The sequence below is a fragment of the Leptopilina boulardi genome, unplaced genomic scaffold (genome assembly GCF_019393585.1).
Source record: "Leptopilina boulardi isolate dan_hultmark-lab unplaced genomic scaffold, ZJU_Lbou_2.1 LbouV2_51, whole genome shotgun sequence".
Lineage (NCBI taxonomy): Eukaryota > Metazoa > Arthropoda > Insecta > Hymenoptera > Figitidae > Leptopilina > Leptopilina boulardi.
Genome location: NW_026137996.1, coordinates 664,757 through 808,935, shown reverse-complemented (window position 1 = coordinate 808,935; position 144,179 = coordinate 664,757). Strand labels below are relative to the sequence as shown.

The window sequence follows — 144,179 nt, the reverse complement described above, 5'->3', positions numbered from 1 at the left end:
CAATGATGAGAGACAATGAAGTGTTTCTACCTGGTTTGGTTGTCAACACTAAGAATTATCTTTACACTCCAGATCACAATCACAATTATGTCGATTTTGATGTTGATGAAAATGGCAAGAATATATATTATTTTTTTTTTTAATTTAAAATTCACAAAAGAAAATAATTTGCAATTTCTACAATTTTCAAATTTTTGATAAAAAAAATCAATCTATAATTAAAATAAAATATGAAACTATTCAATTTAATTATTTAGTTAAATAATAATAAAAATTTATTAAATAGTTAACTAATTTAAAATAAAAAAAAAAAATAAATTTTTTTTAGATTTTTTTTCATCATTATTTGTAAAATTAGAAAACATTTTATTTACAGGTTTATGGGCCATTTATGGTTCACTTACAAATACAACAATTGTTGTAAAGGTTGATCCTGTTGCAATGAGGCTTCAACAGATTTGGAATGTCACTGTTGATCATCATAAATTTGGAGAAATGTTCATTGCTCGCGGTGTTCTTTATGGAGTACACAGTGTAACTGATGAAATCATGAAAATTCGGTACGCTTGTTTTTCAATTATACTCTCCAATATGTACAATATTTACATTTTACTTCTACACAATGTAATATAAACAAATACACAGAATTTCATTTGAAAAAAAAATAAAATCACATTCGCAATGTTTTTTTATTTTTAAATTTAATAAATATAGAAAAATATATGTCATAAAAAAAAGAAATGTTTTCTTAAATTTTTTTTTATTGATATAATATTTAATGAAATTTCTTTTGTTATTTTCCGTTTATGGTCTTAATTTTACTAAAGTGATTAAATTGCTTTGTTGTGGCGTTGAAAACTTTTAAATAAGGAAGTTCCACTGGTACTTCGTTAAAATAAAGTTCTTGACGTGTTCAAGAGTTAATTTCAGCTAATTAGTGAAGTTGATAATCAAAAGAAAATTAATATGTCTTTTTGAAAGAACCTCGCGCCAAAAATAGAAATATATATATATTTTATTAGATTATTTATTATAAATGAAAATAATTTTTTTATTCATGAAAATTTCTCAAATTATCAAATTAAATTAAAGGATGAAAATATTATTTTTAGATTGGCGTTAGATTTGTATAAAAAATTGCCTCTCGATGTCAGTTTGTCGTTCACCAATCCATATCACAAGACTACAATGGTTGGTTACAATTCCCGAACGAAGGTAAAATTTTTAATTTATATATATTCTTTTTTTTTTATCACAATCATAATTTATATTTTAATTTTTAATTTTGTGATTCAAGTTTCAAAATATTTTCAAACAATTTTTTTCATTTTTTTTTTTAATTACAACATTTAATTGACTTTACGAAATAGAGCTGAAATATTTTTGCAGCAATAAAGTATTGCAATTAATATCGGAATATTGATTGAATGTTCAGTTATTTATTGAGTTTTGTTTTTTTTTTTAAAAAATATTTTGTTAACGAGTCCTAGACTTTTGACATTTTTAGCATGAATTCAACAATGTTGATTTAAATGATTATGATCGTTTGAATGAATTTGAAACGGCATACACGTATCAATTAAATCAATTTCCGGCATGTTATATATATACATATAGAATGCTTTTCTCTTTTTCTATATCCGTTCGAGTGGGTCACTACTCGAATTATCGAGATGAATGGCTGAATGGCATTCAACTATTTGGTTTAGTGCCAAAAAAGGTGGAGGGAGGGAGGGCGAAAAAAATTGCTTTTTCCATTATATAATAATAAAATTCAAAAGTAATTAATTTGATTATCACGTAATAATTTTTTTCAAGGGCAATAATAATAGAGAATGAAAAAAAAAAAATAAAAGAAGGAAATTAGCGGAAGTCTTCATTTCAAATTCACGGGAGACTTTGTCCGAGGCTCATATTATCGCTTTGATTAAACTCTTAACTTGGGGAGGATTTGCATTTAGATGTGATTTCAGGAATTAAGTTAAAAAAAAAAAATTTTTTTCTTGGTAGCACGAATAGCTTCGTTATAATTACAAAAAAAAAATGGCACAGAACTTGTTTCACTTTCATCGTAGAGGAAGTTATGAATTAAGAAATGAAATTTTCTTGCGCGCACACCACCTTTGAATATCTTTTCTCGCTGTGAAATTATTGTAGGATTTCTTTCTCCCTTGAATTTTTGTAATTAAATGTGAATTAAAAAAAATAGTAAATAAACTAGATAATTAAGTTAATTAAAGAAATAATAATTTAATTAATTACTTAATTCATTAGTTTATTTATATAATATCATTTAGTTATGAGTATAATATATACAATATTACATAATGAAATTCAATAATTAAAAAAAAAAAAACAAAATTCAACAATATACAGTAAAAGTTTGTTGAACATTCCTAATTCTATCTTTTTCTTTTTTTTGATTAATAAACAGGAATTATATACATGGGACAAAGGGACTCAATTGGCATTTCCGGTAAAATATCAAGAACTGTATGGTAATTCAACCAAGGAAGAATATTAATTGTACAAAACAAAAATTACTTTTTAAATTACTATATTGGCAATATAAAATGTCTCTTAATTAAAATCAATTTTTGGTAATTATTAACATCAATGTGAATTTTTTCTTAAGAATGCAAAAATTAATGACGTGTCAATTTTGTTACCGTATCTACTAAATTACATCATCTTTAATGAGAAAATCAAAGGCAGACTTTTAGAGTCTCTAATTTACTGCAAGACACAAATTGCCGGTTATCGAAATTCATTTTCAAAATAAAAAAACAAAATAATTAAAATTTTCTTAAACATTTAATTATTTTTTTTTTTTTTTTTTAAACTGATTGCAATATTAAGTGACAAGAAAAATTGCAAACAAATAATTAAATTGAAAAAAAAGAATTGTGTAACTCCTCGATTCTTAATTTTAATTATTATGTAATAATTACATGTAAATATTAGTAAACAAATAATTGAAGAATATTTATGAAGCATTTTTTTTCAAATTGTTAAAAAGGTGAATGTTTTTTTTTTTTTTAATCAAAAAATGTCTACTAATAATTACTACTATTAATAATGTTATGAAAAGTAGAAATTCAATTTATTTATAAGTATTTTTTATGTTGTCAATTTTTAGCAATATAACATTTTTATAATTATATCCTACGGTTTTTAAAATTATTAATTTTTTTACTTTTCTATTTTAATTTTCAGTTTTCAATTTTTACGCTCACTTTTGTTATATATTAAAAAAAAATCGTAAAAATGTTAAGTATTTTGTAATTTATTGAAAAAAAAAAAAAATTTTGTACATTTTTAAAGCATTTTTCTGACTTAATTTGATAATTGTGCGCATTATTTAGTGTGTTTTTGAGAAATATTATAATACAAGAGTGTGAATAAATGAGGACCTCATATTCTTATATAAAAAAAAAAATTGTAATTTCATCGAATAAGTGTATACACATGAAAAACAATATAAATGTACGTAATTGTAAATTTTTCAACTATATATTATATAATATAGAGTTTCACATAATAATGTGTATGTTTTTTAATAAAGAAAAAACAAGCAAGTGTGGAATATTAAAAATGAGTATTTAAAATTTCTTTCTTTTTTAATAAAAAGAAAAAATCGCCTAAAGAAATTGTATATATTTCCTTTTCCTTTTAATATTAAAAATGTAAAAAAGTAGTTTTTTTAAAAAATAATTTACAGGGATCTCAAAACAATTGAAAGAATCAAGTATAGACGTGTCAAAAAAATTTTTTTGGTTAATTAGATTGTAAAAAAGAATTTTTCAAAATTAATTCGTTTATCAAATATCGCGAAAATGTTATAAAAATGTGAAAAATCTTCCTAAATAAAAATAATAATTAAAAAAAAGAAAAAAAAATGATTGAATATTCAAGATAAATTTTTAATTTAAAGTGAAAATTTAAAAAAAAAAAAAAAATATGAACACAGATTGTAAGGAAGCAACTATTTGGATCTCACATGCAGCCAAGGTACGTCACATTTTAATTTTATTAATTTAAATTAATTTTTGAAATTATAATTTGATAATTGTTATTAACTAATTAATTTTTATAGATTTATCGATTCAGTCAATATTTGTGTAATCATTTTTTTTTTTAAATATAGGAATAATTTTTCACTCTTTACATGAAAATTGTAGGGAAACAAAAATTTGTTATTATTTAAATATTATTGATGTATAATTATTGAAAAATTTAGAAGAATTAAAATGTAAATTTCATGTTCACTTTTGATATGTCATGTAAATTGCTATGATGTTTCGATGCAGCGCCACATCATATATATATATAATGGAATACGAGAAATTACAGTGTTATGAGCATTAAGCATTTGCCACGTGCATATACTGATATGTATATACTGCACTATCTATCAAACTATTCAGTACTTCTCCTATGCATTCTGATAATCATCGGATATTAGCACCTCCTGTAATATTGCCAAACAGTTGTGAATATTGCACGAATTTCGAGATTTCCTGCAATCACATACTGAAACTGTTTCAGTTTTCAAAAAAAAAAAAAAATTCAATTACTATTTAATCACTTGAAATATTTATTTTCGAAAATATATTTAATTAATATGAAAATTAATTTTCTTTTAATTGTAAAAGAAAATTTTAATTTTAATACTTTTTTTTAATAATTTCAAAAAATGGGACAAATATTAATAAAATAATATTTGAGTATATAGGATTAAAGTATATGAAAGCTTGAAGTAATTTCCTGAGGAAAAATAAAAAAAAAAATATGTATTTTTTTTTTTAAATAGGTTTTCTTAGGAGGATTTTTGATTGGCTATGCAATAAGAAAAGTTGCATTCTATAACAGAGTGGAAAATGAGAGAGATGAGAAATGTAGAGAAACAGAGGGGGAAAATTCTTCTACAGTTCATGGAAAGCATGGAGAAAGGCAATCTCATTATGAATATGATTCAATTTATAAAAGCGCATATGGTACATGAAAAAATATTATAATAAACTTCAATAAATTAATTTCTCTCGATACAGATGTAATTTTTTTAAAATATAAATTAATCAAATTCTGCTTTTATTTACTGAGACTATTAAACAAATTTTTTTTTAATTATCTAATTTTTACTGAAATTTATTTATTTTTAAAATAAAATGAAATTTTTCTTTCTAAAATTGATATTTTTGCAATAATATGCTTTTTATTTGTATTTCAATCTGTTTTACTTATATGAATTTTTATTTTATTTCTTTTTTTTTTTTTTTTTTTTTTTTTTTTACTGCGTGGAAATTATTTGCACACTTGTCTTGACGACGAAAGAAGTGTTTTATCATTGTCAAATAAGACGAATTGTATTTTTACTCCGAACACTTTTAAAAGTGCAATTTTATCGTTGATGTGACGTCGATGAATGCGCTAGCGAGCATCGCTACGCTTTCACATTAGTGAGAAATTTTATTTATGTATCTTGGACATGTTAACTTTTGAGTGATCACATGTGCATTATATAAATTTTTTGTCAAAATTTTCATAAATTCTCCTCTGACTAAAACTGCAATTTTTTTCTATAAATACAAAAAAAAAAAACAAAAAAAAAATTAAAATTATTCAAAAAAGTTTTGCAAAAAATTAAAATTTGTTTTATACAAAGTTTTGCCTAAAAATATTTTTTATTATTATTATTTAATAATTAATATATTTATCAAACGAAAAATATTTCTCACAAATTTTTGGATTAAAAAATATATTATTTAAGTATAGGATTTAATTAAGAAATTTCTGAAAAAAATTTTTTGTTTAAAAAATAATACTATTACTATTATTAAATTAAATTATTATTGTTGAATTAATTTTAGATCCATTATTTATTATATTGTTGATTAATATTTACGAGATCCTTAAATTATTATTATTATTAAAAAATATTATTCTAAAATTATTTAATTAAATTAAAAAAAAAAAGAAAAAATATTATTATTCTAAAATTTAGAAAATCGTTTTCGGTTTTTTTTTTTATGATATTATATGGTATGATTTTCGTTTTCCCAAGGGACGCAATTTCGTTTAGAATCACGCGCGTCTATATACGGACAACGGTTACTTCACACCGCATGTATATAATGCTCAGTTATATGAAATCGAGTTGTATTCGCTTCTACAGTTTACGTTTACTGTTTATACTCATGTTTACTTTCCGCTAACATTATTCCTTTACCATTTCAGTTCTGTGTATATTCGCACAGTGGTGAGATCCTCATGTCGCTTGAGTGAGTCCTGCGTAAACAGAATTACAAATAACGATCTTGAAATTCTGCTTTCGCAGTTTCATTTGACGCAATGTCGATCTAAAAACAAAAAAAGAAATAAAAAAAAAAAAAACAACAACACAATTTCAAATAAATTTTCCTTCCTGTTACTCCAAAAAAATTTGCTAATTGCATTTTATTGATATTTTAATTAGAAAACCATTTTTTAAAATCTGCATATTTTTTTTCTTCGTTATTTAATTGAATTTTAAAAATTTTCGAGTTTTTTTTATTTTTGTAAAAGTGAAAGTCAGTTTTAGTCAGGCGAAGCGTGAAAAATTCTTGAAAGCTTGGCAACAGTAGTTAAGGATGGTTTTAGTCAGACAACACGTTTAAAATCTCTTCTAATTTTCTTCTAAGTAGTTAAGTAAGGATTTAGTCAGGAAAAATTGTTTTTAAATCTTCAAGTTTTAATGTTAGTAGTAAAAAAATAAATTACAGTCAAAAAGTAAAAAGTTCTTTCAAAAATTATGATCTAACAATACAGATTTAATTCAAAATTTTTATTTAAAAAAATTAAATTTTTTTTTTTTTGTATAAATATCAGTAGTAAAAATAAGTATAGAATTTTTTTAAATTTTAGTATCAGTATTTTATTATCAAATTTTCAGTCAGTCAAAAGGTATAGAATTCGGAAAAAAAATTTCAATTTATAAAAATTAATAATTTTTGTTTTTCTATTTACAATTTAAATTATTAATTTCTTGAAAAAAAAAATATATATATATATGAAATAAAAGCAAAGGTCGTAAGAGACATGCTTTTTGTGAATTTACGAAGCTGGTGTATGCTAATCATTATTTACTCTGGAAACAAATCCTTGTCGCTTATTCTTTATATATATGTACATAAAGAGAGAAAACGAATATTATGAGAAAACTTAAGTGCGAGAAGGATAGAAAAATATAAATGACGACATAGTAAAATATGACAGAACAAAAAGCAGAAATGGAATTGTTACTTTAAAAATGCCTCTCATGAAAAAGATATTCACTCTGTTGCTTTCAACTCCACGATACTAACTGAGATTTATAGATTTTTTTTTTTTTTTTTTTTTTTTTAGCAAAAATTCAAGTCACACTGTAATTCCTTTTAATTAAAGTATTAAAATTCTTGAATTAATTTTCGAAATTAATTCTTCAATTAATTTCTTAATTCTTTAATTAATTTCGTTTTCTTTAATTTCAACTCTCGAATTCCATTTTTAATAAGATTTTCTTAATTTTCATTTTACATCATTCGCAATTTTCATTAATTGAAAAATTAATGAAAAATGTCAAATTTTTAAAAATGAAAATTAGAAGTGAAAGTGAATTTTTTTTTTTACTAATTTCTTTTATTCTTTTTTGATTTAAATTTTTTCTTTACTACTCTAAACTAAAAGATTCTTGAGATGTAATTCACGTATAAAGAAAAAAAAAGATAAATTTTTAAAAAATAAAATTTTCTTTATATGTTAAAACGAAAAAAAGAACCGACTTTTCTACTCGTCACCTACGTAGCATGAAAAGTAAATTTTATTTTTCTCACGTACTATTACTTGAAAAAAAAAAGTTTATACTTTTTTTTTTTTTTTTTTTTTGAACCGCAAAGTTGTTAAACTTTTTTTTCCATATATAAAAAGTTCACTACACTTTTTTTCTCCTTCATTGCATCATTTGCTTCTTAATAAAATAATATAAAGTATCTCTAAAGAAAATTTTATGACTTAATCTTTAAATATATATTTGAAAACTTTTTCTTTAAAAAGTAAATGAAGGAGTAATGGTTTTTTTTTTCTTTTACTAATTACCTCTTATAAGCAAAGAAAAATTGTAAATCTAAAAAAAAAGCATAAATATTTTTCAATAGTGAGAAGAAAAAAAAATTCAACTTTTCCAGTTTCTGATTCGCGAATGAATTGCGGAAAAATAAGTGAGCATTTCGGAATAAATTTTCCATCTGCCTTTGAAAGGAGCGTGCAATCTATCAATTTTTTTTTTTTTTTGTAATTTCTTTTTTCCTAACAAAAGAAAAAGTTATCGTGGAATTTTGTTATTTCTATTTTTTTTTATTATTATTGAACCACGTGGAATGTATTTTTCATTTTTTCATTGTTTACACACACACACACATATATATATATTTCGAGTGTCAAAGTGTACTCGATTACTATGTGGTTTGACGGAACTGAAATAAAAAATAAAAAAAAATGTGTCAAGTGAGAAGTGATCAGAAAAATTTTTTTTTAAAAATATTCTAAAAAGAAACACGTCATTTTTGAGGCGAAAACAATTTTTTTAATAGAAAAAATAATGGAAAAGAATTATTTTTGCAAAAAATTTTGTAAATTCATATTGTTTGTTTTCAACAATTAACAAAATACTAATTATTATTATTTTTTATTTATTTTTTACTTATATTTATTAATTTTTATTATGAATTTTAATTAATTAATATAACTGGTTAAAATAATAATATATAATTCATTTAATTGTCAGTAAATTTGAATAGTACTGTCAGCAAAGGTAATGTTGAGAAACTCAGAGTTTCTAGGTAAGGAGATTGTTAGGAACTATCATTAGACTCTAATAGTAAACTGAGCATCAAAATTTCCTTATCGAGTGAAACAACAGACACCATATTGAATTATTTAGTAGATTTTGATTTAAATATTTTCGAAAAAAAAGATTATTCTACTTTTGATGTTTTTTTCAAAAGAAGAAGAAAATTTAATCCGTTTATATAATCTTATACATACTACATTTCATGTGGTTCAATAAAAATAATTTTAAAAAAATTTAAATTAAATAATTAAAAAATATGTTATTAAAAAATAACATTTTAATAAAATTGATATTATAGACGAAATACTTATATAATGATTAAACTTACTTAATAGCTTCTTGAGATGTCAATTTAAAATGGTATTTTTTTTTTTTGTTTTTTTATTTTGCACTTAGCAGCGAACCATCTAAAAGTGTCCGTTGTTGCAATTATTTGTTGAATGTCGAAAGCATCTTCTCTACCCTTTTCATAAAAGTTTATTGGAACTGCCCTTTCAACAAAAGATCAGGTATTAACTTGAAATCTAAGGTACATAGAAAGAGAGAAAGAGATGTATTTTCTACGAAAGTAGAAAATAAAAATCAATCGTTTAACGATACTTGACATATGGATTAATGCATCAAGTACCGAGAAAGATTTTATATTTCGGTACTTGATTCGAAAATTGGATTTCAAAATCGTCAAATGTCAAGTGAAAAGCCTTATACACAATTATTATTATTATCGAGAGAAAATATAAACAAAATTTTGTTCTCAATTTTATGCAATATCGGATTTTAATTATTATTTAGTTTTTAAAAAATGTATATTATTTTTAGAAAGTGTTTTTTTTTGAACGATAAAAATAGTCAAATAAATAATTAACAATTGTCAATATTTTCTAGATAAATAATTTGTATTTCATTTGTGTTTTTCAATATAAATTTCCTCACCACTCAACCATTTACTTGTAAACTAACAGCTAATTACATGCTCTATATTAAATATCGAATTTTACTTTATTCAATATTATTATTTATCAAATTAAATATTAATATTCAATAATTAGAATATTAAATTTAATTTCAATATTTACCTGAAAAAAGTATCGAAATAATCCAAACGATTTTAAAATTTCATTTCTTATCACGTTTTTTTTTTTTTTTTTTTAGAAAATTTCATGAAAAAAATTATAATTCTTTTTTCTTTTTCAATTTCTGACGCAAAAAAAAAAAGAAATGAAAACTGTAACTCTATCTTTTCACTCGTGAATATCAGTCTCAGATTGAAAACGCGAAGTTAGTAAGCTTCGTGAAAGTTCCTATTTGGTCATATTACAGTGAAGCCTGAAAAAGGATACGTATTATAGATATAAACTGGTCTGTTGAATGCGAAAGAATTCGCAATGGCCAAAGCAGGATTATTTCCGATGTCTTCCTCAGTAATGGGAGGTGGAGTAGTAGCCGTTGTTGGTTTTCTGCTTCTCGAGGTCGTTGTTGTGGTTGTTGTAGTGGTCTGTGGTGGTTTTGTTGTTGCAAATGGTGGATAGCGTGTGGTTAGCTCCGATGATCCGTAAGTTAGGGATGCAGCAGGTGGACCGTATGATTGTAATTGATTTTTGCTCGGATTAAACGATTGACCATGCGGTCGCCATCCCCTTGGTGCATATGAAGCAAAATCGGCCAATGCCAATTCAAAGAAAAAGGCAAAAATAAATTTCTGCAAAATAAAATTTCAAAACAAAATTTCTAATATTTCAATAATTTCAATTAATTTAATATTAAGAATTTTAATTAAATTCCCTTTTTTTCTCCATTGATTTTATTTATTTTTCTTTTATGAAAAAATAAAATGAGAGAATATTTCATATAATCATTTGTTTTACCTGCATATTAAATGAATTAAAGGATTCACTCGACAGTCAAATTTTCACTGAACTTTAGAGAATGACTTGTCCCCTTTTATATATACTCCTTTTGATTACTCTCTTGCATACGAAACGAGTATGAAACGATTTCATTTCATTCAACACAATTTTATTTTCGTTGTGAAACTTTTTGAGAACGTTAATTAAATCTCAATCCTTTGTAACCGCAATTTTTGTTAAATGCGATTCGTTTCTTTTTTCATTCAAACATATGTATACACAAATTATTCTTTTGTCTATATATATATTTTCATTATATAAATATGTTTTAAATAAAGAGAACTTTTTTTTTTAAACTATTAAAATTGATGAATATTAATTTAAGAGTAATTATTTAATTTAACTCTTAGTAATAAGAATTTTATTGTTCTCTAGAAAAAAATTTCAACAAACTTAATTTGTTTATAAAACATAAATATTTGTGAAATGATAAACAAAAAAAAAATTTCCGACTTTTTCTCGCTATTTAAATAAAGGTTGATAGGAGGCTTATGTTTAGGACAGTGATACAGAAACTGTTTGTAACCAATGCAGATTCTGCTTCTGTAATGTGTTACGTGAGTGTGGCAGACGTGCTTGGAATTCAAAATTCAATGTCAGCAGTTTGCATTCTGCATTTAAAAATAAAGTTTAGTATTTAACAAACACAAAAAAAAACCTTTCAACCTCAGAAAAAATGTTTACAATTTTATCAAAAAATTTAAAGTGAAGTATTAAAATTTTTAAAAATCATTTTGTGTCAAGATTCGAGAATAATTCAATTTTGCAAGTAAGTTAAAAGACAAACTTTGAAAATTAATTTTACTATAACTATTTTTTTTGTACTATTATTAAGTACTAAGCAGATTAGTTTTAATTGTACATATTAGTTAAAAATTTTAATTAAAAACTAATTCAAATTCAATATTGTTTAATATTTAATTAAAAAAAAGCGTTTTTTACTATCTGTAAGTAAATTTTTAAATTATCATTAAGAGATAGAGTCAAGAATAGAAATCTACTTTATTCTCAACTGTTGGAAAGTTTGAAAATTTACCAATTGAGAATATTTCCGATTGTTGAAAAAGTAAAAATTCTTTTAGAAATATATGGAATATTAATTAAAAATATATTATTAATCATGGAAAATGAAAATAAATTTAATTAATAAATTAAAATAAGTAAAAAAAAAATTATAATACCTTAATATACTGGTCCATCGTCGATATTATCTTCTTCCTCATCGTAACCTTCTCCATTATCAAAATAATTATTAACATAATCAGTTCCATCGTCCATTTCCTCATCAACATCTTCTTCTTCATCTTCAATTATTTCATCTGGATCTTTCTCCTCCTTGTCTTCTTCTTCCTTTGCATCTTCCTCAATATCTGAATTATGATTAACTTCCTTCTTTTCAAGTTCTTTTAATTTCTCTTCAATATTTATGTCCCTTCGTTTTGCTAAAATAACACCACCACCACCAGTATTCACGGATTTACGTTTTTTTGTCAATGGCTTCAATTCAACGGGCATTCTTGACCAATCGTATCTTGTTTCAAAACTCGTGACTTTACTCACATAATGATCGGAATAACGATCAATATCTTTTTTAATAATTACCGGTTCAACATTATATGCTGATTCTTTCATAAATTCGGCAAAATCACGTTTCAATTCGAATAAATAGCTAAGTTCATCAGTGATATTAAATGTTACTGGTTTATAAATAAGAGGTGGAAATTTTGGTGGTGGTTGTGCAACTTGAGGTGGTTGTTGTTCTTTACTGAGTCCCAATTGTTCATTTGATATTGACATTGTCGGTTTTCCACGTCCTCGACCACGACCCGCCATTTTAAATTCTTTTCTTTTTAATTCTATAAATAATCTGAAATAGAATATAAATTTTTTAGATATTAATTTCTAATAATTATTGTTTTCGAAGAAAATAAAAATATTTTGGAAAATTATAATATAATAAAAAACGCTGTGTCTATTTAGCTAGCTAAATAGTGGCGATAGATTATTTAGCCGGCTTATTTTAAAAAATCACCAAAATAAGAACTATTTAGTTTGCAGTAAGTATTTAAAATATTTTTTATTTTTCTTATTTATTTATTCTAGAATAATAAAATATATTTTATTATATAAAGTGTATATTAAGTGTAATTAAAAATAAGGAAATCGATTATTTAAATATATTAATATGTGATTTAATACAAAGTTTATTTGCTTTAAAATAAATTGTTTTGGTAGGGTTGTTTATTTAAAATATATTATATTATTTAATTTAATTAATTATTTATTTAAAGTTGTGGTAAAAAAAATTTTCTGTTTAAACCAAATTTAACCTGTAGTTAAACAGTTTTCTTACAATAAATTTGGTTTAAACAAAAAAATTTTTTTTTACCACAACTTTAAATAAATAATTAATTATATTAAATAATATAATATATTTTAAATAAACAACCCTACCAAAACAATTCATTTTGGAGCAAATAAACTTTGTATTAAATCACATTAATATATTTAAATAATCGATTTCCTTATTTTTAATTGCACTTAATATACACTTTATATAACAAAAAAAATATATATTTTATTATTCTAGAATAAATAAATAAGAAAAATAAAAAATATTTTAAATACTTACTGCAAACTAAATAGTTCTTATTTCGGTGATTTTATATAAAATAAGCGGGCTAAATAGCCAAAATCTTGCATTTCTTCCGCTTAGCGGGCTAAATAATCTATCGCCACTATTCCTCCTCGTTAGCGGGCTAAAGACACAGCGAATAAAAAAAATGTCAATAATACCTATGCTTTCTCTGTTTGTTGCTGTGATTTCTTTAAAGAATCAGTCTCCTCTTCCTCTTTAAGAAGTTTATTTAAATCATAAATTACTTTAACAACAAGAGAACACGAGGGACAAGAGGCATCGGTTTCACCTGCAATTAAGTCTGCTTTTGATATTTGAAATAAATCACCGCATGGACATGGATAAGTGTATATCTCTTCCTCTGAATCGTAGATAAAATCTTCAAGTTCCACTTCGTCGTGATAGATTGTCATGCTTTATTTTATCCTTTATGGATATTATACACGCTGTATATAAGAAGAAAAGTAAGGTTAGGAAACCACGTGTTTATTGCGCACTTTCACTTTAAATGACAATTTATCAAAATTAATCACTCTAATTAAATATAATCATGAAGAGTGGTATATTAATTTACACTTTTAATGAAAAACACAAAAATTTTACACTATTTTATTAGTTAAAAAATTGATAATTTGCGGTATTTTTGTGAGTAAATGTCAACTTTGAGAATAGAGATGTGCACATGCGCGAAAAAGCAGGCAACCATCAGAATTACCAACACAAGAGCACGAGTGCGGGAACATTTAAATTTTTTGAAATTTTAATACAAAAAATCAATTTCTAAAAATTATATAAAGTTTTAAAAAGTATTATGTAATTAGAAAAAAATTAATTCTATTGTTAATGGAGCTAAAAATGATTAATTTGTTGAATTGAAAGTAATTGATTGTTAGTAATAGTAATAATTAATTATTAATTAATTCTATTGAATAAATTACAAAATAAATAAAAAAGTTAAAATATAGAAAAAACACTTTTTTAAATAGAATTTTTTTTTTAACAAAAATGGTAAAAAAATGAAACGCAACTCGAGATAAATACTTATATATCTGTGTATTTTATATTGTCGACAAAAAGTAACAATGTACGGTTAAACCGTATAGTTTATCTACAACAATCTACAGTAGATTACAATGTTTTCCTGTGTTGAATGGGCGGTGGTTTTTTTTTTTTTTTCTTTTTTTGTTATTATTTTTTTTTTTTTTCGGGAAGTGACAAGGGAAACTGGACGGGGAAATAGGATCATGGTCGATGCAGGCCTTCTTCGTTCGTGCTCCTTTTTTTTTCATTTAATAATTATATATATGTATATGTATTTAATTCTATTAAATTTATCTCTAAATGATAAATTATTATTTTGATAGCTACTATATAACCGTACTCGGTACGGAACAATGCGATTTATTTTCATTTTTATATTTTATTTATTTCTTCTTTTTTTTTTGTTAATTAACTTATATCGATCCATATTGCGCGACGCTCAATGTTTTTATTTTTTTTTTTTTAAATATATATTTTTGCATTCTTTTTCGTCCGCTTCACCGTGGAATCTCGTTCAAAAAAAAAGTTTCCTTTTTGTAGAAAAAAAGAAAAGAAATTTTTTTTTTTTCTTTACTCTTTTCATTTTCTAATTATTGAAAAAAAAGGGAATCAAATGGCAAATAATTATTCAGATTATTTTTCATTTAAATTGAATCTCTACGGAGAAAGGATAAATGTGAATTAATTTTTAAATTGATATTTTTAATTTTTGAATAAAAATTTAAATTAAGACAATTGAGTAAAAATTTATTTAAAATTATAATAATTTATAATATAATTGTAATTTTATAATAATTATAAATATCACCAAAAAAAATTATTAATACCTAAAATAATAGAAATTAAAAATTTATCCCCTATTTCCGTGAGTGACTCAATATATGGATTCTAATATCGCGGCTAATTACTAGATCTATATAAAATTACCAATTACGATTATTTTAATATTATAATAATGCATTTGGTTTGGACTTTTTTTTTCTTGTATATATTATCATCGGGGAAAATAATTGAAATACGTATTTAATTATTACTTTTTTTTTTCTTTTAATAAACGCGGTATATAAAAACGTAGACGTTTCTCGATTTCATATTATATTAGATAAAAGGAACGCGTGAAGTGTCTTATTTTTGTTTTTTTTTGTTTTTTCACTTTGTACAACATCCAATTAATTATTGTACTTGATTCGACGGTTGATGCGACGAGAGTGACAAAATTTTATTTAGGATAAAACGAGGGGTAGGGGGGTGTGTGTCTGTGTGAAAAATGTGAGTTTTTTTCTCTCTCTCTCGCTCTTTCTCTCTTTTCGATTTTGCCATTTATAATAGTGCGTGAAAACCTTTTTTTTTCATATATATTATTATTTATTTATTTATTTTTTTTTTTTTTCAATAAAAAAAGAGCGCATGAGGCATTTTAACTACTTTATAAAAAACATTCACTATTATAATTATAATCTCGAAGTGTGCTCAATCGGGCAAAGAAGACTCTGTACATATGTATATGTATATATATATAATTTATGTAGCGTATATAATATTAATAATTAATAACAGTCCTTTTTTTTTTTTAACAACAATAAAGACTCTCATATAAGGATGCAGCAGAACGAAGATTTATCCCATTAGTATATATATATAATAAACTTCGCACTATCTTTTTAACGCTCTTTTCGTTATATATGAAAAAAAAACCTCTGACACCAAATTTTTATTTATATAAAAAAAAAATGGCTCAATCTTTTAATAAATAAAATTTTTAAAATATAATATTAATAATAATAATAATTAATAATAATAATAATAATAATAATAATAATAATAATAATAGTAATAATAATAGTAATAATAATAATAATAATAATAATAATAATTAATAATAATAATAATATAATAATAATAATAATAATAATAATTAATAATAAAAGAATAATTTATTAATAATTCATAATAATTATTCAAAAAGTAACTAATGTTTTTTAAATTAATTATAAATAATTATTGAATTAGTAATTTATAATTAATTATAAATAATATTTAAATTAGTAATTTATAATTAATTATAAATAATTATTAAATTCATAATAATTTATAATTAATTATAAATTATTATGAATTTAATAGTTTAGAATTAATTATAAATTATTATAAATAATTATTATTAGTTTTGTATTATTAATTAATGTTGTTAATAGAAATATCATTAACGGTAATTTTTTTTTTTTTGTTAATACAAATTGTCAATAATAATAAATAATAATAAAAAAAAAAATATATATAAAATCGAGATATTTATAGATATTTGTTTGTTCTTTATGGTTGAACGTATTTCAGCATCAAGAGGTTTTTTGAGTGAAAGGGAAAGGGGTTATTCTTTTTTTTTTTAGAATAAACAGGAATTTGTCCTTTTTGAGATTTTTAGTTATGTGAATATAAGAGAGGATAATATTATTATTATTATATATATGTATATTATAAATGGAATAGCGCATCTCGTTTTTATTTATCACCATTTCGAAATTGATTTTTTTTTCTCTCTTTTTTTTCGGAGGGTGGGGGATTGATCACTTGTACAATTACACGTTCACTATTTTTTTTTTAATATTATTATAAAAGATGACTTTATTTTTCGAACGTTTTTTTTGGTTTTTTTTTTTTTTTTGATGGAATAATATGAAATATTTTTTTTTTTTTCGCCCCACGATGTCTTTATTATATCGCGACCAAAAATGGATTTTCTTTTTTTTCACTAATTTTTTTTTTTTTTTTTTATCAATGCTACAAATGCATAATGGGTATTTTTTTAATATAAGAGTATTTTTAGATATGCAGGAATTTACGAGGTCCTTCCATAGTGCGCGCATTTTATAATTGCGCGAACAGGAAGAAACTGCGCGTTTTTTTTTAAACAGTATTAATCAGTGTGGTAAATTGATTATTTTTTTTTTTTTATTTAAGAATAACTGGTGTGTGTAATGTGCATATATATTAATAACAAGACAAAAACCGAGAGCCGCGTAAAACTTTTAAAATATTCAAATATATATAGATATAGGTATGTATGCAGCTCGATAATATTTTTGAGAGATGTTATATAAATATGAATTTTGCAGCGAATGTGCGCATTTTTTTTTTTCATGCAAAAATTTTTCTTTTTTTTTTTTTAATATAATGTATATATTGAACACGATTTCTCGGCATTTCCTCTTGTATTTTTCGCGTTTTTTTTTGTTTTTTTGTTTTTTTTTGTAACTTTTGAATATTGATTTACAGAATTGGATTATTGTTCCAAAGTAGCAATCGTATAATTTCGGTATTTTTTTTTTTTTTGGTTTTTATAAAAAATATTTTGGAAAAATTTTTTCCATAAAGTTACAAATAATTAATTAATATTATTTATTAAGTCTATATTTTTTTTTTGAAAAAAAAAAACAATTCTTTTTTAATTTTTAATTAAAAAAAAATAAAAAATATCTTTTGCCAAATAAATTTTTTTAAGGACTTTAAAAAAAAAAAAAACGAGAAATTTTGTGCCAACTATCGATTGCTCTTTGGAGCGGAAATATATTAGTTATACAAGAGCATTTAAATAGAGATTGTTTTTTGAGAGAATAAGATGAAAGCGATATAGCGTATTCAGTTACAGATAATTTATACAAAGTGGTATATGGAAACGGTTAAAATTTTTTCTTACCAGGAGAACGCGGCAAGTCTATTATAAAAGTAGCTTCAATACTAGCTACTTGATAAAAGAGCGAGTTTTTTTTTTTTTTTTTTAGTACCTTGGAGTATTCTTATTAAGCGTAATTTGCGCTTTAATAAATAATTTCAAAACCGATACTTCTTTTACTCTCCTGAACAAGGCTAAATTATAAATTTTTTTTTTTTTCACACTCCATTAATATATCAAATTCTCAAATATTATTTCTATTTTTTATATATTAAATAAAAATAAAATTAATTTTATTTTAATAAAGAATAGAAATTTAATTCTATATTATTCGCTATTTTAATATATGTAGAGAAAATTATTTTATGATAAAGTATAAACTGAAAACTAAATCGAGAAACAATTTTTAAAATAATTTTCCTCGAACTACAAAAAATGATCATCATTTTTTCTGATCTTTATTTTTGTCATAATGACACTTCTAATTGTGCGCCTTATTTATTTTTTTTTTAAATATTTATTTAAAAATTCTACATTTTTTGAAAATTTTCTCAATTTAGTTTCAAGTTCAATAAAATTTTTATTTTAATACTCAAAAAAAAAAAATAATTTTCATAAAAAAAATGTTTTCCTTATGATAAATTGTAGAATAAATAAGAATTTGATTATTTATGAAGTTAGTGTTATAATATACATGTTTTTTTTTTCATTCACTGAACTAAACTTTCATTGAGTTCGATTAGAGACTGTTTAAAGGTCGTAGAATTACATTTTTGATAATTTATATAGAAATATGGCATGCGTCGTTACAATATATAAGGATTTTAGATGCAAGAGGTCATAAAAATTGTCTAATATTATTTACATATTATTTGCCTAATTTGTAATCCCTGTCTGTCTAACGCAACTTTTTTTGTTTTTTTTTTTTGTTTTTTGTTTTATCTACTTTTTTTTTTATTAACCGCATATAAGTGTACATCGTTTTATTTTTTTTCTTCATTAAACCGATTTTTCTTAAATATATACAGTCGATCATCGTGTCGTATATTTTTTTTTTTCTTGAATTTTTATTTTTTAATTTAAACTTGAAAGAGAAGACAGTTGCGAGAGTGATGGTTTCAAGATCTGCGAGTAATTATATTTTTGTCCCGAAAAAATTATATTCCTTAATTAAATAAAAATTAAATTATATAGTAAAAATAATTACAATTGGATTTAAAAATAAAAAATGAATTCGATATACAATGGAGGTAAAAAAAAAAAAAAAATGAAATCGTTGAAGTCATTTCTTTGGTCAGACACTCATTTATTCCCTTTTTTGTGCAAGGAAAGATTTTTTTAGAGAATTTTTTTTTTTTTGTATTTTAATTTTAATATAACTTTCTTATAATTTAAAAACAATTAACATGATAGAATATATAATTAGATTATATAATTTAGTAATTAACACATTACTAAATTCTTATAATTAATTATTTGCTAATTTTGAGTAACAATTATTATTTATTTATTTTTTTTTAAATCTTTTTCTTTTTTTCCATGAATAATTTTTTTTCTTCATATTATTAATAATTAATTAGTTGAGTGAATTTACTCGCAGAGAAGCACGCAATAGTGCAAAATATATATATATAAAATATGACACTAAGATGATAATGACGACGACGACGATGACGACGATAATTATATATATATATATATATATTTATAATCATATTAGAATCGATTAACATCTACCTACTTAAATTTATGAATTATATTTCTAATAATACCGTTAATAATTATATAATATATATATATATATATTTCTTGTTTTTTTATTTTTTTTCGAACGTCTCTTTAACTATCTGATATGTGCGTTTGCGCCTCGTCGTCGTTGCCGGAGAACATTTTTTATTTTTCATAAATCCGAACTGTCGGCAAGACTAAGATTTTTTTTTAATTTTCGAAATGAGTCTCTCTCTAATGGAAGGGATTTTTCTTTAAAACACGCATGGCTCGACAGAACGGAAGACTCACATTGAAATATCCAAAAGACGATTTTTTTTTTCCTTCTTTATTAAGTATAATAATATTTATAATAATTTTTTCCTTTTAAATTAGACTATGAATAAAAAAAAAAAAAAAAAAAGTTTTGGAATCTCTGCGTTAATTTTTTTTTAGTTTTATAATATATGTAAGTATATATTTAGTCGGTAATTCATATAATTTGTAACACCCGTGATCTTTTGGTTTAAAATTTTTTTTTTTTTTTTTTTTTTAATAACAACACAGTAACCTGCAGCAGAAATTCTTTGACAATTGCGTGTATATATGTGTGTGTGTAATTTTTTTTTCTCTTCCATTTTGTCGTTATTTTTTTTAATAAATATAACGTAAGAGACGTGATTGAAACATCTATAAAAAAATGACAATGTTTTTTTTTTTTCAAATATCGCGTGGAAACACTGGTATAACAAATTTCATACATCTATATTTATATATTTATAATACTCCGCACCGCAAACTAACAAAAAAATCATTATAATTTATATTTATTTATTTATATATATATATGTACTTTTTTTTTTTTGTTAAATCTTTGAAATATATAAAACAGTTTTCGGGCTACTAAAAATTGTATATTTTATATTACATTAACAACCTAACGATGTAGACGTTTATTTTTTTTTTTTATATAACTATATTTTTTTTTTATCTCAAAATTCGACACCACAAGTTCTCTTTCGCTCACTCTCTCTCTCTCTCGCTTCCTCTCGTTTAATACTTATCTAAAATATAAAGTACAAATTACTTGGAGACAGTAATTGCGATTCAAATTTTCGTTTTTCATCTATTTTTCAATTTCTCGTCAAATAATTTTTGTTTACGATAATAATTTCATTATCTAATAAAAAAAAAAAAAAAAACTAAACATCAAGAAAAAATATTTTTAATTTAAAAAAGTTTCTAATTTTTTGCGACAAAATATTTGCTTTGTAAATCAATTAATTTTGAGTTAATAAATTTAATTGAGAAAAATATTTCTAATAATTTATATAAAAAAAAATATATATAACTTGATTACAATATTATATAAATTTTTTTTACAGCGCATTTTTTGTGAATTTAAATGGAAAATCGAGAATTCGATGACCGATAAATTTTCTCTCTCCATTCTAATTTATTTAGATCGAGTCCCGATTGGACCAACTTATTAAATTCTCATTCTAAAATCTACTTTCTATATTATAATAAAAGTCATCTCTGACCTTTTTTTTTATACATTGTATTCATTCTTCATTTTTTTGTTTTTTGTTTCATTAATTGTGATCGATACTTCGGGAAGATCGTATTGTGCATCTTTCATCTACCGCTTATTTATCTTATAAACGATATTTCTACTCGCTATTCCGGTTTTCTTTTTTAATATATATATATAGGTATATATATATATAATCTATTTTGCGTTCTTTTAGATCCAACGGATAGCAAAAAACCGCGAGGTTCAACACCACATCATCAGTCACATATTGAATTTATTTATATAAACGTTTCATTTTGAAAATCGTTTCTTTCATTTTAATCTTGACGATTCGATTTTTCTTTAATATTAATTCATTCGTAACAATGTACCAGGAAGAAAAAAGCATTCCTTGTATAAATACGATTCAATTCTTTCACATCAAACTTTCTCATTTCTGAAGGCAGGCTTTGTCTGCTGTGATTATAACTTTGTAAAATTTTAAGATCGAAGAGTTTTTCTTTTTCTTTTAGAAAGGCGATGTGCAAAGGCGACAATAAAGTCGCGGTAGCAAAGTTTTTGTCTTTTTTTCTTTTTTTGTTCGACGTTTGGATACAAGTGGAAAAAAAGGATTTTTTTCAGCTATTGAAACGGAAAACAAGAGGACAATTCCATTTGTTTTTTTTTCGGTATACAAACATCGACAAATCACACGGGAAATAATGTTAACAATCGATAAATGAAGATTTTTTCTTTCAATGGTCCGAGAAGAGAAAATTTTTTTTTTCTATCTGTTAATTTAGAATTTGTCACCTAAATGTGTAATTTTTGTAAATTATTTTATTTCAATTTTTTTATTAAATAACGAGGCAAAAAATTAGTTTATGTTTCAATTATTAGTATTATTAATTATTATAATATAATAATTATTATTAACAATTATTATTATTATTATAGAATCATAATAATTTGTGTTCAAGACAAACTTTTTTTTTTCCATTGATCGAAAACTTTGCTTTAATTTCCATCCCGTTAATATTGTAAAAGAAAAAGTTGCACCGCGCCGTTTTTTTTTTTTTTTTTTTTAAATAGAGAATCGGGAAAAAATTTTGAATTTTGACTTATCGATAACGTATGCGTTTATAAATTTTTCACAATAAACAAAAGTTTTAAAAAATTTTTTTGTTTTATTTTAATAAAATTTGGTTGAAAATTATTTGCTTCAAGTAAATATTTATTTGATTTAAGTAAAAATTTTTTCAGGTATTTTTAAATAATTATTTATTTGATAAATTAAATTTCATAAATTATGTTCAAATTAAATAATTTCTTTTTCGATATAAATTATAATGTAATTAAAACTATCATTATAATGATAAAAAAAAAAATTATATTTCAATTTTTCAAATAATTATTTCTCTACTCATAGAATTTAAAGTTTTTTTATTCAAAATTTGAATTATGTAAGTCAAAAATTCAATATTTTTTACAAAAAAGATTTATCAATTTTTGTTTTCTTCTAAATAGTGAATTGTTGGTTCCGAAAGGGCAGACACAGATATTAAAAAAAAAAAAAAAAAAAAATAGAAAGATTTTAAAAAATATTTTAATAATGAAAAAAATTCAATATTCTAAAAAAGAAAGTTTTTTTAAAACCGGAAAATGATTTAATTAAAAAAACTAGATGTTGGGAGGGATTTGTGTATTATATAAAAATGCGGTACGATGTAGGACAACAATTTTTTTTGTTTTCTTCTTTTTTTCGAATAATTTGTTTTAAAATTTCGATTCCAAATTTATATGAATTATATATAATAACCTCAGAACTAGTGTCATCAAAACGTGATTTTCTTTGAAAAATTTTTTTTTCAGTTAAAATTTTTTTTAATAATTATTATTTATAATTATTTCTTGAATTTTATGGTCTTTTTGCTATATACGTTGATTTTATGCTTCTGCGGAGTTTATTATAAAGCTAGGCCGCTTTTAGGCGTTCGACTAACCCGATTATACATAATAATTATAATGAAGAATTCGAAATGTATTATATCTGTGTGTATAATATGTTTCACACATGAAATCGTATTAAAATATTATTGTTAATTATTAATAATATAATAATTAATATACCAATATATAATATATAATATTTTATAATTATTATAATAATTATTATAATAATATAATAATATTTATTATGATAATTATACTATATTATAGTTTATATATTATAATATTTTAATATAATTTTTATATTGTTTTTTTGTCTCAATATTTTATGTTTTTTTTTAATATATATATAATAACATTTGTCTTTTCTCTTTCCCTAATATCGTCGATATCACGTTAAAACTATCTTTTGTAATAATAAATGATTTTTTTTAAAAACATTTTTATAAATTATGTGAACTTTTTTACGTTCGTATTCTGTTTTTTTTTTTTCTATATCTCACACACATTCTCTCTCTTTGATCATAAAAAATTTCTCTCTCTTTTTTTCTCATATATAAGTGTACATATAACAACGATATTATTATTGGTAACGTAACATTTTTTTCTAACAGTAACGATTTTCATTAAAATAGTGTCATAGCGTGACATCGAGAGGATTGAGGGAATTGCGCTGAGAAAGTGACTGCTCATAGATGATAATTATATAAGTTAGAAATTTAGATCAAAGATTTATATGTATTTCATAATTAATTAAGTGTATAGAGTGTAATATGTACGCATTTTGTTTTACAATAATATGTATATAGGTATAGATTTCATATATATTCTTCGCGCATCTCGACGCACGCACCTGCCCTTGGATTTTTTTTTTATTTCTCTAATGTCATCTTCATAATTATCATAATTATCATAATTATCATCATTATCATCTTCATTATCATTTATATATATATAATTTTTTTGTAAAATTATTTTTACTTGATATTATAATAATAATAATAATAATAATAATAATAATAATAATAATAATAATAATAATAAAAATAACAATAATAATAAATAAAAGTACTTTTTTTCTTTTTTTATTCGTATAAAGTAGAACGTTGTCGCTTTTTTTTTTATTTATTTATTTTTTTTTTTTTATTTTCACACACCATTCAGGTCCAAAATACTATGATCTGAGGTTGAAATATATTTTTTTTTTTGTTTTCTTAAAATTGGGTTGTCGACAATATGAATTATATCGATTGTTTTTTGATTCTGCCTGATGCTTCACGCAAAGAAGAAACTTGAGCCCTTGGAAGTTATTTCCGAAATAGGTACTTGAAAGTTATTTTATCATTCAAGGTCCCTTTTGTGAAGCAATTTTTATCTAATAAACTATTATTTTCCCTTTTTTTTTTTTCTTAGAAATATTAATTTTTCCCAAAAAAATATGTTCTTTTAAGTGTGAAGCCATTTTTTTTCTTTCCTTTCCCGTGAGAAATTTTTCAAAAAAAAAAAAAAAAACTAACAAAATGAAGGAAAAATAAAAATAAAAGAAGAAAATTTCAAGCAGTATCAAATCAATCATCGTCGATAAAGTTCATATATATTAAAAAAAAATCATTAAAAATAAAACGAGAATGGCAAAGAGTTTTGAATCATCAGTTCACGATGGAAATATTTACTTGACGCGTCTAACCGTTTATTATTATTATTTTTTTTTTTTTTTGAAATCATCGATCGCAAATTCTGCTGGCAGTTGCATGCGTTGTTCGTTTATTTATTTATTTATTTTTTTGAAATTTCTTGTTTACTGCAATTTGGAAATTTGTATAATAAATACAGATAAGATTTCGATTTTACACGCGTACATTATTCCGCGTAAAAAATTACTCCAGACACGTAAATTTATTTTTTTTTAATGTCGAAGTTTTATAATATTTAAATCGGAAAATTAGCGATAATTTTTTTTTTTCACCCAATTTCGCATAGTGAAGAAAACTAATTACATAAACTATATGCATATTATATATATATAGTACAAACAAGACATTTTTTTTTTTTTACAGAATAATTATTGTTCAACATATTTATGAAAAATTAGTAGGAAATCTCATAGGCCAAATTTATATAAAACTTTTACTTATAATACTCTCAAATGGAAACGACGAAATAGAATTTATAACATCAACTAACTATATTGTACAAGTAGTAAAACTTTAACACTTTCCTAAAATTAGGTCCATGTTTCTCTCACTTTCTCTATTTAAAAGTCAAAGTTTATATGAAAAAATTTGGACTATGAGAATTTTCAAACTTGGATTCAGATTTTAATTAATATATATGAGACTCTTAAGAATTTATTAAATAGGTACAAATGAAGTTTGGAAGAGTTCCACCCTTTCTTTTGAGGAAAAGATTTTTTTTTTATACTTTCTAAATTTTTTATTCTCTATTATAAGATTAAAATTTCCTTTATTTTTTCATTCTCTTACGTGTTTTCTTCAAATTGCGAATTTCAGTATTACTATAACTCCTTTTCATTTTTTTTGTCTCTCTCTCATATTTTGTCTCAATTTTCTCCTTTTTCACAATATACATTCATTCATTCGCAAAAAATTGTCAAGACTAGAACTAATTTTTTTTTTTTTTTTTTCTCTCATACTCTCACTGTCTTCGTCTAAGATATAATAGAGCCGCTTCTTAAAGACGAGTATTATTTTCGCTCAGGTATTTCAAGGTTTATACATATGTACACTGCTTGAAGAACGCATTTTCTTTCTTTTTTTTTTTTTTTCATTCGTATATATTTTTATGTAAGAGGGGTGGGGGAAAAGGGAAAGGTATATTGTGCCAGGTTGTCAATGGAGTTCACACAACCCCCTAAACGGGACACCTGACTATTTCGTACTCAAACATGAGTGAGACGGCAACGAAGACGAAGTAGAGAAGGAACATAGTGAAGCCAAGACTTTTGTTCATTCGCCATTTAAAGCAGGCGATGCTCATAATTACGAAAAGAAGCATGCAGAATAAGATCGCTATGCTGCAAACCATTCCCACTGAGTTCACTTCCACAGGTTTTCCGTAGATTATACCATAGAGGAGCCATGGAATCGGAAGCCTGTGAAAAAAAAGTGAGAATATCATTTTTTTTTTGTTAAATAATTTTGTAAAATCATTTTTAGGTCAAATTTATTTATTTTATTTTTGTTCTTTTTTTAAAAAATTTATTTCTTTTACACCCAGAGAACAGATATATTTGTCTCAAATAAATTTTACTTGTTAAAATTTTATTTGTGCTAAATAAAATTTTTTTTAGCACAAATTATATAAAAGTTATTATCACTGAAAAAAAAAATTATTTACTTTCAAATAATCTTGTATACTTGACTATTACACTGAAAAAAAGTATTCACAACCAAACGTTTGGTTGGTATTTAAGCACACTGAAAAAAAAATTTATTTGATTCAAATACCGGTGTATTTGGTTATTATCAAATAAATATTTATTTGAATCAAATATTTCTTATTTGAATCAAATATATAGTATTTGAATAAAATATTTCAGTATTTGAAGCAAATACAATTTATTTGATTCAAATTAGAAATATTTGATTCAAGTAAATATTTATTTGATAATAACCAAATACACCGGTATTTGAATCAAATAAATTTTTTTTTTCAGTGCAACCAAAATTTTTTTATTGAATCAACAAAATTTTAATTGTCCCAATAAAACTTCAGTTAGGACAATAAAAATCCTTTTTTTTCTAATTTTGGTTGTGTCAAATAAATTTTGATTGAGACAATTAAAATTTTGTTGATTCAACAAAAAAAAATTTTGGTTGCTTAAATACCAACCAAACGTTTGGTTGTCAATACCAAACTCTTTTTTTTATATCAAATAAATATTGACTCGAACCAAATAATTTTTTATTTGAATCAATTAAATAGTTATATTTATTTCAAATCAAAAAATTACTGGTTCAAATACAAATTTATTTAATTCAGTTCGAAAAAATTATTAAAATTTTTTTTTTAGTACTGAAATTAAATAATTAAAATCGCTTTGTCTGACTAAAATATCCTTTTACTACTAAAGAATGAACCTTTTTTTTTTTTTAAAGAACCTTTTTTACTATAAGAATGCATTTATTATTGGTAATGAAAAATAAAGAAAAATATTGTTTTGATAATTATCATCTTTTACTACTTAAAGCAAAACGATAAACTATTTTAAAAACTTTGTCTGACTATCTACTCTGTTTTAGCTATTTATCTTCAAAATACAGTTTAGAAAATTCTATCTGAATAAAATTTTGTCATTGAATATTAAAATAATTAGAATTTCAATAATTTTGTCTGACTAAAATCTTCTTTTACTACTCGTCCCAAAAATACAGGAATATAAAACGATTTGTCAAAAATTAAATTAATTAACTAATAAACTAATATAATATGGAAATTATATAATTATTTCATGAATTATATTTGTCGATTATTTTTTTTTCTTCTAATTTGAAGTTATTTTCATGATTTATTTTTAACATAATTGTTTATCAGTGTTAATAAAACAAAAAAAAAAAAAAAATTTATGTCATTTCTACACGACAAATTAGTAATTTTATATTTTTATGAATGAGTCATTTTGTTCAGCAAACATATATATATATATATATATATTATATTTTAGACATCTAATTAGAGAGCAGTGATGGAAAGTGGAGTGAAAATAAAATAACAACAAAACAAAAAAAAAAGAAAAAAAAGAGATGAAAAGGAGAGATGTAAAAAAAAAAATTGTTACCCCGTGATGTAATATGCTTTCATTTCGAAAACATAATTTATAATTAAAGTGAAAAGCATTAATATTAAACAGCTCAACATTAGCATAAAAGATGTTGTTTACTTGAAAAGAAGCATTTGTTTCACTTGAAAATAAATACCCTAGTATTATAAATTTTTTTTTGTCAATTTTACATATATATATATATTACAAAATAAATATATATTAGTTAAATAAAAAATAATTTCTATGTAAAAAATAATTTTTCTTTAAAAAAATAATTTCTATTTAAAAAATAATTTCTATGTACTCTCTAAATGTGAATTAGTAAAAATGTTTACTAATTTGAATTAGTGACTATCTTTTTGCTTCTAAATTAGTGAAATTTTACTAATTATTAGTAACTTTTACTAACAATTAGTAAAATTTAACAAATTCTAAAGCAAAAAGTGAGTCATTAATTTAAATTAGTAAATATTTTTACTAATTCAGATTTAGAGAGTAAAAAATAATTTCTATGTAAAAAATTATTTCTATGTAAAAAATAAATATATAAATTTGTTAAATAGAAAAAATATATATATAAATTGTGTCACTTATTCTAAAAAAAAAAAAATTAAAAAATTATTTTTCAAATATTTCCTCTCTAGTGAAAATATATCGTTTATGAAACAATTTTAATGCTGAATTTTTTATCATTTTTTAGAAATGCAAGACAAATAGGTGAAATGTAACATGTACGCATGAAACATGTACAGATATATATATTGTCCTTTTGTGTATATATATATATGCACAAAGGACTCTATATATATATATATATATATATTGAGAGTCGGGCATTTTGCCAGTTGGCACTGACGCAAAGGGAAGAAGGACAACGATCGATGTGGAATCAAGTCGAATGTCGTTTTTCCGTATTTTCAGAATTGAAAATGAAGTAATCGATTTATTTTCCAATAGAAACGATCGTCTGTGAGAAAATTGTGATATGTCTTTGCCGCGAGACAGTTTTGCGGAATGTTTGAAAATTCAGTGGTTTTCTCCAATTTGAGGACAAATGGCACTTTCCCGAAAAAATTCACTCAGCATTCTCAACATATATATATATACATAAAAAATCCATAAAGAAAAATTAACGATAATTATTAATTATTACAAGAAATTAGATTATAATAATTAATTGGGGCGCATATCCCATAAAAATCATTAGAATTTTTATTTTCAACAATTTTATTAGATATGTAATTAATTTTTAGACGAATTTTCATTTATCGAATTAATATACATTTGTCAGAATTTCTTTTTTAAAGAATTTTTAATTAACATAATTTTTAGGTAATTTTTATTTGTCCAAAATTGTAAATGGCTGAACAAACAAAAAGATTTTTGCACAATTTTTAAAATCTACCATTCACGATTTTTTTTGACAACTTTTTGATTGGTGAATTTTAAATATCGCGCCCAAATTTTTTTTTTTTCGGCTATTTGCAATTTCGGACGCAAATAAAAATTCGGCATTTTAAGAATTCTAATAAAAATTCGATACATAAGAATTTTGTTAAATAAAAAATTTGTTTAAAAAGAAATTCTGTTAAATATGTAAATTCGAAAAATGAAAATTCGTCCGCAAGAAATAATTATTTTTAATAAAATTCTTTAAAATGAAAATTTTAACTAATGATTTTTATGCGGAATAATCGAGGGAATAATAATGCGCACCTAATTAATTAGAAAACTTATAATTAAATTTATTATATAATAAATCCAGTTTTATATATATATATATACTTTAAACTTTTCCATATAATTATAATTATTATGAAAAGCTATTATAATTATACTAAATAAAAGAAAAATCATTTACATTGACGAAACACTAATAACATATTATGTATAGAGAAATTTCTAAATGGAAGAACCTTTATTATAAATAGCCGTTACTTGTGTAAAGTTGACATGATAAATTCAAAGTTTGTTTTCGAGGGAAAAATGTTCAGTCTACTGAGAGATAAAACTTGAATGGTGGCGTGACGTAGAAACCTTTCTTAGCTGCTTATCTTGTTTATTCTCTAGTTTTCATCTGTTTTATTATTATTTCTCATTACAGGGACATATTTTTTTTTATTTTCACAAGTTGAAGAATTAAGAAAAAATAATTATTTATAATTTTCTGTATATTTGTTTATTAAAAAAACATTAAAATTTAATTTGTCAAATATTCCTAATAGAAACACAGTTTTTTTGAGGATATCAAATTAAGACCATAAAATGTATCAAATTGTTGATAATGCAACGTTTTGATGCTGTTTATTGTCTCAATTTAAGAGCCTCAGAAAACTATGAAATTACAATTATGAAAAAAATTTCGAATAATTTCTTTTCGTTTTTAGTGTGATAAATTTCAATTTAATCTCGCGCATTCAGTGATAATTTTTATAGCTATAATGGTTTTTAAAATAAAATTTACCCCATAAAATTACGAAAAGCTAAAAGATATTTTATATTTAACTCGAGAAACTAATTCTTGTATTAAATAATATTTATTATTATATTCCACGACAAACAAAACTGGTTGAATTTGCCAAAAAAGAAAAAATGTTCTTAAAGTCTAAATCATGAGAGAATGAATTTAAAATCTCTTTTTGGCACGAAAAAACAATTTTTATTTTATATTTCTTTCTCTCTCACACTATCGAAATGTATCAGTAACGAGAAAGGGAAAAAAAATAAATATATATATTTCCCACGAGAATTGATTGTATATATGAATGTAATAAAAGAGGGTATTTTATGGGATCGGATAAATTTCAAGGTTTGTCATTGTTTATATGTGAGGATTTTCTAAAGGCTTACCCAACGGTTACGTCGAAAATGTTACTACCGACGGAACTGGATACAGCCATGTCGCCAAAACCCTTTCGTGCAACAATGACACTTGTAATGAGGTCGGGGATGCTGGTTCCGGCAGCAAGGAACGTGAGACCCATCACTTCCGGTGGGATTTGAACGGTATCACCGGCGACGTTCGCCCACCAAACCATCAGGTACGAGTACGCTGCTATCCAGAAGATCGAGCCGATGAATGTTACAGCGAAAAATTTTTTACCTATGAAAACAAAAAGTTATTAACATTAGAAAATTCTCAGTTAAACTTTTTCTTTTAATAATAATTGCTTATTTCACCTATCGCCCAATCAAAAATTTACTAATGGCGCAGTACTGGCGCAGTACTGATATAAGTATTGGCGCAGTACTGGCACCTAGTATTCACTGGAAAACGAAAGGTTTTAATTTAATACCAACTTTAGGTACAAAATTGTTATTTGGTTCTATTTTGATACCTAAAATCGGTACTGTTTTAGTACCTTCTTTTTACAGTGTTGGCGCCAAAGTTGGCGTAACTTTGGAGTGATAACATTTTACCAGTATTGGCTGCCAGAGTACCAGTACTGGTAACCACTACTATTTCAGTACTGGCTGAGTACTGGCAGTTTTATAATTTATTGTATACGAAAAGAAAGCTTTAACTGTAACAGAGATAAGAGTTTAACTGCAATAGTGAAACTTATCTCTGCTCCAGGTAATACTTTTTTGGTATACTTATAGGAAAAAGTGTCTGAAAATTTTAGTAACCCAACACAAATTAAATATTAATTAAATTATAGTCAACTAACTAATTAATATTTTGTTATATATAAAATCGAAAACACCAAGAATTTTTATTCTTTCACAGAAAATTAAAAGGCATTAAAAATAAGCTGCAACGCTTATTATTTTTTAATCCAATTTTGCTTATTTTAGTATCAAAATGGATTGAAATTGGCAAAATTGACTTAAAATAATAAGCGTTGCAGCTTATTTTAAATGTCTTTTAATTTTCTGTGTTATTATAATATATATTGCAAATTATTATTTTAAAAAATCAAAAAATAAATATAAAAATATATTTATTTTAAAACCGCAAAGTTTTTATAATATATAAAAACAGTTCATTAAAAATAAAAATATAAAATAATTATAATGTATATAATTAGACAATTAGCTATTTAATTATCGTTAAAAATTTTTTTTTTTGGTTTATTGCATATCTGAAAACAATAAGAAAATCTTGCAAAATATTTTGGAATTGGTCTCGCAGGAAATTTTTGGTTTAAATAATTTTACCTATACAAAAAAGCAAAATAAAATACATTTTAATTTTAAAAAATAAAATCAAGGTGAAAAAATTTTATAAACAAAATATTTAAACAAAAAGATTCATTCTAGAACTTTTGGTAAACTAGTATTAATCAAAATGAAAATCTATTTTAGTCAGTACTGGCTCAATATCGGCACAGTACTGGTTTTCCAGTACTGGGAGGGGGGGAGGTACTGCAACAGTATTGATACAAGGAAAATACCACTACTGGTTCAGTACAGACTACCCAGTCTCGGCAGCCAATACTGAACCAGTACTGCGCCAGTAGTCAACTCTGGTATAATATTGAAATTTTTGGTTGGGACATTGAGAGAAAAAATTGTTAGTTAGTAAACTATACTGCTGCTAATTTATTACTCTCTAAATCTGAATTAGTAAAAATGTTTACTAATTTAAATTAATGACTCACTATTTGCTTTAGAATTAGTTAAATTTTACTAATTGTTAATAAAAGTTACTAATAATTAGTAAAATTTTACTAATTCAGAAGCAAAAAGTCACTAATTTAAATTAGTAAACATTTTTACTAATTCAGATTTAGAGAGTAGTTGATTTAACTAATTAGTTTGTTGGAATAATTATTTAATAACCTTACTAATCAAATAGTTAGGCTGACTAATTAAATGGTAACATCAACTAATATAAATTAGCAAAAATATTTTTATATGGTAATCGCAATCAATCGTGTTTAGTATAGTAATTTTTCTAATGATTTAAAAAAAACAAGTGTAACGCTCTCTGAAGAAAGGGATCTTAGAGGCAAACGAATTATAGATTATGTTTTCGCTAATTTTCTCTTGATTAAAAGTTTCTTTTTACTTTTGTAAAATTAAAATCAGTTTTTATATTATAAATACTTTTTAATGTAATAAAGACTTAAAATACCACTTAAGAAGCACGTAATATAACCTCAATATCAAGGTAATATTACATGTAAGATTCGTAATATAACGTTGTAATATTACAGTAATCTTACAGTGATCTTAAAATGTCCGCCTCAAGGTAATATTACCGGTAATGTTACTGTAATATTACGCGCTAATATTACAGTAATATTACAGTAATATTGCAGTCATATTATACCGTAATATTAAGGTAATATTACAGTAATATTGCAGTAATATTATACCGTAATATTAAGGTAATATTACAAGAGAATATTACAGTAATATTATGGGAACATTTCTTTACGAAAAAAATCTACCCATCCAGGGAATCGAACCCCGAACTCAAAGCACACGAGTCCAGTGTTTTACCAACAAGCCAAATTGACTTATAATATATTTACGTTTTTTATGCTTTATGAATAACTCAAATCAGTCTGTAATATTACTGTAATATTACTGTAATATTACCGTTAATATTACAGTAATATTCCCGGTAATATTACCTTGAGGCGGACATTTTAAGATCACTGTAAGATTACTGTAATATTACAGCGTTATATTACGAATCTCACGTGTAATATTACCTTGATATTGAGGATATATTACATGCTTCTTGGGCAATTATTTTTATTGAGAGTTGATTCTCTTTGTGTATTTTCAATTAAAAATTTCAAAACATAACCTATATTTTTTTTTTGCTTCTAAGGTCCCTTTCTTCAGTGCAGATGACTTTGTACCTTGAAGGTGGATATATTTTAATAATATATACAAAAATTGTAAATTCACAAAGAATGTGGAATTTTTTATATTTGAAATATAATTGTATATTATGCTACAAAATGATGTAACTGTTAGGTGAGAAGTAGTGAAGAGATATTTAGCTGTATATTCTCGAATAACACAAACACATATATAGCCAATGCCTTTTCATATATATATATATATACACAAGAGTTGGAGGCACTTTAATTGAAAATGGAGTTGTGGTGTATATACACGATATCAATGATGTACGCGTTCGTTAGTGCGAAATTAGTAGGACAATATCACATTTCATTGAGCGGTTATATAATGTTATATAAAGAGAAGATCGTTAATAAATGAAGTTAGAAGTTGGAGATTCGTGGAACGATTCAAGAAAACGTTTAACCTCATTTATCTCCATCAGTTCCATTCAAACAAGAACATTTCCACTTATACATATATATACATATTATATATAATCGCTTTATTATTTTAGCAATATATTCAAATTTATCAATCAGTTCGCATGAACTTATTAATAAATAAATGAAGTATAATTTTTTTATTTTTTATATTCTAATTTAACCCGCCAAAAAATGGAAATAATTTTTTTTTACCTCTGGGTGTTCGCGTGTCTGGTAACGTCAACCAGAGAGGAATCAGAATAGGTGCAACTAGAATATATGTGAGCCTTTTCTTAGGACTGCTAGGCCAGCCCATATCGAGAGCCTCCGGAGGTTCATCCTCCTCTCCCTGCAAAAAAATAAATTATAGTTAAAACAAGTTTTATAACTAATTATCAATAATAAGTTTTAATTTTATAGCATTATTGTGGTACGAATGATATAATTTATAATAATTATACGATTATATGTAAATAATTATTAATCCTTACTTTTTATTTCAATTATAATTCAAAATTGAGGAATTAATTATATAAACCTTATCCATAAAAGCGCTTAGCTTTGAAAAATCCAATTGAAGTTTTGTTTTATTATATCATTGTGAATACTTTTTAGAGTTGAAAAATAAACGTTATTTTTCATGAAAGGACATATATAGTGTGAACTTAAAATTAGATTTTTTTTTATTATATGCCAGTAAACTATAAAACATATATATATATATATATATTCGTCTATATCCTGCGTTGACATTGTTAACATTTTCTAATTTTATTTTACAGATATGACATTCACTTTTTTTTATTACTTATAATTTCAAAAGCAATTTTAAAATATAATAATAGTTATTTGTTTGCTTGTTAAATAAATTGATATCGTTTTATTGTTACAATTTTCTGTAAAACTAGGAAATCCCAATGCGGCAGTAGTAAAAGTCAGTTTAAAGTCGGACGAACAAAAAAGCGGACAGTAATTCGTATATATTGTATCAGTAGTAATAGTTCATTTTAGTCAGACAAAATGATTTAATTTTTTTTAAGACAAATTTTTTTTTTTTAGATTTTTCTTTTTATATTAAATAATAAAAGAAAAAAAAATTATATAAGACAGTCGAATTTCGGCCTACCTGACATCAGATATACTGGCAGTAAGGCAGCAATGACCTAGATTCATATATATATATGTGAGGCATTCAAAATGAAAAGGCCTTTCTGCTCATTTAGAACAAAGCTCACTATCATCCCAACATATTTTGCAACCAAGGAGCTAATATCGCACGAAAATTTCGTATTTTGCGCGCAACAATTTCGGTCAGTCGCATATATATATAAGATTAATGCGTTATCATCGCCTCTTCATTTAAAAACTTTAGCAATATATGAACACTCGAAAGTTGAAGAACGAAATTTTATTTGAGAAAAGAAATTCACGTCTCTAAATCATTTCTTTCCACCCTCGCATGAACCAAAAAAAAAAAAAAAAAAAAATATATGATAAGTCATTCAGAATTTATTAATTAAATTATAAACTGAATTTCTCACACGCTTTAAATTTATTTTCTTCACATCATTTTTAAAAAAACAAATATAATATTAATAAATTACAAAATTATTATTAATTTAGGGCGAAAAAAATTGTACTCAATTAATTAAAAAAAAAATATAGCAAATTTTTGTTTTCCATAATTCAATTTAACTTTATATTATATTGAAAGGAAGAAATAATTTTGCGACAAAAAAAGAAATAAAAAATTTGTCAGTCGTTTATTTATTTCTATATTGGAAATTGAAAATTTTTTGTAAATTATTTTTTAAATTGTCAAAAATAAGGTCAGAAAAAAATTAAATGTATGTGTGGAAATTGAATTTATATTCGTGAGAGAGATTTCTGGAATAATTTATATTAGTTATAATCGAAAATTCGAGCGAATGAACATATTCAGGAATGGCTAATTTACCATTTCCTTTATTCGCTATATATATATATGTATATATAATAAAAATCTCAGTTGAATTTCTATTCGATTTTAATAACACGGTCGTTTCTCCCGGGATTCCCAAAGGTATACGAAAGAGAAAAATTGCCATTGCAAAAACGTGTCGTCCATTGCCGTAGATAAAATTTATCGATCGCCGGCCTCTTTTTTTTCTATATAACACAATCGCGCATTCGTTCATGTGCATTGTGCATCCGTCATCTATGTAAGCCATGCGTACGACAATTTTTCCATTTTATATATATATATATATATATATATATATAAATAAAATAAAATTTAAAATATAATACAATAATAATTATTATTAATTACAATTATCATATAAATAATTTTCTTGCTATTGTTATTTTAAATCACTAAATTTTTCTATTTTTTTTTTAAATTCATTTGTTATAAAAAAAAATTTCAACATAAAATTCGAAAGTAATAAAAATTTTTAACTACTCTCTAAATCTGAATTAGTAAAAATGTTCACTAATTTCAATTAGTAACTCACTTTTTGCTTCTCAATTAGTAAAATTTTACTAATTATTAGTAACTTTTACTAACAATTAGTAAAATTTAACTAATTCTAAAGCAAAAAGTGAGTCACTAATTTAAATTAGTAAACATTTTTACTAATTCAGATTTAGAGAGTAATTTGAATATAGTTAAATTTTATTAATAAAGGAAACTTTTTTTATTTCATTAATAATAATAATTATTATTATTAATAAGAATAATAAAGTTTTTCGAGATTATTTGATTAAAAATTATGACTAACATCTTAGCGGTAATGGACCATTGAAAATTACAAACATACTATATATATATATATATACTCTGCTTTCAAAAATTGAAGAAAGAGTCTATTTTTGTCCGTCACTGGATGAGAGGGCGAAAAAAGTTTTTTTTTTTTTTACGAAACTGGAGCAAAAGATTTTACTCCGATTCTCAATCTCTCGCACAATATATATGCTTTCAAAATATTCCAGAAACATCTTCCACGAATGATAAATTATCCTTAAAAAAAATTTCTTACTTTTCATATCTCCCAAAAAAAAAAAAAAAATCAAATTAATTTTAAAACTTTCTTCAATCTGTAATAAAAAAAAAACTTATTTTTTTTTTAATTTATTAAAAAAATAAAATATATTTTTTAAAATTTTTCAAATAAACGTAAAACCAACAAAATAGAAAATAAACGTAACATATAATGTATAGAAAATAAAACCAGAAATATAATAAAAAAAAAGCAAAAAACAAAATAAAATAAATAAACGACAGACGCAAAAGTTTATTGTGCTCGAATTTTTTTTTATATACTGAACTTTTATCTCTACCAATCCGAGCCATGTCTCTGTATTTAAAAAAAAAAAAAGTAACAGGTTTATCTGCTCTATAATAAAAGATGATTGATTTTTATTGCACTAGTAAAATATAAAAATCATATAAATTAAATCTATTCATGAAAAAATTAATCAACGTTCATAATATATAATATATAGAAAATTTGTTGTTTTTTATTTGGAATTATATTATTTAATACTCTTTTAATTGAAACTTTTTTTTTTATTGTTCAATTGTAATTTAATTAATGCTTACACAACTTCGTTGGAATTAAAAACGTTTCTAAAAAGAAAAATAAAAATAAATTTGCAGTTTTAAATATTTCACGTTCTTTTGTCAATATTTACAATGAAAAAAATAAACAATCTCATATGAAGAGGAATGTTTCTTTTTTTAATAATCTCTTATGTTATCATGTGTCCAAAACCGAAATATTCTTTTTTTAAAATAGAACATTTTATATTCGAATTTTAAATATAATGAACAGAAAAATTATTTTTTTTTTATATTTCTAAAAAACGGATACTAATTACTCAAAGAGGGAAAATTTAAAGTTTACTCATTTTGAAACATTTCAAAAAAATTATAGTTTTTGTATAAAATTAATATTTTTGTTTTAAGAGAATAACATGAAAAAAAAATTGCTCTTGATATAAGAGAATCTTTCTTTCTAATGGTAAAAATATTTTACAGTTAAATTATTAAACAACATTTTTAAAATATTTTCAAGAAACAATTTTAACAAAATTTTTTTTTTTCAACTAAGAGAAAAAAAATGGAAAATTATATATGATTGAAAAAAATTAATTTACCGATTCGAGGCCAGCGTCGATACCCGGTGTTATCCCACCATTTGGAAGTTCTTGAATACCAGCACTGGTCTCTGCTGTTGTTGTTGTTGTTGTAGTTGTTCCTTGTGAACCTTGCTGAAGTTGAAGTGTTGTCTCTTTCGATGCTGTCCCCGAATAATGTGCCGCTGATGATGTCGCAGCTCCATTGTGCGGTCTTGTTGCATCCAATAGTACCTTTAACGATGCGATAGCATGCAGCTGTGTCGCTTTTTCATCCACCTTGCCTAAAGATTACGTTTCATTTTTCGTTATAGTAAAAATATTACAAAATATACACAACGTACCGCAAAAATCATTCATTACAATATTTCATTCTCAACGAAAAAAAAAGTACTCTTTACTATATAATCATAATAAAAAAAAAAAAGAAAAAAATTAATTTCAAACAAAAATTACTATAAATTTTAATTTAAAATAAAATTCCTTTTTTTTAGGGTTTCGTGGCTCAGGCCCGAAAGCCTTATATAGTTTCGTTTTGGAGTCCGTTGATCCGTCGTATACTCGTATGGTTGCCATAGCAACCGTTTCCGTAGCAACCGTTACCATAGCAACTGTTTCCATAGCAACTGTTTCCGTAGTAACCGTTGCCATAGTAACTGTTTCCGTAGCAACCGTTGCCATAGTAACATTTCCATAGTAACTGTTACCATAGCAACCGTTTTCATGACAACCGTTATCATAGCAACTGTTTCCATAGCAACCGTTGCCATAGTAACATTTCTATAGTAACTGTGTCCATAGCAACCGTTGCCATAGTAACATTTCCATAGTAACCGTTTCCGTAGCAACCGTTACCATAGCAACTGTTTCCATAGCAACTGTGTCCATAGCAACCGTTGCCATAGTAACATTTCCATAGTAACTGTTTCCGTAGCAACCGTTACCATAGCAACCGTTACCATAGCAACTGTTTCCATAGCAACCGTTGCCATAGTAACATTTCCATAGTAACTGTTTCCATAGCAACCGTTGCCATAGTAACATTTCCATAGTAACTGTTTCCATAGCAACTGTTGCCATAGTAACATTTCCATAGTAACTGTTTCCATAGCAACCGTTTCAATGACCATTTTTTTGCTTAGCAACGGTTGCTAAAAATTTATTTTCCTTAGCAACGGTAATATTAATATTGGCCACGAAACCCTGCGATGGAGGCAAATTAAATTAGATTAGAAATAATTCTGTATTTTTAATAAAATATTTCAACTAAAAGAAAATTCATAAATATATATTTTTTTTTGTTCCCATAATAAATGATTAATGAAATATTAATTTATCATTAAATCACAATATAGAAATAAATTTATTATCAAATAAAAATTCCAAAAAGAAATTATTTCATCTTGATTGAACATTAGCTATTATTATTATTTTGATTTATATATGATATATTTATATATTAATCGAAAAGAACATAAAAGTATGATTAATTGTTTGATTCAAGATGTGAAATGATTATCATTTATATCTCAAAAATTGAGTGCAATTTTTTTTTTTTTTTTGATTTCTTTCATCAAAGTGAATGTTGCTTGTGAAGAAAGCATCTATATATATATATATGTATTATGTTAAGGTTGTAGGACAATGTTTGTGTATATCAAAGTGTACTTTAGCCTCCTTGGGAAAACTCAATTTGGACAATGCTGGCGTTGGATCAATCTTCTCCCCTCAGAAAACGTTCAGTGAAACGTCGAAAACTGTATATATATATATATATCGTGCAAAACTAAAAAATGGCCATTCCTTTTTCATGCTTGAAAAAAAGAAATTGCTTCGAATATGAGAGGAGAAATTTTGACCTTTTGCCCAGTAAAGCCACCAATGTTTATATAATGTAATACTATTATATAATAACAAAATATTATTTATTACATTGTTATAATATAAATTTATTTGATACAAAATAATTTGATATAATAATTTGATATATATAAATAAATTTGATAATAGTCAATTGAAATTTGTCCAATATATAACAGGGAAGTAGAAAAATGTTCTATAAGTGTAAAGATGCTGTGAAAAAGTGTATAATAATAAGCAAAAGAGCGAAAATCCAAAAAGAAAGTAGTTATTTTTTAATTATTCTTTCGTTGTGATTTTTTTTCCGAAAAAATATTTTACCTCACGTAAACGATTTTAAAATAGATTAAATTTCAATAATTTAAAAAAAAATTCGTTTCTTCATTTTTATGATAAAAATCTGTTAACTAAAAAACAAATCTAATCTATAATAAGAAAAAAACTATCTACTTAATATTTTTCAAAATTTTATAAACTAATTATTACTATAAATTAATAATTCTAACTAATATTAGCAATGGATTCAATTACATTCCTCTCTATATGAAAAAAAAATTTATTTGATCCAAATAATCAATTAAAAAAAAAAAAATATTTACTTGAACCAAATAATTTTTATTTTAGTCAATTATTTGATACAAATAAATTATTTTTCTAATAATCAACCCATTATTTGAATCAAATAATTTTTTTTCAGTGTAATTTACTTTATTTACATCTCTTAAAAAAATTTTTTTATACATGCAATAAAATAAATTTATTTTTATTTCCTATTTTGTTTTTTGAATTGTCTATATATAAACAAAAACTAAGGCTAAATTTTTCTTTTTTTCAGGCTTATGCAAATATACAGTAAACGTGTAACCATCACCCGATTTAATTTCACGAACCAGTGCATTCGCTATAGTTGAGAACTTCATAGAGACAGCTAACAGTTTAGTTTATAATTCTTTTAAATATAATGTCTAAAAACGTTTTTTTTTTTTTAAAAAAAAATAAAATTTATGAAAAATTAAATATTTTAAATTAATTGAAACCGAAAAAAATTTACATATTTTTACATTATTTTATACCACAAAAACTACGATATTATTACATTCCCATTCCTATAATATTTTACAAAAAAAAAAAAATTCTTACAATTTTTCTAAATTGATTTTGAAAAAAAATTTAAATTCATCCTACTCCAACTTTTTACAATAATACGCACATGCACTGAAAAAAAAATAATTTAATTCAAATACTTGATTACTTATTATCATCAAATAAATATTTACTTGAACCAAATAATTTTTGTATTTAAAACAAATATCATTTTAATTGACTCAAATAATAATTATTTCATACATAAATAAATATTTATTTGATAATAATCAAGTAACAATATATAAATATAAATTATTTTTTTTCAGTGTGTACAATAATACTACATAATTTATATACAATCCACCTACTCTGTACAGTATCTCCCCTTCTTTCTTAACTTTTTTGGTTAAAAAAAAAACTAACGATCAATACTAAGCTTTTAAGATTGGGATTTTCTACAGGAAGCAAAAAAAAAAAAATTAAAGTCCATGAATGTAAGCTAGGATCGTAACTTGAGACTTGAGAGAAATTTTATGTCCCCACTGACAATTCATCTTAAAAGCTTCGATGAAAATTGGTCGCGCACTTTATCTAAAGTTACCAGTAAAATAAATGATGACGACGACGACGACGACAACGCGAATGAGGTAATTTTACAAAATTTTAATTATCGACTTTTTTTTTAATGGTCCCCAAATGAAAAATGACTGTTTAATTTTATGTAAATTATTATTTTTTTCTTTAAATTATTCAAAAAATATTTATCAAACTTGACTTCAAATTTTTACTTTGGTTTTATAATAAAATTTTGTACTATTTAAAAATTATTATTTATAACTAATATTATTGTAATTATTTGCAACTAATATTTTTATAATATAATAAAAATTACAAATAATAATAATAATAATAATAATAAAAAAAACAAGGGAATATTAATTTTGTTTGAAGAGAAAAACGATTTATAAAAAATAATGATTAAGTGCAATCAAGATAACGGCACGAGAATATTAAAAATGAGTTCAATTTTAAAGGTTGACTTTTATTTCCCTTCTTCATTCTTGGCAACTTCTCCTTTAGAATATAAGGTGGATTAATTTCATCCCTGAAAATCGATTTCTTCTTTTGTCTCATTTTTATTTTTAAATTTCGACACTAAGCATTCAGTTTAATTTTAAAAGATTATACACAATATTCATTTGTTTTTACGTATATTTTTCGAAAAAAAAAAAATTAAAGAAATATTAAAATAAATGTAACAATTTTAACAAACAAAAAAAAAAATTTCTGACAAATGAAACCTGGTGATTCTTTTTTTTTTTTTTTTTTTTTTTTTTATTTTGTTTCAGAGAAATGTAAAAATGAAAAATGGGGTCTGGCCCCATTAATTTTAAAGGGAGCACACCAAGAGCAATAAAAACATGAAATGAGGTAACATTTCCTTTTCGTGTTTCCGTGTGTTTCTTTCTAGTATAGTAGACTTTCCGAGGCTAAATATCGTCCGCCCACTATCGTTTTGCCTATCCCAGAAAAAACTATGCCCTAAACTGGGTTAACCTTCATATAGCAATATAGGACTTAAACTAATAAGAGAAGGTTAAACATCAAGGAATGTAATGCAAACAAAACGAACAACTCTGACAGAATAAAAGCAAATAAATATATATATATATATATATATATATAAATAAAATGAAAATTTATGTATATATATATATATAAAGGAAAATAAATTCTACGAATCAAGTTGAACCTTTTTTTTCTGCCACCCTATAGTGAAGAAAAAACTTTGTATATGTCATGTGCAAAGAATATACAAGTATTAATCAAGCTCATAAAAAAAACCCCTATAATCAAGCAAATGTTATTTGCAAAGTAAAAAATGATACAAATATGTATAATGTTTAATATTTTGTTAACATGTTTTTTTTTATATTTATATTTAGGATTTACCAGCTTAAAGTCATTTTTTTAAAAAGTATTCAAAAATTCGAATAAATAAATGAAATTAGTTAATAAAAAAATATGAATTAATTATTTAATTTAAATATTAAATAATAATTTAATTTAAATATTAAATAATATTTTAATTTCAATATTATTCAGAATATTAGAGAAAATTAATATTTTCAATGTCTCGATCTCTTTAAGATGTTAACAAAAATAATTGGATACTTTGTCATATTAAAAATAAAAAAAATAAATTACATGAAAATTATAAACGTAATCTGTGCGCCCTATAAAAGTGACAGATAAATTTATACTTGTAGTTAAATAAGCCTAAGTACTATTTACAACTATATATGAATTACTTTTATATATGTCATTAAATGTATATAGTAAAAACTAATCTGTAAAAAGAATCTTTAAATGTAATATAATTTGCAAATATAACGCAACGTAAAAACAATTTTAAGTAAGTACCTTATATTGTAATATTAATTTAAAAAAAAAAAACTTTCTTAAAGATTACAAAAATTGTAAATAAAAACATAATATAGACTGACAAAAAAAAATTTATTTAAATTCAAATAATCGGTTTATCAAATAAATATATTTACTTGGATCAAATAATTTTTATTTGAATTAAATAAATTTTACTTCTATCAATAATTATTTCTGTATTTGATACAAATATCATTTAATTGATTCAAATAATAACATATAAATTGCATCAAATAATTATTTATTTGTATCCAATAATTATTTATTTTTATCAAATAAATATTTATTTGTATCCAATAATTATTTATTTTTATCAAATAAATATTTTTTTGTACGAAATAAATGTTTATTTGATAATAGTAAAGTAACCGATTATTTTTATCAAATAAATATTTTTTTGTACCAAATAAATGTTTATTTGATAATAGTAAAGTAACCGATTATTTGAATCAAATAAATTTTTTTTCATTGTAAAAAAAATATTATTGTGTAATTTTTTTGTTTTATAAGTATAGTGTAAGTGGATTTCAGTTAAAAAAACGGGTTCAGTGAAAAAAAAACTCTTAATAATATTAGAGTAATTCAAGTAGTAAAATAAAAATTGAGTCAGACAAATGAATAATTAATATTGTAAATTTAGAATATAAGTAGAATAAAAAAAGTTTTAGTCAGACTGTCTGAATTCTTTTAGGCATAGTTTTAAAATGTTCTTATTTTAGTTCAAGTAGTATAAGTTAGTTTTAGTCCGACATAAGTAGTCTAAATTTCGTCAACAGTATCTAAAAATCAGATATAGTCAGATATAATTTGTCTAAATATCTCTACAGTAGAAAAAGGCCATTTCAGTCAGACTGTACATATATTAATTCTTTTACTTTAAGTAGTATAAGTCACTTTTCGTCAGACATAATTTGTTCAATTTTAAAGTTTTAATCACTATTTTTCAGATTCGGTCTTAGTGGTAAAAGTCATTTATAGTCAGACTAGATATTTTTTTACATTTAACTTCAGTAGAACAAGTTCGTTTTAGTCTGACAATGAAAATTCTTGTAATAAGTGATCAAAATCAAATTTAGCTCTACGTTACACACGGTTAAATAGATAACTCCCTTACCGACAGTAGAATTTATCGTCTATCGATAACTCAGAAATCTAACTAATTTCAATAAATTTGAAAGTAAAGGGCATTTAGCTTAGATATAAGGTAACAACCTGACAGAAAAATTTTCTACATTTTACTAAAATATTTTCTAATTTAAAGTGAAAAATTTACGTAAAAAATGTTTTGCCTAAAATGTTATCTTCTTTATAAAATTCATTTCGAATGGTTTATAAGTGCCACTCAGTGAAAAGATTTCTTTAATTTAAAGAAATCAATTTCTTTTACTACTTTTCTTTGATTCAAAATATTTTCTTTGAAACATAAAAAAAGCTTCATATAGAAGCAAAGATATATATATATATATTTTTTGAATCAATTATAATTTGTTTGAAACAAATAAATTTTCTTTGTATCAAAAAAAAAAATTGAAATAAAAATTTCCGAATCTAAATTTGCTTGCAATAAAAGTAATGAAACTTGGTGTCTGGGGAATGATTGATTTGAGAATATGCTTATTGTATCGGTTTTGAAAAAAAAATTGTATGAGAATATATATATGAATCAGTTGAGAGAATGGTCCGTCGCAAAGGGATTCCGCGCTCTAATTGTTTATAAAGCGAGTGCATAATTCTCGTTGTAATGTAAGCAAAGTTGACTGGGTTTTGTGGGTTAATAGGTGACGACCATCTACCATCTAGAATGTACCCTCGCCTCCCTAAACAGATACTCCTCTTGACTCGACTCCAATTCCCGAGAAACCAACTGTAAGTTTAACACGATAGCTCTAGAAGCGCCCGGGGTCGATATTTTCCGAGCACACTGCTACTTCCAATTTCAACTCTCCCCCCTCTCTCTCTCTCACTGCCTCTTCCTTTTTTTTCCATCTTTCCTTTTTTTTCTAACTTGTCCCTTAGGAATGACGATAGACACTCCTTTATATTATCATTGTCCATTTCATTCTTATATTCTTTTACTTCTTCATTTTTCTTTCCTTTTCCTTTTTTTTCAGTTTTCCTTTACCACCTCCATCAACAACGCTTCTGTCTACTCTATTGTGTTGTACATTGTACTCAACTTCACTCCATTTTACTTTGTTTCTTTGACCTACTGCGGCGTACCTATGTACTTATATATATATATAGTGTAGGTACACTCCAATATTAGCACGATCGAAGAAAACGTGAGGCGCTGAATTAGAGCCTTTTAATTAAGAGATTTTGGTTACTTTACCTATTCTCCCTTTTATATATATAAAGTCTCTCAATTTTCTCCCTCTAAGTAATTTCTAGTATGCAAAATAGCCCACTTCGTTTAACTTTAGATCACTTTCATTTCATTCACTTTCTTTCCTTTTTTTTTTTTTTTTTAACTTTGTATCACTTCGTTTAACTTTTAGATCACTTTTATCCTGTAAATTCACTTCTTTCAATGTTATACATATATATACTTTAATAGGGTAATTCAATTTTTTCTAACATCGAATGAGAATAATTGATACTTGAGTTATTTCGCAATAAAAATTGTACTATTAGCAAAGAAAAAAAAATATATATATCTACTTCTTTATCGAATCATAAAAAATAAAAATTTCTCATAATTTATAACTTTTCTATATATAAAGTTTTTTTTTTCAATTCAAAGATAAAAATAAGAATTATTACTTCGATAAGGTCATTTTTTTTATACTCTCGAATTAAAATGAAAAAAAAAAATATCTCATAGAGAAATCAGTAATAATTCGAATTGCGAGAGTTTTAGCGATTTTCTAAAATAGAGAGAGAATTCGAGATAAATGCGGGAGAATTTCAGATTTAGCAAAAGTTTATTAGTTAATCGTTTCAAGAGTATAATGATTTGATATTTCGATGGAAAATTAATTTTCACTTGAATATAAACATGATTTAGTATTTTTAGGTGTACTTTTTCCTATTGGTAAAATTTTCTTTTATACAAATTTACATTAATAATTCATTTACTGTATATATATATATATTTTTTTTAAATTTAAGTTTTGTGCAATTATTTTGATGTAATATAAGAATATGAAAGATGTAAACCGGAAGTTCGTCCGAAACCGAAAGGTGGGGACTGTGAATAAATAATAATAATAATATATATATATATATTTCACTCGTGCACGATTAGGGTATTATTGCATTAATCGAAGTATATACGATTAAGCAGAATGAGTAAATCTATTTTCTCAGTTACGTTGAGTTATATACATTAGTATAATGCGATTATTTAATCCGTTTTGAAAGAAAAACATTAAGTTAAACGAATAACCAAAAGTCGATAAAGCTTCTGTTATAAAGTGAATTCAATTTCACAATAATACTTTGAACATTATTTTTATATGTTATTTATATATTTATTATAAAAATAATAATAACTAGAAATATTTTGTTTATAATAATTAATTATTTTATTTTAGAAATTATCTTATATTAAAATATATTTTTTTAATTTAAAAAAAATTCTAATAAAATATTTCATAAATTTTAAAAAGAAAAAATAGGAATATAAATGACAAATTGTAATTTATACAATATTCATTATTATTATTATTATTATTATTATTATTATTATTATTATTATTATTACTATTACTATTGTCATTATATTATTTTCAAATAAAATTTCAAGTGGTGAATATTGCTCGTTCAGATGGCATTTAATTTTAAACTTTGGTTATCATGAAAATTTGTTTTAATTAAGCTTCGTATATATATATATATAGGAAATTACTCGAAACTTGGATTGTTATTAATTTCCAATTGACTCCACTTGTTACCGCCAGTGAGGGTAAAAATTTGAATTTATATTGCTTTTATAAGCGCGTATATCATAAGGTTATTTTTTGCAATCTTGCACATTTCTTTATCGATTTTCAATTTGAGCACACGATATATAAAATATATATATACGTATATATCGCAAAAATTGTTTCACACTTTTTTTCCCCCTTTGAGATGATAATAAACATAATTTTTATATATTTTTTTTCCACACTATAAAAGTTCAGTCATGTGAACTTTACTTTACTATATGGCTAGCTTTGCCTACATACATAAAGGGGAGGGGAATTTGTCGCTTCTAAACTCCCGCACAACGAATATATATATATGCAATATCTAATTACACGGTTAACTTGAAATTCAAGACTTAGATTCCCTTGGGTACAATTTATAATTTTCGTCTGAAATTTAACTTATTTTTATCCCCCAACAAACATATGTCAAAAAAAAGGTAAATATATTTACTTTAAATCATATTAAGTAAATATCAATTATTATTATAAATCGAGATTGAGAATTCGTAAAAAAAAACCTCTAAAAACAATATTTTACTACTGGAATGCTTCTACTACTGTTCTGAAAAAAATTTTAAAAAAAACATATAAATATAAATTGTCTGACTACAACTTACTATTCCTACTAATACTAAAATTTGAAGATTTTTTTCTCTGATTAAATTTATATATTTTACTTACAGGAGAATGAAGAAAATTTAAACCACTTTGTCTGATTAAACACATACTTTCACTACTGATAATAATTTTACAAGATTTAAAAAACTTCTCTATTTGTCTGACTAAACTTGTGTATTACTACTAACACCAGAAATTCGACCCTTGTCTGACTAAAACGGTTTCTCACTACTAAAAAAAAAAGATTTCAAAAAATACATTCAAATGACTGTAACTGATTTTTACTAAGAGTGTCTAAAAAAATGTGTCTGACTGTGACTTAATTTTACTACTAATACCAACATAAAAATAATTCAAAACATTTTGTCTGACTAAATCTGTATTTACTATACTTTTAATTTTTATCAAAAACACAAAATCATAATTGTCGACAATCTTAGAGAAAAATAAGCCATTGTTTATAAAAAAAAAATTAGATAAAAATTAGAATTGTTTACTAATTTTTAAGAAAATACACACAATTATTAATTATTACTTAAAAATAAATTTTAACTGAAAATAATTTTTTTGCGAGAATTATATACAACTGGATCATTCAAATTTGGGTGAAATCAATTTTAAATATATTTTTCAGTTCTGTTAAAAACTACTTTTTATATTGAAAGAAAAATTTATTTGATATACAAATAATCATTATTATCAAATAAATATTTATTTATAGCAAATAATTATTATCTTGAGTCAATTAAATATAGTATTTATTTCAAATATAACAATTATTGGTTCAAATACAATTTATTTAATTTAAATAAAAATTATTTGATCCAAGTAAATATTTATTTTTATAATAGTCAAGTTAACAAACAAATAAATTTTTTTTTTCAGTGTAGTTTGAGGTTGTTAATAACCTCCTTAAACCAAAATTAAAATTTTATTCCAAGATCTTTCGCTAATGATATCAATATTAAAAAAAAAATTTTTTTGTTTTTTCTCAAACCAATTTTTACTAAAAAAGAAAACGTTCTTCTTTTAAAAAATAAAATTACTATTAACTTTTTATTAATTTTCTCCACTTCCTTAAGGATTTTTTTTTTTTTTTTGTCCAAAAATGACAATATTGCATTTCAAGAAAATTTATTGAAGCAATCAATCACGACGTGTACCTTTATCGTAATAATTACTTTACACCTACAACTAATCACTTATACACGCAGCAACAAGCATGCACACGGCTTGATGTTTATCCTCCGTTATTAAATCAATGTAAATGCGATTCCCCAGGAGGGCGATTGGCTGGAAAAGTGGCGACAACGATACGCAGACTTTAAGTTGTTTTATAATCTTTTAAAGTTATTTTTAGAATTTTCTTGATTTTCATATAAATATATATTTATAATCACTAGAAGACGCTCTCTTGGTTGAAAAAAATATACACAATTACACAGAAAATTAAAAGGCATTAAAATAAGCTGCAACGCTTCTTATTTTAATCCAATTTTGCTTATTTTAATACCAAAATGGATTAAAATAAGAAAAATTGGATTAAAATAAGAAGCGTTGCAGCTTATTTTAATGCCTTTTAATTTTCTGTGTATGTATATATTAATATAGTAGCGTAGTTGCATCATTGCGAGCTTAGATATATAAAGAGCCAGAAGTGATTATAATAACAGTTACCATACTAGATGGTAACATATAATAAACTGTAATTTAATATTACTAGATGACCGTAGTAATAATTTTCTATTTATATCTTTCTTTTATTTTAATTATCGAGTGTCTCCAGGTCACCTATATATAATATAACATAATATAATATAATATAATATAATATAATATAATATAATATAATATAATATAATATAATATAATATAATATAATATAATATAATATAATATAATAATAATATATTATATTATAATATATAATAATATGTTACATAATATTACAATTGTAAAACATTCTCATTAATATTAACAATTAATTTTTTGCCTAAAAATTAAAATTTTCATGAAATAGAAAAACTCGACTATGCAAATGAAGTTTGAAGTTCCTCTAAGTAAAATTTTTTGAAATACGAGCATTACTTAATTAAAAAAGTACCAGAAAAGAATAGCCAGGGACACACTTTACAATAAGACGTTTCTTTTGTTTTCACTCCTTTTATTTCTACACATTATTATAGTCAGTATATCACTCAAAATATATAATTTTATATATACCTAAATAAAAAAAAAATTAGTCCAACATGAACCTTAATTAAGTTATTTTAATAATGTCAGAGAAAAAAAAATTTCTGATTCTAAAAATATTATTTATAGAATTAAATATATATAGAAAAAAAGCCCCTAAGCCAAAATATCTAATAAAGTTCATGCTCAAAAAAAAAAAAAAAAAAAAAAAAAAAATGAGACACGAAATATTCTTAATTTAATATCTCCCACGTAGAAAAACGTGTCTTGCGCAATATGGTATTTTCATGAAAGTATTATTATTACTGGACGCAAAGGAATGTCATTTTTTTTTTCCCTCCCTCACATACTAGAAAATCTACGAAACGAGAAATTAAAGAGCTTAGCGAAATAACAGAGGCCGAAAAAATAAAATTGCAAAGTTTTCTGCAGAAAAAAAAATGGAAACTTGTATATGCTCACTTCCAACTTTGATTTGTCATTATAAACTTTTATATAATCCTCACAGAAATACACAAATAAAAAAAGAAATAATAATAAGAAACTTTCAAAAAAAAAAATTTTTTATGAAAATTCCATAAAATTTTTTTTTAAGAAGACAATATTTATATATATATATATTCTTAAATAATATTCAGAAATCAATTCTCAAGATGAATCACAATTGTTAAGTTTTTTGTTAATGATTTTATGAATAAAAGAACTTATAATTGTTAATGAATTTTGATATATATATAGAAATATAAATTATTTATGAAGATCAATGGCTTATCGACAATTCTCGCACCCAATGATGACAATAATAATAATAATAATAAATAATCCTGAGACATTATAAGAAGAATGGCATTAAAGAAATTCCGTGACTTTTGACCGAGATTTTAACCTGCTACCCTGTCACCAGCAGTACAATTGACCTATCCATATAACACTGCATTTGATGGAATTCAGCCCCCTCATGACCCAATATCCTGCTTCTAGTCTGACGAGACAATCCATTTGTCCATTATTCTTCCTTTTATTCCACTTTCACCATGTAAATTGAACTCTGGTGATTTTCGATTTTCTATTATTTTCGACATCAACTTTTATTTTCTTTTTTCAAATCCAGAAAAAAAAAATTCCATTTCAAGTTACTTTCTTTTTTGGGGGAATGTTACTAATTGACTTTTTTTTAAAAAAAGAATCATTTTTCAATTATTCCGAGAATATTCAAAAAAAATTTTTTTAAAGAATATATTAATATTAATTATTATTGAATCATTTCACTTTTTTAATTAATTTAAATTTATTATTTAATTAAATTAATATTATTTATTTATTTATTTAACATATAAACGGGCAGTGCCCTATCGTACAATCGTATTACTACATATAAGATGGTGAGAAAAAAATATTAAATGAAAATAACAAAAAAAAATAAAAAAAATATTAAGAATATTTCTCGAATATTTTTTTTATAAAAAAAAAAAATGAAAGTTTTTGAAGAAAAAATTTAGTTTTAAATATAATTTATTTATTTTTATTTAATTAAAATTAATATTAAAAATATTTCTCGAATATTTTTATATTTTGAAAAAAATGAAACAATTTTTCTATAAAAAAAAAATTATAAATATGTTTTAAAGAATAAAATTATATCGATAATTTATCATTTTTTGTAATCCATCTTTCAAAACAATATAAATGAAAAGAAAATTATCGTAATTTTCAAAGTTTTCAACCTGAAAATTGAGAACTGTTGACCTTTTGGTCAATCAGCCATCGAGAATTGAAAGTTGGGAAGTTTGAAATTTTAGTATAGTAATTGTTGGCAAAATCGATCAGTAAAGTTGAAGGGTTCGAAAGTAAAGTGCCGTTGTAATTAAAGGCATATTGCAAATTTCAACATGGTATGTAATGTTTGAAGGAACATACATATATATATATATATAAATCGTCTTTTTGGGACACGTGGGAAAACGTGTGTGTCTAGACCCCTAGAGCTTCCACAATAGAAGGTTGCAAATAGTCGTATACGAGAAAAAGGTTGGAAAGGAAGGCATGCTCCAAGTGTGGATTCGCTAGTTACGATCGATACGTCGTTTCTAGGTCAGGGTCTCGTTACACTCGCTACTCGCTTCTACTCAGGATACATACTCAAAACGACTTGAAAATTCATTTTTTTTTTTTAACTTAAACTTATAATTTTTATTCAAAATATTTTTCAAAAAAAAAAAAATTTTTAATTCATTTTTTAAAAATTCCCAACCATTCCACTTATAAGTTCAATTTGTAAAATCAATTTTTTCCCCACTATTTTGTGTCGAATGTTTTAATTCAATAATTTTCATTGCTGTAAAATATTAAAAAAAAAAAAAAACGAATATTTTGTAGCATTTTTTTTTTCAATATTGCAGCCATAATTAAAAAAATAATCAAGAAATAAAAACGGTGAACTAGAAAAAAAAACAAATATCAATTTAAAAAAAATTTACCAATTTTGCTAAATTGGCTTCTCAACAAATTTAGAAACTTTCGTTATTAATTTGAATATTTTTAATTGGATTGTTTTATACTTCAGTTATTTAAATCTAAAATTTTTATTGTTCTACCAAAAATAAAAATTCCTTCTAAATTGTTTTTTACGAATTTTAATTTTGCTGATCTTTTATAAAAAAGCGAATGAATTATTTTCTCACAAAAAAAAAAAAAATTTGTTTACCAAAGAATAGATGAGGCGTGAAAATCATTAGGGAATATGATTAGTGGTGTGCGACAACGAATATAAAATTCATGATGTTCAAAATAAGAGGGACAAATTTATATATATAAACTGTGCGATAAATGCAAAAGGATTCGATTATGATGATAAATAAGAGAAAATGTGGGTCACGAGAAAAGTGTCCGTCAATCCACACGCGCTATAAAAGCAAGCCTTGGCTTTTGACCGCACTAACAAACGACGGATCAGAGCGGAAGTAAAATTTTACACGAGATCCTTTTTTTTTTGACGCAAAGCCATTAATCAGATTCCACACCTTCGCCAATATTTTATGGATTCTTTCTTTAAATTTGTATTTTATTCTTTTTTTCACCGTTTATTTTGCAATGTAAAAAGAAATTGAAAAATTATTTAGTAAATCTAACGCACTTGAGTCTATTAAACAAAGCAAATGAAAAAATTTCTAGACAAAAAGCATTTTACATTACAAAAGAAAATGAGTAAATTAATGTTTAATTACAAAAAAAAGAACCACTTTATTTTACAAATTGAAGCAAATATAGAAGAGATTGTAGAGCCAAAATTCTTATTTAACTAGAAATTTAATTTTTAAAACAAAAAAAATATATATATATATATATATATTTTTTTTTTGAAATAACATTTGAAATTAATGTGAGAAAAACTTTTTTAACTACAATAATATGGGCTAAAATTAGAATTAAATTCGAGTAAACTATCGCAATGTTCATTAGAGCTAATCTATTTTAAACTATATGATCACATCAGTTACAGTATATATACTAAGTTTGAATGAAATAACCTCATTTATGGTTCATCCCGTAACATGTCAGATATATAATGAAACGACGAGACTTCTCTATATTACTGCTCTTAAAGTGCCCTTTCTATGAAAAGCGTTTCCTTTTACGTTTTCAGAAAAATATTAATTTTAACACGTTTTCAATTTTATGTTATATGCGAAGAATTTCTTCACAAGAACAAGGAGTTAATAAAAAATGATTTTAATTTTAATTTTTAATTTTAATTTAATTTTTAATTTTAAAATTAAGTTTTATTCAGAGCAAACTCAAGTATTTATTTCAGTCAAATTGTTTTAGTATCAGTATAGTAAAAGTCAGTATCAATCAGACAAGATATTAAAATATCTTGTAATTTTAATAGTAGTAAAAGTGAATGTCCTTTTAGTTTCAAAATTAAATTATATTTTCTATTTAGTAGAAAAAGTCCGTTTTAGCCAAATATTTGTTAAATTTTCGTAATTTATACTTAAGTAGTAAAATGATATTTTGGTCAGACAAATCTCAAAATATTACTGTCACAGTAGAAAAAGGCGATTTGAGTCAGACAAATTTAAAGTTCTAATATTAAAAATTCGTTTTCAGTCAGACAAAAGAGTATATTCTTTTAATTTTACTATCTGATAGACAAAATTTTCCAATTTTTCTCAAAAAAGAATGAAAAATTTTCTAAAATTCCCTATAACACAAGATAAAAAATAAAAAAATATTCGATTCGAAAGGTTACAGACTTTATTCGTGTCAACTCACTCTAATGGCTCGACCTTAATATGGGTGCGCACATTTTAACTCTCTCTAACTGTATTACTTCAAGAGCTTTCGTGCCTTCGAAAGAAAAATGAAAGCTTTCACCTCTACATTCTTATAATTATACACAATAATGGTAAGATTGTGAGATTTATACATACACACATACACACGAAAGTAAAATTAACAGTAACAAAAAATTATGTTATCAGTCAATCAGTATAAAAGTTTGCAATTTTTATATATCAAGTATTTTGAACCGGCAAATCAAGTCTATAAATAGTATTTTGTGTTTAAAAAAATAAAAATTTTAATTGAAATTCAAATTTTTTGAATATTTAAATAAATTATTTAATAAATCAAAAGCAAATTTGATTGAATATATATAGTATATCATAAAATATTAAGCCATTACAATGAAAACGTTCTTGAATTAAGCAATGACTTTTTATGTTTCTTTAGATAATGTAGTTCTTTAGTCAATAAAAACGACACTTATAGTATGTTTTATAGTTCATTCACTTGCGACATTTCATGAAAGTTACAGAGCCTGCTTTATCAAATTATGTGTAAAGATTTATACAGTTATGTGAAAATTTAATTTACAAATACAGTTCAATAAAAGTCAATTTTTCAAATATTACTTTATTCAACAATATAATTAAAATTTTAAATTAAATTAATTATTTCAATCAAAATTTTTGTTAATACATCTATAAATATTACTTTAATTCAAGTAAACTATATATTCGAATTTCTATATTTGAAACAAAAAAAAAACTATTTAATTGACTGGATAATTATTTGATAAAAAAAAATTTAATTAAATTAAATAATTTTCTTCCATTGTGAAAAAATTTGTAACAACAATTTTACTTAAAAAACAATACGAATTCCAAATTTCCTTAATTCCTTCCTAATTTCCCTAAATCAGTAATTTTTGTTATAAATCACTTTTTTAATATTACCTATAAAGAAATAGCAGACGTCAAAATAAATTCAAGAATATGAGATCAAAATATTAAATTAAAAATATCGTAAATAATTTTTTTCATTCAGTTATATAATTTCTCTCAGTAACTCTAATAAAATTCGATAGAAAAAAAATTTCATTAATTCTTTTCAAACTTTATATGGCGTATCCAAAAAGTTGATTCAAGTTAGGAAAACTTTAATGACGAACTTATTTTCTCCTTGTAAGTACATCGGCAGAAATTGATTAATAAATTTTACCCGTATATATATATATATATATACGAACTTTATCGATTTAGAGAGTAAAAAGTGTCAAAATACGAGATTTTTATATATTATATACCTATATATATATATATATATATATATATATATATATATATATATATATATGCGAAATTCTAAATTTTGAAAGAAAATTTTATGAAAAATTATTAATAAAAATTTGAAACTTTTTCGAACCTTTCGATATTTATAAACTTTTTGCAAAGTTTTGACTTTCCTACAAGTTATTGTTAAGTTAGTAAAAAAATAATAAATAATATTTTCGGTGCCCATCAATTTTCCATAAAAATTATTAATTAGAATTTTTATTTTAAAGTATATATTTTTATTAAAAGTAATTTTTTTTTAGACGAATTTTTACATAATAAAATTTTTAGCTATCGAATTTTTGTTTGGCAGAATGTTTATTTTACAATCATTTTCTTTACATGACTTTTTATTTAATAGAATTTTAATTTAACAGAATTCTCATTCAATCGAAATTCCCGATTCAAATTTTTAAATTACAGAAATTCCAATTAACCAAATTTTTATTTATACGAATTTTCATTTGTCCCAAATTACAAATAAGGCCGAAGAGAAACAATTGAAAAAAAAAAATTTCGGCGCAATTTTTAAAATTGACCAATCACGATTTTCTTAATAATTTCTAATTTATTAATTGCGCCAAAATCTTTCTATTTATTCTTTATTCGGCCATTAGTAATTTAGGACAAATAAAAATTAGGCGTCGTAAAAATTTCGTACAAATTAAAATTCGTCGATTTTGAAATTCGTATCACATAAAATTCTGCTAAATAAAAATTCTCGTAAACAAAATTTCATGTAAATTTATAATGATTATGAAATAAAAATTCTGTCAAACAAAATTTCGGTAGCTAAAAATTTTGTTAAATAAAAATTCTCATAAATAATAGAAATTCAACTCTCTAAATCTGAATCAGTAGAGAAATTTTATTAATTCAATCAGTACTTTTCATTTTAACTGAAGTTTCAGTTATTTTTTGAAATTCACTAATATAATTAGTGAATATGCAAGCAATAGAAAATAACTTATGTAAATCAGTAATTTGTACATAACATAACTTTTAAAAGTAACTATTAAATCAGTAGATTTTGTGGCCGCCGCCATATATTTATATTACTAATTCAATCAGTAATTGATATTTTACAAATTGAATCAGTAAATTTCTACTAATTGTCAGTTGCTCAATTCTCGCTATATGGCAATTAGTAGATTTCTACTTCTAATCAGTAAAATATGACTGATTCAAATTTAGAGAGTACAAAATGCAAATTCAAAGAAAAATTAATAATTATTATTATTATAAAATTCTTTAAAATGAAAATTATTAATGATTTTTATGGGATAATTATTTGGCACATATTTTTAGATATAGAGAATTCTTTGCTGGTAACAATTGTAAGTCGCTCCATTAGAAATTTTCTTTTTGAGATATTGTTCTCGAGAGAGAGAGAGAAAAAACAAAAATAGAGAATTGGCGAAAAAAAAGAAGCGCGAGCGCGAGCTTTTATCTTATAGCATCGAGTACAAGGCGCATTTTTATTTATATATATATCACATACACACAGGCAGTTAAAAAAAAAGAGCTTTTGTATTAGGCGTGCTGACGAGCAAGCAGCAAGCGCGCAAAGCAAAAGCCAGCAGTGGCAGCATTCATACATAAAAGCAAGCAAGCCAAAAGCGAGAGAGTGATAGAGTGTGGAAGATATACCGGCTCGGGACTGACCGTCGTGGAGAGGATCGATTGTGTGGATCATGAGTTGGAGTAGACCATGCCTGAATTTGGCGTGACTATGCGTCGAACCACTGTGACTGCCACTTTGATCATGGCCACTATTGCTTCCACCTCTGCTGGTCCCAACACCAACACCACTGCTGCAACCCGCTTCCGCTGCCGCAGGTAAACCGCTACTTCCGCACGCACCAGAAACGCCACCCACACTTGTTTCGCTGCTGTTCGTTGCATTCGGATGCTGCTGAAACAACATTCAACATTACTTTCACCGACCAATAAATTCAATACATATTTATGTTTCAAAACAACATTTTTTTTTAATTATATACAAATTAAAAACAAAATTTTTAATTATATTTCCATTAAATTACCAATAACAACATTTCATTACAATTTTAGAAATATGAAAATAAAATATCAAAAAAAATTACAAGATATAGATAATTTCAAAATAACTTTAAAATAATATTAAAGAGACAAAATACATGTATTTAATTAATTACACTAAAAAAATAATTTATTTTATTCAAATAATCGATTAGTTAACTATTATCACAAAAACAAAATCTTTACCTGGAATAGCGATAAGTTTCACTGGAACAGCGATATACTTTACTAAAACAGCGAAAGTTTTCGCTATTCTAGAGAAACATATTGCTGTTTCAAATAAAGATTTTTAAATATTTATTTGTTTTAAGTAATTATTATTTGAGATGGTGTTCATTTCAAATACAGAAATTGTTGGTCCAAATACAAATTATTTGGTTCAAGAAAATATTTGTTTGGTTCTAGTAAATATTTATTTGATTCAAGTAAATATTTATTTGATAATAGTCAAGTAACAGATTATTTTTATTTAATTTTTTCTTCAGTGTACTAAATCATTTTTTTTTTTTTTGGTTCAGTAAAATAGTAAGTATCTAGAATAGAGGGAGATAGGAATTTCACTAATATCAAGATACGTTTTGTATGACTAAAACTTACTTTTACTACTGATACTAATATCACAATGAATTAATCTGACTATATTTTACTACTTACGCACCAGAATTGAAAGAATTTAAACCGTTTCGTCAAACTAAAAAACTGATTTCCACTACTGCTACGAAAAAAAATTACACAGTCTGACTGCAACTTATTTTTACTACTGAAACTAATGTCACAAGAATTAGAAAAAATTTTCTACTAAATCTTTAATTAACTACTCTCTAATTTTGAATTAGTAAAAATTTTTAACTAATTTAAATTAGTGCCTCACTTTTTGCTTTTAACTTAGAATTTAATTAATTAATAGTAAAAAAATTAAACTAACGAATTAGTAAAAACTAATTCAGTAGCAAAAAGTCAGTCACTAATTAAAATTAGTTAATTTTTAATAATTCAAATTTAGAGAGTATTTACATCAGAATTATGAGAATATAAATATTTTTGCCTCACGAAAAACTGACATTGAACTGAAAATAATTTTGTCTGGACAAAACTATCTTTTACTACTGATATACTAATATCAAAAGAATTTTTAAAAAGTCGTCCGATTAAAACTGTATTTTATTACTTATAATTATAATGCTGATGATACCAAAATTTGAAGAAATTAAAACATATTTCTATGATTTTTACCACTGACACTACTGAAGGAAATCAAACTGTCTGACTAAAACTCATTTTTACTACTTATATGTACCAGAACAACAAAAATTTTAATTTTCTCTAAATTAAACGAACGTTTTCAACTATTGTCAAACATAAAATAAGTAGAATTTTAACACACATTTACCTTTATATCAAAATTTTAAAAATAATTTGTCTGACTAAATGTTTATTTTACTTTCTAATTAGAATTGTGAGAATTTAAATTCATTTGACTAAAACCGTTTTTACTACTGAAAACGAAATTAACAAATATTTTTTAAATATTATAACTCCACTGAAAAAAAAATTTATTTGATTCAAATAATCCGTTACTTGACTATTATCAAATAAATATTTAATTCCTTTATTTCATTATTTGTATATTAAATAATTATTATTAGAATCAATTAAATTGTATTTGTTTCAAATGTAGAAATTATTTGTTCAAATAAAATTTAATTAATTCAAAAATTTTTTAATTAATTTTAATAAAAATTATTTGGTTCAAGTAAATATTTATTTGATAATAGTCAACTACTCTCTAAATCTGAATTAGTAAAAATGTTTACTAATTTAAATTAGTGACTCACTTTTTGCTTCTGAATTAGTAAAATTTAACTAATTATTAGTAACTTTTACTAACAATTAGTAAAATTTAACTAATTCTAAAGCAAAAAGTAAGTCACTAATTCAAAATTAGTAAACATTTTTACTAATTCAGATTTAGAGAGTATAACAAATAATTTTCCTCTACACGAAAATTTCTATTAAACTAATTAATTTCATTTCAAAACATCTAGAACATAGAATAAAATTTGTTTCAGTGGAATTTTTTAATATAATTTTTTAAATTATAATTATTCATTTTTCAAAAAGAAAAATTTAATTATTTTTAGCAAACTACTGCATTAGTTACATAAATGTAACAAGATACGGAACTAAAAAGGAAGTTTCTAAAAGTATGATTTTTCCTTTTTAAAATTTTCTTTTTGTAAAGAAAGAATCATTACTATTTACAAGCGCCCTTGGCGGTTTCTGCGCCTCTTTTGTCTCTTCTCAGCTCTTAGTGTCGTATCTAGTCCATTTGTACATTGCACAAGATTCGCAAAAGTATAATGTCACCTCTTTAGTGAGACAGTTTTCAGATAAATGAAAAAAAAGAGACTTGTATAAAAACTTGATCATTTTTACACAAAAGAATTCTATTTATTATCGAAAATTGACAGCAATAAACAAAAAAAAATAAAAAGGACAAATATCCCTTTAAAAAAATGTATTTATAATCTTAATTATTTGTCATTAAAATATTTATTTAAAAAATATATTAAATTTAAAAATAATCTAGAATAATTACAAAGAAATTTCCGCACTAGAAAATAAATATAATTTTATAAATTAAACAAAATAAAAGTATAATTTTAAATTTGTCTACATATGTAAAGTTCATTTTTATGATAATTGAAAAAGTATTTTTAATTTTAATTTGAATAATCCGCACAGTCAGCGAGTGAAACTTTCGCATCTAATTATATTTAAAGTTTGTTATAAAATAAATGAAGCAGGTAGTTGATGCAACTTTTTTTTCCTTTGACATTATACATACAACAACAACAAAAAAAAAGTTTAAATATAAAAGAAAAAAAAATTTATTGTGTCAATAAACTTTGGAAATTGTTTGGAAGCTGAAATATTCTAATAACGAGGGGGAGATGCTCGAAACTGTTATTAAAAGGTTAGTGAACTTTCTAATTAGCAAGGAGCTTGTTGACTGTTCTCAGAAGCCCTAACTCGAGGCTACACAATGAAGTTTCCATTAACTCGCTTAATTCGATGACAAAAATTATTTATTAAAAAATAAAGAAAAAGATTTTTTTTTAAATATATAAACATCTATTTCATATCTCAATAAACTATACTGGAAAAAAAATTTAGTTGATTCAAATACTCAATTACTTGATTATTATCAAATAAATATTTACATGAACCCAATTATCTTTAATTGAATTTAATAAATTTTATTTGAACCAATAATTTCTGTATTTGAAATAATTAGAATTAATTCAAATAATAATTATTCAATACAAATTAATATTTATTTGATAATAGCCAAGTAATCGATTATTTGAATCAAATAATTCTTTTTTCAGTGTATAGTAATTTTATTAAAAAATCAACATTTGTTATATAATTTTTTGGTAAAAAGTAAAAAAAAATATTTTTTTCATATAATGTAATAAATTATCGAAAATACGTATATAAAGTCTGACATAAACTGACTTCTACTACTGCGTTTAAGAGCTGCCGTTTTATTTCTATTAGTCTGACGTAAATCGATTTGTACTACTGAATTTAAGACGTAATAACTTTTAATGTGACAAATATATCACATATTAACTATCTATTATCTGTTATATATATATAGTACAAGGATGGCATTTAAATTTGTCGAATGTATTTAATAAAATTATTCAATAGTTATAATATCTAATATTATTATTATTATTTTAAAAAATAATTACTTCTTTTAACAGAAAATTAATTATATACGTATATATTTTCTATAAAAAATCTATCTCGAAAAAAAGTTTTCATCTATTGTTAAATTTTGCTGACTGAGTCCTATATTAATTCTTATTTATTCTTATATTCGGAATCTTAATAATTTGATAACACGAAGCCAAAGGTTTTAAGCAAAAAAAATATATATATATATATATTCTGGGTCGAGTGTCAGAAGTGCAAACGTCGTCACAAGCAATTCCTATAACTCTGTGTGCTTCTGACGAGCTTTGTCGGAAAACTGGCAAAAGTTTTAAACCTCATACTTTTAAGTATCAAGAAATTCAGATATATTGAAAATATCTATATTCACTTTACAATATTAAATCAAATATTACATTTAATATTTATAAATTTTCCGTTTAAAAATATAAACTAAAAATATTTTAATAAATTGGTTTTTGCCATTCTATTTTTAATTATAGTTATTTAGAGATGAAATAAAACTTTTCACATAAAGAAACGTATAATATTCTAACTATTTGAAAATATATCCTATAACATTTTAAATAGTTATCTATCTTTTAAAATAATGTTTTAGTGAAAAAATGTATAAATTTTTAAAATACAATTAGAATTAGATTGTTCGATATCTATATATACATGACGAAAACTATAAAGAAAAAGGAGTGAAAAAAAGGGGGAAAAAAAAAAATTTTAAGCCTGAAGCTACTAACAGGCATAGTACTCGTGTGTGAAACCGAGCGCAGGTAAGCCGCTTATACCTCAGCCCTTACACACAATATTTTAACCTTTAATTTTTTTCACATCCATTTTATACACTTAAACGACTCTTTAACTATAAAAAAAAATTTCTCATCAATTAAGTTTTAGCCTTCTTTTCATGGGAATAACTATAAAATGTATTGTTAGTCAGGAAACACCGATTAATTCATTATTTAAAAAAGAAGTACATAAAATAAATATAAGTAAATAAATAAATATAAATGAATATTATTTAATGTAATATAATATATAATTTAATATAATATAATATTATTTAATGAATAAAAAGACCTTTATCTAAAAATAAATATACAATATTATACAAAATTTGATTATAGTGAATGAAATAATCTTTAATTACATATACTAAACCGCTGTAATGTACTATTCTGTTAATGTAAAATTTATTGAACTGCATTACAATAAAACGGCTAACGATGACCACAAACTTTTTATAACCACGATACCAAATATATATATAGTTCTATTAAATAAAAAAAATGTATAAAAACTAAAGAGTCTGAAATCAAACTAATAAACGATATCGAATAATAAAATTCAAATATTTTGTATTGGAACAATAATAATTTAAAAGATATTTTATACTATAAAAGATATATTAAACATATATATATTGAAAATCAATAATTTAGGACTCGTTAAGTATTACGTAAGCATAGTAGAAAGGGATTCTTTATTTACTTACAATATTTTTTACACTCTACAATAAGTAGAAAAATTACAAGAATATTGGTCTGAATAAAATTTACTTTTACAATTGTAAGAATTTTGTCTGACTACAATTTACTCTTACTAATGATATATAATGATTCTTATATTATATATAAAAATTTATAGATTTATCTGAAAATTATTGACTTTTACTATTTTTATTAAATTTACAGAAGTTGGGAAAAAAAATTTAATTGTAAAATACTTTTACTACTGATAATAAAATTTATACGAATTAAAACTGTTTTGTCTGTGTAAAAATTACTTTTAATACTGGGAAGGAAAATTTACTTCTATTTTAATACTTAATTCATTTTTAAACTTACGTAATATTTAAATAGACCAAATTTTTTAAATTTAATTTCTTACTCTTATTAATTGTATCTATAATTTTCAAATGAAATATTTATTAACTTATTTCATAGTAAATTAATAAAGATTATATAACCTATCAGAGCGAATGTATATGATTTTTAAAATATGGTAAATATTTACAATAAAAGAAAAAAACATGAAACATATTTTTAGAGTCAAAATTAATTAAGCTAAGAAGTATATATATATATATATATATATATATATATATATAAATTTGAAGGAGAAGAGATTTTTACCATGTTTTTTCGGCAGCAGATTGAATGTTACTGAAAGTGAAGTAGAAAAAAAAATTCTCTCGAAATTATAAACGACTAGTAGTGGATACCGACTCTCGAGTCAAAGATAAGCACGATTTAAAGTAAACCTCAGGAAGCAATTTGTATAATTAAAACCGTACAACGTCGAATCACGTCGAATTATGACAAAGAGCTTTACACTTGTATGAACTCGCGGTTATTCATAGTGCCACGTTCAAGGAAACAATTTTTAAAAACCTTCGGCTAAAATAATTGAAAAATCGTGCGTCACAAATTCATACATTTTACATTTGTGAAATATTACTTTTTTTTAAAAAAAAGTAATTTTTGTACAACAGTTAAGGAGAATTTAATATTTTGCTAATTTATTTTTATTTTTACTTTATTATTACTAATAATTTATTATTTATGGCAGTGGTATTGAAATTAAATCGATATAATAATAAATTAATATATATATATATATATATATATATATATATATGATTGTGAGAATACAGTCACATATATATTATTTACTCACTACAATGGGCGGGATAATAAAGAAATTCCTAATGCAATAGTAAAGTCGCGCATATGTTACGAATAATAATCGTAGTCTATAATTACGCGCTCTAATTACATGCTTCGGTTTCACACATTTCATTAAAAGTAACGCAGAATCAATAAACATTTTCATTTAGAGTATTAATTAAAATTCTACGATATGTAATAAAAACCGCCTTAATATTCTTTAAGTATCATACATCACTGTAATTTTATTTTCACAAATTCAATCCATTCTTTATTTTTGTTTTATCAACAAAACTCATTTTTATAATTCAAAAATTATTTTAACCAATACAATATTTATAATTACCAAATTTCTTTTTAATTAAATTTTCCTTCCATATAAAATTTCTACTTTATCATATTTTTAACACAATTTCTACTTTTTTAAATATCTACAATGAAAAAAAAAATTTTTATTTGATTCAAATAATCGGTTGACTAATTATCAAAGAAATACTTCATTGTATTAAATAAATAAATTAATAATTATTAATTATTTAATAAATATAAATTAAATAGTATATTTGTTTCAAATACAGAAATTATTGATTCAAATACAATTTATTTAATTCAAATAAAAATTATATGGTTCACGTAAATATTTATATAGTCAAGTATAAGCGATTATACTTGAATCAAATAAATTTTTTTTCAGTGTATTCTGCTTAATGTAAATTTAGTTACATAAAAATTCTATATTAACTGAAAATTTAGTGCAATGAAATTTGTACCTTTTAAAATTAAGCTATACACCAAGAGAAATGTTTTATTTGAACCAAATAAATATTTATTAAGCTGTGTGACAAATATACCATTTTTCTGGATGTAGAACTTTGATATAAAATTAAAAAATTTTAATATCAGCAACCTTTTGCAAAAAGAGTCTAATATTTAAAGCGAGTACTTTTAATTAGTTTTCATTTTCAAACAATTTAAAATAACGTTTGTTTTTGCAAATTTTAAACTTTTTAAAAATATGCGAGCATTTAAAAAAAAAAATTTTGAAACAAAAATTCCGAATTGAAATTTTATATTTTCTATATATATATACAATATGTTTATACTGAGAGTCAAGCATGCGTGATGAGATCCACTTTTCTCGCTCTGATGACGTCAAAACATACATATACGCTGTTTAATGAGTTTAGATTGTGTTCACGAAGCTTTTATGCCAATATTTAAACTTTCTTCTATAAATATAAATGCGCGTTGTTCTACATATTTAACGCGTTTACTTCCATATTAATCGCTAACGGAAATATTACGATTCATTTTTTTTTTTTTTTGTATAATACACTACTTCATGTGTAAGCATGAGATGAATAACGATTTGACCTTAGTTTCAGAATTTTTGCAATCCATGCATCATTATTCTTTTATCTCGCGTTTTAATAAGCAAAAAAACGTGTTTTTTCAAATTTCATGAATTTTCCATTTATTTACATTTATTACAAATATTCCGGTAAAACGCTCCATTTATATATTTTCAATACATATATATATATATATATATATATATATATATAAATATTTAAAATAGAAAAGATTTTTGAAAATAAAATATTTTTGTAAAATTTACAAAAATATTTTATTTTTAAATAATTTTTTTTATATTTTTTTAAAAAAGGTTGCAAATAAATGTAGTTAAAAAAATTTACATCTCTTTTTTTTAATGAAAATTTTTGTTTAGACATAAAGAAAGTTTAGAAGATGATGGAAAAACATTAAAAAAAAAAAAAAAAAAACCTCAATTGAATAGTCATTATTAAGCAAAAAATTGTGAGTCTATCGTTGTTGGCAATATTTCAAAAGTACTCTGTTAGTAAAATGTAACAAGTATGCCGAGAGGGATTCGTTCAAGTCTCTTTTCCTCACATCCGAACAATGGACCAGTTATACTCGATTCTCGGTGACATCTTTTGCGCCAGGTTGCCGAATCAAGGCCACCTTAAGGATGGCCTTGCTCTCTATTTTATTCAACTTTTTTAAAACTCATCGCGCAAGAAAAAAACGTCGATTCCGCAAATTCTCGTTGAATTTTCTTTTCTTTCTTTCTTTTTTTTTTTTTTTCTTTTTTTTGCTGAACTCGCAATTTTATGGCAAAAACCAACTTTCCAATATACTGATTTGTCACTACTATAAAGGGAAAATAAATGTAATTTATGTGTTTTCTCTTCAGCTTATCAAATATGACAAATCTTTATATTATATAAATAATTAAATAATTTAAATTTAATTATAAAATTATAATTCATAAAATATAAATATATTGTAGTTTTTTGTAAAAAATATTTTTTTCAAATAGTGTGATAATAATTAAAATTTTGTCTAAAAGTTAAATGTATTTTACTGTTTATAATAAATATAATCATTTAAGTTAATTTTATCCGTCAACACTTTTTTTTATTGCAAAAGCAAAGCAATGACGCCTCTGTTCTTTATGTTCAAACACTTGCGAACAGTGTTAACCAAGCTGTGTTGGACAAAAACGTTTGAGTATCTTTCCGCCTACTCTTTCGAGAGCGCTTCCGTCTACAGAACGACAAAAAAAAAAAAAAAAAAAAAAAAAAAAGAAGAGAATATCCTATCTCAATTACAAACGGAAGCTTCCCACTGAACCAGTTTTATTTCATCTCTAAAAATATCGAATCTACTCGAATTCAATATTATTTCACAAAATCCATTAAATATTCAGAATTATTATCAATATATATAATATATAAAGCTATAGATCCAATTAAAATATACAATTAAATTATTTTTTACTATAATAAGCAATTAAAAAATAATTAGAAAAATGAATATTTTTTAATAATAATTAATTTAATAAAAATTTGTAAAATAGTTTTTCTTTTTTATCATTATTATTTTTTAATACAAAATCTTTTTTTTTTAAAACAGTTTTTCATCAGTTTTGATTTTTAAATTTCTATAAAAAAAACTCTATTATAAAGACTATTAAAATTCTAAACATATTGTGAGTCAGGAAATTGAATAACAAGAAAAGTCGTGGATTACGAATATTTTCCTTGCTACATCTGCTACTTTTCTGACTGTATAAAATAATGTATTTGTGAAAATGTCTATATCCTCTATATATATATACACGTTAAAACATCTGTTTTTCAAATGTCGAATGGAATTTATATTTGACAGAAAATCTTTACAATACTCCATTTATCTGATTATTATTAATATCATAAAATAATTATTTTTTTCAAATTATTTTTTATATTCTAATATAAATAACCTCTTTTTTATATACATATCCAATATTCCAAGTCAAACAAATAAAAGGGTTACCCATCTAAATTCCCAACGCCTCTAAAGTTGCTTAACCCCGACGATTATACATAATCAATTACGACTTAAATAATTAAATTTTTTCATAATTACAACTATATAATCACTATGATAAAAACAAAAAATAGTTACAAAAAATATTTTTTGTCATAAAATTAAAAAAAATAGAATTTTATTATCAAATTCAAAAAAGTATTCTCTCTAAATCTGAATTAGTAAAAATGTTTACTAATTTGAATTAGTGACTCACTTTTTGCTTTATAATTAGTTAAATTTTACTAATTGTCAGTAACTTTTACTAACAATTAGTAAAATTTAACTAATTCAGAAGCAAAAAGTAAGTCACTAATTCAAATTAGTTAAATATTTTTACTAATTCAGATTTAGAGAGTTGATTATTCTAATATTTATCATAAAAAAAAATCTGATTATACTTGATAAATTCGTGCAACATTCAGACAATAAAATCCTATTTATGTAATTAATTATAGCTATTATTAGTAGAATGAAACATACACAGGAATTTTTCTGATAAATTACACATCGATAATAATCGAAATATTGAATGGGAAATGCGAAAAGCGTATGAAGAATAATAAACTAATATATATATAAATGCGAGCAAAATAATGCAATGATAAGTACAAATTGTCCATTTTTAAATTATTGTTCATTAACAAAATTAGTTTTGTGTTAATTGTGATCGTGTAATATAATTACATATATAGTTACATTGTTTAATGTTTTAAATATATAAATGCCATTATTATCATTAATTGAATGTGTAATTACTTTATTTTTAATTTATAATTAAAATTTAATTCAATTATTTTCAATAGTTTTAAATAAAAATTTATTTGATTTAAAAGAATATTTTGATTTATTTGAATAAATTTTTTCTTTTAATCTGAAGAAAAAATTTGTTTGAATTACAATAAAAAATTGTTGCAATAAACCAAATGTTTAGTTTAGTCAATAAGAATTCAAGAAAGACGTGTCTGACTAAAACAGACTTTTACTACTGAGGTTAAAAAAAAATGACTGAATTTGGATAGTCTGACTGAAATTTACTTTCACTACCTACTGATGTTCAAGTTAGAAAAATTACTTAAAACTACTGTTTTTTACTACTGCGATAAAAAATTAACTATAATAACGTACAGTACTTTCTGACTTGAACTGTTTTTTTTCATACTACTTAAAATAAAATTTACGAGAGTTAGAGAAACTTTTGTCTGACTGCAACAGACTTTTACTACTTGCACTAAATTTTAACCAGAGAAGAAGCCATAGAAATTTTTTATTCGAACCAAATATTTGAATTAAAATAAAAATATATTTGCTAGTCTTAGAACTAAATAACTATTTGTTTTAAATTAAATTTTGTTTAGTATCAAATAAAAATTTAATTTGGCACAAGTGAAATTTATTTGAAACAAATAAAATATTTAATTCTCATAGAAATATTTTTTAATTTTTGTAAAATTTGTCTGACTGCAACCTACTTTTACTACTGAAATTAAAATTTCATACGGCTGATCAAACTCTAATGTCTAAACATTTGGCTTATTCAGTCAACTATTTCATTGAAGAATTTTTTTTAATTTATAAAATTTGGAAAATAAAAACAAATTTTATTTAAATCATCTATGTAAAAAAATTGTATACGAAATAAAACTTTTTTCAATGAGTATTTATGCAAAAGATATTGATTTTTGCATATATTTTTTGTTCTGTCTGTAAATGCGATAGAATTTTTTTTTAATTACTAATATTAGTAGCAGGAATGTAATTAGAGAGTATTGTAATAAATATGTGTATATATATATATATATATATATATATATATATATATATATATATATATATATATATATATATATATATATATATATATATATATATATATATATATTAAGGGATATGGGGCGCACATTGCAAAAGCACAAAGAAAATAAAGCTGTCGACGAAGCAGAAAAGTGGGGAACCAGAGGGACATGCTACTCACCAATGCCTGGGCGGCGCCCTGGTGCTGCAAGCAAGAAACACCCAGTTACTATCACATAGGACATTTAATTCACAGCTTGTGAAAAAAAAACAATGACAACGCGAAAAAATGCAGTGCGAGTATGAAAGCTTTTTTTTTTACATGTCAACGAAATAGACAAATACAAAATTTATTGTATTCATTTATTCGTCATCTTTATAATCTTTTATACGTGCAAAAGTGTCATTTTTTTTTAAAATAGTATTTGACAAATATATATCTTTCTCTTTTATTATATAACTTATTATAATTCACTCAATATATTGATATATAATTTTTATATTTCCCTCATTTCATTCACAAGTGCGTAAATAAAAAACATAAATGTTCTTCAGAAAATTAAATCTGTTAATTTAATTGATTAATAAAAAAAAATATCTAGCATATTTCAATTAGAAAAACAAAATATTTTATATTTTAGTTTAGACAACAAAACTTTGACTAAATGAAACAAAATTGAGATAAACAAAAATTTAGTAGATATATACAAACAAAAAAAGTTTATTGCTGAAATATCTACCAAATGTTTTGTTAAAATAGAATATTTATAATATAAAGATGATTGTAAATTACATTATACATTTTGGAGACAAAAGGGGGGATGGGGTAGTTTATGACATCTTCCTACATTTTTTTATGAGATATAAAAAGAGAGGGGGGGAAACGTTCAGGAAAAGTTGTACTTATTGTTTCAAGGTGATATATAATATTATTATAATATTATATTATATAATATAATTGTACTATTATTATTATTATATATATATATATATATATATATATATATATATATATATATATATATATATATATATATATATATATATATATATATTATAATAAGGTTATATAATAAAATTATAATATAGTATCTCAAATATAATAAAATTTCTTAGGTTTTTCTCTAACTTGGTTAAGACAAATTTCCACAAGTGAATGTCTGACTAAAATCGGCTCACACCACTAGAATTAAAGAGATAACTAACGATTCATTTCAAAATTAGTTTGATTTAATCTCATTTGTACTACTGAATTCTGAATGTGACTTTTCAAAGTTATTTTTTCATTAATCTACTGTTTTAAAACTGATTTTAATTTTTAAACGCGAAAGCTCTTTTCATTTAGCTTCATTTAAGTTGACTTTGTATTTCTCACTCATATACTAAATTAAAAAAATATAACAAAATTTTTAAATTTCAAAAAAAATTACAATTTAACGAAATTTATTAATTAATTCCCTTTAGTGTTATAATAATAATAATAAAAAATAAATAATACTACAAGAAAAAAATGATTTACCTGGAACAGCGAAAGCTTTTACTAGAATAGAAAAAGTTTTAATTGTTTCAATTAAATCTTTCACTATATTTAAGTGAAACCTTTCGCTGTTTCAGATAAAAAAAAATTTTTTTTCCGTGTATAATAAGAAAATTCCTCCGTTATCAAATGAAATAAATCAAAAAAATATAAATAAAATATTTTATATAATATATTTTAAATTTCTTCTCAATAACAGAAATTAATTGTAATTATAATAAATTCAACATAAAGTAAGATTAACAAAAAAATATGTCAAAAATATATGTTTGAATAAGATTTTAGAAACGATATTTCAAGAACAATGTTCCATAAATTGTAATTTAGGGTAAGATAGATATCCACTTGGAAAAATATATCTTTCCCATATATATATATATATATATATATATCAACCTATTCATTAATCTCCTACGCATCTTAGATTCTGTCTCAAAAATATAGGGTAAAAGTCTTTAGGAAAAACGTCTATTTATCATTTAACCTATATAGTATTAAATTATAATTTAAATCAGTTTATCAGAAATAGGAATATGTAGAAAATTTTCTTTTTATTTTCTATTTTTAGTTACTCGTGGACACTCCACGTGTATCCATTGTTAAAGCGCAGGCGTTGTCGCCTTAAAAATTCATGACGTAATTGTTTTTTAACTATATATTGCACGTACATATTAAATGAAAAGTTGTCATTTCTTTAATGGATATTCTTTAGCATTCATACTTCTTTTTCCTTCGATTTATACGATATATATATATATATGATGTATTCCACGCCAAAGTGAAAGCCCATCTGCAATTGCCTCTCCGATTTTTTAAAAAATTTTTTTTTTCTTTTAGTACTAATTCAGACTCAAATTTTTTTAGCAAGCCGTTTTCTAGTTATATATATTCCGACACATAAATGTTGAATTTGAATAAAAAAAATTCTCTTTTTACAGAAAAACGTTTTACTGATCGATATTGCTGAAAGAATGACGTGCTCAATAACTTATTAATGATACTGACAGATTTAAAAAAAAAAAAAGAAAGAAAAAAATTTTCAACCAATTTAAATCCCTTGTTGCGTTCAAAGCTGCTTCACTCGTTCTAAAATAATTAACGTCTTTCTTAACTCGTCAAAAATCGACAGGACTCAAAGTATTAGTTTGAAACTTTATATATACATATACTAAAACTCAGCAAGTCTACGAAATAAGCTCCTGATAAAATCATATGATTAATAAAGTTTTAAAATATATGAATAATTTAAATTGCAATGAAAAACAATTCATCAATTGAATTTAATACCACAAATATTAATATAAAAGCATTTAAAATAAAATTAATTTTAATTTAAAAATTTTAAACTCAAATTGAAAATTAATTTTCACAGAAAAAAGCATTAAAATAAGCTGCAACACTTATTATTTTAATCCAATTTTGCTTATTTTAATCCATTTTGATATTAAAATAACCAAAATTGGATTAAAATAATAAGCGTTGCAGCTTATTTTAATGCCTTTTAATTTTCTGTGTTGTTAAACAAAATCCGTAAATTATAAATGAATTTATCAATTGTAATATTTAATTGAATTTACAAATTGAATAAAATCAATTAATTTTTTTTTAAATCTACAACTATTCGAAAATTAAATGCATTTGTTAATTAAAAATAAATTCGGTAAATGAAATGAATCACAGAAAATTAAAAGGCATTAAAATAAGCTGCAACGCTTATTATTTTAATCTAATTTTGCTTATTTTAATACCAAAATCGATTAAAATAAGCAAAATTAGATTAAAATAATAAGCGTTGCAGCTTATTTTAATGCCTTTTAATTTTCTGTGATGTCAATTAAATTTGCCAAAAAAAAAATTAATTTGTTGATTAAATTAATTTTTTTGTTAAATAATTTGTATTATTATTATTATTGTTTTTCGATGGATTTAGAGGAATATTAAGAAACCAAATATAAGTTTTGAAAGTCCATATATACTTATATACAGTGCAAGTGACACTTACTCGATATAATTTTCTAGAGAGGTATTCCATGGACATTCCAATAATGTCGGTGAATGTACTTTCAATTCGAATGATTGAATTGTCAGCAATGAAAGAAGCGGGAAGTACAATAAAGTTAAAAGGTGTGTGCTTTGGTTTTGTATATATATATATATATATTTTACAAAATAATACATATATGAAAATATGAAGAAAAAAAACAAACACCAAATCCGGAAGAACGGGGAAAGCATACAAAAAAAACAACATGAATGTAATTCATCAATTGATGATTTAGTAACCATTTTGTTATTGATTTTCAGTCAATAATAACTAATTTCTCTTCTGGGTTTATTACCAAATAATACCGCAGAAAATAGATTCTGTATAGATGAATATGTAATTAAGAATTATTAATAGCCGCTCAGTTAATCATTTCTAATAATTTATTTATTTATTGTTTCAACTGAAATTAATTGTTTTAAAAATAAGGATAAACATTCAATTAATTGTAAGTGAAATTCTAATTTTTAAAAAATTGTTTTAAATAATAAAAATTTTATGGAAAAAATATGGAAATTTGGTTTAATATCAATGATAAAATTTCGTTAAATAGTATATAATTCAAATATAAAAATATGATTTATATATAGTCAATTTTAGAAAAAGTATAAGTCAATTTAATAACTTTTTTCCGCTGTCAAATTTAGCAGTGGGTTGCGACTCTTATTGTACAAAGAAAACTAGAACGACCAGCGTGACCTGCTTGGTGGTATCGCTTGAGGAGGTTAAAGCGTATAAGGGCCTCTGACGAATCGATTCGGCCATGGGCGGAGGGCTCTACTGCAGTGCCGCAAATACCAAAATTTCATCTCCCAATGTTTACTTATAAAACTCCCTTAAAAAATGATATTTCTGATGATTCTTAAAAATTTCCAACAATATTCTAAGGGATTCTTATAATAAAATTTTCAACACAAATTTATCGAGAAATTTTAACACTATAATTATATAATTTCCAAATCAATAATCTCTCTCTCTCTTTAAAATATAAATTAATTAATTATAATTAATTTCAAGTACTCACAAGTTTTTTGATTTTTTTCCCTAAATTTATAAAATATTAAATTTTTTTCAAAGATGATTGTAAAGTTTACTTATTATTCAAAAAAAATTCTAGAACCAGATCTTTTGTTAAGGCGGCTTTTAGCTTAATATAGGGAGCGTCACGCTATAACTCTTGATAATGAACGAATATAGAATAGCTCTAGTTTTGAATTTAATACGAGAATACTATTTTCATAAATTCAAAGTTGTTTTTTAAAATCACAATATAATTTAATTTTTATATAAATAATTGAAAAAAAAATTATAATTTTCAATGAGAAAATAAAAATATTTTACTAGTAAAATAAATATTCAACTATTTTCATTGAATAAAAAGTGGCAAACAAAAGAAGAATATAAGTATATTTCAAATAAGATTTCTATCGAATTTAAAAAAGTATAGAAAGTGACCTCAATGTATTTAGAGTCACGAAATCCAAGAGCTTTTTCAATTTGAAGAAAGAAATTCCTGTATCAATTTATAACTAAACCGTGCGCAGCTTTTAAATATTTTTTAAAATAAAAAATAAATATGCGCAAAGAAATCTAAAATCTATAAAAATTAACAAGGCCTAAAAAATGTTCCAACTTGAAATAAGACAATTTATTCCCTTAAAATAAGATTTTAATTTTACAGAGTTTACTTATTCCACATTTATTATTTCATCTGTTTCATAGATGAATCATTTTCTATGTGGTATTAAAAACCCTCCAGCAAAATTGCACTTTCATCAATCAAATTTCAAGCTTTGACATTATACACAGAGGATTATTTTTTACTGCAGTTTAAAAGATCTGAAAACTTAAAACCAACTTTGAAAAACGAATCTTAAAATTGAACCGCAAAAGACATAAAAGTTAAGATGCATATAACTTTTGTACTATGAAACAACTAAATAAAACATGGTTATTATAAATTTTCCCCCAAGTAATTTACAAAAGTTCGGATATAAGAAAATTATAATGTATATTAATAATCATATCGGACTTTTATTATTCAACAAAACTTTTACTTAAAATGTAGCAAAAACTTATACATAAAAAAAAAAATATCTAAAAAGGATTTAAAATTCCAATTGAGGATTTCTTTTTCTGTATGTACGTATATATAGTATTCAAATTTTCTAACCTAAGAGAAAACCGATAAAAAAAATTTCAGTATGAACTATGATGAGATTCTCAAAGTATTAAAAAAGATGAAATAAAATGCAATTCGAATATATAAAAATCCATGCAAATATCATAAAAATTGTTCTTCCAGAAAAAAAAAAAAAAAAAAAAAAAAAAAAAATGCATAACATTTTTATGATTCAATAATATAGTTTAGAGCAGCAAATATTTTTTTTTATATTCAATCAATTTTCAATTGTATTAAAATCGAAAAATCAATAAAAACTTTGTAAAAAATTTTGCTACATCAAAATTTACGAAAATTTGGAAAGTCTGATTAAAAACTTACTTTCACTACTGATACAGAAATCAAGGAAATTCGAAAAATGTCTGTCTATCGAAAGCTGGTTTTTACTACTAATTCTAAATTTACTAAAATTTTTATAAAAATTGAAGAATCTAACTGTCATTTCGTTACTATTGATACTAAAACTATAGACAATTTAAACTGTTCCGTCTGTGTGAAACTGACTTTTACTACTGTCAACAAAATGTATTTTAAAAAAATTTAGAGTGTTGTCTGACTGTAATTGCCTTTTACTACTGATGCGTTAAAAATACAAAATAACTCAAACAAAATGACACTATTAAATTTTTTTTTTTTTCCAAATGAAAAAATTTCCAGCGATACTTTTATATACACTCATTTCCTATTAAATACACAATATATACGTACAAAATGATGTGAAAGATTTAAGTGTTATTGTATATAGCGCGTTTAGTATATTTATCACACGAGTTGGAATTTATCTCGATGCTAATGTAAATTACGTTGTGGTCGAGCCACACGATAATTCGTTCAGAGAATGCAAATCGTGAACGTTAAAATGAAATTAGGGAATACACTTTCATATATAGATTCAGGAAATAATTCCCTCGTTTTAATTCCGGACTCTCTCTCTCTCTCTCTCTCTCTTTTTTTTTTTTTTTTTTAATTTATTATCTTTCAGGGGAAAATCGAATTTTTTCACATACTAATTATACAAGGGGAATTATTTAAAAATTACTAATTAACAACTTTATTATTAGTTTTCAACGATTTTTTAATTACATTTATTTTTCATTTATTTTTTATTCTTAATCAAAAGAATTCTAAATCTGGTTAATTGAGGTACAGTGATTTTATTTATGGAGATTGTTTTTCTAAATAAAAATATTGTTTTTAATGTTTTTTCCAAAAAAAAAATGATATTTGTAATTTAGGTAAAATTATCGACAATTTAATCAATAATTATTTAACTTTAAATATAAATTTTAAGATTTACAATCTGTATTGTACTATTTACCATTTGGTTTGTAAAATTTTACAATCTGTATTGTAAATAGTACATAATCTATTTTCTCAAAACGCAAATATTTAAAAAAAATTAATTAACAATTGATTTATATAATTGTTTAATATATAATATGCTAGTTTTCATAGTTCATAAAAATTTCAAACACTATAATATAAGTGAATAATAGAAAAAAGAATCAAAACTTTAGAATCACCCAGTATTTAATATTAAAAGACCTAAGAGTCTCATACACGTGTATATCTCATGTATTATTAAACTGGACTTATTAAGTTTTGGTTTGCTACTCTCTAGCATGAAAAGCTTAGTGAACATAAACAATATATTAAATTTTCGTAAAATAGTGTCTTTTTTGAAATTTTGATTCAAAATCATCATAAAAAGACTGCACTGATTAAAAATGTCATTGAAATAAATTCTATTAAAAAAAAAAAGAAGGAAAGAAAGAAAAATTTTTCTAACAAAACAAATTATCATATTTCAATTGAAATGATATTTTAATTAATTAATTTAAATTTTTTATTTTCAAATTTAAAATTATTAAATGTGAAAGATAATTTTCTATCTGATAATAATGAAACAAAACACAAATATAAAAGTTATAAAAACTCATAGAAGTATTAAAATACTTTTTATATTTATGGAAATATTAAAATGTTGACAAAGGTGAATATAAATAATTCCTGTCAAGTTTTATCGTTTGCCTTTTAAAAGAACAATGAATAATTCTTTTTTTCTCATTGTCACTGAGAAATGCAAAAGACAATGGTTTCAAAAATACCCACATATAAAACTGAAGTTGTAGGTTTATCACGATGGTTTATCCAGTCTAGACTTTCTGAGATGGCTACAGGGTATTTAATAAAAAAAAAAAAAAAAAACTTGATGATATAAACATTTTTATAATGAGCTATTATTAAAGTATTTCTAATTTAAACTAAACTCTATACATATAACTTTTCTAAAAATAAAATTAAAATAATAAAAATAAACGAAAACGCAAAGAAATGAATAAAAAAAAAAATAACTAAAAGAATATTAAAAATAACTTTTTTCCACAAAAAATAAAGTATATATTAAATATAAAAATCTATATTTATATTCAACAGAATGATTAATAATTCAACATATTAGGATGAGTGACCCACAATATATACGTTATTTTATCCATTACATTTTTTAATCGATAATTTCATTTTTCTAATTTTAAACCAATGATGACATTATTGAAAGTTGTGTGTGACGTCACACATTGTGAACTACATATTCATTTAAAAATCAGTAATAAATTTTCACGCCGATTTGAACCAATTAAAAGGAAATAAAAATAATTAATGAAAATTCAGCATTTCTTTAGAAATATGATAATATATATTGAATGTCCCAGATTCTCAGTGACTATATAATGAAGAAAAATAGAATATAATGAATTGCTCTAAACTTATATTTTATATATATATATATTATAAAAGCAATTAAGACATTTGTAAAAATTTGAAATAAATTGAATCTCGTTTGAGAAAAATAATAATCATAAAATATATTGTTTTTCATTCACTAAAACCTTTTCACGTTTTTAATATAGTGACAATGTTCAATTAATTTTCAGCTATATTTTTATTTACTTAAAATTCTCATTTAGCGAGAAATAAAAATTCTATTGTTTATAAATTTGATCAATTATAAATTCTATTAAACAAAAATAGCAATTTATATGATATGATCAAATTCTCAATTTAAAATCTAATCTTGTGAGTAAATGAAAATTAATTTATCGAAGTGGACTATTGTATGATTCATATTTCTGTATCATATAATGGTTATGAGGAATAACTTGGTTGCATATTGTTATGATATGATATCAGCCATCTGATTCATAACTATAACACTTTAGATGAAAGTAGAATGCATAACAATGGAAGGCGGTTCACCAACAGGAAGTATGATATCGATTAATAATGCTAATGAAGCATTTTGTGTAACTTGGAGGAGGCATTTGGAATTGAATTATCATTAACTTACATCAAGAGTAGATCAACGTTAATTTTCTTTAAAAACATCAGACATTGTTACTTTCAAAACATTATGTTTCAAATTTCAAAATTTTCAGTTATTTATTTTTTAGGAATAATATATATATAGATTATATTCTTTAATGGGAGCTAAAATTATATAAGGATTCATATCCTTGTAATAATATAAGAAATAAAAATACAATTCATTTCAGTTGTATTTACATAATGCAGACAGAATTTAATGTCACAGAATGAATAAAACAATATTGAAAATTGGATCCGATTGTTTGTTTTGATTTTCAATCGAGTGAGATCAACAAAGTACTTTTGATTAAACAGCGTTTCAACAAGTCCAATTAATGATGAATTTAGAAGAGTTCAAACTAAAAAAAAAAAAAATGAATCGTCAGTTGTTGATGAAGTTGCCGCGAGTAATTATCGCTAATTGTCAAATCGTTAAAGGGTTTCTTCCGGTTTTCTTTAATTAATGAAATTGCATTTTAGCCATAAGAGTCTATTATTGGGCAAATTGTTAATTGCGTTAACCTTAATTGTGGTTTATTTTAATTGTATACACTATAAACGAATACAACAGATATTTATATAAATATTTATTATAAAAATAAATACTTAGAATAGAGTATTAAAAATCCTAGGGATTTTAACAAAAAATTTTTTCACAATACAAAAATTTTAAATAATTTTTTGTACCCTCAACAGATGACAAAATTACACTTTTGTTTTGTCCCTGGAAAAAATAGATTGTATAAAGAAAACAAACTGACACGAATTTATATTTGTTATACACTTATAGAAATTGGTACAGACATTTTTCTCTATAATCTATTCATACCATATGATCTCTATGTAAAGAAAACTGACAAATAATGATTATTTTTACCATAAAATGTTGATATAAAATTCCGACAAAATTAATCAACAAATTTGTAATGAAGATTTCACTATTATGAATAATATAATGCCACTGTAAAAAGAAAGTACTAAAACAGTAGCGATTTTAGGTATCAAAATAGAACAAAATTAGTATCTAAAGTTGGTATTGAATTTTGTTGTCAAATTATAAAATAACAGATACAAGAAAAGAAAAAAACGTAAACAGAAACACCAATGAATCTATTACATAATCAATTTATATTGATCATATCTTGAAAATGAATTCTTTTATTTTCATTTGTTAATAAAATAAAAAATCGGATATACATCTCTGATGATATTACGACCCATAAAATGATGACCTTCAACTAAATAGGAAAAATTGACTGACACATTTCTATCAGTGTATCTTAATTGTTAATTTTTTTTCTGTTATCCTAACATTGTATCGAATGTAAATTTACATACCGTGGGCATCAATTGATCAGTAGATCTAACCCGTGTAACCTTGTTCCTATAAAGTATCCTCTTGACGAGTTTCTCCATCGGCTGATTCCACTTCATAAAGCCAACATATAGAAGATAGAAACCGAATAGCACAAGAGCCTCATACCAATGTATATAGTTATCGCGAAAGAAATAGATTAGGGTAATGAGGCTAATGCTGTAAAAGCTGCAATCGCGAAAGAGTGGCCACCATGTGAGCGTGAGTACGGTCCTTGAGAAGATGGCACACATGCCGATGACAAAAAGAATATTAAAAACTGCCGATCCGACGATGGTACCAATTCCTACGTCGTCGAACGAGACGAACACCCCAATGATCGAGGTAAATAGCTCAGGGGCGGAACCCCCCGCTGCCATGAATGTGGCACCGGCCACATCATCGGCGATCTCAAGTTTCTCGATAATCACGTCAAGGGACGGCACGAAGAATTCGTCACAGACAATTGCCAAGGCGACAAACATATACACAACGCCCACAACGTGAAAAATAACAGCACCACGACGTCGTTCTTGAAGCGTGAAGAAATCTTTTGGAAACAACGGCGCCTTCTCCTCTGACATATTCCCGCCGACTTTTTTATGATGATGATGATGAATCGAGCTATTATATCCCTCCACATCCTCAATATTGTCAATGAATGACTTGGTACTTCTCTCAGTCGAAATTGGGGATGTCTCATTGGGAAGGATTGTGGATATACTCTGCTGAAGTGGAACCGGAGTGTTGGGTGCAGGCCGATGTCCCATTGATGACAATGGACTCATGGCCAACATCAGCAATGTCACCAGCAGTGCCGAGCTCCAAAGCCGGTCACGGTCTCCAATGGAAACTGTGCGTCCATAAGAACCTGCAGGAACAGAACCTGCAGGACGAGGACGTTTTTGTTCCGCCTCCTGCATCGTGTGTCGCTCGGAGGTCGCACCTCAGGGAAGCCCAGTTAAAGGTCGGGTCATGCCGTCGAGACAAGTGGCGGTCGCATCCTCTTCTCTCTCCTGATAAGGAGTCACTTATTTTCAGGTAATCAGTTTCGTTTTCTCGACAACTTTCCTCCTCAATCACACGAGCAATTATCGTCAATCGCTCTTCTTTTTCCTCCTCCTCGTCGTCACTCTCAACCGTTGTTTCCTCCACGTCGTCGTTGTCTTCTTTCTCGCGCTCACTGAAATAACGTTCACGATGTTTGGATGGCATATACCCCAATATATGTTCCACAGGAGCAGCAGAACGGCGCCCCCGCCGCGATGCCCGCCCGCTGCACACTGGAACCAACCCTGTTCCGTTCCTTTCCGTTCGTGTCTCGTTCTTGCCTTTCTCGCGTACCCCGTTACACACTCGACTGTCCTCTTTCCTCTTTCGCGAGTACCAACACCACTTCTTTCTGCCCTCTCGCTCCACACAGAGGTGGTAGGTCGCAGAAGCTAGCGGATGAGAGAAAATGAGTGCGCGCGCGCGCAACCCCTCGCCGGGACTCTCGCTCGATATCGGAGTCAACTCTCTCTCCTACAACAACTACTACAGGAGTGCTACACCAGAGAATATAACGGGTGTCGCCTGTTCAGACTCCTTTCACCAACACTAGAGAGCCTCTTGTGTGAACCTTCCTTCCTTCCTACCTACCTCTCCTACCCAACTTCCTTCCTTCCCTTATAGTAATTCCCTTCGTCTCGATCAACTAATAATGGCCGATAACCAATCAATACTAGCCCAAACGTTTAAGTCCCACCTCCTGTTAATTTCCAAAAAAAAAAAAACCTCAATCAACTTCATTTTCTAATCATTTTACTCACTCATTGATATTACAATATGCTAACAGAATCAGAAGAATTTAAACTTTTTTCCATATATCTGATCGTTCACTATTTTTCACCTTCTAAAATTACAACTGACATTTCTATGTATATTGTTTACAAAAAAATCAATAGCAAATTTTTAATATAGATGGGATTTAAGTGTGTGCTTGAATCTCTCGATCGCTCTTGTGGCCTTTACTTGTTTCCTTCCTTCCTTTCCTTTCCTTTCCTTTCTATATATATACAGTTTTCATCTACTCCGGGAGGTTCAATGGCTCCCAGAGTCATGAACGAGCCAACTAATCAACGACAGTGATTCTTCTCAATTCAAAAAACCAATAGGACGTTAGAGACTTTAAGTAGCTAAAGAGATTAGTAAATTTCCATTCTATCCGAGTATTAATCAACAACGAAGAATAATAATAATTGTTTCTTACATAGAGTCATCATTATATCGACATAATTTTTTTTTTATCTCCCTATATATGAAAACCGAAAGTAGGATATACATCAAAAGAAACTAGAAAAAACAGATAAAGAAAACAATTAAAATTTAAATAAATTATGTAAGATTATAAAAATGTAAATCTGTTAGTAGATTCCTACAAAAAATTTATGCACTGAGAGAAAATATTGGTTGATGGGATTACCATTTTTGAGATAACTTTTTTTTTTTAGTAAACTATACTACTGCTCATTTATTAGCTGTGGTTACTATTTTTATTGGTTAGCATAACTATTTTATTAGTAGATTAAATTAATTAGTTTATTGGAATAACTATTTAGTTACCTTACTAACGAAATGGTTAGGTCTGACTAAATAGTAACAGCAACTAATATAAATTAGCAACAATACTCTTACTAACGAAATGATAATCACAATCAATCGTTTCTCTAAGTGTGGGGTACTTTTTTACAGGATCATTATCATCCGATCTACAATGGACCAAAGTGGACAAAAAATTTGGAAACTTTAAATTTTCGAGATAAACTCTCGGCAATACCAGAAGAATTATTCCTAAATAGTACTCAACAAAAAATGTACAGGACAATTTTTGATAGGATTATTATTCTCCGACCTACAAGGGACAAAGTGGGCAAAATAAAGTAATAAAGTTGTCATAAAATAAACAGAATATATATAAATATATAATATAATATATAGATAATAATAAATTAAAAATAATAAATATATTTACATATTCCTGAAAAAAAATGATTAATATAATTAATAAATTAAAATTGTTTCTCACCACGATGACTTAACTGGAAATAATAGTCAATTAAACAAATAAAAAACAATATTTCATAACAATTCAAAAAATTATAAATAATAAAATAAAATATAAAGCAACACAGTGACAAAAAAGATAAAAGATTCATAAAAAATGTATTTTCACCGGTACTCCAGTTACTTGTATTTTACTTACTTTTTTACTTTTCCCGATTTCCCTACCTACCAGCTATATTTAAAACGAAAAAAAAATGCTTTTACTTTTCCCGATTTCCCTACCTACTGATTTATCTAAAACGAACAAAAATTTTACCGCCCAGGTGCAAAATGACCTACACTAGAGTTAACGTCCCGGGACGCAACCGACACCTGAACGGTCTTTCCTGAAATGAAAACTTTTAAATTAGTATTTTATTAAAATTATCAAAAAAATTTTACTTTTAAATTCCACATGCATTAATTTTTACAATTAAATAAAAAGTTTAATGTACAAAATTGAACAATATTTTTGAAAAGATTAAAATGAATATAGAATGTGATAAATGTAATTTTAATATTTTTATTTTTTAAATGAAAGAATATTAATTTGACTCATAAGAAAAATTACAGAACATTATAAACATTGAACAAATAAAAAAAAACATTGACAATTATATTAATTTACGTAGTAACTAAGGGGTCATTCACAAAACATGTGATATTTTAAGATTTGGGGGGACGGGTGTCAGCAATTTTGGGGGAAAGGGGTAAATTTCCTAAAATATCATATGTTTCTTATGGATGACCTCTAAAAAATACTACGAAATAATATATTTTGTCAATGGTGTCACTATGTTGCCAAATTCCTTCCCTGTTTTTAAAAAAAAAATTTATAATTTCACTTAGATCAATAATATTATTAATTTTTTTTTTTTTAAATGAAGAAAATTATTGCAAAGTTCTTAAATTATTATTAAAATATTTGCTTTCAATTTACAAGTTAATTTATTTTTATTGAATTTAGTTGAAGGATATATGAATTAATAAACTATTTTAAACAGGGAAGGGATTAAATAAAAAACGACTCACCGATCGGCGAATCCCACGTCGGGGCAACGGTTACATCGCCACTTCTCGACCGCTTCTGGACCACTCCACGGAGATCCCTCCCATATTGCACATCTGCGGGAGACCAGGAGTTATGCTACCAAGCAAAAACAAAAATATATAAAAAATAGACTACTTTTGGAATAATTGGTAGCATGCAGGGGCCACTTTTTCTTCCTCCACATCCTTCCTGTCCTTCAGAGATTATTATTGTTTGGGCATGATCTGAAAATAAAAAAAAATTCACGCATATAAAAAAAAAACTGAAAAAAAATTAACACTAAAAAGATTTAAGTCTCTTATATCATCAGCTGCAAAAGGCGTCTTTATTTACATAATTAATTATTAAAAATAACTTTATGCAATTAATAAACAATTTTGTCGTAAATTTTAAATTATTTTCAAATTTAATTTTGTATAAAATGAACTATTGTGAAAAAAAGGATTTACCTTAAGCGATTTTCAGCGTCGTGGTAGGTATATACGATGACAGCATTCTTGTTTCTTTAAAAAAGACGAATCTTCTCTCTCTTGGAGCAACTAGCTGAAAATTTTTAAGGAAAGATATAATAAACGCGCGAAAGATTTACGTCTCTTCAAGTTTCAAAAGGCAAAGTCGCGTTTCTATTAATTTATTGATTAATTATAAAAAAAAATTTTTTGTCATGAATTTTACGTTATTTTTAAATTTAATTTTTAAGTGTATAAAATTAATTATTGAAAGAAAAAATTTACCTTCAGCGATTTTCCGCATCGTGGTAGATATACGATGACAGCATTCTTTTTTCTTCAAAAAGACAAATCTTCTCTCTCCTGGACCAACTGGCTGGAAATTTTTAAGAAAATATATAAAAATAATCCATTATATTCTATACGAAATATAATATTGCAAATCCTAAATTAGCATTGAGATCTAAAATCACGTGAAAATGACCACGTGGTATCAGCCATATTGATTTTTTATCCCTTTCTTCAACATTTTTATTGAAGAAGAAACAGAACAAAATATGGCTTCAGTTCCCAATTGTATTATCAGTTATACATATTAATTATAATTCTGTTTCTTTTTTAACTATTAATATCATAATTTTTCAATAGAAAAATTTATGGAAAAAATTAATAAATAATAAACTTACATTGAACTGCGACTCAGCTATGCCAGATCTCCTCCAGGAGCTGCTCCGCAACAAACACCTTTCCTTCCAGAACCGTACGCCTACAAATTCACTCTGAAATAAATAAATAACGCATTATTTACTTATTGAAAAGAAAACAAATATACATTTTTGTTTACAAACTCAGAAACCTATTTCTCACATCCATAAAAATAATGTTACGTGAAATTAAATAGCATAAATTACGCATCAGCAAACACCCAATTGAATCATGCGTTATTTGAATTAAAGTTTAATTGCTATAAAAAAAATTCTTAACTTTTCGCTCTACATATTCAATCATCAAGTGCCTTACTTACTTCGCAATACTTAGTAAATTCACTTAATTTCATAATTTAAACATAAGTTATTCAATATACCTTGACCTATGTTAATTATTGTTATTGAATACCTAACAATAAAAAAAAATTAATTTTAAAAATAGGAGAATAGTTTTTCATTTCAATAATTAAAAAAAAAAAATTCTTTAACATTAATAAACTTTAAATTAATTTTAATAAATTTTGTATTTATATACAAAAAGTGCATTATTAAAGCTACCTACATTTTTAAAAGATTATCTAGCAAGAATTTAATTTTTCAAAGAGTGCAAGAAAAAAAATGATCACGTCCCTTACATAAGAGAGGAAAAAATACAACAGCTAGCAATAAAAATTTTTCCGCTTAGTTTCCAGTAGGTATTGTTCATTGCGAAGAAAATATGAAACGAAACAAGAAAACCTTGGAGTAATATATAATAAGAGACGACGATGAGAAATTCAATTGCGCCCTCTTATAAATTTGCCTCTCTTTCTTTCCACATTATATATATCTGTTTCACTCTCGTATAAAACCACAAGCATAGAACCTGACTTCTATCCTTTGACAATTATTATATCAGCAACCTCAGTCCTAATTATCAATTTAATCATAAAATCTCTTCTAATAATAATGATAATTTTTATTTCTCTTTTAAAAAGATAATTTTAAAAATATTAAAAAAAAATTTTTTAATTACTATACCGTTAATTATAATAATTTTACTAAAAAATTGTCAATTAATTTGATCAATTAATTAATTACTGCAATCGACCAATTAAGCACTTCAATCAATTAAAAAACCTTTAATAACACATTGTGTGTGTCAACTTTTCTGACATATGTCAACTCTATAAACAATATAAAAAAAAAAGTTAAACTAAATTAATTTGCAATAAAATTAAATTAAACATTCAGTTTTATAAAAAAATCCTAATAGAATGATTTCAAAAAATTTAACTTAAAATAATTAAAATTTTAATAACATTATCTAAATTAGATTTACTAATTTAATTAAATTCAATTTTCAATTTAATTTTTAGAATATAATTTTTAAATATCAATTACAAAATTATTTTAAACTTTTTTTTATGAATTCAAAGGAAAAAAAATATCTTTTTTTCTTGTTCGTTACATTTTTGAAATCATTTACGGATATTAGCGATTAACGATAAACGAAAAAGCGCATTTGTCTCTCGACAAATGTCGAAAGCAAAGCTAGACAAATTACTGGGAAAATTCTTCAGGTTCTTGAAAGCAGTGAAAGTCTTGACTTCTTCCAAATAGTTTACGTGAAAATGTTTTCAACGTGAAAGTAAAATATAAATCTTAAAATATATGAAGAAAGGAAAATATATAAAAACAAAGATAGGTTTTTGGACCCTAAAATTAGTTTTTTTTTTTAATATTTAAATTTTAAAAAAGTAAAATATCAGATCGGGAAAATAATTATTTTACAAAATTATTTGCGTTTGGTATAGTGAAAAATAAAAACTAACGACCAGAAAATATCAGAACTTAAAACGAGATTTAAATGAAATTTTGAAATTAACTCTGCAAAATGAACATTTTTAATAAAATGCTACATTTTGTAATTTAAACTTGTCAGAATACGAGAAGAACAGAATGTATAATATCAATGGGAATATTGAGTTACTCAGTAAAAGTGTCGAACAGTAAAATAAGCTTCATAATTCTATTTGGATTCATCGAGCTTGAAAGCTTCCACAATGAAAACTTACACATATATACATATATAGAGTGGCTTTATTTAAACTGCATCAAGAGAAAATTGTTTATACGATGATGGCATTCGCCAAATTGAGCAAATAAAAGAAATTCATATCAACACGAAAAAAAAATAATAGACAACTATTTTTGATAATAAAAACCATATACCAAATTTTCTAAATTATTTTCTAAGTAAAAATGTTTAAAAAAAAAAATGGAACAAGTGAATGATTATTTTAAAGGGATTCACCTGATGTATAGAAATATTTTTTTCCTATCGTGTGTATATATTTACATGTGTGTTTGAAAATGGAGACTAGTGATTGACGTTAGTCAATAACTCGTGCAGAAGCTTATATTACATGCTTTGGTATCAATATATTGTAGCGGAAAATAATTTTTGAATAAAAATATAACAAGTCACAAAAAATTGAAAAAATTAATTTTCTTCCATTCTTGATTGAAAAGAAAAGTCTTTTCTTTTCTAATAGATTAAATTAAATATATTCTAAAGGGAAAAAAAATCTTTAATTAAATGCTTCTTTTTTTAAAACAATATTATACTGAAAAAAAATGTATTTGATTCAAATATTCGATTACTTGATTATTATCAAATAAATATATACTTGAACCAAATAATTTTTATTTGAGCCAATTAAATAGTATTTGTTTCAAATAAAGAAATGATTGATCCAAATACAATTTATTTAATTCAAATAAAAATTATTTGGTATTTATTTGATAATATTCAAGTAACCGATTATTTAAGTCAAATAAATTTTTTTCTCAGTGTATATTCTAAATATTTTATTAAAATATTGATAGTTTATATCGTTAATATTAAAAAGTGAAAAAAAAATATTCTTAAATTAAGAATAAATCTTTGGTAACTATTTTTTTATATTTCAATTCTTTAATTCAGTATATTCTATTATAAAAATAGAATCCTATTATTTGTCATTGATTTATGGGTTCAACCTAAATAAAAATTGAAATCTATATATCTATATATAAGTATACAGAATTAGAGAATACTATTTTGTTATTACTCACTTTAAAAAGGAACTTTTAAGCATATTTGCTTAGAGGAGGAAAAAAATTCGATAACAAGGGAAGACAGAAAGGAATCATTTTTCACAAATACATAGGAAGAGAGAGAGAGAGAGAGAGAGAGAGAAAGAGAGGCTTAAAGAATAAGTTAAGGCGTTGAAGTACCATTAATCATCAGGAGGATTCAAGACTTAGACCATAATATCGATTGTTTTTCATTTCTCAAAGCTTCCCTGTACGATTATTATCGGATCTTTCGGAAACTCAATCCAAGTAGTACTTCGATAGTATCAGAAAACTCCTCCCTTTATATACGAGAAAGGAAACTACACACTGACCTGATAAGTATCTTTTTTTAAAAAAAAAATCCCTAAAAATAGCGTGTCACACGTTCAGCAGAGTATTATATATATAGCTTAGGAATTCATTAATTATCCCAGCTTTTAATGTAGAAAACATAATCTTGAATATTTTTGAGGTCACGAAAAAGTTACTTTCAAAAAGGATGAAGAAGAAAAAGAAAAAAAAATAAAATAAAATAAAACGTTAAATAAGGACGCTATGAGATCTTGCCGATTAACCGAGATTTAGGCGGTGAAAACTTTTGCGCTGAAACTTTCGCTAGATTTATTTCCTTCAGAATTGAAGTCTAAGTTCTTGCACTCATCCAAAGCGCAAGATGAAACTTCTTTGAAATCCTTTGCCGTGTCTCAAAATAATTCCCTTCTTCGCTCTCGACAATATTAATTTAAATTTAAATTCAAATTTTATTCCATTTCTGATATTTTTGTTCTTTTTTTTTTTTCTCTTAATATGAACCTCCTTGTGATCCACGAGGTTCATTAAAATCTAAATATCAGATTTTTTTTTTGATTGCATGCTAACTTGATTGACAACTTTAATCGGTTATTATAACAAGGTCATTGACGAATCAAGGCCGCGAACAAAATTCAATCATATTATTAATTTTCCATTTTTTCCATGTAAAAAAAAACAATTTTCAAAATGAGATATTCCTTTTTAAATGTCAATTAATGTGGTGTTAAATTTAGGTGGAAAAATTGCAAGAAAAAAAATAAAGATCGATTGTATTTTGTTCCGTTCAGTCGTCACGGAACTTGTTCGTGATCTTTTCAAACAAATAAGTACACAGATAATAATATTACCTGTCACAAAATGGTACCAGAAAATAATATAGAAAACTTACATATTTTTTTTTTCTTTCTAAAAATCGAGAGTATTTCTTCCATCCACACACTCATACACACTCGTCAGAGAATGAAAGAGAAGCACACACAGTTTAAGCCGATCGAAGTTGAGCAGTCAAGTTTTAATGGTGCAAAAGCCAGTAATTTGTAATTTGTCTTTCGTTGAAAAGTGAGAATTTATCAGATGCAGAAAATGAGTTTTCTTGGAAAGAGTGGTGAACTAAGCGGTTTAAGAAACAGCCACAGGCGCTTTTTTTTCTCCGAAAATTCGAGCTTATTCATATATATATATATATATATATATATATATAGTATGAAAATCAGATTGGATCTAAAACAAAAAAGAAGAACAAGACTTAATTAATAAAAAATAATTTTTATCAAAAGGGGATTAAATAAAATAATTTAAAAAACGGAGAAAAAAGATAAATATAACTAAAGATTAATAAAGAATTATTATTTATTATTCCAATAAATATTTCTTTCTTTAAAATAAATATTTATTTGATAATAGTCAGGTAATATAAAATTTATAAAATTAATAAGTTCGATAACAAAATTCAAGAAAGGAAAAAAAAAAAAAAGAAAAGAATTTAATAAAGAAAATTTAAAATAAAAACTGAAGAAAAAGGAAAGATTAATGATACAGAAACGAATATATTGAAAAAAAAGAAATATCTCAGTTATTCTAAGGGAGAATAAAAAAAAAAAATCTCAAAAGATATAAATTGACAAAGAAAAATAATTAAATAAAAATCAAGACAATTGGTCAGTGATGCTGTATATATTGAAAACTTATTGTTTCGTAATTCGACTTTCTGTCTGTTGAGAGATTTCATTTCTTTTACTCAAGTATCTAGGTGAAGTTTCTTGACGTTCCTCTGGTCTAGTGGTAATGAGGACTTCTTTAGTTACGCAACACCCTCTATAAGTCATGACCTTTATCAATAACAAACGCTGACCCAAATACGTTCCCGCCAAATGCACTCAAATCGAAAACAAATCCAAGTTTTTAGATTTTTTTTTTTTTTTTAATCTCCCTTATTAATCATCTCATCATTCCTTCATCTTCAGCTTTATTAAAAATATAAATTATCAAATTCAAATTTTATTATAAATTATTCGAATTCGAACAAAAAATTTCCTGTTATTTTCAAATTCTTTTCTTTTTAAATTTCCTTTCTCTACAAATAATACCAATGAGAGTATAATAAATTTGTCAATGCCAAAATTCATTTTTGACCCTGAAATCGAGTTTCGATCGGACAGTAAATGTAATATTATAAATTAAAAACATTTTTTAAAATTGAAAATTGTGAAAAAAATATTAAAATACCTTTTCAAAATAAAAACATTTAAAAAAATTTTTAAAAATTTTTTAAATTAAAAATAAAAATACATTTTCTAAAATTGATTTACATTACAGCGAGTTTATATTTTACGTAAGTACGCAGTCTCGTTCTTAACTTTGTTATCATTCTTATTGAATGAAGGTAATGGCAGTGTCGCTATTGCCTTGAAATTACATTGCTATTGCACTTAATAATCATGCTAAGAGATGCAATCGATAGTAGAAAGCATTGAAAGTAACGCGAAAATCCTCTTCACCTTGAACAATCCGTTTGAATAACGTTTAGACAGAGAATTGTATATAGTATAATCGCGTTACATGAAATCATTTCTTCCTATATTAATTAATAATTTCAACTTTAAAACAAAAAATCAATTTAAAAATTTTAAATTCATTTCAAAAATTGTCTTTGTTTTTTTTTTAGTAACATTGAGAAAATTTTCGTATTTTCCTTAAAAACAGAATTTTTATTTTTTACAAAAGTGATAGATAAAGCCTCCACATGAGCCTTCATATTATAATCACAGTTTACAATAACTAAACTTAAAAATCGAAAGTCAACTATTGTAAAAAAAAATTGTTTTCTTTCTGCTTAAAATTAACAAAGCAGACAATAATATATACAACGACGAAATACTTCTGAAAGTTTAAATGAATGAAATTTTTTCTTGATTTGAACTTCTGCTCAAAATATAATTTAATTTATAAATAAATGTTCTTTTGATACTTAAAACATTTTATACAATAAAGTTTTAAACTTTAAGAAATATATATATTTTTTTAATTTCATTCATTTCAACTTTCATAACTTTTTAAATGATGAAAATAATTTTTCGTTAAATAAATTTTTTTCAATGAATTATTTTCACTTTTACGTCTTGACATTAGAAATTTAAATTAATGTCCAACACTTGGCATACTTGGAGAACCTACAACGTCTATAATATCCGATTTAACTTCCGGTTCTGCTTTTGGCAAAAGAGCCGCCGGAATTGTTAGTGTCTGAAACAATAAAATGTGTGGCGATTTATTTAAATAATTAAATTAAAAATATCAAAAAATATTTTCCTAGACAATATATAAAAAAAAACATACCTTTCCAGGTACGAGAGCTTCATATTGATGCCTCAAAGACTGTAATTCATAATCGCATGTTGTCAATGCTCCTCGTAGTTCATAATGAAGTACCATATCACTACGAAGTTCATTGAATTGTTGACAAATTTGTTCAGTTGGCGGTGGATTTAATTCTAGAATAAAAATATTCAAAAATTAATATTAGAGATTTAATTTACAATTATTAAGTCATGTCTAAAAACTCATAAAAATAAATTATTTTCATTTTAAAAGAAATATTAATAAATTAATTATATATCTTCATACCAAGCTGTAATTCAGTTAACATTTGTTCAATGCCCTTCATTTTCTTTTGACCTAAACTGCTGGGCAATTTAATTCTCTGTGAACGTAGAGAAACTCCACTATTTTTAAAATCAGGAAACTTGATTCCAGCCGATTCAACAGCCTGAAAATTAATGGTCTTTTGTAACAGACCATCAGAACTCGAAGGTTAATGATTTGTGTACGTATGGTGTTAAAAAGATTTTAAAAGAAAAAATAATTATTCAAAATTTAAATAATAGTCAAAATTCGAGTTTTTGTGTAAGTTCGATGATTGGAAATAAATGATAATGATAATTTTACATACATGAGAAGAATCAGCTTTACTAGGTCGATTTCTTGATGAACTACTATTTTTCTTTGATGATTTTCGTTCACTTTTTCTTGGATCTGATTGATGATCAGCGGCGGTTATTAATTTTTGTAAATCCTGTGTCTTACGATCTCTTTCCTTTTTTCTTTGCTCAATTTTACGTAATTCCGCAAGTAGAGTTTGCTCCTCTTCAACTTGTTCCGGTGTACGTTCAAACAATTTTTTTAATTGTTCCTTCCTATGTTTTTCATGTTCTGCATCAAATGAATAAATTTTTTCCGTATGGGATTTCGATTTTGTTATCGAACCACAAACTTGATAATATCTGTAAAAAGTATAAAATTCAATTTCAAAAAAATTACACATAATAATGATAAGTTTCATTTAAAATAATAAAAAAATTAACAAAAAAAAATAAAGAGTTAAAGGAGAAAAAAGTTTTTATTAATATTTACTTACCGTTCTTTTAATTCTTCTACACTTCTAACAGGAAATTTAGTTCTATCCCATCGATCATGAATAACAATAAATCGGAGATCGAATCTTCGACACAAGTCAAATAAATGATCTGTCTCGGCACGAGACCAATTGTTTACCACTAAATGTTGTAAATATTCCGCGTTCGTATAAGTTGGAACGGGAACTTTTTTGTTAAATTTTGCGAAAGGATATTCATTTCCTACGTCAGCTACTCGCCGCCAATGATGAAAAATAGCTCCATCAGTACGAGCAGGATTTGTAAATGGAGTCCACTTCCATGGTCTCACTTTTCTCATTCCCAATTGTGCTTTTACCTGTTTATATCCTTTGCTCGTGTCTGTTGGATACAATGGTGGCACATCGTTGTTGTCTTTGCAAAGCAATGCAAAAACCTCCCTATGCATACCCTCTGGTCGTTTAGGTACTCGGTAATCATATCTTTTTCTCACCTTTTTATTTTCTCCGAAAATTGTTTCTTTCGTTAATTCTGTCGATGGTGTTTCAAGATCCAAAATATCACGTACATCTGCCATTTTACAAACGACACCTAACCTATAAAGTGTTCCAATCTTCTCAACTTTTCGTAAAAGATCACCAAATAAATCACTAAATCACAAACTTTTAATTCATTGTTATAGGTTAACAATTATTCAATAATTTTATTAACTTATTAACACAAATATTGATAAATATTATTAATCTTGAGAAAAAATATTATTAACAAATACTTCTTCTTTCTCGTCAAAATTAAACTGACAACTGTGGCTAATGCGCATGTGTCATATAAAACTTCCGATTGGCTGCCTACTTTTCGCACATTTTTGGCGCCATTATTTGAAATGGATCAAAGTAAAAAAAATACAAATGACCAAAGTATAATTCATAATTTTTCATTTATATATTTAAAGATGTGTGTTAATATTTATTTTCCATATAAAAATTAATAATTTCTGAAGATTTGTTTAAATCTATAAATAAACGCAGGCGCAAGTAAATTATTAGTAGCGATAGTGCTGTTCCTAGCGAAGGGTGGATACATTAATCAATTATTGAATCTGTATCTGAATGGTTTATTTTTGAGTTTTTACGGTTTTTTCGTATAATTTTATTTGGTTTTTTGATTATTAATTTCATCTTTTCAAAGATGGAGTTTTGGTAACTTTTAAAAGAAAAAAAGGGGTGAGCGTAGCAATAAATATTTATCATAATGGATATTGGAAACTCAACAAAAACTACATTGCAGAGATACCTAACCTTAAAAATACCTATATCGGTAATAATTAATTTTATTTTTAAATATAAATAAATATAATACATTTTTATCTATAGAAAACATTTGCATTATTCAGCATTAAATTTTTTATAGATTTTTAAACTTGTTTTTTTTTCATTTTTAAATGAAAATTTTATTATACTTTAATACCTCATATAACGTGCCCATAACATTTTTAAATGTTACATCATTCTTGACTTTTATAATTTTACAAAAGTGAGGTTTCATTATAATTAGTAAATAATGATGTAATTTTATTTGAAATTAAAAACAAATTTTAAAAAACGATTTGAAATAATAAATTTTTAATACTAATTTATATTGCAAGTTAATTGATTTATCTTATTTTTGTATAATGATTAATTAATAATATAAAATGAAATATAAATATGTAAAAAAAAATTGCATTAGAATATATAACAATAAGATAAAATAGATCATCCTAAAAGTCTATTTTTAATCATAATGATTTTATCCTATAAAATTAATAACATAAATGTTCATGGGATTATTTACGAATTTATTTAACTAAGACTGCTGATAAGAATTATTACAAAAGTCAATATATATCTTTTATATATCATAAAGGTTAATGCAATGGTCCAATGTACATAATACAGAGGAGGCGTAGCTAACAGTTGGACAATTTACTTTTATTAAGGGATTGATACTATTAAGTAACGATGATTTTGCGTCTTATTTTAATAAAAAAATTTGCATCTACTTTAAATCCCTTTTATTCAATTTTTCATCAATAGTTATTTGATTATGATCATTTAAAAAAATATCATATATTCACAATTATCCTTACGATATATTTTAATCAAATGAAAATTATTTTTTTTATAACTACGCATGACACTTTGTAAGCAGTGAAAATGAGACAAAATTATCCTGACCTTTTGAGTGTTTTCAATTACTCATCCAATAAAAAATAACCATAAAGTGATATGAAATCATAATCGAAATTTTAGTACGATTCAAATAAGAAATTTAAACATAAAAATGTTCAAATTATCACTGTATAATAATTTATTTTTAAATTAATGAAATTTAAGTAATAAATAAATTTAATTAACAGGTGGAAATTAATTAATTTTCTAAAATAAAATAAATAAAATATTTTCTAAATATTTCTCCAAATTAGAAAAAAATTTTAGGTGAAAAAATAAATTAGCAAAACCACTATTATTTTCTGTTTGAGTAAGATAATAATTATTATTAATCTTTAATAATTAATTAATATTAATTATTATTATTAACAAAGACTGTATAAATTTTTTAATCAAATTTTAATTATTTTAATTTTTAAATAATTTAATTAAAAAAATATTTTAATTAAAGAAAAACTGACCCCGTTTTATTAAAAGATATTTAACGAATTTGAAGAATATTGTAAAGTTTAAAAATTGATCATAAATATTATTAAAGATGTAAAGAGTGTACTAGGAGTCTATAAAACAATAGGTAACGATCATGGTTAGTAACTATCAAAACGACGAGTAGGTTGAGTTCGTCATATTGTAAATGTGGGGACATAATATAACAGCCGGTATTAGTTCAGTGACTACGACGCGTATCAGTTGGCTCGCATTTATATAGAGACAGTTGAAGACAGTTTCTTCAACAGTCTCGGTCTTGTTATAGTTCCTCGTAGTTTAATTCAGTGTATGTTCGTTTCTGTTCTTCCAAGAAGAACCATTATCTAGTTATTAACTTCGGACACCCATGTACCAAGTGCTACATTCTTTAATTGGACGGTATAGCACCGTTACTTTTCTCGTTGGAACATTTCTCATCTCTAATTATCTCACTTAATGAGAAAATTCATTAAGATTTAAGTGAATTTTTGTTCACTTGAAAAGTTTTTGAATAGCTGAATTCACAAAATATCCATTGATCCGGTTATTGATCTTGAGAAACAGGTTTTAAAGAGAAACACAACGTGGAAGAAATCAATAACTATCGGTAGGATTATTTTTCTACTTTTCGAGTTTTCAAAATGTTACTCACTCTTTTTTTCAAAAAAAAAAAAAAAAAAATTACATTAAATGAGATGCAAAAAATGGAGCAAAAATGCTGTATTAATTATAAATTAATTGTAATATAATACTAAGAGGAAAATAGTAAAAGTTTTCAAGCATTATTTCCCGTGATAAAAATAGTTCAAGTAAAAATAAATATCTTTAGACATTGTATGTCAATTATAAAAAAAATTATACCATATATATATAAAAAAATTAAAATTTTTAACAAAAAAAAAAAATAAAATGATAATAAAAATTTTAATAATTTTTTTTTATTTTTTAATTTAAAAAGAAAAAAACAATCTTTAAAAATATTTTCTTATTTTACGTTATCATATTTTTATTTGTTTGTTATCTAAATTTAATTATATTTCATTCAAAAATATGTACATATTATTAGTCATAAAGTGGAACACGTTTTTAATAATAGATTTTCTAAAAATTCATTAATTAAATATACATTAACAGTAAATTTCATAATTTTTCCATTTATAAATAGTTGAAATTTGAAAAACTTGATAGAAATCTTCAAAAATTTAGTATCACCATTGTTCACATCTCAGTTAACAAATAAAAACTGCACGTGTTTTACATATATACTCGTGTCGCAATATTTATCCACAATTATAATAAAGTCTTTCGAATAAACCTCGACATAAGCAAAATTGAAAAATAAAAAACCAAGTTTTTAAATAAATAAATAATATTTAAATTCTCTTAAAAATTTTTTTCACATAAAAATAATTTGTAAATTTTAATTTCTATTAAATCATAAAATCGATAAATTGATTAGAAAAATAAATAAAGTATTTAAAAAATTAATTTAATATTCTCTTTTTATAAAAAAAAATATAATAATATATTAAATAATAATTTGAATTTAAATATTTAAACAAAATAAATTTAATAAAAATCAGTTAAATAGGTTAATAGATGTAATAATTAATAATAATCAGTTAATTAATATTAGTTATAATAAAAAAATTAAGATTATCAGACAAAACGTATGCATTATTAGAATAATCAAACAATATCGATTAAATTAATTTTTATTGAATAATTAGATCATGTCAACCGACATCCCATTAATTTGATACGTTCAAAGTGTATATTTTGCGGTTTCAATCTACAATTTAAAAGAAAAATTTGTTTTCCACATGCAAGATGAAATCAGATCTTTAATATTTATTTAATTTCTAATCAATTTAAAAAATTATGTTTCTTTTTTTTCAGAATCGATTAAAGGTGAAACTTAAAGCAACATATTAAGAAAATCATTTTTTTTAAAATGGTTCTTTCCGAGAATACTACGGAAAAACAAAACTCAAACACTGACTTGAGTAATACAAGTTCAAATGTAAAATATAATTCTTATGAGCATCAACAACACGAGGCCAATTTACATAATGAAAACCGCAGTAATTTCATTGAAAAAAATTATCTTTTATCTGAAGTTAATAAAAAAAATTCCATAATTTTGTCCGAAGAAAATAATATCAATATGCAAAAGATGAATGGTTTTAAAAAAGAGATTGATGAGAAAAAATTTAGTCTAAATGATCCTGAAATGAATCCAATTAATGGGCATATTAATGAACCACCCGATGGTGGAATAAGAGCATGGGCAATTATGATTGGAAGTTTTGTCATCAATGGAATACTCTTCAGTGTTATTAATAGTTATTCTCCAATTTATGGAAATTTAAAGGAAAGACTGAAAATTGCAGGCCTTAGTGATACCGCAGAAAAAGCCGGTAAGTATTTTTTTTTTTTTTTTTTTTTTTTTTTTTAATTAAAATTTAATGAAAACATTAAATTTTGTACTTAAAAAAATTTAATATTAGTTAATATTCTTTATTATAAAATAACAAAAAATTAATATTAAAAATTCTATCACATTAATATCTTAATGTTTTTGAAACTAATGAATTAGAATTTAATTAGAATGATTGATTTTATCGATGGCCTACTTGACAGATAGATTGAGGGATAATTATAAAATCTAGATCAGGATGCAAAAAATAAATCGCTAATTGGAATTAAGTAAAGGTTACAATTTCACCTTATTATTTATTAATCTATACGTCTCAGTATCTCACTCATTAAGTTAATTAATAAATATCAAGACTTTAAAAAATGAATAAAGTTTTGAAAAAAATTTATATAAATATATGATTAGATTATTTAATAATGATAAGATTAAAAAATTTTATGATTAATGATAATCTAAAAATGAAGATTGTTTCAAGTACTATTAAAATCTAAAATAAATAGAATTTTGAAATTATTGTAAATATAGGTAAATGAAGGAAATGAAATTACAACAACAAACAGGTCATTGAACTGTTGTATTGTATCTATGCTAAAAGAAAATTGTCAGTTGATAAATGATAAGAAACTAACTGTAGAATAATACCGATGAATTACAATTTATTACTTTCATCTTACAATCAATTATATTAATTTTCTATTTATCAAAATATTCTAAATTTCGCAAATATGTGTTTGATGAAAAGTTTTTTTTTTAACTAAACGTTTTGACAATGCTATATAAACAGTTATTTTATGGAAATAATTATGTTTTAGAAATTTTTTTTATTATAAAATAAAAATTATGAAATTAATATATTTTTCAGAACATAAGAATTTAGAAATTAAACTTGATTAAAAACACAATTAGAAAAAATATTTTTAGGAAAAATTGTTTTTTAATTTAAGTTTAACGTTTTTAAAAAATAAAATTCTTTTTCTTAAAAGTAAATGAAAGTTAGATTGAAGAAGTAACATTATATTCATTTCTTCACGATAAAAGTTAGCAGAAAGATAGGAAATCTTATACATGTGCTAGCAAATCGTGCTTTAGATTCTTTTTTACGGATTGTTTCACTAACGGAAGTTTAAGTAATTTAATTTATATATATATATAATTTTTTTTAATAATTTTTATTGTAATAATTTTATTCAATTCAATATTCAATTTTCTTAAACTTTTAAAAATATGTAGGTATTAAGCTAATTTTTTGAAACCTATTAACGTCTTCAGAAATGAAAAAAATTTTAATATATATAAAACGGTCTTTAAAGTGGAAATAATCTTCGTTTGATAATCAATTACATGTTTAAGATCATTTATTTGTTTTTAAACTGATAATTTGATAATTAGTTATAAAATCTATTACATCATATTGACATATTAAACATAAAATATAATGAATTTAGAATTTTTTTTCTTTGATATACCGACAATGTAGAATATAAAAGTCTCTTTATATCATATCTCTGTTGAAATTTCAAAGATACAATATGTTACGTTAATGTCTTTAGAATTTATTTGTATTATAGTTAAATTAATATCTACCTCTCAAAGTGGTCATATCAAAGGGCCAATTAAGTTCAATTAACCTTAATTATTTGATTTCTCTTTAATTAAGATACGACAGAAATTGAAAAGAATTATATGAAGACTATTATTAAAAGTCGTCAATTTCTTAATTATATTTATATTAATTTCCATATGTTTTTAATTATATTTATTTATTTCACTGTGTAAAAAAAGTTTATTATAAATGTCCCAATTTATTAAAAATTCTAATATTACTTTTTTATTATGCAAAAATGTAAAAATTTCATATCTACTAAAACGTAAGTTAATGACATAAAATGATATTTATTATTTAAGAGCACGAAAATGTTTGAAAAATTTTATTACACACGTGGTAATATCAAAGCGATTCACGTCACTTGGCGCATTTGATTTGATAGTAAATTAAGAAATCTTAAATGCATTTAAACACGTTTTTATCTAAAAAAAAATAAATAAAAGTCAATATTTTTCAATTAATTAATTAATCTAATTAATTATTTATAAAGTTTTTTTTTATAGGAATCTCAAGGAACCTCATAAATACAAAAATGGGGTTTCGTATTTGTTATGCATTGTAAGAAAATCATTAGAAGAGTTACTTAATCCTAATTATGGACCCTTCTTGACCCATATTATACAAAAATGGGGTTCTTTTATGTTTAATATTTTTTATAAGATCCCCATGAGAATTCACATACGAAAATGTGATTTCTAGGGAGTGCTATAAAAAATTGTATAATAATTAATTGAATATCATTCTTATTGAACATTTCTAAAGAAAAGCAGAGTATTCCAATACAAAAAATTAATTAATTAAACATTAATTTTTTTAAAAAAATATGTTTTTTTTTAATTTGTAACAAAATGAGATCAAATTTCAAAAATTTAATTTTTAAGGATTACTCTATAATATAAATATATCTTTCTTAATTTTTAATTCAATCAATTTTCTGAACTCTGTTCAATTAGATGAGATTGTTGTTTAGAATGAGGCGATCGCCCCATGTTACTTACTGAGCTAAATCAGAATATATTAACCACCAATTAAACGATCATTAACCATAATAAGGGTCAAGTAACTCTTCTAATGATTTTCTTACAATTCATAACAAGATTAATAACTAGAACAATAACTATTACATAAGAACTTTTATCGTAAAGAAAAGAATTTATATTTGTTCTTTCTTTTCTATTTTTAAAGTACAAATAAAAAAAAAACCAATTTAAATTGTTATTGACATTTATTTAAAAATTTTTTTTTTTTTAGCAATTGTTGGTTCTCTACAACTTGGCACAACATTTGGAATGTCTCCTGTGGCAGGAATTCTTACAAAAAAAATTGGACTCCCAGTGACAACATTTTTAGGAGGTCTTATTGCCTCTGTGGGAGTACTTATATCAGCTTTTATGCTAGACTCGGTATTCATTAGTTTATGAGATTTTTTAATTTTCTTATCCACTAGACATTTAGTTGAATTGAATAATTATTTAATTTTAATTTTAAAAAATTTTTAACATTTATTATTTATTTAAAATAATTAGTTAATTATGATACTAATGTTATATTTTTAATTTCAGGTTGAATATCTGTACTTGACATATGGAGTTATGTTCGGAGTAGGATCAAGTCTTGCCTATGGTCCCAGTTTAATAATTTTAGGACATTATTTTAAGCGTCATTTAGGATTAGTAAATGGAATTGTTACTGCAGGAAGTTCCATTTTCACAACCATTATGCCACATTTCATGGGTTATATAATTGAGAATTATGGTTTAAAAACACTTATGATAAGCTTGGGTGCTCTTACCTGCAGTGTAATGCCCTGCGCTTGTTTATTTAAACCAATTGCTCGTGAGTAAATAAAGTCATTAAACAATAATTAAGTTGATAAATTTCAAAAATTACAAATTTTAATTTATATTATCACAGACCTTTTTCAACAAATAGATACTGAGATGATTATTAATTTGTATATTAATAATAAATTTATTTTATTTAGTTAATTTTTATATGAATCTTTAAAGTAATAATTTTAATCGTTTTCTTTTCAATAGTGAATACGTGTCCAGTTGTAGAGAAACCAAAAATTACGCACGATACAACACTTTGTGAAAAACTTAAAAGTAAAATCAATACGTCCGTATTAAGAAAGAAAAAATATATTATCTGGGCATTCGCTATGACCATTGCTCTTTTGGGGTGAGTTATGTTTTTAGATAATAATCATCAATAATTTAATGAGACAATTACAAAAAAAAAATGACAATAATAATAATTAGCCAAAAACATCTTAAAAATTTTAATAAAAATTGAAGAAATTTTTGGCAATAATTATTTCATCACTGTATAGTAATTAACTTGTGTAATTATCGATTAAAAATCTTAAATTTTTTTTTTAACTTTTATTATTTCAGTTATCATGTGCCATATATTCACGTAGGGAAATTTGTAGAAGATAATTTTGGTAAAGATTATGATAAAAATTTTCCAATCACGTGCCTTGGAATAACGTCGGGAATTGGGCGCTTAGTTTTTGGTTACATCGCAGATTTACCACGTATCAATAAAATATTTTTACAACAGGTTAATAATAATTAATTTATTTTAATTTTACTATTTAAAATTATAAACTTCTATTAAGTAATTTTAATTTTTTAATTAATAATGATTTTTATCGATTTTTCTCTATAGATTGCTTTTACTTGTTTGGGAGGTCTAATGATGCTTTTATCAGTTACAACTTCTTACACAATGCTTTTAATAATTTATTCTGGAATGGGATTTTTTGACGGATGTTTTATATCTCTTTTGGGTTCAATTGCTTACGAATTTTGTGGTCATGAGCATGCAACGGCTGCAATCAGTTTACTATTGGGAATGTGCGCAATACCTGTAATTGCTGGATCAGCATTTGCTGCACGTCTTTATGATCGTACAGGTAATTAAATTATTATTAAATAACGCAACAGATTTAATTGAATTTCTTATAACTTTCTATCACTAATGTGAAATTAATTAATTAATGACTCAAATAATAAATCTTTTAATTAATATATCATTTTATGGGAAAAAAAATTCCACTATAATTTATTAATTAATTTGATCTTAACTAATTAATTAAATTAAAAATATATAAAATAATTTATAATTAAAATAGTTATTCTTCGACGTTTTAATAAATAATCTTTTTTAACTGATTTTTAATATTAAGTGAACTTTGATTTATTTAGGTTCTTACAGTATGACATTTATTATAAGTGGTATACCACCGATAGTAGCAGCACTAACCATGTTCTTAACAAGATGCGTGAAAAATGATGCAAATGAAAATATAAAAGATCCCGCTGGAGAGTCTTTAACCAAACCAAATGGACAAACTGGTTGGTAAAATAAATCTTATTTAAATTATGCTTTCACTATATGGTGCAATGAAATTTAGATAGTTATATTTTAACATTGTGTTAAACTAAAAACGACAGCTAATTTTTGTCTCTAATTTTTAAAGGAGGTCACGTTTGCTAAAAAATATTTTTCGTTCTAAATTTTTTTTTAAAAAAATAGATCGATTTCGTTTTTGAAAAATATTTTTTAGAAAACTTTCTCTTACTATTTTTTACTTTGAAAACAATTTAACCGTGTGTTTAACTAGTTTGTAAACTAATTTTTATGTTTTTAAAATTTTATAGTTTTTTCTTTCTAATATTTTTCTATTTAAATAATAAAAATTATTTTTTCAGTTCGCATGTTTTCTTCATGTACTGCACACGAGAAAAGGCGAATTAGACACTCACCATATTCATTGATAAAAAATTCATTTTCATCTTTAGTTATATATATAAAAAAATACAATTTATTGAATAATTGGTTTATGGTCTCACTAAAATAAAAGTTTTTCTGTCATAAATAATTTTCACCATTTTTTCTTTAGTGCTATTAATAAGATTGCAATTTTAACTATTCAGTGGGTGTTTTCATGTTTTCTTCATAGGTTGCACAATGTCAACAACGAAGGTAGAAATAATTGCAAATGAGGAAAAAGGTACGTTACTAAATGAAGAAATACAAAATTTAAACATCGAACCATTCTGGTCTCATCAACATTTTCGAAATTTAAATTATCATTTATTTTCGCATTCTGCAAATAATTCTAAACGCTTTAATCGTGAAATTTATTCTGAGAGTGTGCCACTAATTTTTAACGAGAATAGAAAATCTACTGATTATAGACGATTGACATATTCATTTCAAATTTAAAATAATTTTTAATTACATTAATTTCAATACATTTCTATGAATGATTGATTTTTTTATTTTTTGTTATTTTCTTGTATAAATAATTAAAATTTATACAAAAACGAATGAAACATTCGTTAAAAAATGTTAACAAGTGAAATTCTATATTTTTAGTATTGTTCATCAAACAGTCCTATATAAATTTAACTAATTTTACAATTGAATTCGCGGATTGGTTGAATTTATACATTCGCTTTTAAATAACTTTTGATGTGAATTTTACAATGGAAAATGAACTAAATTATTCATCTTTATTAGTTTAATTTAAAACTATATCTTTATAAATAATTTAAAAATATGTTAATTTAATTATAAACAAATAATTTTTAGTGAAATGTTATATAATATTATGACAAATATTTAAATTACTCATATAAAGATAACTGGACTAAAGGTACCGGCCATTTATAAAACTTTTTTTATATATATTTTTTTTTATTGTAAAATGATATTATTGTTTAATTTTAATTCAATGCCGACAAATTTGGTTCTCATGTTATTTGAGCTATTGAATATCATAATGGAAAAATTTCGAAATCTGACACTACATTGCTTTCTCGTGCAATAAATACAATTATAAAATGAAAAATTTGAAATATACTGTTCGCATTTTATCCAACAAATGAAGCTAATAGGGAATAGAAATGATTTTCGAGAGAAAGAACGCGGAATATTTGTTGATTCCTATCATTTTTCATGATAATTGAATTTTATAAAAGCATACAATTCAAAATATGAAATACATTATATGAAAGGTAATCAATAAGGTTCGTTATTAATTAATTGACTATAAAAATGTTAAAAACTGCTGTGCGCAACTGTAGATTTGCTTTGCTTTGTTATTTTGTGAATAAATGTCATAAAAATATTTATATTTCCTTTTTATATCTGCTAATAATAAGTCCTGCTATATATGTACATTCATATTTTTAATTATCCCCAGTAATCGTTTAAAATTATTTTTTTGTTTTTTTTTCTGTAATTGCCTTATTTGACACTATATTTTAAATCACTTTTCTAATTTTCTTTGAGAAAAATATATATTTTTACAAAAATTTTTTACAATTCTTTAAATGTGTTATTTGTACTTTTTCATTAATTTAAACTTTATTCTGAATGAATAGTAAAAAATAATTGATTTTAATTTATAATAATTCAAAAAATAATGAATGCAATGACTAAACTATAATAATTTATCAATATGGATAATTTTTTTTTCCTCATCAACACAATCGTACTTTACAAAAAATTTATAGAAGCAATTTTTAATTAAAGCTATATAAAAATTGTGAATAATTTAAAAAATATATTTATTTTATTTATTTACTATTATTATGTATAAAAATACACTTTCTTATTAATTTATTAAATATAAATTCAAATCTATGTACTCTTATAAAATAATGAATTACTCCAAATTCTTTCACTCACACTGACAAAAATTTCAACTTGATAACTAAATAGTTTAATTCAATTTTTTGAAAATTCTTTATAAAAATAAATTTATAACCAAAGAGTGAAGAGAAAGTATACGAATGGTATATGTAATAAATAGCATACTGAACTGAAACTCAAATGAAACTGTGATCTTTCCCCTTTTCCCTAAAGATAATTTTGTTTTTTTTTTTAATTGAACAACAACATACATAAAATGACAAGTTGATTAAGGAAAATAATATTACTCCATCGTTATAGAATAAAAGAATAATAATTAATAACAAAATATGATAGTAATAAATTAAAAAAAAATATCAATAAAGAATAGTATAAGATAATAATAAATAGTAATAAAAGAATTGTAAAAAATGTTGATAATAAAAGTAAATAATAGACAAAAAAAAACCGATATAAATTTGTAATGTATTTTAACTGTTTCAGATAAGGAACTTCAGGAAATTTAAAATAACGAGCCAATCTTCGCCAAATACAGCTTGAAAGAAAACTCAAAACAAAAAATTCATCCCCTCATCATTAATTATGTAGATATATGGTATTTTACTAAGTGAGTACAAAAATGCAACATTTTACTAAGTGTATGTGATAAAAAACGAAGATCTATATACGCATATATTTTTAATATCAATAGAAAATATTTTTAAAACAAATCATTATAGAAATAGTACATAATAGACCTTTCGTAAATTACTTCAAAATATTTCACAATCTAAATCCATTAAAACCTGTTAAATAATTAGATTAAAATATTGACAAGCAATTAGCATAATAGAAAACATAATGAAATTTTTCAGTTATAGTTCTGTGGAAATTATTTGTTTAGAAAATTTTTTTTCAAGTACTTAACTTGCACTATAAGTGAGTTAAGAATACAAAAATATAAGCCATAATAAATTCATCAAAATTGTAAGAAAAGGAAAAAAAATAGAAAAAAATTTCACGAGTACTTAACTCACATTTTAATATAATATAAATAAATTGTAGTTACATAATTTTATTGTCAAATATAATTTTCATTATGATTTATAATAAACTAAATGCATTTTCATACGAGGCTCGAATTTTTTTCTTTTCTTTTTTTTTTTTTAAATATAGACTATATAAATAAAATGAGAAATTAGACTTTTATAATTACACTAATTATTATTTTCATATGACAATGATATCATGCTTTTTATATAGAGAGATTAAAAGAGACACTACTTTACATTTTTAAAATATTATAATAAAATACTTTTTGAATTTAAATACTGCATGATATTATAAACTTTGTTCGTTATATTGTTACAACAGACTTGCGAAAAGCCAATGTGAATATTGCATTTATTTATAATCTTGAGCAACGAAAAATTAGAAATCTTTAATAATTCTCTTGAGTGTAAAAAACTATTATAGAAAATTAAAAAAAAAAAATTCCCACTAGATAAGAATTTTAAAAATATGTTAACTGAACAATACAGCAAAAAGAAAATCTTTTTTTTTTTGTTAGGAAAGAAATGAATCTAATTGTAAGTTGCTTTTTTAAACAGTCTTGTTGATTTTCTGAGTTGTTTTCTTTTACTGATTTTGTATTTTCAATTTAAGACAGTTATTTGGTAAAATAAAACCGATGCTGATTTTAAGATAGTGCTTTCCTAAATTAAAACTGAATAAATTTTGAATTTCACATGCTTCGTAAATTTAGATTTACAAATATCTTATTTTTACACAAGCTTTAGATTAAATTTATTTTATTCTTATTTTCAAGATAAACTTAATTTGAGATTAATGTAAAAAAAAAGATTTTCTTTCTACTTTAAAGTGAACTATTTTACTGCGAATTAGTCAATTTAGATGACAATTTTTAAAATGTACACTGTAAAAAATTTGAAGAGTTATAAAAACAGTCGGAGTAAAAAACCAGAAAAGTAAAAGATTACAATTTTTTTTTTTTAAATTTTAACTCCTACAAATTTTTATAACACTCATTTTTCACAGTATATGTATGTGTGTACAATTGTTAAGAATTTAAAAATTTATACACACTAAAAAGATTATATTTTTGAAAAATTGTTGAAATATTTATAAACTGAATATTTCATTGTTATACACAATATATAGTAAATCAGTTTTTAAAACTATTCTTGTATAATATATAAAAACTAAATCAAATATAAATGTCTATAGAATCTCAGAGAGAGAAAATTCAATAGAAAATTAGAAAAAACAAATAAAAATTACGTCAGAGGGAATTTAATAAAAAAAAAAAAAAAAAAACTAGCAACAAATGCATCTGTATTTAATTCATTTCAACCGAGTCCCGGTCTAATAGTTTAAGAAATATTTTTTTGTCATCTAAATATGATAATTTAGTTAAAATAATATAAATTACAAAATTAAACCACATAAAAAGTTCATCTAATTAAATATAAATTACTGTTAATGTAAATAAAATTATTTAAATAAGACAACTTAGATAATATTCTCTGCAATAGTATATGTAAATAAAATGATCTAGATTGTTTTATACAAAAAAAGAATATCAAGAATATCTAATCGAGATAATATTGTCCAAATTACTGATTATACAGTGCAACCTCGATTATCCAAACTAACTTAGACAGGACCGGGTTCGGATAAACGAAAATTCGGATAATAGAAATTTCAAATGTTTTTATATATAATTAAAGTAAAACAATGTCATAGTTAAACTATAATATACATATACTGAAAAAAAAATTTATTTGATTCAAATACTTGATTACTTAAGTATAATCAAATAAATATTTACTTGAACCAAATAATTTTTATTTGAATTAAATAAATTTGTATTTTTGAACCAATAATTTCTGTATTTGAAACAAATACCGCATTTAATTGATTCAAATAATAATTATTTGTTACAAATAAATATTTATATTAAATTAAATATATATTAAATAATAATTAAGATATAAATACATTAATAAAATGAAAAGACAAAAAAAAGTTCGGATAATCGAGGTTCCACTGTACTAATATGTCACGTATTTTTATTTATTTATTTTTTTGCTCAATATTGCAATAATAATTTTGCTTTTGATAATGATAAACAGGCGAAAATAATAGTTACGTTAATAAATTTTTCAAATATATACAGTGCACATTTTTAGGTGATGGTATTGGTCAAGGGTATATATTCAAATTCCGAGGACATAGTTCTGACTTGTTTCGCGCAAGCCAGGTTCACGTTCGCGAATTGACACGAGTGATACCGACCGCGTACGATGTCGCGAAGCGCGCGGAACATACGGTTATTTTTACGCGCGTCGCATTCGTGCGTCCTCGCGGTTGTGTTCAGGTTCTGTTTGATTTCTCCTATATAGATGTTTATAATCATCAGACAAACGCGATTTTCAAGCGCGATCATTCGGAAATAAAAAAAAAAATAAATAAAAAAATAAAATAAAATAAAATTCATTAATACAATACAAAATATATACTTAACATAATGTCAACAATTGTCCATTTTAAATTCACTTAATTTACGAATTTTTTTATTCTCATTTTCACGTGATCGGATTAATTATTATTTTATATTTTTATTATAAGTGGTGCGGTGTTAAGTTTCAATTTCAAATTGTACCCGCCAAAAATCAATTTTGAACTTCAAAGAGAAAATAACATCAACGTGCAATAAATTTCGGTGAATTTTTAAATTATCAAATTAATATTTATATGGAATTTTCATTTTTGTGATAAAATTATATAAGTTATTTGCGTGTGAAATATTTTCCATTATTTCAATAGTTCAAATTACACGGAAATTGAGCACGTTCTTCTCGTGCATAAAGTAATGTTCTAAAATGAGCTTTCAAACTATTTTTAGGCGCGTAAACGTTTGATTCTTGGGAGAGATTATTTTCATGATCTTTGTCATCGTCTTGTTTCACTATATATATATATATATATATCTAATATAAATAAATAATTGAGAAAAACTATATTTTTTGATACACGTGTAATGATAATAAGTGCGATAAATGTCATTTTTTTCGTATGTAACATTATTAAATTTTAAGATATTTAGAAACAATAAATTTATTTATATAAGAGATATTTCAAAACAAATAATTTATTTTCACATATTTAAAAATAATTAGAATTTACATATTTAATTTCTTATTGTTATTATTTAAAAAAAAAAAAAAAAAAAAATTTATAGGAAAACTAAAAATCCATATTATTTAATAATTAGAAAATAATATAGTTTTTATATTAATATATAATAATATAATAATTATTAATATATTACTATTACTGGAAATACGTCAAAGTGGAATATAAAAGAAATAATTTTGAAATTGAGAAAATTTGATAAATTTAAATTTAACATATCAAAATTCATTGTTTTAAAAATAATTAAAAATTAAAAAAAGAGAAATTCAAATTATGTTAAAAACATTAATTTGTATTATTATTCTCTCTCATCGTTGTTTACTTCTCCGTGGAGATGAATGGACTATTATCAATGGAAAGTGTTTCGCACTTATCAATGAAATATTTGAGAATTTATTTTACATTTGTATAGGTATTTAATAGCTTATCTATTATTAAACATTTATCACACATAATTTCTATTACATCATAATAAATTTCTTATTTTAAAATTGCATTTAACATTTAAAATTTTTAACACAATGAAGTTTAAATGAATTTAAAAATTCAACTTTAATTAATTAAATAATTATAATTAATCGTTAATTAATTAACTAATTGAATTATAATAATTAGAATTAATGAATCGAATCAATAGTAATTAAATTAATTGAAATTAAATATAAATTAAATTTCAATCTTTCCACCTAATTCTTTGAATTTGGTATAATCCTATACCTAATCACTAACTTTTCCCTGATACTCTGATTTACAGATTTTTCTTTGACTTATACGACCACTCTCTTTTTTGCTTTATTGAGAACAATTAAAAGAAGAAATTTTTGGTATATATATAAATACAAAACTCAGATGTATGAGTGAAATTTGATCTATTATTTGATAGTGAAGCGTCTGTAGGTCAAATATTTTCACGTATGACTCATGAAGGACATATGAAAAGTATTACAAAATATATACATTTGTGATACATAGAAAGGCGTAATGAGTAACAGACTTCCTGTACCACCCTCGAGGACCAGCGTTTCTCGTAGAAGAGTCGCAAAATTGTATTCAACAACACCAAATAATCCCAATGGCAACACAAATTCTAAATCTTCCGTTAGTCGACCAATTCCGTTAAAAATAAAAAAAGAAGCACCTGATGATGAAATAAAGGTACGTACATATTTTTTCCTCCTAATTTCATTAAAGAAAAAACATTTTTATACACTCAGAAAAAAATTCGTTTGAAGCAACAAAATTTTGGTTAAATCAACAAAATAAATGCTTTGATATACAGTTAACCAAACATTTGGTTGGCATAAACCAAACGTTTATTTAACTCAATCAAATTTTTTCTTTGTTCAAAAAATTTATTAAAATAAACCAAACAGTTAATTAGATCAAATAAATATTTATTTGAATTAAACAAATTTTGTTTGAACTAACCAAAAAAATTGGGTAAATATAAAAAAATGGTACAATTGGTTCAAACATATCTTTTTTCTGAGTGTATATTGTGCATTGAAAAACAAAATCTATACGAATTTGAAGACAAAGAAAATGACCGTTTTTTTTTTAATTTGAGAAATAGCTAATCAATAATGCTGAATTTATTAGTTCACCAATCATTTTTCAATTAGAGATGAAAATTTATTTTTTCGAGAAGAGTTTATTGACCCAGATTTGCGTGATAAAGGATCACAAATTTGTTAATGACATTAGGCTGTGCTGCGAAAGTACAGGAAACGATTACAGGGCACTCCTATAGAGGAAACGATGAATTTCCGTGCGATAATTTCAAGTGTATCTCCCAGAGCTAACTTGAAAAACTAAAAAAAAAAAAAAAAGAAAACCGATTATTCCACTTGAAGCGCAAATTTATCGATTTTCAATAAATGATATAGATATACACAAAAAAAAGAATTACTAGAACAATTGAAAACAGGAAAAAAAATATTTTGCTTTACTCAACACAGCATTTTGTTAGTTGTGAATTGGAATAAATATTAAAATTTTCTGACAGTATTGGAAACAATTATCTTTTTCTACTGTCAAATCATTATCGAAATGCAATTATGATTTCTAACACATTTTAGCCGTTCTAAGGAAATTTTTATTTTGCATCTATAATACTTGTAGAAGATCTAAATCTAAAAAGTCCAAAAATGAAGGAGTATGTTAATTTTTTTTTTTTATTATTATTATTATTATTATTATTATTATTCTTGTAGAGCAATGATTGATACACGTGTTACAAATACTCATACTATCAACTCCATTCTGCAACTTGTAGTGGAGTTGTACAGTATTCCCGTGTACGAAGATGAGACGACTTTGTATATACATATATATATATAGAGAGAGAAGCAATGGGTCTCGTGTTACCCTCCTTCGCCTGATTTATTCAGAATCATAATAGGCTGCAACACGACACCGACGGCTTGCTTCTCATCATTATATATTTTGCCTTGTGTATATGCTCACCTGAAGGTACTCGATTTCCCTGCGTAAAAAAATTTCTTTGCCACCTTCTCTTAACTACCGGCTACCATATACCTATTTTCATATATTTTATACATCAAGTTTCAAATTTCATATACATACGCGCATTTACAATATTTTTCGATATAAATCCACAGCAATAATTATACATATTTACTTATACATAAATATGATAACAATTGAAAAAATCACGAGCAAAAATTTCATCCATTTGTGGGAAATTATACTATACAAGAATCGTTAAATTTATTTATTAATTTATTTTGGTATTAAAATAAGCAAAATTGGATTAAAATAATAAGCGTTGCAACTTATTATAATACCTTATAATTTTCTGTGTACATCTAGTAATTTAAAAATTTTTAATCAATGGAAATTCTACAAAACAAAAATTCAAAGTGAATGAAAATTCAGTCATATGGAAAATTTAGTTAAATTAAAGTTATGTCAGATGAATATTTGGACAAATAAAAATTATTAAACTTTCATTGGTTCGGGGTAAAAGTACATATATGTTGCCATGATTTTGAAGCTATATAGAGTGTATGGAGTGAAGCTATTCCGGTACCTGACTAATTTTGCACAGTTAGCACTTGCTGCTGAAAACGTTCTGTTGGGGAATATGTAGCGAGCCGAAACATTTAAAGCCTGCGGTAAAAGTAATAGTTATTTCTAAAGAGTAGTCTGGTCGAACTGTCTGGCGTGCAGGTGAGCTTTCCCAGCGCACGCACGCATACATAATTGGATGCCTCGAATTTTGGTTCTCAAACTGCATTTCCAACTGCCAACTATACTCCTATAAAAACGATTTCCACCCCTTTCACTCTCTCTCTCTCTCTCCCTCTCTTTCTCTCTCATATATACGACTAAACTAAAACTCGGATTCTGTTACACTTCAACTTGCAATCGAACGCTGCATTGCGGTCTCAAAAACTTGAGACATCAAAAAGTATATAGAGAAATTAGGGAAGCATATTCCAATGATCCAAAATTGATAAGGTCGAATTTCTAAAAGTAGAATTATTGAATTCAATTTTTACATCGAAGAATTATTGTTTAACCGAATTCTTATTTAACAGAATTTCTATACCTCTCTCAAAATGTTAAATAACAAAATTTCAACAGATTTACCGAATCTTCATTTTGTTTACAGTTTCATTTACACTAACTGTTATTTGATACAATTTTTAATATTCATGCATCTCGACAAATTATTCACAAAAAATTTTATTCTGATATTTGATTTCAAATGAAAATATTCGTATTTTATTTGTAAAAAAAAATTTAATAATATATATTTTAAAATTTGCATCGAAATAATAAAACAATATTGCAATGTATTATTTATTGTAAATATATTTATTTATTTCAAACTAGTTTCAATTTACTTATATATATTTTCATAAATAAACATTGAAAATTAGTCCAATTAGAGAAAAATAAATTAATACTATACAGTAAATTGATTTTAGAATCAAATTACTTTACTGTATAATATATATTAATTGCAACAAGTTGAAATTTGATATACACACATATATATTGTATATGGCATACAATTGCAAAAATTAAAATGATTCTTCGTTCATATAATTTATAGGATTCAAAGAATATATTTCATGCGTAATTAAGTTATTATTAAAACCAGACTTGGTCAGACTCCGACCAATCGGTTTAATCTTACAGAAAAGTTAATCTAAAGTTGGCCTCAAGCCATGAACCAGTCGTGCTTCTCTCAGGCTTTATTATATCTTCCTATTGATATTAACCAATCGGTTATAATTTGTAACAGTTTATAGTTCCATTTTACGATGACGTACCTCCCTCTAAATTTGAATTTCTCCAAATTGTATTATTCACAATGAGTGATTGGATCTCTTGTTTTCAGATTTATTAATTTTTATATATTGGGTCAAACCATAAAATTTCGGTTGTCCAAATATTAACAAGCCACACTATTTAAAAAAAAATGGTTTAAATGAAGAAGATAATCAACTTTTGAAAAACCTTTCAAAATCTACAAAATAAAAAAAAAAGGGGACAAATCAGTTACCTGTACTGTAGCATTATGTCAAAAGTTTGTAACAACCTATATATCAAGTTTCCAAAGAATCAAGAAAATAATAGTTTTATACAAAAAAGTCAAAGTATTTATGAGGGAGTTCCGGTTGCTACCCACGCGCCACATTTGTCAACCCCATTTACTATTGCACAGTCTGACAATGTTACGAGATATATCCACAAAACTGTAACTTGAACTAAAAACTTAAACAATTATTTTCCCTAATCACAAAAGCAATCAGTTTCTTATATTTTTATTGTTCTCTCTTTTATGAAAGATGTATATCCAAATTTTCATTTAACAGAGCCTCATCATATCCATTTAACTAAATTCCATTTCACAGAAATTTTTATTGACTCAAATTTGTATTTTTATTTCACCAAATTTCGTTAGAATTGATAAATAAAATATTGCATAAATATTATATAAGAAATAAAAAATGTCTACAAAACGAATATTATGATGAAGTACACAGGTACAAGAAAATGGTATAACTACAAAGCGGTCAACGTTTGGAAATTTGATCCAAGTAAAGTAATATAATGATTCCAGGTTTTGTGAAGGATAATAAGTGGGCGGATTATATTTTAACGATAACGAAAAGATGCGCGTGCTTCAAAATCTGTAATAATAAACTAACACGTACCAAACAAAAAATTTTTTTGCAGAGAATATATAACAATTCGCTATAAAATTCGTTCAAGTTGAAATTTGATCATATATAATCCGTAATTCATATATATATTGAAAACATGAAAGAAAAATACGCAAATTAAATTAATCACGTAATATCAATTTATGAAGGGCTTATTGCAATTTGTTGAAAGTTTCTATATACTGAACATGAATCAGTAACATGATCCATGGCAAAATGATCTTCGAACAGAGATTACAAGGGTACTTGCACTGCTATAACAACATATAAAGACATATTTTTGCTTTTATTCCTGGATTTGTGTATCTGTCACTGTATATAATTATAATATACTATCCTCATGGTATACATATTCTAAATATATATATATATATATATATATATATATATATATATATATATATATATATATATATGTATATATATACATATATGCTCAGGTATATATATGAATACATATAGAATTGCATCTATACTACTAACTTCACTGTGCAGAAAAAGAAACCCAATACCCATCCACCTTGCATGTTGGCTTTTTCATGTCATATATACGTTACGGATCATAAAACACTCAAACAAATGCAATTTCTCGTAAAAATTATCAACTTTATGTTGATTAGAAAATTAAAAAAAAAATCTACCATGAAAAATATCTTTGGATGTTATAAAGCGTTAATTTCTTTAATCTCAAAAATTACAATCGTATATAAATGAAATTGATTTTAAAAACAATAAGATTAATTTACATAAAGTGCATGTCTATTGTCGATAAATTGAAAGCATTTTGCAATGACTAAATAAATGAAAATCGCGATCATTTCTATTTAACTTATATACATCTCCTCTTTTGCGCGAACGTGCGCGAGTATAAAGGTGTCGTGCGAATAATGAATGAGATATCCAATGACACCCGCCGATAGACGGAGGATCGGATTTCTCACGCACACACAGGAAGTAGTAGTATCATGAGGATTGTGACTCCAAAAGATCAACACACGCACAACTTATTTTCATGCAGGTGCATATAAGCTCTGATTGTAATCAATTCGTTAAAAAAAAAAAAAAAAAAAATTCTCAATAACCATAGCAGTAAAAATTAATTTTTAAGACTTGTTGAATTTCTTAATGGATTTTATATGCCAGTGATGAATTTCAACTTAAAACCAGCAGCTCATGCTGAATTTAAAAATGTTTTTCTCAATTATAACATATGTGTTTACTTTTATATATTTAAAACAAAGTTATTAAATATATAGAAGAGACTAATTTCATTCAAGTCACACGTTAATATGTGCAATGTAATTTTTGCCGAAAGAGATCAGGAAAAACGATCCTGTGACATCGTTATACCATTGTTGATATTATTACTATTATTATGTGGTGTACAATGGACGATGAGGGTAAGAAAGGCTCAGTGCACAGTGTAACCGAGACGGGCCGACTAATGGATTGATCCACCCGCCACGCGATATCCCGATACCTATATCCGTGTATAGAAATACACATGCATATATGTACAGTTTACACACACGCACTTTTCACAGTATCACATTCTGCTTTATCTATATATATGTAAGCACTTTCGTACATGTGCCGGTATGTATACATATATATGTATCATATATATACATATACAAGTATGCCACTTCATATGCCCTAAATGCATCCACAAGATCACCATTTATTCAAACATCAAGCTTGCATATAAATAAAATTTCATCATTCATGAAAATATAATTATTTCGAAAAATATATTATAGGGAAAGAATTAATTAATTGCTTCATTCAATTTTGTATAACAATAATAACGTTATATATCCATCATCATGAAGAATAATGATCATGAATATATAGATTTCAGAGTTATTATTAACTTTTCGATATTATAATATAAAATGTCATGTATATATTAAAATCATTGAAAAATTTTGTTTTGTTATACCAATGGGATGAATAGCTATACAATAATAAATGATATTAATAAGATCATCAATATCGAATCGTTAGAATGTCTCGGAGATGTTACTTGATATTTGACTAATCCTTTTTCTTATAACGAGGCTCGTTACTTTCTATCAAGGTTTAACAAATCCTAAGGGATCTAATTTCTCATTGATCGTCCAATGTAAGTCACAAGAAAACGGATTTTCTTACTTATTATCGACGACGGGGAAATGGGAGTTTTATATTCCTATAAAACAATTTACTCTTTTTCTGAAGATAACTTTAAAAAAAAAATGTACTCAACAAAATAGATAACTATCAGAATTTATGTAGAATTCAAGCATATTCTCCTGTTATACTATTCTTGAAAAAATTTCAAAATTAGAGAAAATATAAATCACTCTTTCTCTAAATTGTGAAAAAAATTTGAAAATCGAGAAGATAAAGAACTATAAATATAATATATTTTCTTTCAGGAATACGCAGCATCAGCAATGAGTGAATTTTTGGGATTGTACGGCTACGAAAAAGTGGACAGTGGATGTACAAGAGGTTTAAATTTGGATCACTTTGTATCGTCCGCATCGTCAAAACAGCATTCTTCGCGAACTTTGACCCGCTCTTTAGCATCGAAAACAATTGCCTCTAATTCGCCAATATCTACAAATCCTTCCGTTTCACCCCATTCCAGATCGTCGAGGTCACCTCCCACAAATATCTCTGTGATATCAATTAAGGAAAACAGTGGTCCACCCACATCATCTCCACTCTCATTACAAACGGGACTAGCCAGTCCTCGTGCTCATGAGAATAGTGATTCAGCATCCGATTCACCAGGTGAGATCAAATTTGATATTTCCGTCGATAAGAAAAAAAAAGAAAACCTCGAATACATAAATGTTTGTAACATATAGAAAATGAAAGCAAACACCATAACTTTGTAAATTTTTCCCTATATTCAAATTAAATTGGAGAAGATAAAAAATGAAAAAAAAAAATAAAATTTTGTTCAATCTGAATAGCTTTTAGATTTTTTTTTTCAATCTTTTATTATATTTTACTAAATTTCATATATTTTTTACTTTATTTTCGAAACAAAAATTTTATTTCACAAAGTAGAAAACAAAAACAACTTCCTGCGTTATTGCAAAGGAAGCCAAATTAATGACAAGATCACATTTTGAAGGTAAAGTGTAGAAAGACTTGGAAGTTTTGATTTGTTATAGGTTTGAAAACGATGATGATGAAAAGGAGTTAATTGAGGGGGTGGTTTGTGACTGGATATACAAACTTAACTTTAAGAAGTTACAAAGTTATCTTGCAACTTGCACGAAACCATAAAATTGTTCAATTACTTCATATAGGCACCTGTGTTATCATTTATATGTATAGACTTTGATGTGTTACATTACATTTCATGTAGAAATTTTGATATGACCTTATCTATGATTCAAAAAGTTATTATAACTTCAATTAAACGTCAAGTTTCCTGTGTAATTGCCGTTAAAATTTATATACGTATTTAAATAAAATCAAAATTTTTAAGGTCATAAATTGAACTTATGGTTTAAATAGTGCTATTAAAAATTTTCCATACACAAAAATTAAAACTAAGCATCAAAAATTCATAATGAACTTTATCAACAGTATTTATGTTTGACGTCAACAAGAAAACAAGAGAAACGCGCAGTGACTCGACTATTATTATAATTACATTCATCAAGATTTACAATGCCAGGCGTGAATTTTGTCTATGAAAATGAAGAGCTTAGAGATATTTTCATTAAGTGAAACATTGTTTTAAAAACTTGGGTGAATATTCTAAACAGAATCCAAAGTCAGCCCGATCACTTGGACATGAGTATTTTAGTAACCTCATCGTCTTCCAGTCTGCGTTTACTTCGTGCTACGGAAATAGCGCAACGCAATCCGATATGGGGCTCTTTCTATATGCTTAAACTATATAATATTGTTGAAAAAAATATTCATTCGACAAACAAGCAAATCAACTCCTACTCTTTTTATTTAAATTTAGGGCACGAAATACCTCTGGATGAGTTATTGAACCTCGACCAATTATTTGAAAGAAGAAAATGAGACTCAATCTTATATATAATGATATTCGATTGTTCAAAGAGGATTGTCTTCAAAACGAACTTTGGAATTTGCACCCTAGTACCACTATCACTATTACCCCGTAGTGTTACTACTACTACCTTCCTACAATTATTATTAAAAAAAAAAAGATTTTTTATATTTATATTATAAAAAATTTTCTTGTGTAGGCTATGTTTAAAAAGGACGAAAGGAGTCTAGATCATGGATATCAAATAGACACGTTGAAGCAATCGACTGTGTATATTTTCGGATACATTTGCGCAGTAGCACGGTCGGTGGCCTTCGGTAATTTAAAGCCTTCTCTTCTTTTCTCTTCGCGCTTACCCACACACATCTCTATATAGCTGATTTCTGATTTTATTCTCGCCTTTGAAAATCTATCAGCGAAAACAGCTACGGGAAAAATATAGGGGGGGAACATCTCTAATTCCGTTACATTGGATTTTCCGTAACATTCTATACTATATTTTCCCCCAAGTAAAATCAGCGCGAAAGTTGAATGTTATACCCAGACTATCGAATAGAACAGTAAAGTAACGTGGATCAGAGTAGAGAGCTTGAAACCCTAGAAGCTCCTATGACGGAATGGTTCGAATGAGCAAAAGGTGAAGCTGCAATGCCAAATAAACAGGGGTTGCCTGACGGAACGTGGGAGGCGAGGATGCAGCTGTAATTATTTACTACACTACGATATTGGAGAAGCCCCGACTTGGAAAAGATGTGACTCCGAAATGCTGTAGCGTCACCTTCAAAGGTGACTCGATACGCAACGTTCAGGTGTCAGCAAGGGATACACCCTTGGCCAGACTATTTTGCCTCATTCTACATATCTTTATTCAGCTATATATATATATATATATATATATCACACGTTCGCCAAGTTTTCATCTTTTTCCCAATCTATATCAAACATTTAGAATTTAATTTCAAAATCCCAAATGTTTAAAAATAAATTCAAAATTCATCAATTGAGATTCAAATAATCAAAATGAAAAAAAAGTAAAAAAAAAAAAAATTGTTTTAAAAAAAAATAATATTATATACAATTTTACAAGGTTTTACACGCATCCTTATATGTACCGTGAATCATGACCCAAACGAGGAATAAAGAAAACTGAGAACGTCGTATTGAGACGTAATACTGATCGTTATATGAGTATTACTTGATAGTGCAATTTAACACCAAAGGAGTCATTTGCAAGTTAACCGTGCGTAGTAAATTTATACTTTTGCATACGAAGAGAATTTTTGCAAACGATTACAATTTCGAGTAACAATATATGTTACATTACTAATGTTCTTGTCATTAAATATGTATATATATATATAATATGTACTGTTTTTCGCATCTACATCAACAATTGTTACTTGAATACTTGTCACAGTTCACTTCATCTGTGTATAATATTACGGATGCTGAAGATCTCTTTACCATGTGAAAGCGTTTTATTTCTTAACGTGTTCATCCTGAAAATGAGGGACTGATTTTTTCATTAGATACAACAGTTCTTTCAAAACTTGTCATAAAATATCATTTTGAAATATAAAAATGATAGTAAAATTTTGTAAAAATTATCGAAGAATTTTTTTTTTTAAGAAATTTCACTTTCTACAATATTTTTGAATCAATTTTTTTTTTTTTTGGAAAAAAATAGAAGTTTTTGATTTTTAAATCAATGAAAAAGGAATAACATAGAATGATGACAATTAATGATTGAATTTTTTCAGATGGTGCCACGATGTGTTCTTGGTGTGGTCGAGCGGAAGGTACATGGGAACCAGGAGGTGCTTGTGTCACCTATGGAAAAGCGAGTAGTTCCGGTCAATTTTGCAGTGAATCTTGTTTTGCTGCGGGCAGACGAGCAGCATTCAAAAGAGCAAGAACATGTGATTGGTGTAGACACGTTCGTCCTTCTATGAGCTACACCGATTTTCAGGTTTGTTTAAAAACAAAATTGACCATTTAAATAATTAACTGTAAAATTGCTATATTCTATAAATATTTACTTTTATTTTACAGGATGGTGATAATCAACTTCAATTTTGCAGTCAAAAATGTTTAAATCAATACAAAATGAATATATTTTGCCGCGAGACACAAGCACACTTGGCCCTACATGGCCTCAACAATACTATTTCCTCAACGAATCTCGGAACTGGTAATTTAATAACACCAGAACTGTGGTATCGTGATTGTATATCACCTACAAGTCGTTCAGAAGAATTAATTGTTGATGACGATCCAGTGACGAGATCATCATCAATTCATGATGATGACGAATCATTAAATCAGGAAGAGGAAAACAAAAGAGAAACCAATAATAAATGTACAAAAGACAAAAATTCTTTTCGCATTCGAGATATTGCACGTAGGGGAAAAAATGAAGAAGATATGGATGTTAGAGTTGATGAAGATGAAAATGTAATGAGAATTCGAAAAAATTCTGAAAAAGAAGATGAGCCTAGAAGACAAAATGAACAGTTTATGGAACAAATAAGATTTCAATTCCCAGCGGAGAATCTTTCTAAATTTGGAACTTCTATTTCACCTATGATTCGTGACAGAAGTAAAAATTATGTCAATTCAACAATTCAGGATTCAGGAAGCTCTCATGAATTAGAGGGATTTTCGAGAGAAACTTTAATCATAAAAGACACATCTGAATCGATACATAAAGAAAATAGCAGAGGACGAAGAAACATTCGATATGGGTAGATATATACAAATTTTAAACATCATTTAACATCATGTTAATAATTAAAAAATAAAATTTAACAACTTCTCTTATTTTAGAATTACGAAACCAAAGAAAAGTTCAAAATCGCCAACATGGGCATCAGAACAATCAACTCCGACATTATCGCTTATGGCGAACTCAACTCCAAGAATTGTACTTCCTCAACATACTCCATTTAAATTTCCGACACATCTGGGTATGCATCCTGGAAGACCATTATTAGTGAGACCACCAATGATTCCCCTTCGTCCTCAAATTCCCCTCAATTCACCTTCATCATCATCTTCATCGACAACAACAACAACATCATCATCATCGTCTTCTCTTTTACCACCTGTAACTGTTTTAGTTCCATATCCAATTCCAATACCAATTCCAATACCAATTCCATTACCAATACCAATGTTTAGTAAATTACTTAAAGAAAATGGTGATTTATCAATGAAAGATGAAAAAGTCTCAGGAACATCGATACCAGAAGACTTATCAAAACGAAAAGTTTCCACTTCAGAGACAAAAGAACCTCCAGAAGTATCGGAAATAATAAAACCCCCCTCACCTTCTACTTCAGATTTACAAACAACGAAAATTTATTCTAACGAAACAGTAGAAGCGAAAGTAAAACCAATTTGTTTAACATCGAAAAATTCGAGACCTTCACGAAAGAGGAGACGAAATCCTGAAACTTCAGAAGAAATCGAAATACAATTAAAACGAAAAATGTCGGTTTAAAAACGTTAAATGCCTCTAGCCTTCTCTTTATATGGTGCTATTATATGATTTATATATATAGTTGTGTTTTAAATGTACAACTTATGTTTTACATAATATGTATTTATCTATTAAAACTGATCGTGATCTATCAATTATTATATTTACTGTAGAAAACAAGAGTAAGCCATTCTGTGATTCAATTTCTCGTTGTCAAAAAAAAAAAAAAAGAAAAAAAATTTCAAATCTCAAAATAATAAAATATTTTATGACGTTCGAATAATGAAGTCTTCAATTATACCAAAGATGAAATTAAGTTAAATTAATTTTTTTTTATAATTTTCATGGAAAAATTAAAAAGTGAACAAAAAATTATCATATATATTATTATAATAATATAATAAAAATAAACTTTTAAAAATTTTGTAAATAAAACAAACTTACAAACATTAAAAAAAATGTTAATTAAAAATTTCTTAAATTAAATACGTCTTATAGGAATATTTCCAACTTATTTGGATTGTTTAATGGTATTTTTACAGGAATATAATAAAAAAAAGCATACTTTTTTAGTATCTCAATATATTATATATATATATATCAGATTTCGGAGCATGAATTAAAGAAAAGTATCCAACAAAACGTTTAAGTATTTTGCATTATTAAACTGAAACTTTCAAATAAGGTAAACATTGTTCAACAATTTTCGAAAAATTTAAAAGATTTAATATATATTTCTCTTATTAATGAATATTTCTCCAAAGTTCCATTATCTATATAAATACTTGAAAACCTGCACAGCCTTAATCTCCTAAACTATAATTCAGTTAACCTATAGTGATAACTATATAGTTAACAGTCCAGTCGATATCCTCAAAACTAACAAATAATAATTCTCATAGTAAAAATAGATATCTATTAAACAATATTGAAATTTCCTCCTTTTTTTTATGAGGTACAAAATTATTGGACTTAGGAACTTTAAAGATCTATCCCTCAACTATATTTTTTTTAACATCACTAATTCAGTCATAGCGTTTGTTCTCGATGCTCATTATTTTTCTAGAAATTTATTTCTAGTCTATATAAGGCAAGAGACTAACGCTTTTGTAAAACGGATACTTATCTTTGGCTCTTTGTACTTTTTTTTAAACCAATTTCATAATATAGAAAATGTGGTTTGTTTTAAACTTTTTGTTTTAATTTTATAATTTAAATTTTTTAAATTATAATTTTCAATTGTAAAGGTCCCAAAGAGAAATAACTCCATCTTTACCAGCTGCTGCCATCAAACATTTGCTATTGTAAGACTCGACTTTACCACCTGAGTATGCGATATCATAAATTCCACCACGATGTTGATCCAAAACAGCCAGAGGCCTCAATGATTTCCATGAAAAGATTCGCAATCGACCATCCCAACCTCCAGTTGTAAATACTTTTGAATCGGGCCTTGATGCAACAACAGCAACACCCTCGTTTTTGATCGTCAGCACAGTTTTGAGATTCAAATTGGTTTTTTTCATATCAAAAACCTTATTCAGAAAAAGAAACCCATTTAAAAATATTTATTTCAATCTATTTTATTTTAACCAAATTTTCGTGCAGTCAATATTTTCAAAAAAATTTTAACACACATTAAAATTATTTTAAAAAAATAGATCGCAAAAACTTTGGACAAAATATAATAATTAAAACCTATATAAGCAATTTGTTTACCTCTAATTTATTTGTGGAACTGCCAACAATCCCTAATTTTAATGTTTCATCTAAATCAATACTGAATGGACACTGTTCAATTTTTAGCCAAGACAAAATGCTTTTCATTCTCAAATCCCATAAAGCAATGTCACCACTTTCATAAGCTGCCAATACTAATTTTTGATCTTGTATACATGGCTTAATAGACATCAATTCGCCAAGTTGTTTTGTTTCACATTCAGCTACTTTTAGTGGATCTAATTCCTCCTCAATTTCCGAAGATTTAAGCGAAAACAATCCAATTACAGAATTTTTCAAAGGAACTAGAATTGAGTCCTCTAATAAAACCTTACTCCTAAATAGAATATAATAAAACACAATTAATACTAAATAAACTAAATTTAATCATTAGAGATTAAAGAATTAAATATTAATCTAATTTCACTTTTCCTTCTTATGATAAACAAAACAAATTGTAACAACTAAGCACAATTTAAAGACATACTTGCAAAAACTTGTTGCTTGTGTCTCAATTGTTTTATCAAGAATCCAATTAGATCCATCAGCATTCCAAATATTAAATGAACCACTTTTTCTTTGCGTTATAAGACACTCGTCATTAAGAAAATTTAGAGATTGACATTGATCTTCAAATTTAGTCAGCCTATATATTTCTCGATTCCTCTGAAAGGTATACACAAAAATTATTTCTAAACAAAATTCTCTATCCCCAAAAACTGTTATCTCAAAATAATAATATCTAATATAAACAAAGAAATACGAATACCATATTGAAAAATGATTTGAAACTACACAAAATACTAAATTTGTTTTAAAAAAAAAGATAATTTTTTGAAAAAATTTTCTTTTTTAGAGAAGACAAACAAAAATACCTTTAAATCCCAAATATGAATTATGCCACTTTCAGTTCCTGCATAAATATGCTCAACATAAGGCGAAACTCGGAATAAAAGACTGTGGACGGGACCCATATCACCACGTAATAAATAAGCCGGATCAGGAGGAAGAATTGCCATTTTTGATCACTAATTACAAAATGTTTTCACTTTTTTTTTTTGTTGTCAATAATAAATTTTGAAATATAATAACGTATACTAAACGATAGTAGAAGACGGGAGGCTCACGACACGTTACAAAATAAACGAACTGAATAAATGAATTTGCATTCAACTATTTGCTTATTATTATTGAATTAGATGCAGAAAACAATCAAGTAATCTACACATATCGAATAAATGCGAAATCTATTAATTTTGAAGGCTGTCAAACCATTTTTGGCGAAACGCGTCGTTCGTACCTCCCGTCTTCTTCCTTTCTTCCTCTATTGTGGCCATATTTGCCCTTGAATTGTGTGTGTGTGTGTGTTGATTACCGGCTCAATGAGCAAACTGTCAACATACATCAGCTGACAAAACAAAATAAATAACTCACACTTTTCATAGGACTTTAAAAGTCTAATTATTGTAGCTTTTAGATTTTTTATCTTCATATAAATAAATTCTATTTACTATATAAAGATTTATTTTTAAAAATAAAAAGAATTTTTATTTTGAACGACGTAGAATTTAAATGAAAATTAACCTTTAGGTTATTGTAAACAGATTGCGCGAAACTTATTATTGGGATTTAGTGACTCGCGATTTGAAGCAAACACTGCTTCTCGGAATGAACACTAAGGTCGCAAGCACTACGATCGCAAAAATTGAATTCAAATAAAATAGAAATGTAAATAAATAGCCAAAATAGCTAAATAAATACAAAAGTTTAAAGTGTAAATAAATAATAGTAAATGTTTAAAAAAAAAATAAGCAAAAAAATATCTATATTTCTCTTTTTGTAAAAATATTGAGAAGTAACTAAATTTAAATTAACAATAAGTTAACAAGTAACTCATTGAATTCAAGAATTAGTTATATAAATATTTTAATTATTGTAATTGTGTATTTAAAACCCCTCCCCTAATTCAAATAGCAAAGTTAATATCAAAATAATTAAAAATTAACAAGAAAATAAAATTAATCGGATGTGGAAAGAACAAGAAAATCTCTTAGTGACGAAGTGGATAAAAATATTAAAAGCCAATGATAAAAAATAATCGACTCTTAATAAAAGAAAAATTTACACAGTACCTTTTATCCTGAAAGAAAATATTGTTAAAACTCTCCTCTAAACTATTTATTTTTTTATCATATATTATTTACTTTTATTAACAAATGACAATATTTAATAATCTAAATTAGCAGACAATAAACGTAAAAAGAAAATAATTAAAATAGTAAATTTTAAAATGCAATTATTAAAATAAAAAAATACTGAAATACTAATAAATTGAATTTTAAAAAATAAATATACACTAATTTTAATAAAAATAGTTAAAATAATTAAAAATATATTTCATATTTTTCTTGGCATCAGAAAAAAAAATTATTTTTCACAACTTTTCTAATTAATAAAAAAATAGTTATATCTAATTAAAAACTTGAATCTTTTTAACTTTAAATATTTCATATTGATGTTCGCGTGTACCAAGAAAAATACATAATATAACTAACTCTAAGAAACACATAATAATCAGAAATCCACTTTTCAATTGAAAAAATATATAAAACAAAGTTAAATAATATATTAATTCAATTAGATGTCACTAAGAAATTTTCTAAAATTGTTACAACTTGACTCCGCCACAATATAATAGAGACAAGAGGGACTTACAAAATCGCGGATTATTTCCGATATGATGACTGATAAGTTGCTCCTCCTTATATTTTCTCTTTCTTCTAAAGCAGGATGAAGAAAACAACGAATTAACCTCAGTTGAAAATATAGAAGAATTTCTCTTAGAAATGGAAACGAGTGTTGAAGAAATGAATGATGATGTCCACTATATATTCAATGTTAAGATTCCTGTTCTTCATAAGGTCCTTCAGCACACGGATCACTTAATCACTAAAATTTAATTAAATTTAAATTAATATAGAAATTAAAATAAGTATAAAGAAATTATAAAAATTATCTTCCAATAAACATTAAAAATATCAAATTTTTGTAAATATTACTAGTATTTAAGAAAAGAAAAGAAAAATTGAACTTTTAACAGAATATTGAGTACAAAAAAAATTGTAAAAATTAATAATATTTTACCTTTTTTATAATAAAGCGAGGATGAATTGCATGGGTTTGTCACTATCATCGCCAACGCCACTATGAAAACTTCCTGAAACAGTAAAAACAGTAAAGTAAATTTCACTTATTCTTTATTACTTTTTTTCTATATATTTAACTCGAAAATAAAAAGAATTAGTAAAATCTTCAAATAAATTAAATTAAATATTGGCGAAGACAAATGACAACACAAACACTATAACCCCAAAATCACAAGTTGTTTTAAAGATGGCTGTTAGGTAAAAATTATATATTGTCTCGCAAACTTATACAAAAAAGAAACATTAACACCTCTGAACGAGTATTAAAATGCAAGATATTGTCGAAATTAAAAAAAAATATTTCTTTTTTGACTTTGAATAAGGAGTAATACGGGCTAACACACTTCACAAAAGAAACAAATGCTGTTAACATGTTGAATCTTCAAAGCTTATGACGTTGTTCTTCCCGCTTCAATGTGAAGTCATATTCTCTACAGTTGGTAATTTTAGTCTGATATTTATTTTACCGACACACAAACACCCACAATTATTATATTTATATGTACGTTACATTAATATAATATATTCAAAACTTCAAAGAATAATGATATTTTAATATTTCCATTGTTCATTTTTGAGAAAGTTTCTTAATATTTTTTTTAATTAAGATTAAATAAATTAGACTATTTAATTACAAAGTGTCTAAACGTCCGGCTAGACGGATATCAAAAAACGTCTAAACGTCCGTCTATATCCACCCGACTTTGTCCGCAGAATACTTTCGGGCATTTCCGACCCCCCCCCCTTCCTCCAAGGTTTCCTTAATATTTACGTAGACGGACAAAATTATCAAAAATTATTTTGTCCGTCTGGTCGGACGAATAGACGCAGCGATTTAATTAAGTGTATTATATTATACATAGTACCCATATAATGTTTTTAATTAAGTAAATAAAAAAAATTAACCTACTCCATTTAATAATATATAATTATATAATATAATATTACATTATTATAATGTAATATGCAGTACTTTATTATATGTAATATTTATAATATTATAATACATATATACAGTAAGAAAAGCTCCATGGTAGTCATAGGAAAGCATGCGTTACGCATAAGTTTGTCTCACTCGCACTCATGGGCTGTGACTACCATGGAGCTTTTCTTACTGTATAATATTATATTATTATACTATACATATATATATATTTGGCAGAGAAACTCTGCAAGATTGTAATTGTAAATAAAAAAGAACTTTGAGGTAATTATTCATGCTTTATACCTGTATTGTTAAACTTCTTTTTTCTTTTGACCTTAAATTCTCCTCTTCAACTGCAAAAAAGTTGGAGAAATCAATGATAGCTAAATAAAAAATTGGTCAAAAAAATTTCTTCAAGCGACGTGGATCTTGCCTCCATGACGTCCAAGATGGAACTGAGCGTGCGCTGTTGAAAAATTTTATTTTATACCAGGAGCTCGACAAGGAGCTCTACTGCCGTGCGCTGATTGGACGGGGCACTTTCTGCGGTAGCTAGACGCTGATTGGCAGGGCGCTCTAGCTGTCGAAGTCTATAAATATATGTCGTTTTACTCCCACCACTTCAGTGAGCAGTTGACTATTCAAGACGTAGGATCTGAGCAGCTTAAAAAAAATATTTTTAGCCTTCATTCATTGTTGAGTCTAGACTGGACAGCCATTTCTAATGTTGAAAAAAGCATAATTGCAAACACATTCCTGTTTCTTTTGTACATTGCAATAATTTTTAAACAAAAGGAATTATATATGAAATATTTAATTATTGAGTTATATAAAAAAACATTATGCGGTGGATAATTCACATTATCAAGTAGATTGATTATGTATTACAGGATCAACAAAAGAAGAAATATGTGGTTAGTATTGAGCTTTTTTATATTAGGTAAATTTTAAATGAATTGAATATATATATAATTTTCCCAAATTGAAGAGGTAATAGTACATATTAACTGATATTCCCGCATAGTGCCGCCATCTTGTTAGGAACTTTCGTAGTTTAGTAACTTCAGCAGCCAGTATATGCAATTACATATAGATTATTATTGAAATTTTTGTGCAACAAAATGAACAAGTGACTGTACGTTGGTTTTATGGTGAATAATTCGATCGAGGGGAAATAATAATAGACAATTATATTACAAATGGAAGTACATGGTGTTACAAGCATTGAAGAAATGTACGTATATACGCAAGTTTGTATGTAGGTTTATGAAAATGAGTCAGTTTAGGTTATGTTGATATATTTCGTTCTATTGGTTAGTAATACGATTTTAATTAAAGTAATAGTTTTTTGTTAAATATTTTTGGGGGAATTATAAAAATGAGCCATTTTAGGTTATGTTGATATATTTCGTTAAATCAGTTAGTAACACAATTTTAATTAAAGTAGTTTTTTGTGAAAAATTAAGACATAAGTGTTATAAATGTCTTAAAAAAAGGAATTTAAGGGTATACAAAGTTACACATAATTAATATATTTTTATTATTATATGAGGCACATAAAGTCATAAGTAACTGTGACTTATATATTTTTTCATAAGTTTAATATATATTTATTAACTTAATTAAATTAAGCGTTGTTTAAATCTATCCATAGTTAACATTTTTTTATATATAACAAATAATTTATTTCTATGTATGCATAAATTTTATGATTATAACACATATGTTTTTAAATATGTCGATAAAAATTAAATTGAAGAGAGTTTAAGTAATATAACGAATATTTTACTACTAAAGAAATAATCAATTTTTCCAATTTGTTTCTGTTGATCAATTTATTTGCTTGGTAAATAAAAACCGTTGCTCCAGTTATACAATGTTCGTTAAAAAGTTGTATCAGCAATACATAAGAGGTCAAAGACATCAATTAATTCAAACGTATAGTTTTTCGTAATTCCGATAAAATTTTCTGATGTAATTAAATTTTTCTTGATTATTTTGTTACATGATTTTTTTAATTAATTAAATGTGGAAAAAAATTTATTTTTTTCTTTTTCCACAGTTAATTGTTAATATTAAAATTAATTTTTAAATTATAATTTTACAACATATTGTTTATGATTAAGCATATATTTGACAAAGAATATAATTTATTTAATTTATTCTGTTGCAGATTTTTTTCAAGAAAGAAAACAAGGAAAGGAACTATATATTGGAGAGAACAAAGTGAGTCTTTTTATTTTTCACCTTTCAAATCATTGTTGTAACCTATTAATTTTTTAAACAGATATTATAACAAAAAAATCAAATTTAAATGTGAGTTCGAATTTATTTGGATTTGACAATATTAAAAAAAATTCTATACAATATTCAGATTCGTACTTATATTAGTCACTCCACAATCATACGTGAACAAAAGCTTGAAATTTAATTTAACAATATATATTTTTAGTAAAATCTATCAATTTGGTATTTGTGTGTAAAAGCATAAATTTAAAATATACAATTTGAATCGCAAGAATAAGTTATTTTTGTTTTTACTTATCTCATATATATTTCTCGGAATTTGATGAACAAGAAGCGCAGACACGTGGAGATAGAGTTCTCTTTTGGATGAGCGTCAGTCACAATTTTTGGATTATTTCAGTATAATCTTGGTCAAACATACAATTAATAAGACGAATCTCGGCCGAATCGAACTCAGAGAATCTCGTGTCGTTATTTCCTTCGAATATTGTTTTGAGACAAATTCTCACAAGGCTAGATTTGATATGTAGAAATAAACAGGTGGTCACCAACTTGCGACGCTTCAAACAGAGGTTTAATCCCCGCTTCCAAAGCAACGATAAAAAAACAGGAATATCCACCTTGTTTCCGCCCACACCTGGACTGTACAAATTATACAATAAAATCAATTAGATCCCGCTACACTTTTTCGTTTAATACAATTACAATTTACTTACCCCGCTAACGGGTATACTATGCTCGTCGCAGCGCGACTCTTGCGATTCTAATATTCGCGACACACACAATACCGCTCATATCGCTTTCTTTCATTCGGTAGTAATCGGATTACTACCGATTACGCACGAGATTTACATACACGTAACAATCTATTCGGCGATCCCCGACTAATATCAAAATTCGTTACATTTATCCCCCTATTTCAATATAAGGGTGTCAAACACATATTGGAATATAATCACCCGTGATCGCCACACATCCAAATATTATGAGTTTTCTTTAAGATTAGACAGTCTTCGTCGACATACATTTACAATGACCTTGTGGGCAATTTACCGATGACACATACATATATTATTCTTTTTTTTTTTTTTACATTCTTTTCATAGATCCATCAGTCGAATGATCAATCAGCAACTCATCGCAATACTCAACAAATCCGCGAAATATGATAAGTTTGCGTCATCACATCACCAGGAAATGATCGCTCATCAATCAACTACAAACTCACCTCAGAACGTTCATTATACCTTTTTAATAAAAATCGATTGTACGTTCCCAGGACTAAATTTTCATCCGACACATCAGACAAAACGAAGGCATTATTTTGCAAATCTCGACTAATTCTATATGGACCTTCATATAAATGAAACATCTTTGATGTCAATTTCTTTACTGCACTTGATAAATGTTTTACCCTAACCAGAACAAGATCACCAACTTTTAAGGAAATATTACTTCCACCCTTTTGCTGTTTCACGCGTTTTTGAAACGCCTTTCTCAAATTTTCGTTCGCCATTTCAATTTGAAATTTTCTATCAAGTGAACGTCTTTTTAGTAAGGGAAACATTTCATAAATTTTTTCATGCACGGTTTCACCAAAATGCAGTTCATACGGAATAGCACCTGTGCTATTACTATACGAATAATTTAGACAATCCTCCACGAACGGAACTATCCGACCCCATGACGAATGATTATCGGCACAATAAGCTCGAAACATCCTCCCCAACTCACGCATCGTTCTTTCTACGGGGTTCGATTGAGGATGCCTCACAGACGAAAATATGGCCTTAACATCGTGAGATTCCAATGTCGATTTCCACAGCTCCGATGTGAACTGTGTTCCATTATCGGACAGTATGCGCTTTGGCTTCCCATATTTTTTAAAATATTGCTTTTCTAAGATCTTTAAACAAATCTGAGTATTTGCCCGACGTATAGGAAATAAAGCTACACACTTAGAAAAAATGTCTTGCACGACAAAAATATATTTCATTCCACGTATCGAAGACGGAAGAGGACCAAAAAAATCAACCGAAGCGAGTTCATGAGGTCCCGAGACACTCACAAAATTATAAGTACCCTCCATTCGATAATTTATATATTTTGTCTTCTGACATAGATCGCAAGTACGCACGAAATTCTTTATGTCTTTACGCATATATCGCCAAAAGAAAAATCTCTCGATATATTTCTGCATTTTTTGACCGCCCGCGTGTCCCAATTGTTCATGAATCGATGACAATAGCGTTGTTATAAAAACTCTAGGGATCATTAACTTCCAATCCTGATCATGCACAGATTTACCATAAAGAATTTCATTATCCTTTCGGAAATCCATAGATGAGTCAGATTTTTCTCTCATACGCATTATCATTTCATCACAACCCTGAGACTCCGCAAGATTTACAACTTCTTCCAGTAATTCTTGTTTCATTTCTAAACTCGACAGCAAAAACTTTTGCTTATTAATCTCATCATTATCAGCGCAACATTTTACCAATTCACGTACGAAAAATTCGTTTTCTTTACACGAGGCACCAATCTGATTATCAAAATTTCGGCTAAAAAAATCAGCTATAACATTATCCGTTCCTTTACAATGATATATAGTATAATCATACTCTTGGGCAAATAACACCCACCTCATCAACCGCGCATTATGATACGGAGTGTTCAAAAGAAACGTAAGCGCCTTATGATCGGTTACTATTTCAAAGTGCTCTCCAAGAAGATATCGCCTGAATTTCAATAGTGAATAAATTATGGCCAACAATTCTTTTTCAGTGACAGTGTACCGGACCTCGAATTTAGTTAACACACGACTAATCAACGCAACGATTCGCATTTCACCCTCATCATCTAACTGGTATAAGACACCGCTTATCCCCGCATCGCTTGCGTCTGTCTGTAATCTAAACATTCTATCGGGTATTACGTGATGCAAAACGACCGAGTTCATAAAATTTTTTTTTATTTCACAAAAGGCTTGTTCGTGTCCTTTGGACCAACTCCATTTTGTATTAGGTCTAAGAAGATCCCGAAACGGCGCAATAAAATTTGCATGACTTCGGACAAATCGTCGCGAGAAACCGCACACTCCAAGAAAACCTTGTAACTGCTTCCTATCCCTAGGAGGTGGAAAATCATTAATAGCTTGCAATTTTTCGGGGTCAGCACGCACCCCAGTCTGATCAATAATCACCCCTAAGAACTTTACTGATTCACAGAAAAATCGAGACTTTTTTAAACTTAATGTAAATCCTAATTCAATTAATTTCTTGAACAGTTCATTTAATAAATCAATATGTTCTTCAAAAGATTCTGACGCAATCAGAAAATCGTCAATATATACTTTTATACGCGACAACAATCGATCCCCCAATCCCAGACTTACGGCTCGAATGAAACCTGCACCCGCAGTTTTAAGACCAAATGGTATTCGACAGAACTGATAACATTTGCCATTATGCATGAACGCCGTATACTTTCGCGATTCTTTCGCTAATGGCACCTGCCAATATCCATTTACAAAATCAGTGGTTGAAATATATCTTATTCCTTCGTCATCTTTTAATAAATCATCGATTTTTTCCGGGGATTCGTTATCCGACTCAATTATTGCATTCACGAATCTCGCGTCAAGACACACTCGAACACTACCGTCTTTTTTAGCAACGACCCTCAACGGACTACAAAATTCAACTTCCGCTCTTTCTATTATTTTTAACCGTTCCATTTCGGCAATTCGTTCGTCAACCGGCTTTTGCAATTTAAACGGAATCGGGTATGATTTTTTTACAATTATTTTATCATTAATCGGTCGAATTTTGTGTTCATAAATATGGGTACATCCGGGTTTGTCTGAAAAAACCGCACGATTTTCCATTAATAATTCGCGAACAATCCATTTCTGTTCATCATTCAACGTCTTTATCTCATCTATATAATGCTCGACTTCTTCCTCAAAATTTTTACCTATTTCAATCTCTATATTCTGTACAAAATGATTTTCTATTCCCTGATTTGACACGGACTGTTCGTAACATTGATCCCCCCTTTCGGAATCTAATTCTTGTGAATCTATATACACATTTCCCAAATTACAAACATTTTCTTTATCTAATTGACCCTTGGAATTTTCGTTCGTTTGGTACCATAAATCGTGCTTAATCACCATTAAATTACATAATCGTATCGATTTTTCTACCGGTTTCGAGTGGAAAGATATTTCTTCGCTATTCAAATTAATACCATTAAATTTTATAATTTTACTTTCAAAATCAATAATCATTCTAAAATGGGACTGCCAATCAGCACCAGCAATAATTTGTGACGATAAACTTGGTACAACCAAAAATGGAAAAACTACTTCCTCATTTCCTACACCGATCGTAAGCTGAATTTGTTTTCTTATAGTCGTAGCCTTACTTCCCAGTGCACCATGAATCGATACGTTACTCACTGGTAGTTCGGACAATTTACACTCTCTTTTTAATTCATTGTATAAATTCTCCGAAATACAGGTAACTTCACTTCCCGAATCAATAAGCATTGGATATTTCCCGTTGACAATACGAATCATCATTCGCGGACTGACTACACGAGGCTCTATTTTCAACTCCATATCGTTATTATTTGGTTGCACATCCCAGCAAAGTTCCTCGACAAAATCTGTCTCCTTTGCCTTTTGCAGCGATCGTACATTTTCTCTCGAAACTTCCGAACTATCCTTACTAGAATTATTTTCTTTATTTTCAACATTGTTATCTCGATTATAATTATCTCTTTTTCCCCATTCACGATTTCTAGCACCGCGATTATCCTGAAATCTGCCCCGCGAAGTTTCATACGAATCATTTCTTTTAAATTGCCTATCACCTCGATCACGCCAATTTTCACTTTTTTGTCCCTCTTGATTACACTCATTTTGGGTTTCATTCGGTAAATTATTCGGCTTACTAGAATTCGAGTGATAATTATTTTTTGTTGGATTATAAGAACTATTGTTTTGATTACTATTTTGATTTTGATAATGACCCGAACCCTTATCTTGACTTCCCGCATGTGATAAATCTAAACGCGCGAGTGCCTGAGAGATTTTCATACTATCATCGTAATCGATAGTCGCTAAAATATCTCGAACTCTTTGAGGAAATTGATTCATTATAATAAAATTTATTTCATGTTGCTCCATACGCGGTACAGAGATTCTTGCCATTCTAATTTGTTCGTTATAGTATGTTAAAAGCGATTTGTCCTGTGTCCGAAATCTTTTATTCTCCCACTCTGACTTCGCTTTCATACGCGCCTCGAGTGAAAAAAATTTTTCCATAAACTGGTTTTTAAAATCCTGGAAACTATAAAAAGGAATCGCGACCGTTTCGAACCATATCTTGGCGGAACCCTGCAGTGCATCTTCGACAATCAACAATTTATGACTCTTATCAATATTTTTTCTAATACAATATTTTTCAAATTGTTTAATAAAATCGATTGGATTATTTCGCTCCGGTTCAAAAGTAGGTAAAACTAAATTAATTTGTAGAGCTTGAAATTGTTTTAATATTCCGTTAATTAAATCACTATTCATTTGAGATGATTCACCTTGCGAACGAAAACTTGTACTAGGCATTTCATTGTTTACTTTATTATTATGAATACTCGTATTAAAATCAATCATTTTATTTTGACTGTCAACATTTTGTCCATTATGTGTCGGAACATTGTCCTTATTTACCTCAATAATAAAATCTTTTTGCGTACCCATATCCTTACGTTCACTCACGAATGTGCGAGTTGCGTTCTGAGACGATTTTTTGCTGACCTCCTCAAGGCGTATTATCTCTTTTCGCAGCAATTCATTTTCCTGATGAGTAGATTTTCGCTCTCTCTTCATTCTATCTATCTCGTCTTTAAGATCCGCAATTAGTTGGTGTTGCTGATTCATCATTGCCTGTATTTGACCTTCAGGGTCATCGTCACCTTTCTTAGGTTTCGTCATTGTTGATATCTACAAACACACAAATATAATCAAATACTGCTTTCACGATTTCAATATTTCGAACAAATAAAATATTTCGAATACTATCAAACCAAATTGCCCCACGTTGGGCGCCAAAAATGTAACCTATTAATTTTTTAAACAGATATTATAACAAAAAAATCAAATTTAAATGTGAGTTCGAATTTATTTGGATTTGACAATATTAAAAAAAATTCTATACAATATTCAGATTCGTACTTATATTAGTCACTCCACAATCATACGTGAACAAAAGCTTGAAATTTAATTTAACAATATATATTTTTAGTAAAATCTATCAATTTGGTATTTGTGTGTAAAAGCATAAATTTAAAATATACAATTTGAATCGCAAGAATAAGTTATTTTTGTTTTTACTTATCTCATATATATTTCTCGGAATTTGATGAACAAGAAGCGCAGACACGTGGAGATAGAGTTCTCTTTTGGATGAGCGTCAGTCACAATTTTTGGATTATTTCAGTATAATCTTGGTCAAACATACAATTAATAAGACGAATCTCGGCCGAATCGAACTCAGAGAATCTCGTGTCGTTATTTCCTTCGAATATTGTTTTGAGACAAATTCTCACAAGGCTAGATTTGATATGTAGAAATAAACAGGTGGTCACCAACTTGCGACGCTTCAAACAGAGGTTTAATCCCCGCTTCCAAAGCAACGATAAAAAAACAGGAATATCCACCTTGTTTCCGCCCACACCTGGACTGTACAAATTATACAATAAAATCAATTAGATCCCGCTACACTTTTTCGTTTAATACAATTACAATTTACTTACCCCGCTAACGGGTATACTATGCTCGTCGCAGCGCGACTCTTGCGATTCTAATATTCGCGACACACACAATACCGCTCATATCGCTTTCTTTCATTCGGTAGTAATCGGATTACTACCGATTACGCACGAGATTTACATACACGTAACAATCTATTCGGCGATCCCCGACTAATATCAAAATTCGTTACATTGTACTCTTTTTTTTGAATGTAAAAAAATTGCTTCGTAACATTCTTGAAGCAAATCAACTGCGAGTAGTTTCGCACGTTCTGTAGCTGTTTATATTTAAATTACAATCTTTCGTAATTATATATATATATATATTTTACTGCAGCTGACAGCAAAAAATAACATTGAGCAGATTTTTTTCAAAAAAATAATTATAATTTTACATGAACTATTTTTCATAATACAAACAATTAAAATATATTACTTCTTTAAAGAAAAATTAAAAAAAAAGGTCAAAAATATACATTATAGTAATTATAGTTTAAGAACAATTATTATAATTGTATATTATATATCTCAATTTTTTAAAAGTTCAACATCTTTTTCATTTCCACTGATGATAATTTATAATTAACAATATTTTTGAAATAGTTATATATATATATATATATATATATATATATATATTAAATTCTAACAAAACTTAAAGATTAGACCGTGAAAAAATATTTATTCGTTAAAGAGAAATGCAAAAAAAAATGTACACAATACAAATACTCCCATTAAGCATTAAGGAACAACATTTCTTACTTGGCTTTATTTTTTTAAAGTCTATGTACACTGAAATAGCAAAATGACGTAATATTCCAAAGTCTGATTAAAATATTAGAGTAAAAGAAAACATCAGAAAGGATAATTTTTTTCCATAAAAAAATTAGAAATTAATTTAGGCCGGGGCCCCACGAAAAAATCGTTGCGTTCCTGGTTTGAGGTTATACACGTTCACATCACGAGGTCCATTTGGCCCCCAATGGACCCACATGGTATCGTGTACCAAGTACCACCTGTTGCACCGTCAAACCACATAAAAAGAATCTCGGTGCTGCGGCACTGCCTACGTTCCTCCCTCGCTCTTTTCTTCTCTTAACCCACGTCCTCAGATTTCAAACCGTCGTTTTTGGTTTCGAATGTTCGAAGCGTCCGTTAAAATCATCTCATCTCGCCACTGCGGAGCCGGTCGGTCGCGTTCATTGCTGAAATTCTTGACCATTTAGTTGTGCGTCGTCACATTGCTCAGAGAGCGAGACAGGAAGTAGGGATTAAATGTCCATGTGAATACAGTGTTATAGATACAAAGTGATTCTATTGTGTTATGGCAAAGACTGTGAATACGTAAAATACCTATTTATAAATATAGGAGAAGAAGAACAAAAAAATGAGTGATTCTGGAGATAATCTTAAATATAAATGGACCCCGGATAGTACGACGCTATTGGTATCTGTTTGGACTGATAAACAGGTACAGAAACAGTTGGAATACACAACCAAGCCACAATTAATATGGGAAAGTGTCGCGCGATACATGAAAAAAAAAGGTTATAATGTAACAGCAAAACAATGTCGATCACGAATGAAACAAGTCCTTGTTTGTTATCGTGAAGCAAAAAGAGTTGGAACTCGTGCTGGTGTTGAACAATATTATGATTGCATTGACAAGGTCCTAAAAAATCGAAGATCAGATCAAATTAATCTTAATGGAATTGATACTGTGGGTAAGTTACTTATTTCACTCTCATTTACCTTGATCATAATTAGCAAGCAATATTAAGTGAAATTTAACTCCGTATTCGTATTCGTTTAATTTTTATTTATTATTTGAAATTAAGAAAACTTTTACTCAGTTTAAATTAGTTTGCTTTGTTTCTTTATTGTTTACAAATTTGCATTGTTAGTTTTTTCGTTGTTTTTTTGTTTAATTTCCTTGAATTTAATGTTTTATTATTTTTAAATTGAAAGAAACATTTTTTATTATATTTGTATAATTTTAAGTTGAAAAAAAATATTCTTATTGATTTTTATATTTTTAAATAACAATAAAACTTAATTTTTTGAAAAATATTTTCAATTATACTAAATTACGCTAAAAAAAATTTATTTATTTAAAGATGAAATATGTTTTTCCTTAATTTTGTGCGTGTTATATATTATTTATAAAATCATTTTTTTTTACGTTTTTTAACATTAATTAATAATTCCTGACAAACAGATTCGACAAATAACGTAAAATCACCTCCAAAGGACGTGAAAACAAATAAAAATCTCCAGATGCGCTATAAATATCATACGCCAATTGAATCGCTTTATCGGACTGAAGCTCTTTCGCCAACCTGGACAGCAGCAAGTAATACTGAAATTAATTAAATATTTACATACTCTCACGCGAAGGATAAGTGGAATTCTTTCTTACTTACATTTATTTTTATTTTTAGAAGATGAAGACTATCCAGACTCACCAGAATCTAATGAAACAGTACTTGCACAACCATTTCGAGTACTTTCTCCTGTTCGCGATGCTGCAACAAATACTCGACATCAACTAGATCATTTTACGAGAAAAACTTTGCATTCAAATGCTCCTACTGCCACCAACATCATTATGAAACCAACAGCAGTTAGAGAAACTTTTCATACAAATTCATTGTCCAACAATCGTTTTAGCGAAATACCCTTTCAGAATACCGTGCAAAATGTACAAAATCAAATAATTCAAGAGAATATGCAACAAAATCAAGCTTATCTACAACAAAACTTATTGCAAAATCAATTAACTGGCAATAATTTATTGCAAATGAATCCAACTTATCGGCAAAATTTATTGAATACCAATGAAGCATTATACGCTGGACAAGGAGTTCAATGGCGAACTGTCGAAAATGATAATTTGCCAAATCAAATTCTACTGAATCAAATTCAATCGGAGAATTTTAATCCAACACAAAATCAATTTCAAAATATTCCCATCAATAATCAAGTGATACCACAGGAGCCAAGAAAATTATCATTTAGACAGAATTTGGCATCTTATCGGCAATTTCAAAATTTCCGTGGACCATCACAAAATCAAGTTCCCAATGGATTTTTATCACCGCGTTATTCACCGGAATATGTTGCTAATTTAGATGAAGCTTTTTGTGAATCAGCAAAAGAAGAGAAAGCACAAAATTTAAATGAAACGTACGATCAACCAACGAGAAATGGAATTGATCTACCAAATATTGATACCACAACATTGACAAATAATGCCACATTTAATGATGATACATTGTCAATTGAATTCCTGCAAGATTCACCATCACCATCCGATGATGGCACTTCAAAAGGAAAAGACTTGGCTGTTAATACTGACATTGTACCAAATGCACCATTTCGAAAGAAAAAAGCACAAAAATTGGAGCAGTTAATGTTAAATGCAATAAATTCGCAAAATGATGTTGTCAATAAGGTGATTATAATTTATATTTTAATTTTAATTCAATACCTAATTTAGTAAAAAAAAAAATAATAATAATTTCTTCTTACTTTAGATTCTCACTGCACAAAATGATATGGTCACAAAATTCCTCGACTTGGATCGCAATCGTCAGAATAGATTAGAAAATCGTCTCGATCATTTATTGGACGTTGTGCAAGCGACCGTGCTGAATAAATCATCAGATCGTGAATCCGATCAACAAGAGCCGATAATAACTAATTTACTTCCACCACCAAAATTAGGAATTGTTCCACCAAAATTGGATTTGGTACCACCAAAACCTTGTCGATTTCCATCCACATTGACAAGTACTAACACACAAAACACAGAAATGACGAGACCTGGTGTAATTTCACCACCACCACAACCAAATCGAAGAATTGGTTCAATATGGACAAAATTAGGTCCCGTTTCACAATCACCATTCGTTAAGGCACAACAACAACTTGGCTTTCAAACAATTCCAAGTCTCGAATCACGAACACAATCATCGGCCGAGAGACGTATTTTACAGGAGATACGAATGAACATGGATCCAAGAACTGTAATTGAGGAGACATTGACATTTATTGAAAATGAACGACATATTCAAGAGAAAATTGAAAATGCCAAAATTCAATCAAACATGAATCAAGCGTTAACAGCGAAAAAACGTCTATTCACCAATCGTGAACCAACAGCGGCTATGATTTTATCGGCAGCATTTTTAGATAATGAAGCACAATACATTGAACTTGTTGAAAATGCACGTATAAATTCCGGTAATAATGATATTACTCGAATGTGTTTACGATATTTACATCAACAACCAACGAAAGAAAATGATAATCTTTTAGCTGGACAAGGCGATAGCTATGAACGTTTACGACGATTAAATATTGATGAGAAATTTATTGATGAGCCCTCCGATTCATCGACACCGGCAAAACCATCAGCACCACAACTCGAATCACGACCAACAATTCAACAATTAGCACAGCTTGTAATGCAAAGTTCTCGTTGGCGTGATTTAGCGCAAAATAAAGTAAAACCACTTGATGCGCCACCACCACCACCACCACCACCGCCAGCACCACGAAAAGATGTCAATTTAATAAGACGAGAATTTTTAAATGACGATCTTCGTCGTGAAGAACAAAAACGAATTGACTCAAGATTAAATGCTTTGAAACGCGAGGAACTTTTGGAAGAGGAGAGGAGAAAAATACAATTTTTAGAAGATGAAGAAAGAAAAAAACGTGAAATAATCAAAGCAGATGATAGAAGAATTAATGAAGGACTTTTGAGGGATAATAAAGGAATAGCAATTTTGAAGGATAATAATGAAATTGCAGTTGGAGAATTAGAGGAACGTTGGAGAAATAAATATAAATATAGCAAAGAACAAGATGGTAAAGCAAAAGCATTAAATTGGCTTCAGGATCGTTATTCATATGGGGATCAGATATCAAAAAAAATAAATCAAGGAGTAACGCGTCCAATTGGTTTTAGTGTTGACGATTTAAATATCATTGAATCGAGACGGGATAATTATAAAAAACCAACATTCGATGAGAGACTAAAAAATAATAGACAGAGTGTTCATTTTTGCGATGACATGGGACCATTTGGTCAATTGAAGCAAAATTATGCTCAACGCTATTATACATTGCAACATCAAAAATATTATATTGAAAATGAAGGCGCATTGATACCGCAAAATCGTGATATGATCGATCAATATATGCGTGAAATTGAATTGCGAAGAGTAAAAGATGATTCGGATGATGAAGAATTTTTGGATACTACTACGACAATGCCTCCTCCATTTCCACACACGAGAAGTTCATTGACCTCTGATGGAACATTGAAAGCTGGTAAAGGAACTTGTGTTATTAGTTAAACACTAAAATTTTATTTTTGCTTTTTTTTATCGCTTTACAAATAATTGAAAATTAATTTTTAAAATTCGAATTTTTCGAATTTTTTTGAAAGTAAAAAAAAAAGCTTATTTCTTTATCGCAGGAACGATTTTTTTTTCGTTTTACTTGAGTATTTTCATTTCGAATATGCTCAATGGCAATTGATAAATTATTGCAATAATAATTATGACTGAAATATATAGATTTAAACTTTAATGTACGATTAAAGTTATAAAAATTATTAAATGAAAGATTTTTCTATAATTTTTTTTTTTTTTTTAATCGTTATAAGATTTATAAGATATCATTTATTTGAAAAAAAATATGTATAACTAAATCTAGTTGCGACATTATTAATTGGAAAACAAAAAAAAAATTAAGTATTATAATTTGAGTTTATATTTTTAGTTTTATATTCCAAAATAAAACAAAAGCTTGATTTATTATTTTTTTGTTTTATTAAATAAAGTCGTGACTAGAAAATAGTGATTAATTTCAATATCTTTGGAAAAAGAAAATATTATCTCTTATGTAAACAGTGCTTCCATTTCAATATTAATTTGTAATGTTGATAATTTGTTAATTACAAAAATTCCTATATTTGAAAGAATTTTCAATTTTTCTCTTTAATGACTAAATTTTTTTTTTGGTTTTTTTATTATTCGCAAAATGATTGCAAATAAAGATATATTATTTTGTTTTGCTATTGTTTCTATTAAAATATTTAAAAATAACAAAAATCGAAATACTTTTGTTCATTTAAAAAAAAAAAAAAATGTGAAATTTAATTTTAAATTAAACTATTTTCATTGGGAAAAAAATTGGAAATTCTTTAACAGAAATAATAAAATGTGCCAGTGATAATGTTTTTGTTAATAATTAGTATATGTTATAGTTATTATATGTTCACTTTTATAAATAAAAACTTTTCTGAAAAGTAATCTATAATTTTTAATTTAATTTTTAACCAATTTGTTTAATATATGATAGTGAAATATTTTTCATTTTCCTTTGCGTGCGTGTATAGTAACTGTTTTAAACGAAAATGGATAATAGGAAAATTAGTCTTTACTTTTTTTTTTTTTTTTATTAAACTATATAGTTTATTTTTTTTTGCAAAATTACAAAGTCATTATTCTCATGTCTTTTTCTTTAGACAGTGATTGGATATTTTAAATCACCAATAAAT

General features: G+C 25.4%; 9 protein-coding genes across 23 annotated transcripts in view; 4 read left to right on the top strand and 5 right to left on the bottom strand.

Moving 5' to 3' along the window:
* The window catches only part of LOC127289883 (uncharacterized), a 51,626-nt gene extending 48,641 nt beyond the window's left edge, over positions 1–2,985 (top strand). For both annotated transcript variants that reach the window (XM_051318122.1, XM_051318121.1), the window contains exons 13-16: positions 1–114; positions 377–560; positions 1,113–1,215; positions 2,435–2,985. The exon at positions 1–114 is cut by the window's left edge and continues 103 nt beyond it. In XM_051318122.1, the coding sequence (XP_051174079.1) occupies positions 1–114; positions 377–560; positions 1,113–1,215; positions 2,435–2,524 (491 nt within the window). In that variant the 3' untranslated portion in view covers positions 2,525–2,985. The remainder of the gene's footprint in view (positions 115–376; positions 561–1,112; positions 1,216–2,434) is intronic.
* A 6,910-nt stretch (positions 2,986–9,895) lies between these two features.
* On the bottom strand, positions 9,896–10,737 carry LOC127289925 (probable serine/threonine-protein kinase irlC). Its single transcript, XM_051318210.1, has 2 exons — positions 10,732–10,737; positions 9,896–10,565 (listed from the first exon to the last, which is right to left on the bottom strand). The coding sequence occupies exons 1-2, from the start codon at positions 10,735–10,737 to the stop codon at positions 10,176–10,178; spliced, it is 396 nt and encodes a 131-aa protein (XP_051174167.1). The 3' UTR covers positions 9,896–10,175.
* On the bottom strand, positions 10,336–13,718 carry LOC127289889 (DNA-directed RNA polymerase III subunit RPC7-like). The gene is made up of 3 exons (XM_051318133.1): positions 13,570–13,718; positions 11,955–12,640; positions 10,336–10,565 (listed from the first exon to the last, which is right to left on the bottom strand). Exon 2 carries the CDS (start codon positions 12,604–12,606, stop codon positions 11,956–11,958), a length of 651 nt encoding a protein of 216 aa, XP_051174090.1. The 5' UTR covers positions 12,607–12,640; positions 13,570–13,718; the 3' UTR covers positions 10,336–10,565; position 11,955.
* Positions 13,719–23,770: 10,052 nt separating this feature from the next.
* Positions 23,771–81,218, bottom strand: LOC127289919 (sodium/potassium/calcium exchanger Nckx30C). 6 transcript variants are annotated; one of them, XM_051318192.1, is made up of 7 exons: positions 80,269–81,218; positions 69,983–70,006; positions 57,812–58,076; positions 38,449–38,711; positions 34,522–34,657; positions 30,929–31,181; positions 23,771–26,407 (listed from the first exon to the last, which is right to left on the bottom strand). In XM_051318192.1, exons 1-7 carry the CDS (start codon positions 81,205–81,207, stop codon positions 26,167–26,169), a joined length of 2,121 nt encoding a protein of 706 aa, XP_051174149.1. In that variant the 5' UTR covers positions 81,208–81,218; the 3' UTR covers positions 23,771–26,166. The 6 variants fall into 6 exon arrangements, with proteins under 6 accessions (XP_051174149.1, XP_051174151.1, XP_051174150.1 ...); XM_051318194.1 differs by having other exon boundaries at positions 57,827–58,076; XM_051318193.1 differs by having other exon boundaries at positions 57,812–58,073.
* Positions 81,219–91,668: 10,450 nt separating this feature from the next.
* On the bottom strand, positions 91,669–94,182 carry LOC127289917 (DNA methyltransferase 1-associated protein 1). Of its 3 annotated transcripts, XR_007844235.1 has the most exons (6): positions 93,404–94,182; positions 92,939–93,269; positions 92,614–92,770; positions 92,326–92,480; positions 92,051–92,232; positions 91,669–91,885 (listed from the first exon to the last, which is right to left on the bottom strand). XR_007844235.1 is itself a non-coding variant. In XM_051318190.1 (5 exons), exons 1-5 carry the CDS (start codon positions 93,955–93,957, stop codon positions 92,128–92,130), a joined length of 1,302 nt encoding a protein of 433 aa, XP_051174147.1. In that variant the 5' UTR covers positions 93,958–94,182; the 3' UTR covers positions 91,669–92,127. The 3 variants fall into 3 exon arrangements, 2 of the variants coding, with proteins under 2 accessions (XP_051174147.1, XP_051174148.1); XM_051318190.1 differs by having other exon boundaries at positions 91,669–92,232; XM_051318191.1 differs by having other exon boundaries at positions 91,669–92,232; positions 92,614–92,755.
* A 265-nt stretch (positions 94,183–94,447) lies between these two features.
* Positions 94,448–107,921, top strand: LOC127289916 (monocarboxylate transporter 10). Of its 5 annotated transcripts, XM_051318188.1 has the most exons (10): positions 94,450–94,697; positions 97,958–98,478; positions 101,356–101,507; positions 101,667–101,940; positions 102,144–102,288; positions 102,504–102,672; positions 102,781–103,027; positions 103,320–103,469; positions 104,078–104,128; positions 106,261–107,921. In XM_051318188.1, exons 2-10 carry the CDS (start codon positions 98,013–98,015, stop codon positions 106,281–106,283), a joined length of 1,677 nt encoding a protein of 558 aa, XP_051174145.1. In that variant the 5' UTR covers positions 94,450–94,697; positions 97,958–98,012; the 3' UTR covers positions 106,284–107,921. The 5 variants fall into 5 exon arrangements, with proteins under 5 accessions (XP_051174142.1, XP_051174144.1, XP_051174145.1 ...); XM_051318185.1 differs by lacking the exon at positions 106,261–107,921 and having other exon boundaries at positions 94,448–94,697; positions 104,078–105,250; XM_051318187.1 differs by lacking the exons at positions 104,078–104,128; positions 106,261–107,921 and adding an exon at positions 103,827–103,996 and having other exon boundaries at positions 94,449–94,697.
* A 1,086-nt stretch (positions 107,922–109,007) lies between these two features.
* On the top strand, positions 109,008–122,866 carry LOC127289915 (sine oculis-binding protein homolog A). Of its 3 annotated transcripts, none has more exons than XM_051318183.1 (6): positions 109,008–109,501; positions 110,947–111,129; positions 117,596–117,956; positions 120,966–121,174; positions 121,258–121,949; positions 122,032–122,866. In XM_051318183.1, exons 2-6 carry the CDS (start codon positions 110,956–110,958, stop codon positions 122,705–122,707), a joined length of 2,112 nt encoding a protein of 703 aa, XP_051174140.1. In that variant the 5' UTR covers positions 109,008–109,501; positions 110,947–110,955; the 3' UTR covers positions 122,708–122,866. The 3 variants fall into 3 exon arrangements, with proteins under 3 accessions (XP_051174140.1, XP_051174139.1, XP_051174141.1); XM_051318182.1 differs by having other exon boundaries at positions 109,009–109,501; positions 110,729–111,129; XM_051318184.1 differs by having other exon boundaries at positions 109,017–109,156; positions 110,729–111,129.
* Positions 122,867–123,561: 695 nt separating this feature from the next.
* LOC127289914 (guanine nucleotide-binding protein subunit beta-like protein 1) lies at positions 123,562–125,973 on the bottom strand. Its single transcript, XM_051318180.1, has 5 exons — positions 125,840–125,973; positions 125,281–125,433; positions 124,893–125,071; positions 124,406–124,742; positions 123,562–124,221 (listed from the first exon to the last, which is right to left on the bottom strand). Exons 2-5 carry the CDS (start codon positions 125,422–125,424, stop codon positions 123,922–123,924), a joined length of 960 nt encoding a protein of 319 aa, XP_051174137.1. The 5' UTR covers positions 125,425–125,433; positions 125,840–125,973; the 3' UTR covers positions 123,562–123,921.
* Positions 125,974–138,566: 12,593 nt separating this feature from the next.
* Positions 138,567–143,931, top strand: LOC127289974 (uncharacterized). Its single transcript, XM_051318309.1, has 4 exons — positions 138,567–139,329; positions 139,824–139,958; positions 140,047–141,059; positions 141,142–143,931. Exons 1-4 carry the CDS (start codon positions 138,993–138,995, stop codon positions 142,969–142,971), a joined length of 3,315 nt encoding a protein of 1,104 aa, XP_051174266.1. The 5' UTR covers positions 138,567–138,992; the 3' UTR covers positions 142,972–143,931.
* The last annotated feature ends 248 nt before the right edge of the window (positions 143,932–144,179 follow it).

Bases quoted from the DNA above. Each gene is read 5' to 3' on its own strand.
- LOC127289916 (XM_051318185.1), top strand. From the start codon at position 98,013: ATGGTTCTTTCCGAGAATACTACGGAAAAACAAAACTCAAACACTGAC. The intron at 98,479-101,355 runs GTAAGTATTTTT...TTTTTTTTTTAG, and splicing joins TGATACCGCAGAAAAAGCCG to CAATTGTTGGTTCTCTACAA. The intron at 102,289-102,503 runs GTGAGTTATGTT...TTATTATTTCAG, and splicing joins ATGACCATTGCTCTTTTGGG to TTATCATGTGCCATATATTC.
- LOC127289974 (XM_051318309.1), top strand. From the start codon at position 138,993: ATGAGTGATTCTGGAGATAATCTTAAATATAAATGGACCCCGGATAGT. The intron at 139,330-139,823 runs GTAAGTTACTTA...CCTGACAAACAG, and splicing joins TAATGGAATTGATACTGTGG to ATTCGACAAATAACGTAAAA. The intron at 141,060-141,141 runs GTGATTATAATT...TTCTTACTTTAG, and splicing joins AAAATGATGTTGTCAATAAG to ATTCTCACTGCACAAAATGA.
- LOC127289915 (XM_051318183.1), top strand. From the start codon at position 110,956: ATGAGTAACAGACTTCCTGTACCACCCTCGAGGACCAGCGTTTCTCGT. The intron at 111,130-117,595 runs GTACGTACATAT...ATTTTCTTTCAG, and splicing joins CACCTGATGATGAAATAAAG to GAATACGCAGCATCAGCAAT. The intron at 121,950-122,031 runs GTAGATATATAC...CTCTTATTTTAG, and splicing joins CGAAGAAACATTCGATATGG to AATTACGAAACCAAAGAAAA.
- LOC127289914 (XM_051318180.1), bottom strand. From the start codon at position 125,424: ATGGCAATTCTTCCTCCTGATCCGGCTTATTTATTACGTGGTGATATG. The intron at 125,072-125,280 runs GTATTTTTGTTT...TATACCTTTCAG, and splicing joins TTCATATTTGGGATTTAAAG to AGGAATCGAGAAATATATAG. The intron at 124,743-124,892 runs GTATGTCTTTAA...TATTCTATTTAG, and splicing joins CAAGCAACAAGTTTTTGCAA to GAGTAAGGTTTTATTAGAGG.
- LOC127289889 (XM_051318133.1), bottom strand. From the start codon at position 12,606: ATGGCGGGTCGTGGTCGAGGACGTGGAAAACCGACAATGTCAATATCA.
- LOC127289919 (XM_051318192.1), bottom strand. From the start codon at position 81,207: ATGCAGGAGGCGGAACAAAAACGTCCTCGTCCTGCAGGTTCTGTTCCT. The intron at 58,077-69,982 runs GTGAGTAGCATG...ATGTTGTTTCAG, and splicing joins AGGGCGCCGCCCAGGCATTG to CAGCATCCGAATGCAACGAA. The intron at 26,408-30,928 runs GTAAGCCTTTAG...TTTTTTTCACAG, and splicing joins ATTTTCGACGTAACCGTTGG to GCTTCCGATTCCATGGCTCC.
- LOC127289917 (XM_051318190.1), bottom strand. From the start codon at position 93,957: ATGGCAGATGTACGTGATATTTTGGATCTTGAAACACCATCGACAGAA. The intron at 93,270-93,403 runs GTAAGTAAATAT...TACTTTTTACAG, and splicing joins GTAGAAGAATTAAAAGAACG to ATATTATCAAGTTTGTGGTT. The intron at 92,233-92,325 runs GTATGTTTTTTT...TTATTGTTTCAG, and splicing joins AAGCTCTCGTACCTGGAAAG to ACACTAACAATTCCGGCGGC.